The 144,179-nt window shown below is 35.1% G+C and overlaps 1 protein-coding gene and 1 non-coding gene across 2 annotated transcripts; both read left to right on the top strand.

The window, feature by feature from the left end:
- The first annotated feature begins 39,560 nt into the window (after positions 1-39,560).
- TRNAR-CCG (transfer RNA arginine (anticodon CCG)) lies at positions 39,561-39,632 on the top strand. The gene has a single exon. It is a non-coding gene; the product is annotated as a tRNA-Arg (tRNA).
- A 21,800-nt stretch (positions 39,633-61,432) lies between these two features.
- LOC145660912 (uncharacterized) lies at positions 61,433-129,660 on the top strand. The gene is made up of 5 exons (XM_081726346.1): positions 61,433-62,271; positions 85,343-85,801; positions 93,860-94,081; positions 95,224-95,448; positions 126,181-129,660. The coding sequence occupies exons 1-5, from the start codon at positions 62,030-62,032 to the stop codon at positions 126,371-126,373; spliced, it is 1,341 nt and encodes a 446-aa protein (XP_081582472.1). The 5' UTR covers positions 61,433-62,029; the 3' UTR covers positions 126,374-129,660.
- The last annotated feature ends 14,519 nt before the right edge of the window (positions 129,661-144,179 follow it).

Genomic DNA, 144,179 nt, shown 5'->3' with positions numbered 1-144,179 from the left:
GTACGTAGATTATGGCCTAACTATTTAAACTCTAAAGTGCATCGTTTTTTTGGAAATTTTCAGTTTTCGCTTACTATACTCAAATAGCCTCGATCTACCCTATAAACAAAAGTGTGGAAAGTGAGGCAAGATATTAGTTTTGTTTGGAAAGTGTAGACAGAGAGGGTTAATGTAGTGACAAAAATTTGAAATTAGTTTTCCAAATTTTGCAGTTCTCTATACCTTATACATATGATGGCTTTAAAGAAAAGCTAAAAACGCCTTTCTTTGAAAAATGTTTACGACGGTCAATATACATCCTTTTCTGCTCAGATGTCGCACAGTGGAAACGCATATATAATGTTTGTCGTTACTATTTCAACGAGCTACAATGGAGCATACGAAACCATCGTAAACACTTTTCAAAGTACAGTACAGTAGACATCAATTCAATTGTCGACAAATTCTATGCTTTAAGGAGGAGTGCCTCTGATCATGGGCGCCCGAAGAAAATTTTCTAGGGGGGTCTCATCTCCTTGCTTGCTATATTACGTTTGGTATTTTTATTTGTATTAAGAAATTTAATATATTTTCGTGAGCCAGGGGGGCAGTCCCCACCCTGCCCTCCTCTTCGGGTGTCCATCCCTCTGATGCAGGGTGGTAAAGTTCTCGTACCAAAATAATAGGACCACAGTAGATGCTTACAAAAATCTGGGGTGTTCGAAAACTTGTGATCACTAATTACAAGATTCTTTAATCGCGAATGGATGTAGAAAATAAGAACGGGAATCATTCTGAATCAACAACACAACGAAAGGATTTAATGCATTCTCCTCTGAGTGAGTCAGGCAAGCAGAAAATGGAAACATCAGAAATCAGAATGGAAGCAATCCACGTGAATTAGTAATCCAGTGAGTAAACTACATAAAAATGTGGAACTTAACAACCTTCTATTCAGGAATTCTTTCTTGGATTCTCGCCAGTAAAACAATTCGTTGCCCCCACCACAGTATGGAAAAAAAAGCGAATAGTGCTGAATTGTCGAAAGGAAATTCTCAGATTTTCATATACTACACATTTTCTCTTTGCATATATACAGCGTATAACTACATTCCTTGGCTAATGGTTTGCCACTAAATCTGGTTATGAAGTTGATAGACAAAACTATATTCTAGTTCCTTGTTCTTAAACGTTGCTGTACAGAGATATACAATATCACTCGAGTGTAGACAACTATTATGCCTGTATGAATATTTCCCATGTGTTATTCTCAGAAATATTTCGTCTCACTTAGAATAATTACATTTTCTAAAACAATGTGCTTCTTTACATAAAATTGTTTATCATCTAGGAGAGAAATTGTTTAACTTAGTGTGAGAAAACTGCCGTTTTATTGTTAAACATACTGCATGCCTTAGAAGTGTCTAACATTTACCTCATTTCCTGTTCTTTTTCTTCTTATTTTTCACTGTTTCTCACATTTTCCTAAAATTAGACCACCCACAATTTACACTTTCCAGGTTTTATTTTATTATTATAGTTATTGTTTTTCTTTTCTTTTTTCTTTTTTTTAAAAAGATTAATCATAACGTTCATCGTAGATTTCATTCACCTTTTACAGAGCAAAGTATCTGTCATAACGAAACAGAAGTGGGGCCCGTACACATTAAAAACCGTTTTCGTATTAGTTGAAAATTCTCACGAATGTAGTAAAATTACACCACCAACTTAAGTGGTTAAATGCTCCAAGTAGGCTTAGGGTGAGTTCAGTTGTTATGAAGCAAGGGTGTTTCGGACAGCCCACATTTCTGTCTCCCTGATTCAGAACTTTTAAAAATGTTAAGGTAATTTAAAATGATCAGAAGAGAACAATGCGTTGCCGTACATTTTCAATGTAAAGTTTGTTTGATCTAATGGCACTGTTTCGCCTGTTCATATTTGTTACTCTGGCTTTTTTTCCTGCTATACGGCCATTCCCCGCTTGTTTGAAAACAATTAGTCGGCAATTCTGTACTTAGTGTAATCATTATCATATGAAACCCCCTTCCTGCAATCAATGTTTCTTCCAGGCATGTTTTCTAGGGGCACTGCTCCCCGGAGCTCTGACAGTGCCTCCCCGGAGGAGACCAAAATAATACATCTATAATATAATAATAAAGAGAATAGTACCGTGTGAAAATAATATATGCCCCTCCGAATATTAAATGCGCCCCCCGGAACAGTTTTTTCTGAAGGAAACACTGCCGGCAATCACATTCCACGAGATACTATGGTTAGCCAAATGGCTTTTAGTCAGCGCATCAGCCCTAATCGAAGTTATATCAGGCTTTCTAGATTGAAGTTTGTGTCCTTGAGAAGTGAAACTTAAAAATAAAATAAAATAAACAGTCTCACAACACTAGTTAATATCGAAGATTTTGCGCTCTGCCGGGACTTGTCCTGTGGAATAATTGCCATAAGAGATAAACTATAGGCTACATGGGATTGTAGTATGATCTTATTACGATTACTAGGTGATATTTGATAGTTTCTATCATTGTTTCTACCATTTGGGATTGCAATTATCTTGGTTTCTCAGTTTTAAAATTGTAAATTTAGACTAATGGTATGATCTTACATTATTCACCGTCTTCTCTTTAAAAATCGTAAAAAGAAGAAGAAGAAGAAGAAGAAAGAAAGAAAGAAAGAAAGATAGAAAGAAAGAAAGAAACAATAAAAGTTCGAATGTCAAAACTTAAATTGAAAGATAAAAATAAAGTAATTATGATCAAACACCTACGTCAAAGAGCTTTATATACTGCATAGATCAAGAGTGTTATTCCATATTGGCACATTATGTAAGATGTTTTTAATAGCGAATTACAAGTCCAAAAAACAAGTGAACAACTACAAAGAGTTTTAAAAATAAGTTAATTGAAAACCAGAATAACAACATATTCTGTAATGGGCATTTTAATTTGATTTTTCAAAAATACCAGTAAGAGGAAAGCATAGTTCGTAATTGCGGTAGGAAGATTAGGCTGGAAATGTGAACTAATAATTTCAAATTGTAATTTCAAATCTCTACAGATAGTGTAGGAAAATGTAAATTTATTAATACGTTCCAGAAGCAAAAGAATTTATTTAAATAGCAATAAAGTGATGTCATCTTTTCTATACGCTCTTTCAGGTCTGTCCTGCCTAGTGCCCATTGCTCAAATCGGAGATTCCCAATAGAGGAATCTGTAATTTGTAGCATAGAATGGCCCTGCATCCGACCGCTTTTCAAAATGTACTTTCTATATGGAAAGTCGTACTGCCACCATCGCTTCTGTTTTATTTGGCCGCCAACATTATGAACTGTCGCCCGACATCGTGATTTCCAACTGCGATTCTCGGCATTGGCTGCAAAACTCGGTATGTCTCTTGCCAAAGGTACCAATGTACGTAATTTCCCGAATGTTACCATTACGCGTGAGATATATGTAAACCTCTTCCAATGTGACATGCATCTTCCATTAGACTCCCCTCCCTTCAAGTGTCTTTCGTACAGTTCGCAAATGTTCATCTTACATTCAACAATCTGTTGCGGGAGGAAATTATGAACCCAGCTCTTATACACGCACCACAGGCCAAGACGGCGGTAAATGATGTGGCAGACAGTGTACTACTTTAGATTTAATCTCTGCACCAAGCAACGTTCGGGTGATGTATTCTTCTAGCCCGCCAGCCGACGAATTCCACAAAGTATCTCAAGCGAAACTTTTGCTGATAACTTTGAATGGTTCTCTTTGTGCGAATGTTTCTGCATTGGTCCACATTTGTGTTTTTAGCTCTGGTTATTCCGATCGTTAAACCATTTATCCAACAGTGGTGGTTTCACTATTTGATTGTACGAAAAGTGCACGAAAAAAAATCCATAATGCAACTTTTCCGACAACGGCTTACTTTCAGTGGCATTTTATTAACACCAATACTATACTCAGGCACCTGTAAGCTGAAATAACTGACAGATAACGACTCCAATTTCATGGTTTCAGCGCAACTAAAAGTTGCAACATCGTTGCCAGATCTGTCAAATATAAACTTCCCTCATTTTCGGTATTGCGTAACTTTGAAACAACGCCCTATGAGCTTCTTGAATTGTTTAGGTGTGAAGATTTCGCCCGTAGATTCAGGGACGGCACCAGAAAAATTTGATGGGGTGGGCGGGAAAAGGCGGACCTAGTTGCTGGGTGGGTGGACAATGAAAATAAGAACTGGGCAATGTAGACATTTTTTGGACAATAATTAAGTTTCAATCTTTAAACTCTGTAGTTAGCTAAGGCTCAGACCGAAATAGGAGAGGGACAAGATGTGGAAAACAGCTGTCTTGGCCTTATAGAAGGTACAATTCCGGAATTCACCTGATGGGACTGAAGAAATGCAGGACTTAGGATGAGCTGCGGGAGTTCGTGGCTATACAGGGTTTGTATGATAAGTAATGAGACCAGGTCTGGAAACATTGTTTTATTGATCTGATCTGTACAGGGACGTAAAAGCTTTCGAAGTACTCTCCTCTTGCGTCGATGCACTTCTGCAATCGATGTTTCCACGCTGCAAACGCCCCCTGGAAGTCAGCAGCCGGCATGTCCTTTAGAAATGTGGTCACGGCTGCTTGGATGGCTGTGACGTCTGCAAAACGGGTTCCTTTCAAGCGTGGCTTCAGCTTCGGGAAGAGGAAGAAGTCGGCCGGGCTCACATCTGGGCTGTAGGGTGGTTGTGGAAGGACTTCCACCCCAATCCGGGTCAAAAAGGAGGTCACTAAGAAGGCAGTGTGGGCAGGGGCATTGTCGTGATGCAACTTCCACCGGCTAGCGATCGCCGGTCTTTTCCGCTTGACGCTCCTGTGCAGTCTCTCAAGGACTTGTTTGTAGAAGGCGGCGTTGACGGCTTGTCCTTGGGGTACAAACTCCTTGTGGACCACCCCCACATTGTCAAAAAAAACAATCAACTTTGTTTTCACCTTTGACTTCGACATTCTGGCCTTCTTGGGGCGCGGGGATGCAGGAGTGTGCCACTCCGCGCTTTGACGTTTCGTTGCAGGGTCGTACTGGAACACCCACGACTCGTCACCTGTTATGACGTCATCTTCAAAGTTAGGGTCACTGTTCATGAGGTTCAACAGTTCCTGACAACAATCAACACGTCGTTGCTTTTGTTCGTCAGTCAACACTCGCGGCACCAGTTTCGCACAGATTTTTCTCATTCCCAATTGTTCCGTCACAATCTTGTGCACTGTTGTGTGGTTCATATCGAGTTCATCAGCAATCAATCTCAACGATAATCGACGGTCTGAGTTCAGGAGATCCCTCACTTTTGCCACAGTTTCGTCCGTAGTCACTGTTGTCGGGCGTCCAGCCCTCTCCAGATCCTCAACGCTTTCCCGGCCGTTCCGGAACGCACTGTGCCAACGAAACACCTGGGCTTTGGATAGGGCTTCCTCTTTGTAGGCCTCCGTGATGAGAGAAAGCGTCTGAGTAGCCGTTTTCCCCAGGCGAACGCAAAATTTGATCGCATAACGCTGTTCGATGGAACCCTCCATGTTTGTTGATTTTCCGCCGTGACAAGAATGTTCACAAGGGCTTTCTCCAAGGCTTGTCCGCGCTCCACTAAGGCTCGGAGCCAACTGACGCGCGGTGCGTTGCTTTGCTCGGACCCCCCCCCCCTACATCCTCCATCACCGACAAACCCGCTCCAGCGACACGCGCGCCGCGGCGCGGCGAGTCTCATTACTTATCATACAGACCTTGTATGCTCGATCTACCGAATTCCGCGTAGCAGACACACTACCTCTACTTCCAGTTTTTTTAAAGAATGATAACTGTGTGTACTGTATAGTCGATGAAGTTCAAGACAGCTTGACCTTCTCTCCCTCCAAGAATGCACATGAATGCATAGAAATAAAAGGTTCAAACAACCCAGACTAACAGATAATACTCTACCTTCCGTTAATATCATAAAATACACAATAAGTAAGTAAAGTAAAACAAGAATAAAATAGGCTATTGCAAACATTTTTATCTTTGAAGCATTTAATACAAAAAAGCAAGAGACAAAAAATATAAATCATTTGTATTTTCTCTCGTATATCCTTAATTAGTGCACATTAGATTTTTTGACGTGGTCTCTACATGCAACAGCAAAGATCTATGTTACTAAAATAATAGGGAAATTCGACAGCATATATTGTTTGGTCATACCCTACACAGAAATCTTTGAAATTGAAACTCAAGTTGAAAAAAAAATAAAACAATTATAAATTGGATAAAGAAGTACATAGCAATTAACAAAACTTCATCATGATCCACAGAAACAACAATGTATTTTAAACTATGAAGGGCTGATCACATGGTACGAACAAGCTTACAATAAACTTTTATACCTGCACTTTAATGGAGTACATTGCGTTGATTGTTATGTCCAACATTGAATAATTTTACCACATTCTCTACAGCAATATTCATTACAAGCTCTCTTTCTACTGAAAGGAAACAAAGATTGCTTAGGCTACAGTTTGCCATTCGATTTCTTAGATATGTTTTAACCCGTCTAAGACACGAGAAAGAACGTTCTCATGCTGAACTAGATATAGGAATGACAGCAATTACGCCTAGTTTGTGAATTTAATGAAAAGCATTCGTGCAAGTGGTTCAATTTTCTCAAATGAGAGGAAATGTTCACTTTTAGGGTGAAGATTGCTTATTCCAGTGTAAATTGGCGTTCAGCTGTATCTGGAATTATGTTTGTAAATAAAAGCATTGTTCATTGCAGAGTTAAACAGGGTCTTAGAACCTATTACATTACAATCAATAGTAATACCTATTGTTTTTGAAGTACAGGATGTCACCTTCATCATTTTACTTCTGTTGGGGTGGGCGGATGGGTGGGCAAGGCCATTCATCGGGTGGGCGGTCGCCCACCCCCGCCCACCCTTAGTGCCGTCCCTGCGTAGATTTTGGCTACATAACAAATGAATACCCTGTGTATATAACTAGAATAAACACCCGCCTCATTCTAAACCCATAATTGGATCCAAGCACTGGCGGATTGTGTTTGAGTATTATAATCTGCAGTAGTTACTGCAAGTTAGAATAAACAAAAGGTTTATTATTATAGTAAAGTGATTTGTGTATTTTAAATTTAATAAATAAGTTGCTGCTAAACTATACAGAGAGTGCTGCAGTTCTTCAACTGGTACCAGACAAATAATACCACTAAATCCCCTAAATAGGGGCCTTGTTTTCAACAGTTGCTCCCCATTTTTTTCTTTTAAACTGTGGTATGACAGGATCGTGTCGAACATACATCCAAACGATTGCGTTTCTAGACATACTTTCCGAAGACTGAGAAGTCCTATATTAAGTATGTTTATAGACGCTCTCTTCGATTTAGCGTAATCTTCCTCGTTAAAGGAGTTAACATCCAAATACAGGGTGTTTCAAAACAACACCGACAACGTTTGGGAGGTGATTCCTGACATCAAGGTAAGACGAAAAATATATACCAATGTGGGTGCACAAATACTTCCTTTCGGAGTTATAGGCTGCCGAAAACATGAAAAAATGAACTTTAAAGGTCCATAGCCCCAAAACTATGAGACCTACAGTAGTCGGGTCAAGACTTTACTTAAGAACTAGTACTGTATGTGCCCTATCCAAATATTTAAATTTCAGAATCCGGCGGTACTTCCGCAACAAATTTATAGCGGTAGTTAGTGAGTACGGTACTTCAAATTATATACCGGAAGCCAAACTCCTTCTATAAAAATTGTTGCGTGAGTACCTTAGGATTCTGGAACATGTATTTTTCGATAGCGCATGTATTAGTTCCTAAGTGAAGTCTTGAGCCGACTATAATAGGTCCCATAGTTTTGGAACTATGGACCTTTAAAGTTCATTTTTGCATGTTTTTGCAGCCTATAACTCCGAAAGGAAGCATTTGTGCACCCAAGTTGGTCTGTAAATTTTGTCTTATCTTGGTATCAAGAATCTCCTCCCAAACGTTGTCGGTATTGTTTTGAAGCACTTTGTAATTGAGTTTATTCGTTATATCTTTCCTTATTTCTCATAACTAACTAACTAAATCTACGGCCTATGGAACCCGGAGGTTCAATACCACGTTCACAAAAGCTCTCCTTTGACTTCAGTTCTTAGCCAAATGAATGCAGTTCTGGGGCTGAGAAGTAAAGTACGTAGTAGGCCTATAAGTCATAAAATATCAATTTCACAGGAGAAGCGAAAAAGTTTTTCTCAACACAATATTTTTGTTGAATTGCGTCGATTGTTTATTGAGTGAAAAAATTTTCACTTCCTGCGTTTTAGTTGTCCACATTTCAAAACTTTCCTAGTGTTCCTCGTATTAATGTAAGTACAAAAAAAAAAAAAAAAAAAAAAAAGAAAGAAAGAAAGAAAGAAAGAAAAAAAGAAAAAAAAGAAAAAAGAAAGAAAGAAAGAAAGAAAGAAAACTCAATGTCGGCCAAAAAGTGACTTGGCATAGTTCACCTCTCTCAGCCCCAGAGTTTCACTGGATAAAATGGGCTTCAATGCTGCTTTACACTGGATAAAACGGCAAAATATGGTTTAGCCCCTCCCTTGATCATATCCTGGATCCGCCACTATATATATATATATATATATATATATATATATATATATGTGTGTGTGTGTGTGTGTGTGTGTGTGTGTGTGTGTGTGTGTGTGTGAAAATACGCAGTTTTAGGAAATTACTAACTAAAAGGATGAAAATGGGTGCATGTTTTCGTAAAAAAAAAACAAAGTGAACTTTCGTTAGTAAATACAGTTTTTTTCTCTTTAATATCTGTATTTAGGCCTTAAGCCACATTACAACAGTTACACAAAGTTTGAAATAGAATAGTGGGACTCCGATTAGTGGGACTCTATTGTAGTTTTATTTCTGCGAGATCCATCTTAATGCTGTCCACATCTGCACCTCGGTCTACCTAATGGACGTTTTCCGATTGGATTTCCAGTTAAAACTTTGAAAGTGTTACTACTTTCTTACTTTATTCGTGATATTTACTGAAAACAATACAGTACGCGTAATTGGTAAACTTAATCCTTTTATGAAAGGTCGTTGCCAATGTTGATTGAATTTGTCACTGGCTGGACAAAGTGAACAAGACAGAAGGTCAACAGATTTAAAGCCAATAGTTTTTCTTTCTTTCTTTTCTTGCTAAAAGATAAGCAAGTTTAGCAGACAGTAGCGAGAACAGAATAAATAAAAAGGACGCAATGCGCACGTGTTGTAAATAAACACAGTACACAATCAAGAGATTCTTCGCAGCCAGACTACTGAACGACGACGCAAGGGCACAGGATAAAACCAGTTGGATTAAAAGTTTTACAGACGTCAATGCAGAATAAAAGGTTATCATTATCAATGAATGTGTTGACAGTTGGATTGAATAATTATTTTTAAAAAAAAGAAAGAAAAGAAAAAATGATAGCAATTATCTAATAGGCTTTCTTCGTTTTAAAATTTGCATACACTACTGCTATCACGTAGATTCTTCTTAACTACATTTCCTTTCATAAAAATGATCGAATTTGATTTCTGTTTAAAGTAATGTATTCGATCTGTACGGTATGTATCTATAACATACTAACTGGATTATTTATAACTGACTGACGTTTTATTTGTTTTATTTTTTTTAATAAATAAAAAAATGTATAATGTTTCTTAATAGTGTTTGTCAATAGTTTCAGTCCAGTAGTAGTCCTACTGTTAAAATTATTCGAATGTTCGTTATTCGATAATTCGAATATTTTTTCTGGTGATATTCGAATATAAGAGTATTCGTTTTCAATATTAATAATTATTCGAATATCGACGATTCTGATGACGATAGCGTGTCTAATGAAATCGGCGTTACTTTGCCAAAAAAAAAAAAAAAACTGCTACCCAAGTATTATTAATATACAGGGTGTTACGTAAATGTGTCGCAATATTTTGGGAATAGATTTCTCATACCAAAATAAGGAAATAAGTTCATATGGACCTGTACTCAGAAGTGAATAGTTTCGGAGTTATAGGGCGCCGAAAACGTTAAACTAGTGAACTTTAAAAGTTCATAGCTCCGCTACTATGGGTCCTATCGTAGTCGAGTCAACACATCACTGAGGAACTGGTAAGTGAACTATCCACATATCCATGTTTAAGAATTCTCCAGTACTTGCATAGCGATTTTTAGAGAGGTAGGAGGAGAGTGATCAGTACTCCCAAACAGACTCTCTAAAAATGATTATGCAAGAACCGGAGGATCTGAAAGATACATTCCAATCATCTATAATTTCTTTTTTTCTTCCAAATCTTGATAAATTGTGTATTGAGGTAGCGCTTAAGACAAATCCTGTACATCACTGAGTTCCGCTAATAAAGTAGAATGGCATTAGATACTACTAGTAATAATAATAACAGCATATGCTGCAATCAAAATGACACAGATGTAAGTATAAATCTGCCTGTTAAAGGGTAGTAGATTAAATTATTTCATTGTACCATAATAATTATCAATAACAATATTGAATACATTCTAGGTGAACTACACATTACAAAAGCCGGTGAATACAAAAATTGTCATAAAATTCATTAAAATGATGGGTTTTAAAACTCTAGAACTTGTATCGGCGTCATTTTGACTTGAACTCTTGCAATCTTCCATACCCCATCGGGAAGTCGCAATCGGAAAGAAGGATTGCCGCCGTTGACGGTGGCGGGCCGCCGGAGGCAGCCGGCACCCGTTCGCGGCGGCACGACGATCTACTTGTTCAAAATTGCCGACCTTTTGCCGAGGCGGCAAGTGGTCGGAAATCGTAAAATAAAATGTCCTTTGCCGACTGTTGCCGACAGTCTGAGTTGGCAAAACAGTCTGAAAGGACTCTTTCCGACCCTCTGCCGACTCCTTATACCGGCCTCTTTTCGACGGCAGCGCCGGCGCATTTACTGCGGCTTTACGGCTGTTTGCCGACTGCTCGGCAAGGCAACTAATCGTCGCGGTCGAAAATCGCGCTGAAAGACTCCGGGGCCGGCAATCCGACCACGGCATCTGGTTGGCATGGACAAATTGTCCGACTGTAGGCGGCAGAATCCTGATGGGGTAATATTACCTTCTTAACATAGAATATAACATGGTAACTGGTAACTACCAGTGATGATTTCAGATTTTCTCGGGGAGGGGGATTTAAATGCACTTGAGGTGAAATGTAGATTACGACACTACTGGGAATCCACATTAAGCACGATAGGATGTATTGTTCGGAGAGGGGAAGAAATTCGTCCCCAGGCCACCCCCTAAAATCATCACCGATAACTGCTAACCTAAAGCATGTGTCTACTTGCTACAAATTCTCTTTAACAACTATCCAATATAGCTTATTCTTCATCGTGAACAGCTTGTAGATTATTATTATTATTATTTTTTTTAATTTAATGAAATGTTTTCGTTTTCCCTGATGCAGTACTGAGTACTCTCCATGTTTAAAACATGAACCATTAATGGGTAAATTTGCAAAGAAAATTTCTGACACCAGTGGCGCAACCAGAATTTTATTTCAGAAGGGGCCAAGACTACCAAGCAATAATGATTTTTTTTTAGAAAATTTCACCAAAATGTCTCTACAGCGCTGCTGTATAAGATAGGCCAGGTTAGTTTCGGAGGAAGGGGGGGGGCACCTGGGTCCCCAAATTCATAGCTGTTGCTCTACTGTCTGAGACAACAACACTTTCGGTGTAACATTGATAAGACACCAAAGTAATCTCATTAAGTGTTTTGCAGATGCGGAACAACAGACATCGAACTACGTATTTGTGACTATGATATTGATACATACGTACATATAGTTCTATTTGATACAACTGAAACACTTCAAAAGTCTTGTTTCAGCAGCAGCAAAGTGCAAAATAAACTTTATTCTTACAATAATGTAGCTGTGGGTTGTTTGATGATTTAACATCCTTTTGGAACTCTGACATTTATGAAAGAGACATGAGCCTTTAGTTTAACATAAGATCGGGACACATGAGCTCTCGCTGAGTCCCAAATCCAAATCACACGATTCAAAGGCAGTAATGTTAACCGTAAAATCGCTAGGGAGCCCAGGATATGTATGAACGATTTACCAAACATACAGCAAAACAATATATGTATAATGAAATGCATTATAAGCATTTTATGCAAATTCGTTAACTTTCTACATAAAAGCATACTAGCAACCATACATGACATTTAATTGATCAAAACTCGAATAAATAGTAACAGATGTTAAACTGATAAACTGTCAAAGATTATCTTAATTTAAGCCTGGTCCATGGATCAATGTACTCATATAGCCTATAAATGGAGTGGATATACGGGTGGAGGAGAGGGACTAACGCGGTCAAAGGTTTTTGTACATAGGTAGTTGACATTCAAGAACTGGAATTGTCTGTTCTGTTCTCCATGTGAAAGTCTATGTGTCCTTCGGATTGACTGTTTCAGTATGATGACATCATCCTGTTGATACAGTAAGTGTTGCCAATTTATAGTTAAGTTACAATAAATTTAATGTTTGTACACACTTGCCATTTGCAATTCTTCGACTGTAGGGCTGGGGTCCCGTGGCTCAGTGATGAAGCTCATTTCTGCTGCGTGGGGTCTCTGGTTCGATCCCAGTTCGCACTAAGTAACTTTTGTGGTGGACAAACGCCGTGTGCGTGGGTTTTCTCGGGCAGTAATGATTTCAAATTTCTCCCATGGGGAATTTCTATATGCTAGGGGTGAAAATATTATTGAGAGAATACTGGGAATACATTGAGCTCGATAGATATGGTCCCAGGGGATAAATGTTGTTGCTCTAAAGCAGGGTTTCTCAACCTGAGGTACACGTACCACTGGTGGTACGTGAACAGCTTTTGGTAGTACATAGGCTTATAGTGGTAATCAATAAATAATTGTTATGCTTGGTGGTATGCCTGTGGAAAAGGTTAAGAACCTCCGCTCTAAAGGATTTTCCCCAGGAAATCATCATTGTTCTTGATTTTTTCCTGAATTAGTAGTAGTGGTATAATAGGGTTAGTAGTAGTAGTGGTAGTATAACTGGTCTAAATTTAGTTCAACACTAGGAAATCAGCCTTTTTTACGCTCAATTTGATCATCCTGGTTAACGTTCAAAATTTTTTCACTATCCACAGCTTCATCATAATATAATGTACTATACGTGAAAGAAAACGAAAAAAAACCAAACAATTACGAAACAAAAAAAAACTGTTAGTAGTTAACGAAGAAGAACTGCATGTAGTGTAGAGGAGTCGCTAAAATTAACTTGTAACGAGGGCGATTACGAAACTTCACCTACTAATTGAAATCATGATTATTTTCCAATAAAGTAAAATTCAATAAACTTTCTTGTTATTGTTCGTCCCTCAATGCATACTCATCTCATGGTTAATTATCCCATATCGGACTTCCGAAGAAACTCATCGAAACAACTTATTGACCGTGCTAATAGCGACTACTCTCAGTCATGACTCCGTTTTCTCTCATTCAGAAATAGAAAAGAAAAGAAGTAGAAGGGTAAAAGAAGGAGGTAGGAGAAGGGAGGAAAAGAAAGAAAACAAATAGCGTATTTTAATAAGAAATAGATTACTGGATAATTCCGGGAATATAGTAAGAAGTCGGGAAAGTCGTTGAAAGATGAATCATTTTAAGCGTTATTAACGACTAATCAATTTTAGAATGCTTCGGAATAGACACATGTTCCTCCATACCACCCCGACCTAGCTCCAGGCACCACGTTCGTGGGGTTGCCCAGACCTAGACCAGGAAAGGAGAAAATCGAAATTATTCTTTGTGAAGTTATTCCAAACGATGATTGATAACCATCCAATATCTCTAGGATCGACCACACATATGAATTAGCCAAAAAAAATTCAAAGTTATCAACTCAATATATATATATATATATATATATATATATATATATATATATATATATTGCATCAATAGGAGTTTCAATTTCTCTGAAAGAAAGATGTCGTATTTAGGCTCGCCCTGCTATTTTCGTCTCACTCCTAGAGCCGATTTAAACCGTTAGTAGCGGTCCTTCATGGCCTAGGTTATTTACCTTAACACATATATTAAAACATGACACATATATTATAGACGTTAATATGACAAATGAGATTACTAAAATTACTTAAATTAAATCTATCATGCATTCACTCGCTCACTCACTCAGGACAGTGTATATATGTTTAAAGGAAACCAACTAACTACAAAGGTACAAATAGTTTATTACATTCATAGTGAAAAGAAAAAAAAAATTATAAAAAAAATATTAAAAGCACAAGTTTCTGGTTATATATCAATAGAATACATAGGGTTATACTTTAGTAAGTCTTTATACATTTGATCATATTGACAAATGGAAAGAAAAAAATTAATTACATATATTATATCTTAGGCATGCTAAAGCGAAATTATGATTTGCGACATACGCAAAGAAGACACTTATTTTACTAAAAAAATGAACAAAGAAAAAGAAAAGAAAAAAAAACTTTTGGGTGTAATAGAATTTATGAGTCTCTACTTCACATTGAGCAATAAAATGTTAATAATTCCGAGCGTTCAAATCACAAATCGCGCACTACTCGTAGCGTCCAAAATATTTCGCTCCATTTAACTTAGTTTATGTTTATATATATATCTATATATCTATATATACATATAACTATTGGTTTATAAAAACCATTCATCAACTATATTTAGTTTGTGACTATTAGCAGTTTATATCTGCACTCGCATACTGCGACATTTATACCCATCTAGGGATTTTGAAAATCACTTTCCGCCAGAGGATGCTTCTCCTCTTAGTCAGTCCATTTACAAATTTATTAATCAGATAATTTTAAGTTACTTGTTCATCACTGGGACACGTCATGAGACCTTTCATTTATTCAGGATCACTTTTGTGTATGTATATATATAGTTCGGATTTGAGATGATCTTCCACAGGTGTAAGGAGTATAATGATTTAAATTAAGGAAAAACACTGGTCAAGTCATAGGATACATATGCAGGTGAGAGGGATTAAAGGTACACTTTCCACAATGGTTTTAGGTTGGTAGCTCAGGAATAATATTCATTATGATGTGGGTTACATTTAGACCTGCCGTTACTTCTTAATACATGCCATTAAATAATGATTACATAGGTTATGATTTACATCTATTCAGGAGAAAGGAAAATTATTTGAGTGCACGGCGGTATTCTTGACAAAAATTTATATTATTATATTCGTCGGAAACTTACTTGTAAACTATAGCAACCAGTACACGTTTGGGGGGACAGACACGAGCGCTCTTACATATATCCATATAATACATTTAATATCATACTTTAACATCATATTCACATACTAAGCACATGTACATTTCGACGTATTCATTTATCTATCTATCTATCTATCTATCTATCTATATATATATATATATATATATATATATATATATATGTATATATATATATATATATATATATATATATATATATATATATATATTTCATAAATGCGCACACATTTAAAGTAATATAATTTCAGAAAAGGTTGCAAATATTGTACAAGAAAAACAAATGACTTCCGACATTACATATGAAAAAAAGAATTGATTTTTTACCTGATACCGCGTATCTATAAATTTCAACTTTCATATAGTCAATTCGTGCATGAATCGTAAAAAAAAACTTTGTGAGGCAGGCACGTAACACAGAACATTCCTAAAGATATAAATAGATAAACCAAAATACAATTTCTGGGCCCAGGTTAACTACAAGATAAACGAAAACCAAAACGGAAGGAAAGTAACCGATGGATTAAAAAAAACTTAGCGGGACGACAGTGAAAGAACGTAATTGAAGTGTCGTCAAATATAAAGTCGTTATTCATTTTGGCAATAGGTCAAAATGTGATGGAGGACCCAATCACTATCTACTCTATCCATGAATTGTGTCTTGCAACGTCTCAGCTGATAATTTCAGATCAGAGTTGTACGTTAAATAAATTGTAAGCGACAAGTTCAAAATCGGGGGGGGGGAAGGTTGAAAATTTAAAAAAAATCTCGAAGTAAGAAGGAAGAGACAAGAGAGAGAAAGCGGCGCCAACGAAAGGAGAAAGATTAAAGTACTACTCACTACACAGAAGAGTGATCGAATTTAAATATATATAACAACTCATAGCCAAAAATATTCACATATGCCGAAAGAGGGTGGTTTACTTAAATACGTAAACTAGGAGGGGGTCCTGCTGCCAAGGATGCAAGTCTGTGTCCATCAGATCCCAATCCCACAAGAGTTTGCTTGTAAGATTGAAATCCGAGCCCCGTATCCGGCCCAGACCAGCAGGATAAAAGGAGAGGGATAAGGGACCAGGTAACTGCGTCCCCAATTTTGAAATCTCTAAGAAAAAATATTCGACCCCTCAGAACAACTAAGAAGGTTCAAGGACAGTAATGAAACTAGAGTAAAAGTAATAGCTAAGATATCCCTGACTAATGATTTGCCAAAATAAAAAAAATTAAATAAACTGAATTCTGGATCGGTGATTTCAATTACCAAAACATCACCGATAGCTACCCTGCGCAGACATGCCACAGTCTGGGATGTCGTTAATTTCCCTCATCTAATTAAACTAAGAAAAGAAATGAAAATACTTAAGGGGACTAGGGGTCGACATCCGGGTACGCGAAAATAAATTTCATTAACTAATTGTTTTGATTCTGTAACCCTCAGAGCTGTCGCCTCCATGAATATTGTAAGCTAGCCCGAGTAGGTAACGTGAAGAAAGAAAAAAATCTCACGGAGCAGGATATTCTATTTTAACCGACCCCCAAAAAAATATAATTCACTACAGCCCCGTTGTGTAACAACTATTGTCTTTCCATAATTGATTATTAAATATGTCCAGTCAGCGATTATATGATGCTACAAATATTATTAAACGAGATTATTATGAACGAATACGACTGCAATAACAAATTAAGCTAGTAAGCACTAACATAGTCCGGCAATATCTGACCCACATGTTCGCAGGATGCTCCGGTGTAGGGGCCAGAACCCGAGATGTTGCTAGCTATACATGATCCTTAAATATATATATATTTATATTCTTTTACCGAAACGTGACTAATCATAAACTGGGATTATATATATCTATATATCTATATATATATATCTATGTATATGGGTGTCCTCTCATTCATTTCGTTTCACAATATTTTCATACTATCATTTTATTCATTTATTACGACGTCGTATTTCATAACCACCCTATTTCTTTAACTACACCCAGACTATATGCACACTTCGTCATATACTTCTAAATCTATAAATCATTGCAAACGTTTCATGTTCCGGCCACCACACAAAACATCCCTCGAACTCAAGACTCCCTTACCACGCAAACAATACTATGTTATACTTCGTAGCTTCATGTAAAAAAATATGTATGTATGTTCACAGAAAGTAGAGTTCTCCGCGATATTATTCAATTTTATAAAATTCTGACAACAATGAAATTATTCTGCAGCCACAGAGAAAAAAATGAACATTTAATATAATTTCAAAGCGAAAAACTAGCATCATATCGCCCGACTTCTGTTAAGAATTTACGTATTGTTTATTTACTTAAATATTTCGATTTCTAGACTAAGTAGAATGTTGTAATTTTCAGAAAATATTAATTTTGGATCACTTAACCTAACTGTATATGCATTTGGGCTGGGAATTATATTTACTAGGTTTTATTTCGAAAAGAAAGGTCAATTTCATGGAAACTAAATCACTAAGAACATCGACATAAGGATGACGGTTAGTACTGAATTTTGACAGTAGGGGGCTAGCGACGATATCATCAACCCTTGAACCACTGAATGTGACCTTGTACACGGAATTTTGATACTATGACACTCTCATTTTCTGATATTACTATAGATTGATATGTTGCGTTTAGCTATTGATCGAATACGAATGATACACTATCCATACTTCATTATTTCACACACTCTTTCATCACTTAACTACAATTGCTACTACTGATACTACATTACAAACACATACATGCCACATCCATAACTACAAACTACATTAATACATGTTATAATACATATTAATCATTACTATTTACTCACATAAACAACATTCAGATTTTACCATTTTCTTTAAAATCGGCTCTATCGGTTTACGAAAGGAAAGGGAAAGAAAGGAACAGGGCCAATTAGCCCTTGTATTCACTAAATCACATTCTTAATTCAACCTGTTTAGTTAATACCCAAACTATTTATTGGAAAAATATAGGCCCCTTTCCTGAAGGGAAAAGAACCTTATGATAACTATACGTTCAACCCATCCCTGCTGGAAGCTGTACCCCCAAGTTGGGAGTAAACAGGGGCCCCCTTGAACTTTACACGTGCATTATGATCACTATCCTAACTACAACGAAATTAAATACCGCCATGTTACTACTAGATAAGTACAAAAGAAATTACATTCACTACATACACGAACACAAACGGCAGTGGGGCAGGCCTTACGTAACTCTAAAAGGAATAATTTTCAGGATGAAAATATTTTAAGGGAGAAAACACTACTCTTCCGAAACTGTTTATCTATCTTTAAGAACAACTAACAAACTGATGCACTTCATATGGTAGAACCTGTCCATCACTAATTATATCTGCAAAACATGGCGTCACTGAATTACACTTCCTATTTCAGTTCTTCAGTCCGGTTTTTTACTATGAAATTTAGTAAATTATGGCTCCGTAGCTTCCTGGATGATATTTATCCAATTATCAAACTAGATTTACCTTGTTAATGCAGCTTTTCTAGCTAATTTCTATCTTTTTCTGAGCTGGGAAAATCTGGGTCTGCTGTCTTCAGCAAAATTCTAGGCAGGGAATGGGAATAATCGCGCTCTAACATCATAGCGTGGGTGAATCCTCCAATCAAAACAAAGCATTTTTGGCGGTGGGGCTTTGAAACGAATAAATTTTGGTAAAATCTGGATTGAACTAGATATCAGAAGGACCTAGATATCTAAAAAAGAGGTGAAGGGTGGTCCAGAAAATTCTGCCGAATTTTAGATTGGTTATTTATTCGAAAATTTCCGTCCAATGGTGGACCTATATTTTCAGATAGCACTGACACCGTAAGACTTGTAATAATCCATTTACATATCCATATACAAGACTTATAACTAATGTAATATATAAATAAAGATATCGATTCCCAAAACTATAATTCCTAATGAAGTTTTACAGTTTTCCATGTTCATTTGAAATAGAATAACAAACAAAATTACGAATTATATGAACAGCCAGAAATTTTTTGTTAAACGCCAAGTACAGTCGGTGCAAAAAATTTCGGGCACCCTCCTATTAAAAACATCATCACATTAGACTGTAATGGTATATTACATACGTATGTATGTGGTACATTCTAAAGTTTAAACTTCCAAACAAACTTTCGAAAGAATCAAAAACTAGTTTTAGCTTAAAGATCTCATAAAATTAAGATGTCAGTATACATAAGTGTTTCCACAAGGGGTCGGGAGCACGGTAATCGCTTACGTCTGGTGAGCGGGGTCCCTGGAAATCCTTGGCCAAGTAATTTTGCAGTGGACAACATTGTGTCCCTGGGTATTTTCAGGGTACTCCCGTCTCCTCCCACATCCTTATTTCATCGATTTTTCAATCATCATTCACTTGCTTAATCACCCATTTGTCTTAGCCTATAAAGGGCGCAATCGTGGGATGTTAAACTAAAATATTTCATTTCATTTTTACCAGGGGTCTTTTTTTGAAAAAGATAAATGTATAATGTATTAGTGTAGAATTGCTATATATATATTTTATAATTTTCTGCTTCATAGAATTACAACTTTTCATTATAAATTACGAGCTACAACGATTGTATTTGTCGGAAGGATTTACTTGTGTTTTGTTTATTCACATTTTTATTTTTAATATTATTTTTCAGATTTAAAACCTGGCTTATATTCTTTAGGCTAATGAAGACGATGAGAAATACATGGCAAAAAATAATATAAAACACTCATGCACTAAGATGAATTCGAATCACAACAAACAAGTCTTGTGTTCCTCAGTCTTATAGACCACTTGACCATGCCACAAAAAGAATTTACTTTCGTATTGGTGTTCCCGATTCATAATATTTGAATAGTTTCAAAAGGTACGTGTATCTACGTAGACTTGCTTTTTATTTATTTGTTTATAGGATTGTTTGGAAGAAATTTGGCCAGATTCTAAAATGTACCATCACAGTATTTTCTGGGTGCAACTAAAGAAAATGCAGAAAAATATCAGTCAGAGTGAGTGGATGTAGAATTGGAGCACAGAAATTTAGGCCTGGAAAAAGAATGTTCAATGCATACACGCCTGCTCTGATATTTCAAGAATATTCTGAAATTTTATCAACAAATTTTACCAATAATATTTTGTAGATCCTTGAATAAACAGTTACAAAAGGACTCCAAAAAATGTTTCGTGCGCAGTATTATAGATATTTCTATACGACAGAGACATAACAACTATATAAAAGGAATAAAGATTTTTGAAATGTAGGTGTAGGGAAGACTGCAAAAAATTAGTTAAGTCGAATGAAAACGAATCAGAAAGTATTAGGATTAGTAAGGGGAAAAGAACAATTTTATATCCAATTAGAAAGAGAAAGAGAATTTCGTTAAGACAATGGCTGAGAAGGAACCCAACTTTCGATAGAGGGTACGTTGGCAGGAAAAGGGGGAGGAGCGAATAAGGCTACAATTGACAAATAGTAGGACGAAGAGATAGGTGAGAAATTTGTACATGGAAGTTTCTCGGCGGTAAGTGACCTCTCAATAATAGCGTAAAACCTATAATGATAAATAGTAGAGCAGTACGAATGAGAAAATATGAGAGCTTTTAATTCTGCCTTTAATCGGGAAATCTTAGGTTCAATCCCTGAAGATGTTTCAAGTATAAAGCACTGTCTCAGGATAGTCACAAGTTATCTGACGTCACGCTTAGATTCAAAGAAGTTGATTCAAAACGTAAAAGTGAAACAAAGTGGGAAAAAAACTAATAATAACCAGTACTGTTTTGTTTTTCTTTCGTTCTTTTAATTGTTTAACAATTTTCATGCAATTGGTGAATCCACCGATTTCGGTCAAAATATAGAGATTTGGCTTCGTCTGTACTTTGAAGAGACACCAGTTAGATGAGACTAAAAGAAGTCAGCCAATCAATTGGACAGCTTGGAATTCAAGCTTGTGACAATCAGTTTTCTGAACCAGAATCCAGGAAATTTATATGTTTGGAATATTTCCCATTAATGTTACGTAGGATGAAGAAGGGTACTTTGTTTTTTTTACTTTCTTTACGCATAAAAATTAAATTCCATGAGTCAAGGAATGAAGGCAATAGTTAATTAAGTGTTAATTTTAGGCTCGTTTGTGTATTTTAAAAGATGTATAACTCGAATGGTGACGAAACTCCGTGAGTCACTGCTATAAGGTTCTCGCTGTTTATTATTCAAAATTGTACTCACTGTACAGCTATACTATTGTGTTTTTCAGATGTAAAGCATCACGGGCAGTAGCCAATGCTGTGCGATATTCCGCGCGGTGTTGCCGGATTTCGGACTCCCCTTTCCCTTCTCGCTCTTCCTCTAGTTGAGATTATTACACATACATTGGCAACATTATTCACAATGTAAATATACTATTCCAGCAAACTCAAAGATTTTGGCTGTGTATCCTAGAAGTATATATAGCAACTGAATAACCTACCTATTAACTTATTCCACTGGAACTGCTAAACGTTCGTCTTCAACACTACTTTCACTATCGTCTATGTCAATTAATATTTCGCCATTGTCTGAATCTGACTCTTGTAAATTTTTTATTATGAGTTCCAAAAATTGTAAACACAAAAAATAATTCTTCGAGCTTCACTTCGTAGCACTTTTTTTTTTAAAGAAAATTCCGCACTTGTACTCGGTTTCCTTAAAGACATTGTCAACTATAATTTTGGAGAACAAATGAACTACCACGAAAGAAAGCAACCTAGACACTGATGAATTATGTTTATGCTAGAAGAAGAGAAGTTGCGTTCCTACACACACAATCAGCTCCTTTGCTTCCATGTAATAACATACTCGTATACTTGATGTAGGTCTCACAACAACAATCCATCTGATTCGTAAGCAACACGATATGGTCGAGTTTGTTTTGGGTTACAATAATGGGTGCACCGACATTGCGCAAATTTTCCCACGCTTATCTGTTGACACAGATAAAGCCTTAATGAGCAGGCAACAAAATTGGAAATTGCGAAAAAAATCTTGTGCAACGTTGCCATCATTACCATAAGTATATCGACTAATAAAAACAGTCACCAAAATGCAAGTCGTTTTAACAAAAAAAAAAAAAAAAAATACAAAGTAATGGATAACAATAGCATTTTCAGTCATCTATATTATATGTGTGCAATGGCGTCGTTAGAGAGGGTGACTGGGGAATGTGTCCCAGTCATTCATTTTCCGTATCATATCTAACTGTAAGATTAAAACTGTAAGAATATAGTTATTGAAAGCAAATAGTTTTGAAATACTGTAAGGAAAACAAACATATATAAAATAAACAATATATATAAATATTTCTAGAAGTTCTCGTGAAATATCGTGAACAGACGTTCGACCAATCAGAAATAAAGATTTGTCTATATCTTCCAGTTTTGGCCAATCAGAAACAAGCACTTGTATACATATTTCAGGTGTGTCTACCACATATCTTAATAACTATCCTTTCACCTTTCTATAAATGATACTTAGATTTGCATTTGCGTCTTAGTTGTTCTTAGGTGCTGTGAGAAACATTTGTTATATATTACCTAGGTATTATCGTATAAATTGTTACAAGAATGAGTGGTCAGTGTATTAGAGATAAATAGGGCCCCTTGGCAAGAAAGCTCGCCCCCTTGAGTGATGCAGCAACTTATATCTACGTGTACCTCCTACATGCAGTTAGAATTCTAAAGCAGCATGTCGAATGTTGTGTCTCGCCGCGGTTTTCAACGAACTTAAAGAGTTCTGGTTTGGCCAATGGCCACCAATTAATATTGCTACCAAAGTGTTTACCATCCTCTTAGGTATTGATTAAGACCAATATCGTCTCTCTATGAATTACCGTTCCCATGATATTGGCCAAAAATGGCCGATTTCCAGAGATTTAAGGAGCATTATTTGAGGAACCGTAAGTCATAGAGAGGTCATATTGGTGTTGGTCAATATCTAAAAGGGTGGTAAATATTTTGGTAGCAAATAGTAACCGGTGGCCACTGTGCAACTGGCCATCAATTAATATCAGTACGAAAATGTTTAATGTTCTATTAGGGATTAACACTGATATCATCTCTCTATGACTTACCGTTCCCGTGATACTGACTAAAAAAGTTCGAATTTCTAGATATTTAAGCAGTCATATCTCGAGAACTATAAGTCATAAAGAGATGATATTTTGTTAATTTTTGCGAGAAAGAGAAGAGGGTGCGGATAAAAAGATTTACCTTTACATCTAGGAACAATTACAGCTATCCTTCCCGCTAGATCTCTCCATTCTTTTAAAGTTCGTTCTGGCAATGCTCTTAGAGCATTCTCAACTGTTTTATCCTGAAGATATTTACCGGACAGTGTACATTAGAAAGGTTTTGGACCTGAAATTGGTTTGTGGGCCTGAAAAGGGCCTCAGTTCTTTAATTACTGTGTATTTGCTTCACTCCCAGAGAGATAACAAAGCGTTTCCGTTAGCCGACTGTCGGCAAAGCGTGTTCAACGTATATGGCCAGAGCAAATGTTGAAAACATTCTCAAGATGGGTGCTGGTCCCTCCTTTGTTTGGACACGAATGAGGTTCGTGAACTGTACGTTTTGCTGTTTTAATGCATCTCTGATGTTATCTATGTTGGTTGTGGTTGGAACACCTTCTTCAGGAAAGCAATGCATCTCAGCAATTCTTCTCTGCAAAGCTTATTCTTCTCCGTTGTGCACTCTCCCAAATGTCACCAGCAACTGTATGTCAGACCTCCTCAGGTTCTGTTAAAACCCCGAACGAATTGCGGATATAATAAACCAATAATAGAACAAGCCAATGAGGAACGAGAATCACAACGAGCCAATCAGGATCGAGAATTAATCGCAAGTTTTAGTGAGGAGGGTAATATAAACAGGAAGCAATAAACTGGAGAAACATAAGTGAAACTTTCAGAATGGAGTTTACATTGACGAAAACAGAAAAAGGTGTACCTTGTGTATTAATGGGAGGCTTTAAGTATCGTTTCTTTCGCCAAGGAAAAAAAGGCTCAAATTGGAGGTAAGTTAATGTAGTACATAATTTTTGCATGTATATAAGCCTATAGCTTGCTAAGTTATGCAAAGCCTACATTAGTATTTTCAGTAGTCAGCTTGACCTATATTTTAGTAAGTTCTGTAAGCCTATATTAGTATTTATGCTAGTCAATAGGATCCATATATACTTTGTTAAAAGATGTAACACACTATTAGTATTAATGTCGGGAAGTTGGACCTATATTTTGTTAAGTGATGTAACCTATATTAATATTTATGCCATTCAGTTGCTTCTATACTTTGTTAAGTAATGGAAAGTTACATTAATATCCATGTCAGTCAGTTGGGTCTATATTTTGTTAAAATATGTGTCTAGTCCCTATTTTAATATTTATGCCAGGCAATTTGTCCTATACTTTCGTAAGTGAATAAGTAAGCCTGCATTAGTATTTATGTCAGTCAATTGGACCTATACTTTGTTAAAAGGTGATGGAAGATATAACATTTTTGCCAGTGAAATAGTGAATACATTTTTCTTTAAATAGTAAGTTTAGAACACGTGATACGATTTAATTATTATTTCCTTTCTTTCAGATGTACTAAGAAAAGCTGTAATGCTAGTATAACAATGGATGTAATGCTAGTATAACAATGGCAACGTCGCGGCGGAAATTTGCGCAATTTCAGCACTTTCTGCTCCTCGTTAATAAGACATAAATTACTTAGATTATCAACGATCTAATCTTTAGAAAAATTTGCGCAATGTCGTTGCACCGACAATAATTTATGACACCACTCAGACGCCTGGTGCTTTTGCATCCCTGCTAGAGGAGTAAAGGAGTACGTAATTGGCCACACATACGTAAGGTATTGAAACGAAGAAAAAAAATCATACTGCGTTTCTTCTGTCGAATAAGGAAGAATCTTGCATGAAGGCAATTTCAAAACAATATTACGAATGTCCCATACCTTCTGTTCTTCCACATGAGCTCCCGCCGGGAATCGAATATATATATATATATATATATATATATATATATATATATATGAATCAATTGTTATTTAAGGCTTGTTATTTAATTCGATCGCTTACTATTCTCAAGGGTGTAGAAACGGGGGAAAAGCGGGCCTTGACTTTCCAAACTATTTCCAGCCCCGAAATGAGGTTCATCTAGTATATGTTTAGTAAACTTATTTAATAATTAATGCAAATTAGGAACGTTTATAATAAAATAAGATTTTTAAAAAAAGAAAAAAGAAAACATCATCAATACAGTTTCTGTACCTAATTACAAGGACGCTGATTTCTCTGTAAATTGGGGGGGGTGCATTCAGATGCAGAAAGCATATATGATGATTTTAAGACAAATTGCATTCAAATTATGCCTAATATTGCACATTTACAAATAAAATGAGGGGCCCTGGCTCCCTCAGTCCCCCCAAGATCTCTCACTACTATATTATTGCATAATAATATCTGAGTTGATATTTTTTCGAGTTTTTTCCTTTTAGTATTTTAACCTACATAAACACAAAGTCGGATAAACAGACTGCTAGAAACAGCATTTGTTTTCTTATGAATAGCTTATTGATTTATCTCTTACAATCCGCTTTTCAACTTCAGTACTGTTAAGATCCGTCTTTTGTTAAGGTAGCATCGAGAAAACATAATATGTGTATAGTATACATGGTGAGTTAAAATGCTTTCATATTCTGAAAGAGGTCATTTGTTCTGTTTTTAATGTGTGAAAAGCTTTCCTCCCCCTGAAAGTAATGTTCCCCTAGAACAACCTGTTGGTTACACCCCTGATTATCCTTTAATAAAAGTTGAGTTCCATTTCCAAATCGAAGAAAAATCCACTGGAAATTAGACGGGACTCAACGCTCGTTTTACTAATTGTTTTATATGGAAACCTTTCAAAGCGTGTATCATGACAACCAGTTATCATAAAAAGATGTAGTTTTCACGTATGTGTTCGTAATTCTTTTCTCTACTTCGTAAAGTGAGCAGTTAATGTGCTAATACAATATTTCTAATAAGCGCCTCTGGTATTGTCAAGATTCGCAGTAGCGCGAGAAGTCAGCGTGCGGACTGCTTGTCGCGAATTGTCAACACCGCTCAAAACCAATTGGACGCCGCGTAAAGCCAACTCAAGGCCATGCCGCTTCTCATCTGAAATCTGCTGTACCCGTTGAATCATTCTACGCCTCCTCAACATTTTCTCTAATGTGCTTAACATGGCCAGGCAGCTATATTGTACAGCGTCTTTAAGAATTGTTACTGCAGAGTTCTGCACAATGAGAAATATGAGTCAATATTTGAAATAGCGACTATGGTACAGATCATTACTAAAAATGCCGTTTGAAACTTTTCTTCATATAGCACATTGAAATTGTTAAATTTAGTCTTATTAACAGAAATGGCCACTCATTCTTCATGTAAAACGTATAGTTTTCTTATCCATGGGGCATATTATGATATACAGAGGAAGTTAAAATAATGGACCCGATCTCAGAAACTAAATCTGTGAAATCTAATAAACATATGCTATTCTGAGACGTGTGTTAAACAAACTGTCAAAATTTTCTTCAAACATATCACAAATATTCTGTATGAGCACCTCCCGTAACACATGAAACCGACCGTCTATTTCCTGGCAAGTCTTTTTTTTTTTTTTTTTTTTTTTTTAAGCATGTTGCGATCAATATCAAGCCAGTCCATGTTCGTTTACAGATGCAGCCCGAATCTCTGAAATGTTCGTACAACTTACGAATGGCCTTCCCGTAGGTGGGTCTCTCCGATATTCGGTACAGAAATTCCATAGTATCCAGACTTTTTTTTTTTTTTTTTTTACATGATAACTAAGCACGCGAAAAGATCTCTGTTCTCCAGTCAACACTACTTTCTTTAACTGCTCGCTGCTGACTCGTAGCGGTAGAAAGTTAAAACACTGCGTGGAAACTAAACTTTGAAAGTTACCCTTTTGAAGTACATGTCTCACAATAATATAAGTTTATTTGATTTCACAGAATAAATTTCTGAAATCGGATCCATCATTTTGATTTGTCCTGTATTATGTAGCCAATATAAGAGAAACTCCGGAAAATATGAGGAAGTAAATCAAAAACCACGTTTTTAAAATCCCGCCAGTTCGAAGAAATTCTGCTCTTTCTCTTTCGAGCGGTCATTGCCATTCAAACAACTAATGATAATGGAACCTGAACCAGAACGAAGAAGTTTCAATTATCTTAATCACAGTGTTATAGAACATTACAGATGTACATCAGAGTGTCTTAATCTCTTCGGATTTATATGAGATTTGTGTCACATTCCCAGCACTATATTTCCCTCCGAAACTCTACAAGGTCAGCCAAAATCTTCTTGGAACTTTTATTGATATCTATAGTATCGGTGTTAGTATTTAAAAAGAATATATGCTACCATATAATACCAATGAATTGAGGATTCCGAATTAGTTATTTTAGTTATAGGGCAGAGGGTATAGATATTAGATCTAAATTGTGCAAATAGTAGTGGAATTACTGGGTAATTTAATCATATTCTCTCAATTAATGACAAACATATATTCAGTCGGAGAAAGTTTTGCTGCTGGTCGAGTAAGTATAAATCATAAGAGCATCCTAATCAGGGCCGTCTTAACGCATGGGCCCGACGGATACTTTCCCGAGAGCCCAACGTACAGAGTTACATGTATTACGTGTAAGTTTTAGTATTAAAAGTCCCAGTACACTGGTTTGCCCAGGGATCCACAATGCTGTTAAGATGACATTAAGTTTACGGGAAGATTTATAAAGTAATATCTGATTCTGTTCCAACTGCACCGTTCTATGCAATTCTAATAACGTTCTGCACGTATACGGATGCATATTTGAAAGTCACCAAGTCAACTATCATTACTACTAAGGATGCATTATATATTGTGCGATATTCTGAGAACTTAGAAAGAGAGTATTAATCTACAGAGGTATTACTATCCCATGAGTTTTCCATAAAACTATTTTTCAATAGTTATTATAAGACTTCCATTAAAGATAGCAATTTTTAAACTACGCAGATTAACATTATACGTTTTGAAAATTCTAAAATAATTAAAATATGTATATAAAAAAAAGTCCACTCATATAGCTTCGCCGGTTCTGAAACTACATAGCCCACGTAGTGTTACTAACTTCCAGAATAATAAGGTAATTCCATTCTCAAGCACATAATTTGGAGAAAATATAAAGGACTAAAGGAGAAAAAGAAAAGAAAAACTAGAACCTTTTGACCTATTGAACGTGTTAACTTCGTGAATGTGTTAAAAAAAAAATATGACTAAAAATTCCAGAAAGCTCTCCGTCAAAATGATAATTTCAGCAATGGATAATGGAGCTTTATATGAATTAAAGTCAAACAGTTAGGAATACGTCAGTAATATTTCTAATTCTTCCTGTTTTACTCTAACGTACCGTAATTAACTTTACATACCTATTTTTCTGTATATTATTTTCATCGAAGCTCGCAAGTATTCCTTTTCTGGAGATCTTTGTTTGAAATTATGTCTCCAAAAAGTATCTTTTGTGATAGCTTATATAGCCTAGCTGGCTCTCGAGTTACCAGAATTGTCTGAATTTCTGTTCTCTGCTATAGAGATAATATTTGGCTGGTTATGGGGGAGCTCAGTCCTCTGAAATTTTTAGTTGTTTGTTAATATGTATGTATGAATGTGAGGTGAACTAAAGTTATCCTCCTCAAAAAAAAAACTCTCTCCTCCTCTACCTCACTGCTCTCGCTAAAGGGTCTGCTGGTATATCTAACAGAGAATAATCTTTAGGGACGGTATGGCTCACTGATTGACCGCTGAACTCTGATGCATAGGATGGTATGTTTGATTCAGTCCAGGTGAATTTTGTAGAGAAAAACTATAATTAGTTTTCCCAGAGAATTCCACTTATGGTTAGTTAGTTATTTCATCACAATTTATTTTCATTTATTATCCTCTTCTGTTGAAGGTCTCAAGTGACATATGCAAATTATTAAACTAAAAATTGTACTTCATTTTAAGAACTAAACTTAAATTGAAGACGAAAACAAAAATTGGATCCTCTATAGAATATGAGACATCTTCTACTTCCACTAGTCCAACACATTTCATAGAATTATATAAAGATTAATGAAGAAATGCAAGTAGGAGGTCATTGATAGACGAGTGACAGACTTATCTATGGAAGCCAAAGAAAAACATTCACATCAGCTCGAGAAGAAAAAGAAGAAGAAGAAGAAGAAGAAATACAAGGTAAGAAGAGCATACAGAATGAATTTTAAATAATAACAGACATTTAGAAGTAGATAAGCAAAAGAAGATAAATACGAGTTGACTACAGGACTCGACATGTGTAAATGCCTAATACTTTACAAGGGCCCTCCAGCAAAGCTAAAAGAAATAGTATTGGAGTTGTTGGTTTCAGAAGCCTTAATGATAGTAGAGTAGTAGTTAATATACATACGGGGCTCTTCCTCTTCAATTAAGAGCGTAAGATATTGTCAAATGAATATTCATTGATGTCACATTGGAAAAAGTTTCTTTTTTCTCTGAAATGAACATCATTACGCTCGTTTCTGATGACTGCACACGACACGACACAACTTCATGTATGAGAAACCATGCCTCATTGCTCTCCATTCTTTTGTCTCTCAATGTTTAGTTGTTATTCATTTCTTACCCTTTTTTCTTTCTTTTATTACGCACTTTACTTTCTAAATAGAGCTCATCTTTCTTCCTCTTGTTTAAGATTCAAACCTTTATGTTGTTGTTTCCAGTTTATTATAAGGTAACCAGACCTATTTGCCACTAATAGCCCTTGCCTCCATTGATAAAGAACTGTTTCTCTCTGCTTCTGTAAAATCTGTGAGGGTGTCAATATCACAGCTAAATCTACAATATCTCTACTCTGGGAATAAGAAAAACAAGGATTTTTAAAGCGTGACATCATATCACAAGATTGTTACCAGTAGAGGAATCCAGATCCCGCGGTGTGTGGGAGGGCAAGTTTTAGGTCCCCCTCAAGTTGTGAAGCTCAATTCGGATAGGGCTTGTGACACAAGACCTGGTTTTGCTGCCATTGATTGTTATTATATTAGTTCATTTTCTGTATTACATACGTAAAGTTAATCCACATCGTGAGTTTTGAAAGATATACAATTAAATTTCTCGATCAATTTGCCGTTGTAGATTTTCTTAAACGAAAGGTGCTTAGAATTCAGTCCTTTCATCCCTTTCATCTGTCAGAATTGCATTTTTTCTCTTCCTTTCACAGCTATTTCCTAAAATTTCATCCAGCGATTTTAATTTAAAAAAAAAATGTTTTATTTTAGTTCATGTATCCAAGGAGTTCCTATAATTTGTTACCTTTATACCCTACTTTCTATAGGTGTACAAGGGATCTGTATATGCTCCATCATTTTGGATACACAATTGAATGAGCCTACAGATTCTATGAGACATTTTTTTCAAAGTTACAGTTGTGATTGTACCAAAGGCATACCGTACCGAAGTCAGAAAATCATTATCCTTTTTAGATAGAGACTTATTAAAGGGTACTCGTACGATAGTAATTAGTGTTGCCACGAGACGAGAAAATAACCCTTTTAGGCGAGACACGATACGAGACAGACTACTTGTCCCGTCTCGAAAACGAGACGAGACGGGACGTCTCGTGAATTGTCTCGTCTCGTCTCGTGTCTCGAAAATGAAAACGTGGCGGGAATGGCCAAGATTGAAATTGCCAGTGATCATATAGATTGCAAAAGGAAAATCCCATTTGTGAGAAAACGTGTTGAAAAGCCTTCGTAGAAAAGTGTACTCTGTCTGTTGAATGAAACAATCGCGATACATGAGCTTCCAGGAACAGGGCCGCAACTAAGGGGGGGCAGAGGGGGCACGTGCCCCGGGCGCGTGGTTGGAGGGGGCGCCAGAAAGAAGATAGTATATCAATTGTTTTAAAAATCGCACCCTTTCCCTTGAGAAACTTATTCTAGAGGTTAAAAGAAATCAAAAGTTTACTTGGCCTTTTCCATGGGACCTCTTTTAGAGAGAGAGAGAGAGAGAGAGAGAGAGTCTCATCTAAATAGGTGTAATGTCATACATTAAAAACCTAATATTGCATTCATTTGTTCCCTTGGGCGACCACAGAGAATCCGCCCCCCTTTCCTTTTCCTACCACAAGGAGCTGTTTGTCTGTATAATTCCATTGAGTTGAGTTAATTTTAAGTTTAACGCCCCTTTCAGCAGCAAGGCTATATGAGACGTGGACCTACTGATTAACGTGGAATCCGAACCACATGAGCTCCCGCCAGGAATCGAACCCGGGTCTCCCACGCCAAAGGCGCGTACGCTAACTGCTTAGCCACGAAGAAGCTCTATAATTCCATTGAGAACAGCTCTGAAGTTTAAAACGCTGTTATCAATAGGGGCGGGGGCGAAAAGTTACTGATTTTTGTTGCTTGCTGGTGGTTGAAGAGTTTAGCTCAGACGCGCCCCTGTAATGTTACGTAATTGCTGTAATGTTTTTAAGCTAGAGGGCAGTTTTGTGGCGGAAAAGATAAGTTACACGCCTCGGTGTATTTAATTGTTTCTTGTACGCCTACCAAGGGATTTTGCGAGTGAAGGATGTATGAAGTTTTATCTATTAGTTTTGCTTGAGAGCTTTTCGAGGCATTTTGAATTGTTATCTATCAGTCCAACTTATGCTTTATTATGCTTTATTGTTAATTTCAATCATTGTTTTACATTAATCGTGTATAATGTATAATATTTACTATACATTAAATAATCTAAATATCTTGATCTATTTATTAATATTTTATGAAGCAATTTCTTTCATATTTAATGAACTTTCTAGTTAATGCACTGTAAAGAGAAATACTTTGCTCGAATCAGTTTTTTCTATCACTTGTGTGCACCATAAAGGTGCATATATACAGAAAGAGAAAGTATACAGAAAGGTGCACAAAAAGTACAGAAAGTGCTCAAGTTCGAGAGGTACACATAACAATATAGTGTGGAGTTCTTTTGTGCTTCATTGTTGATGGAAAGTTTTCTTCTTTTCTCCACATCAAAGGATTACACCGAAAAATTTACAGAAATAAGAATAAGCTTTTCATTGTTGCATTGTTATGTTCTCAATGATTTTGCATTATAAATATTAAAAAAAAAAATATTAATATAGTATATGTTAAACTTGCAGTTAAATAGAATTTCCAAGAATTATGCTATATATTTTAAATTTTGCTTTATTTTCTAAAATTATGCTTTATTATTCTTTAAAATTAGTTTCTTCTGGACCCTTAGACAACCACACCCATGTTCAAGGTACCAACCATATGTCTAAATTGCTATTATGCTTTTTATGCTTTTGGGTTGCTCTATTTATAATATACCAGATATTTTCAAGTTTATTTTGTATTGTTTTTATATTTTTAAATGAAATCTTATGTACAAAATTATTTTTGGGTTTATTAGAACTAAATGTTATTTCAATTATAACTTTATGATGTACTAGAAGTTTTCTAGTTTATTTTGTATTAGTTTCTTATTTTAATATGAAAGCGTATGTTCATAATTATTCTTCGGGTTATTAAAACTAAATGTGTTATTTCAATTAATAACTGTATAATGTGGCAGATATTTTCTAGTTCATTTTGTTTTGATTTCTTCATACAACATTAAAACAAAATGTATGTACAAAATTATTCTTAAAACTTGTGAGCACATAACGAATGTAATATATTCTTGTGGTTAAAGTAAGTTTGATTAAAGTACTTAAAAATCGATATAACTGGTTTCATTAAGAATGTTATTTACAGTTGCAATCCATAAGTAAGTGATACTTTTCGACTAAACCTTGGGGGGGGCGCCGAATTGTGTGTTTGCCCCGGGTGACAGAAACCCTAGTTGCGGGCCTGTCCAGGAATATCATCCTTAATGTCTTGTCCCCAATTCCCCTTGCTGTAAACTGAGGAATTCTCATTTTTTTCATATCTGGCTGGAATGATGACAAACAAAATCAAAGAAAGGGAAGATTTTTACAAGGTCAAAAAACCGAACTACCACCATCATCTATTCAATTTGAAAACTGGGTAAGGTCTACACTCATTACAAGCTGTAGATGAAAGTTTTGGTTGAGATGGCGGAAGAGAACAGAAAAGACTACACTTGTCTTTATTCTCTGGTGGCGGTATTCTTTTTGCTATATGAACCGAAAACGGCAATTGAAGTATGTCATCTTGCAACTAAAATTTTGTCTTCTCTCTCTCTCTCTCTCTCTCTCTCTCTCACACACACACACACATACACATAAAAACACACTTTTACCATTTTACCAATCGCTCGCTTATTATACAGCAGTCATGTTGTAAAATTCACTTCTTCGTTTGGAAGGCGGGCGAAGGACAAAGAAAGCAAAGATATTATCGACGAACCCTTCAAATTGTTTGCTTTCAGCAAATTTATGATACTAATAATAACACTTTAGGTGAAGAGGTTTTACAGGAGGACCTTCGTTTTGTTACGCGGAAATGTTTGATCTGACCAGAGTGCGAAATTGCCTTCTGCTTCCATGTTGAGAGGAGGGGAATATTTCCCTTTCCTAGTGAATAATATTCATTAGGACCTGAATTATATTTAGAAATGCTTTCTTGCAGAGTTTAAAGAACATTTGGTATAATATTCATGGAACTCCGTTGAAAGCAGAAAATATCATGAGAATGATCAAAATTCGAACATTGAAGAACATAATTAACAGAAAAGAAATAGGATACCCAAACCATATTTTTAAACCTGCTATAAAATCTATATCCTATATTTTTACTAATTCCTTACTCACATGAAAATATCCTGGGGAGGATATTCTCTCCAATTTTTTCAGACTAAAATCCTTTTATCCCGTACGATTTCTCCTTGACACAATACGAAAAAACAAATGCTGTTAAAATCCATACACATGACCTTTCCGGGACTCAACTCGGGGCCTTCAAGCCGATGGTCTATCGCCGCAGACCGCTCGGCTTGGTATGAAGATGTACGTTGTATGATTGCGAATAGATCACGACAATATAAGAAACTTTAATCCAAAATGGCCACCCAAAAATCAAGTTTTTTTAGACCACTATCTAATCTGGGTGTACTGTCATGAGTTTGTTACACAAACGGGGCAACCACCACATAGTATCACACACCCCGCGGTTATGGGAACAGATTTGAACTATGGAGGTGAAGACTGGCCCCAAGCATTCTTTCGTCCAATGTGTCGTTCAGCTCCCATTACTATGGCACTTTAAGTAGAGCTTACTGTGCAGTAACATATAAAATTTCAATGAAATGCTTTCCATTACTCAATAAAATTATTTGATTCCGAGCTTTTTTTAAAAAAATAATTGTAACAAATCTAAACATGCTAAAATGGAAAGTAGTTTTTTTTATTGGTATGGGTTAACACTGTGAAACCTAAAGGCAGGAATATATGAAATCAAAGTGTACACACATACCTATCTCTCTATTTATCTATATATCTTTCCATCTCTCTCTCTCTCTCTCTCTCTCTCTATATATATATATATATATATATATATATATATATATATATATATATATATATATATATATATATATATATATATATATATATATATATATATATATATATACAGACACTATAAAGCAAGTGGACTGATACTATACGATAGTGTCGGGGATGGTGACACCTTTACATCGAACTTTGCTTGTCCTGTAAACATTATTTGACATTAGTGTCTTCATCTTCGATATACCTATGAGCAATTTACTGTATATTCGTGTATTGAAACTGGTGAAACAAATTTCAATGTTTCAGAATGTAAAAAAAAAAAAAAAAAAAAAAAAAAAAACAAGGGTCGAGAAGCCTCAGACAACTAACAGTAGAGATATATTATCTTGTAAACTATTTGTCCTTGCCTTGTGAGCTTATTTGAATTTATTTTTATGACCTTTCTTTAGGCAACTTTGGCTGAATGGATGATAATGGGAAAATTAGTGGAATGAAGAAAGTGGTAGGATACTAGACAACTTCGAGAAAACACACACATTCGAAAAATGAAATGAAATCTTTGAGTTTTACATCCCACGGTTATGCCGGTTAGGCTAAAGGAGACAGTGATGATGAGTAATGAATGGAATGGTGAAATGAAGAAAGTTGGAGGAAACGGGAAAACACCGAGAAAACCCACGCCCACGGTGTTTGTCCAGCACAAAGTTCACTTGGCGGGGCTGGGATTGAACCCGAGACCCCAAGCACCAGAGGTGAACGCTCTACCACTGAGCCACCGCAGTCCCCACACACATTCAATGTTTGTCCACCACAAAGCTCACATGGCACTAAGCGAGATCGAATCGACTACCACCTACACCAGAGATGAAGGCTTCACGGTGTAGTTACCGTGACATTTCTTGTCTTGTGTGTTCTGGGTAATACTTGTAACTTAGTTGTATCTTGATTAGCATGGTGCAGCCTGCTACATTTTACTTTCGTTCCCATGGTATGCTGCTATATTTTTACGGGACAACACAAGACAAACGAGACAAACGAGACGAGACGGGACGGGACAGAACCTCTCGAGACGAGACACGAGACGGGACGAGCACATTTTTTTCGAGACGAGACAAGACGAGACAGCCTAAAGTCTCGTCTCGTAACAACACTAATAGTAATTCTCTTTCTCCCGTGTGAGAACGTTCATGAACTCACACACTCATGACTAATTTTGCTAACATTCATGACAATAAAAACGAATTTGTGCCCGTCATTTCAACTCACAGAGTGATGGAGTGAGGTAAACTCAAACCACTAATAATGGAACATTAATAATACCAACAATAACAATGACAGCAATATTAGCTACACCAACATCATAATTAATAATAACATTAATGTCACTAATAGTACTAATAAATATAATATGACACTCTAATAAAAACAACTAGTAAAGTATAGGAGTATACGGACTTCTCGGGCATACTGTACAACACAATAATAGATTGACATCGTGGATTCATCTTATGCAGGGTATTATTAATTTCGGGTTCAAGTATCACTATTGTTGGTTCAAGGGAGTGTCTTCCTTTCTGTTCTTTCTTTCTTTTTTTTAAAACCGTTCTGCAGTTTCTCAGTTTTTATTTCGAGACATTTTATCTATATAAATAAAAATGCGTAAGATGATGTTTATCTGCGAACTCCTCCTAGAACCACTGGATCGATTTTGATGGTTTTTGATATATGAGTGCACCCTGGCCTAATAGGGTTTTATCGGTTTTCTGCATGAGGTGTGAGAAAAAGTGAGGGTGGATGAGAACGGGATGACATGTAAAAATAATCGAAAACTACCGACATTAATGTCCAATACTTAATTTTCGGTGTCGCTGAGATGAATAGTGATATTTCCGATGCCTGTAAGTTCAAAGTCATTCCCCATCGATGTGGGGATGAAAGATGAAGGGAATAACATTACAGTATTTTATCATTACATTTTGATTGAAATGCGTATCATAAGGGGAAGGGATTCAAATGGTTTCCGTAAACCTATCCTCCCCTTGCGAGAAATACGCGTTTCAGATAGTCTCGAAAAGAACGGCTTAATGTTGTCAAGTACAAAAGTTTTATACTTTTCTTCCTGTGGTAGCAATTAATATAGAAGTGTATATTTGTTAAAAATTGATATTATATTAGTGAGATGTACGTGGTTTCTATTAAGTGATTTTCAATCAGATGAACTATTAGTGAAAATAATTGAAGAAATTAGCTAGGGATGCGCACGAGACGAGTAGAGACAGGATTTTCCTGACAAAATTCGAGACGAGACACGGCTCTTCCAAAAGAGAAATATACATTTTTCGAGTCGAGACATCACTTTTACAGCTCATTTTCTAGACGAGACAGCTACAAATTTTGTCTCGTGCGCATCCCTAAAATTAGCACTATTTTGTTTTTTTCACCTTATTTTTAATACCTTTTACCTTCCTCCCTAAAAATCCTAACCGTGCTAATGACTAATGACTTGACACAAACACTGTAAGAAAAGTAAAAGCAATCTTGATGGCATGTAAAGAAATAGATCTAAAAGTGAGTACAGAGAAGACTAAATATACAGTATTATATAAACAAACCGCAAGCGCATTCATGAAAGCATTGTAATTCAAAAATAGTAATAATGGTTTACGACAATATAATATTGTAGAAAACACTTGAAGCACAAAAAGACGATTAAGTGGTGAATGAAGAAAGTTGCACAATGTGAAATATGAACTCGTCAGCGAACATCGTAATTATAATGAGATCGATACTTACGTTTAAGATGTTCTTGATACATTGATCACGTAGAGTTCTTGTTGGGAAGCCTTTCAATACATCAAGAAGTTGGAAGGAGAATAGTGCGTATCTTTGGAGAATCTTTGGAAAACGGGTAACAAAAGTTCTGACAGTTTTGGCTATGACAAAATAGCATCCAATGGCGAAATTCTATTTATACAACGATAAACTTCCGGTTTCTTAATGTCACATACTTAGTAATTATTTAGTTGACGAAATTATTTCTAATGTATAGCATTCTCAAGCGGAAGGCATGTGTTTAAAAGAAAAAATGTATAACGTCAGAGATGTTGGATTTCCTTTAGTCCATTTTATTTATACATGTGACCAGTGACGTATACAGAATTTCGTCAAGAGGGAGATATATTCAAGCTCCAAGTTCATATCGTTTCAGGATTTTTGTATATATTAATATGATAAGTGCATATTTTTTAAATATGTTTTTAAAGGGATGTTAAAGCCCGGAACCTCCTTTACATACTCCACTGTGTCTCTGACAAATATGGCACGTAATACTACTTAGATTGAAACTGGAGTACATTGAGACACTGAGACTCGTACCGCAAAATAATGTGCGTAAAGGGATTGACTCCACGATAATGATGCATGCATGAACCAATGAAATTTAAAAAACACTACGTAGTGATGATCCATTATAATAAGACATCTTGTCTGTATGACCATAATGGACAGTACTGAGTCATCCACAAAGTTAAATCGATGCTAGATCACATATAGGTAATGGACACTGAAACTGAAACACCTGGTAGAAAGCCATCATTTGTATTTAATTAGATGTTGAGGTGCCTTTAGTGGCCAATACAGCAGCAATACAACGTGGGAACGATTGCTAGTAGTCCTGCACCGTTTGAAGATGGATTTTCAGCCATTCCTCTTGAAGCGGAGTGACAAATTCAGCACGTGCATGTGGTGGAGGGAAATGTTTCCTCCCTCGGTCCTCTAACAAACCTTATACAGGTTCAATAATGTTGAGATCCGGCGATTAAGTGGGTCACCCTAGATACTGTAGCTCGTGAGACGTCACAAAATGTTGCAGTTTTGGACACACAGATGCACTTCGTAGACGTGCCTCTACGATCTGCACTCTTTGAAGCCGATATGTCCCCCATTATACTGCTCTACGCACACGATTTGACGCTCACTGACGAACCTCTTCTACTGGAGTGACATATCGGCCGCAAGGACCCGCACATTTGATTCATTGCCAAAAATACGATATAAACTACCAGATGGCTCTTGTAAACCCAACGAACGTCCTATGCTATTTGGGCAGATGTTTCAATTTCAATGTCCACTATCTGTAAATGAGTGTGTACTTGCCAGCGTCGACTGTCCGACATATGTTGAATATTGGACTGGTGTGTGATGACGTGGGATGCAATTTGGTAAAGCATGCGATCCCATTTGGAATTATCAAAACATACCTTAAGTTGCTACAAAACAAAATTATATGGATCATAATTACTTTAACATGGCGGCCCTGAGGCACCCTGAACACTTTATACACTGTGTTCAGAAAATATAACGAGCACGAGTAACTTTACTCACTTTAATAGCACGAGTAACCACTCTAAGGGGCCACACAGGTAACCAGTCATACAAATGCTGGATATCTGGCCTGTCTGAAGTATGATATACTACCAGGCGCGCATACAGAAATTTTGTTCGAGGGACCAGAGTTGAAATTGAAGGGGTGCACCATATTATTCATATCTCTCATTTTTTGAGACATCTGTACAACATGAGGGGGCGCGGTGGCTCAGTGGTAGAGCGTTCGCCTCCGGTGCTTGGGGTCCCTGGTTCGATCCCAGCTCGCGCCGTGTGTACTTTGTGGTGGACAAACACCGTGCTCGTGGGTTTTCTCGGGGTTCTCCGTTTCCTCCCACTTTCTTCATTCCACCATTTCACTCATTTCTCATTATCACCGTCTCCTTTAGCCTAACCGGCATAACCGTGGGACGTTAAACTTAAAGATTTCATTTCATTTCATCTGTACAACGTGATGGTAATTTTCTAGTGCATACGAGATTAAAGGAAAGAGCGAAAAACAAATTCGTAACCGCTCTTGTAGATAAGTTAATGAAAATATAAGGAAACCTCTTTCTTGCTATCTCGAATAATTGACGTACGATCATCCGATTTCATAAATAAATCTTATCAAATTTTAATATATCAATGGTCAAAAACATATTATTGTAAGTATTTCTATTCCTAGGGATAAACAGAGCATGTTTTCCGCCTGTTTCTTTTTTTACATGCTACTATGCCATACATACAGTGATAAAAAGAACATTCTTTTTTTATGTTATCAATTTATAATCCGTGTACACTGTCGCCACGATGTTTCTTTAATACAAAAAATAGAAAAACATTATATTGTTCCTAGTTTGTTTTACGTCTGCATTGTGCAAAATGATAAGATTGTAGGAAATACCGGTATTTTTTATTCTTCTCATTTTCTCTTACGTCTTATCGTAAGATTCGATATATCTCAAAGTTGGTTTAATGAATATACCAATGTGACTGCCCAATTGATCACTGAATAACAAAAATCTTGAAAATCGATCTTCCCCGTGAAAGTACCACGTGAAATTTCTGTGAGAATATTTCTATACAGCAATACTGTATGGTGACATGGATATTACAAATAATATATACATCTAATATTTTTTTAAATGTTCTTCTTTTGATTAGTATTAATTAATTTATCACGTGCAGAGATAGTTTGGATCAAGTCAGCGTAATACAAGATAACGTGACGCACGCTGTCTGGAGGAAGAAATGAAGTATTCTCAGTTTTACCACAGTAGCGCAACTTCAGATTTTGCAAGGGAAGGGAGGTTGTTAAGATCCTCCACAGAATAAGAATTATTAGTATATTAGAATACAATTTATTAAAAAGTGTGTTTCTCAAATCCAGGGATCTATTGGCCCACCCCCCACCCCACTGCCCTTTCCAAATAACCATTCTCTTTTACCACAGTTGCTATGATTTCACGCACAGCCATTTTATCCTGTTGTACTTAAGCGTTTTCCACATGTATAGTTCTGCTGACAATCTTTCTTTAACACGTTGATCGACGATTATTACGATAGCTGCAACTTGTGCCTTGAAATTGAAAAAGAAGAAATTCGTACATTTGTTTACATTGGTACGCTGATTTAGAATAATCAGTAGTCATTTCCAACTGAAAGTTATGTGACGTCACAGTTTGCTGCTCACCTTCTCAGTGAGAGGGGAAAGGGCTGGCAGGTAAAGCTGGCATTAAACAAAGACAGGTAAACAAGAACACCAATACCGTAGTCGATGGCTTTGCAGGCATACTTTTCGAGGATCTATTTATTGTACGTTCACTACCAATACTCGGTGGTTTTCCAGGCATACTTCTCAAGGATCCATGACTGCACGTTCACCACCAACACTCAATGGTTTTCTAGGCATACTTCTCGGGGATCTATGACTTCACGTTCACTACCAACACTCTGTGGTTTTCCAGACATACTTCTCGAAGATCCATGACTGCACTTCACTATCAACATTTGCTCTAATACCTCATTCTCCTTTCTTTCCTCATTGTGGTTTGGTTTATATGTACTACGTCATACATCGGCCAGTTGCCAACATTTTCTTATTTTAACAAACCTTTATGAACTATATAGTGTTATTATTAGATTAATGAAAATTAGCCATATGGTGCTATGGGATTCAAAGATGTTCGAACCGAATAAGTGAGCCAATGCAGGGGCGGATCCAGGGGGGCAATCGGGGCGATCGACCCTCCCCTCAGAAGAGGAAACTTTTTTTATTTTATATATATAAATAAAACCCATTCCAGAGTTTGGAGCTCTTAAAAGTAGCTCTAACTGACAGTATGACAATCCCCCCCGCAAGAAATCGGTCCTGGATCCGCCCCTGAGCCAATGTGAGTACGAGCCTTACAAAACCGAATAAGTGAGCCAATGTGAGTACGAGCCTTACAAAGTAGATATCAAACCAGAACCTGAATCCGAGGAAGAGCAAGTCCCATGGAAGTTAGTGAGCGCGAGCACACAAGTGAGTACAAATTCCATTGATATTAGAGAGTCCGGATTCTTGGCGAGCGTGATTCCAATAAGGGTAATGAATCCGAGATTGCGCTTGTAAAAGCTCCAATGAGGATATTAAGCACAAGCTCAAGCGAGTGTGAATCTGAGCTAGTGTGAGGCTCATTGAGATTAAAAACCCCTTCTTTAAAAATAATGAGCCTAAGCTCCGATTACAAAATGGCCTTCTTTAAACAGTAATCTTACCAGTGACGACGACAGACGGGGCTAGGGTTTCCCCCTTCAGATACATTGTAGGCCTATAGTGATGTAGGTCAAGTACTATAAAAATATTCTTTTCTGTACAAGAAAATAGCTGCTCCCTGCCTGGTGTCACCCACCTTCCAAGAAATTAAAGCTCGCGTCGTCATGGTCACATCGTAGTGTAACCGAGAGAATGTTAGTTATTGGACTGTTGCTTCACAATCAGGAGGTCTTGACATGGATTTTGGCGGCTAGCCATCCTGCCTGGCCTCACACTCACAGGTTGTATATGGAAGATGGCACAAAATAAGTGAAGCCTTGAAACTGAGAAAATGAGTTAAACTCATAAGCAATCAATCAAATCCAACTACAATGCATTTCTCAAACTGCAAATGTTGTTATCACATGCTGTGAGCAGTTCATTCTTTCAAGAGTTGTAAACAAGCACATTGGTCTCTTCGCAAGTATGATAAAGCCTACTTTTCTCTGTGTACTGTGATTGAATTATGGATTTCTTTTAGTGTATAACAAAAGAAAAAAAGTAGTCACTAACGTTCGGAAAACATCAAATTACGAGTATGATGATTATGCCGAAATTATTTATTTGACTATTTAACCCATTTCACTACTAAGAGATATTTCTCTTTCGTTTTCCATTTCTTTTATGTACAACAAAATCTTATACTGAAATCAAAACTAAAGTCACAAAATTATTCGTTTTTTTTTAAAGCAAAATAAATTATAATTATGATACACTTCAAATCTCCGCTTGATTTGATGAGCATTTGCTTATCTTCTTTATTGTTGCCTGCTATATATGTTTATTTTAAATGCTAATGTTATAAGACTAGTGTCATTTTCTATTGAAGGAAAGCTGTTATTTTTAATGCATTATTCTGAATTTTTAATACGTAATTCTTAATATTTCTCTTAAAATTATTGCATTATTTACATTATTACATCATTCTATTCATTCATGAAAAGCGACGCTCTTCTACAGTTCTCGTGGATAATACGCCCCTGAATATTACCGTTTCCCTCATTGGTCACTAGCTTCATAGAGAAAATTATCATATTTATAAAATTTCTCGGGCTATCGGCCAGGTGAAAATATCGGCCAGGAACTGAATATTTTTCCCTGACTGATAGCCGCAGAAAACTTAACTAGAATCGCGTCGCCAAAAAAGAATCAATTCTTTCTTCATATTTACAGAATTTGAAGTTTTTAAAATTAAATTTATTGCAAATTTCAACTAATGAGAAATACTTTTTAAAAAATCACTAAAAGAAGTTAATTTTTGATTCTGCATGACCTAAACGGTAGATGTGGAATGAATCAGTGGTAGAGCTTTCATAACTGGGGTACGGGGTACCCTAAGTTTAAACTCTGGTCATGTAAGCTTACGATGATCAACATTTTCGTCCCTCCTTTCTCTTACATTATTCCACAAATCATTTCAATTTAGTTCTCTTCAATTTATTTATTTATTCGTCTTTTACTTCAACTTACAGGAAATAATGGGACGTTAAAGATTTTCTTGAATACGAAAGATAAAGCATTCCTGACTAATCGTTAACAAAACTTTGGTTCAAATAATGAATTTGCTATTCTGACTCTTACCAGAAAGATGTACAGAATGACACCAAAATGATATACAAAATAAAGGCTAGTTCCTTCTCTGCTCCTAATTCTGGCAGTTGTATGAATACCATTCTTTTAAAAGTTTAATTTGCTTCCTGAGATTATATATATATATATATATAACTTCTATTTTCACCACGTCCATCAAAGCTCAAAGAAGCTTTGGAGAGAAAAACTAACAACACAAATAAAAATACTTGCTATTACCAGCATTTACACCTAATATCTTAACATCAAATAAACCTCTTGTTGGATAAATTAATTTTGTAATAGTAAATTATAAACAAATTTTAACTTTAAAAATATCTCAAGAACAATCCAAGATTAAACTCTGCAAAAGAGAATAAATGTGTATGAGATACAGATTGACTCTATTAATGAACTCGGTGGAGATAATAGCTCTAGTCATCCACTGCAGGAAAACAGAATTCGAAACTTTGTTTCATGTAAGAGATAGCATAAGGGTTAATTAACATTATGCAGTAAGAAAGGCGGCATATCCTTTTACTATAGACAACCAACATTTCTTTGCTACTGTGCAGGTTGCATAGAAATCAAGGCATGCCATAAAGGTAACCAAGAAAGTTATATCGCTTTTTGTGGAAGTCTGTGTTCAATTGGCCGTCACACCGTGAGTTGAATGCGAATTGAGATAACGCAAAAGCCAGTTGTTGGTGTGAGTATATCAAACATACTACCTGCTTGTGGCAGTTCAGTTACACCGTAAACTTGCTTAAGGACAGAGTGCACATCGGACCTCCACAGAGCGTCATAAGGGCGTGTCTGCTGTACGAGTTCAAACTGGTGTCAAACGCCGCTGCAGGGGGCGAAGGATATGTCACGCCTTTGGTGAGAGTGTACAAAATGAAGATCTGCATGCACCAATTGAGGCGAACAGTGGCTAGACATATGAGGAGCTGGGACTACAATTCAGTGTGAGTGGAGAAACCATTCGGCAGCACTTCCATCAACTTAGAAAGCACTACAAGTTGGATCGATGGGTCCCACATGATTTGACTCTGGGCCAGAAGGCAACGCGAACAGTCACCTATGTTTCATTGCTGTCTCGTCTCAGTAATGAGCCATTTCTGGACAGCGTGTTGAGATGTGATGAGAAGTGGGTCCTGTACGAAGCTCTGCGGTGCCATCGTCATTGGTTAGCTTTCCATGAATTGGTTCCAAAATAGACGAAACCACCACTGCACCAGAAGAAGATCCTCCTGTGTGTTTAGTGAACTGCTCGCAGCATCGTGCATCGGGAACTGCTACCAACTGGACAGAGTATCAATGCAACTGTGTACTGTCAACAGTTGAGACGTGTTCAAGGAAAACTCAAAACACTTCTGAATCGCAATGGGGTCCTCCTGTTACAAGACAACGCTAAGTCCCACGTGGATACGATGACCCGGGACACTATTCTACGCCTTAATGGGAAAGACTATTGCATCCGCCATACATACTGTTCGATTATCACCTGTTCCATTCCTTGGACAATCACCTTAGAGGACACTAGTTCAAATCACTAGTAGAGGTGCAAAATACACTTGATACTTTCTTCGCTTCACGGCCACCAAGTTCAACCGCGATGGAATCCATGGCCTTCCAGGAAGTTGACAGAAGGTCGTCGATGTTGATGGGGACTATTTTTGATCTTCCAGGTATGTCTTAGGTTACATATCGATGTTCAAAGGTGGTGGGTGAAAAAGCGATAGAACTTTCTTGGTTATCTTTATATACGTATATTTTAAACAGGATACAATAGGAACCTTTAAAGTCGCTGTTATCCGCAAAGATGCTAACAGATTGACTTCGTTATCCTGTCCGTTATTCGTTAATCTGTTAACTGATTCATTCTTATAATGTACTAGGACGAGATAATCACTCTAGCTGTGTGGTGCAAAAATAGAAGTAAAACATTCTGTCACATATATGAGATGTGAGCTATTGATAACCACCGTTAAAATAGCAGTTATCCGTTAATGCATTAACGGATTGACTCTATTAATGAAATCGGTTTAGCTATCTGTTGCAAAAAAAAAAAAAATCAAAAATTCGCTAACATGTATGAAATATGGACTGTAGGTAAGCACCGTTAAAGACGCAGTTATCCGTTAATCCGTTGACGGATTGCCTCCATTAATGAACTCGGCCCAGATAATCGCTCTAACAATCTATTGCAAATAAACAGAATTTTAAAAAATCGTATCCCTTCGAATTATAATGCGAGGTAGTATATAACAATACAAGTCTCACTGCGTGATCCTGATAAAATCTGGTAGACAGTAGAAACATCACCTACTAGAAGTTTCAATTTCGTCCGATAAATTCCAACCGGTGGATGATGATTGCTACTATTTAACGGCGCAATGTGTGACGGTGCGTCGGGACCGTAATACGGCAAATTATGGATGCGTTAAAATATTAAATAATACTTTTGATAAAGTAGATAGTTTCAAATATCTAGGATCAATATTAACAGAAAAAAATCATATTCACGAAGAAATTAAATGTCGACTAAAAGCAGGGAATTCGTGTTATTATTCAGTTCAAAATCTCTTGTCGTCGCGAATTCTATCGGGGAATCTGAACCTTAAAATATACAAAACGATAATCATGCCTGTTGTTCTGTATGGTTGCGAAACATGGTCGCTTACTCTGAGGGAAGAACATAGACTGCAAGTATTTGAGAACAAGATCCTGAGACGAATATTCGGATCCAAGAGGAACGGGAATGGGGAATGGCGGAAACTTCATAACGAGGAACTACATAATTTATATGGTTTACCCAACATTGTTAGGGTCGTCAAGTCTAGGATGCTTAGGTGGGCGGGTCATGTAGCTAGAATGGAAGAAAATAGAAACGCTTTCAAAGTCTTGACTGGAAGACAAATCGGAAAACGACCATTAGGAAGACCTAGGCGCAGATGGGAAGACAAGGTTAAGATGGATCTCGCAGAGATAGGAATACAAAGTAGAAACTGGATGCAGTTAGCTAAGGATAGAAATCAGTGGAGAGCTTTTGTGAACGCGGCATTGAACCTCCGGGTTCCATAGGCCATAGAGTTAGTTAGTTAGTTAGTTAGTTAATGTGTGACTATTTTCTACCTTTGTTTCAGTAGTAGAAACGGGATGTGGATAGCTACCGTTAAACTCATCTTTACCCATAAAAATGTTAACCGATTGGCTCCATTAACAAACACAGCTGAAATTGAAATTAGATTCCTTGCCTTTCGGCATCTATGGTAACTTTAGTCCATCACGTATGAGGGATGATGTCCCTCGGTGATCTCACTTCCGAGGAATGGGGAAGGTAGCGAGAGGCTTGGGACCTTTATGTTAGGTACTATATCGGTATTTGCCTGATGTGAATGAGGAAAACTTGGAAAAAACCTCGTTCAGGATAGTTGGACAAAAAAGGCTTTTATACCTTTCCGCCCGAGTGTCCGCACTGGGAATCGAAGCTAAGATCTCTCGCACCAAACGCGAGAGCGTTAGCGATTACACTCCAGGGTGACACGCGAAGTTAGTCAAGATAATAGCTCTAGCTATCTAATACAAAAAACAGAAAAATCGCTTGCGTTTAAGAGTTATCGCGTGAAGTAATGAACGTATTAACATTACAATCTTACAAGGCCAACTACGTAGCATGATCCTACTTTCTTGAACTTGTATTTCAATATTTATTTACAAATAAGACACAAAATTGACAGTTATCTTGAAATCTTGTAAAGAAATCTGTCAAAAAAGAAAATGTCGTTAATTTTTAAATTTGTTGATGAGTATGAAGCATGCAGCGATGACATTAATGGCTACAACCATGTGCATACCTAGAAAGTTTTGTTCGAATGGATCCAAACTTTGGGAGGTTCAATACTACAAGCTACTACTTCTATGTACGGTATTATTCTACGGCATTATTATTATTGAACGGTATTATTCTACAACACCAGAAAAGACGATAAGTAATTGTAAAATATTTCCACCTATATTTTCAGAAAAAGATGATAGAACTAGACTTTTTTGTGTGAAAAAGAGTACAGATGAAGTGTAAGATCAAATTTTCATGCTACGTCGATCATTTTCCTGTTAAACAAGTAAGTGAGAAAGTGTACAAATATATGTTGAGGTAGGAAATTTAGGGGGGGGTTACCAGTGATCCAGTGGTATCTGTGGGTACACCCCTGCCTAGAACTATGAATCTTTTAGAACATGTCTTATATTTTAGCTTGTAGTTCAAAATGTAATGGAACACATCACTTTTACGGGATGTACACTCAATCGCATGAATAGAGTTTTAGTCAAGAAACCTTTGAGAAAGAGACTCATGCATTCTTCATTCGTTCGTTTATCTTCCATTCTGTACAAACTTGGAAGTAGCTTTTCCACTAATACACGGGCTTCGTCATGCTTAATTGAAGCAGTACATATAATAAACACATTTGTTAAACATAATTCACACATTTATGCGTTATAGTAGTTTAAAATATCGTTATACCAATATTACAACATACCTTATACAAGAATAGACTTATTTTTATTAATTTACTATTACTATATATTGTAACTATTTAATTGATTGTACTCATCTATTGTATAGAAGCAATGTGATAATAGCTTTTAATTTTCTTTTAAATGCAACATTAGACTTGATTTCATTTAATTTGTTGGTAACTTATTGTACAGACTTTTAGCAAGATCCAAATAGAATGGTAAGCTTCGCACAGAGCAAGATCCAATGAAGAGGTTTTACTTTTATGAATCTTCAGGATCTATTTAGTTAGTTTGTAATTTAAAACCAAACTTCTTTTAACTGTTAATTCTTGCCTAAAACGTCCAACTTCTAACAAGAAATCAATTTATTACATAACATAGATATAACATACGGCTATTATACACTGTTCCTCAGTATGGACAAAATTAATCAGATGCCTAAATCAATAGATTTTAGTATATTCTTAACAAGAAGTGAGTCCCGATTCTCTAAAGTAGGATTTCTCAACTTGGGGGTCGCGACCCCTAAGAGGTCGCGCGAGTGTTTCGTGGGGTCGCAAAGATAAGTGGAAGAGATAAATATAACTAGAATCTAATACCGGAAAATATTTTTAAATATTATTTTGAATTTTGCCCTGATAGGCATATTTTTATTTTTATACATACTGTTAAGACCAACAAAAAATAGGTCAGAGTTGTTTAAAAATCAATTTAAATGAAAGCGAGACGATATGAAATTAATTAGAACTGCATATCTACCTAGTGGATCTCCGCAATAGGTATATTAAAAATTCAGCACAAGTTTATTACAAACCAAAAATTATAAGGGACTTTGCTGGCAAAATGAGGGTCGTGATAGGAATTGGGTTGAGAACCACTGCTCTAAAGAATCAAATTCTTCAACGAGTGTAAAGCTCAACGTACTCGATTCTAACTTGAGTGATACCAGTCTACATGCAAACGAAACTAGGGATGCGCGCGAGTCGAGACATGTCTCGAATCTCGACTCGACTCGACTCGAATTCGAGTCGAGACACACTTTGTGAAATTCGAGACGAGTCAAACGTATTTCTCGACTCGAATTTTTGAGTCGAGTCAAGACAGCTCGTAAAAATCTCGACTCGACTCGAATGTCTCTAAAATCTTTCTATAATTTTTAATATTATTTTGAAGAAAGTACTTATTCAGAAACACTCGGCACGAGAATTTCAGAAACAGTAGGACTTGTCAGGTGTTCGAGGAGTGCTGTGGTGAGTGTCTTCAACAAGTGGCGAAACCAAGGAGAAACGAAGTCCAAACGTCGAGGTGTTGAGCCTCACCTCATTACATATGTCGGACGTTGTAGGCTGAGCAGACTGATAAAATAGGAGAGGCACCGAACTGCGTCGGAACTAACATCAGAGTTTAATGCGGACCAAGTACGAGTGTGTCTGAATTAGTGATGTAAAATTTCCGGAAATTTTAAACCTGTTGGTAAAAAACCGTTTTTTTATTTCTTTCCGAAAAAATTGGAAACATTGAAAAAAATAAAAAAATGTTTGTATTAGGTTAATTTTACTAGTAATGATATCCTCTTTTTCAAACGCGTGAAAAATATAACTTCAAAAATTTCAATATTGCGAATATTAAAATATAGCACTCGAAAATAAAACTATTCCAATTATTATCTGTATTAAAATACAAGATTTACGCGTATATGTTTGTCCGCACAGAAAAGTTTATATGTTTGTCTCCAGTCCTTTCGACAATGACATATTGAACCCACAAGTGCTAGAAACGTGCCGTTTTCATTGGTCGATTCCAAATTTTGTGTAAATTGTCCAGTTCTAATAAATATTTAAAAAACATGGCCATTAATTCTTTATTAAAATTTTAGGGGTACACTGGAAGTACTGAAATTTTTGAAAAAGTAAAGCTTCATACCCTACGAGTTATATATTCCAACATCACACAGTTGTATATAGGGGTTGTATATCTCTCAGGTGTTTTTTCATGGCCGAATGATAAGAAAACGAAGGATAACAATTTTTCCAAACTAAGATGTATCTTCATTTTTTGGAGAGTTTTCTTTAAATGAACTCCGTGTATAACTGACATAATTAATTGTGTGTTTAATTTATTTACTTATTACATGATGCATGCAAAAAGAAAGAAAAACACTGGTCATATATGAATTAGAAATTCCAACCACAAGTTGGCTCAAATCTTGCAAACGGTGCGAGATATTGAAAAAAAAAATAGTCGAAAAAATTCCCCTTTAAGATACCCCTTGCCGATTTTTATGAAGACGTTCTTCACTTGTATCTGTAAAGGGACATGCACAGATATGAGGAATGACAAGTACATTCATGCTCGTATGTGAATGATGCGCTGTGTAGAGAGCGCAGGTTCAGCTAGTTGAAAATTAATAGTCTGCACTTATTTCTGTTATGTCCTTTATTCGTGGATGTGCATTGATTGCATAAGTTACAGTTACAGTTACATACAGTTACATGCATTAATTACAGTTACATGCAAGCCTATCAACACGAAGCGTTCTGTTGCAACAAACAGGTCTCTTGAATAAAATTGAGTTCTCAATATGCTCTTTCGTCTGGTGAAGTTTTGTTAATTTTAGCCAAATTACTTCTTAAGAGAAAGAGCAGTAGGCAAATTTTACTACTACTCATACACTAAAACATATAATTACTATTATTTAATATTTTAATATAGGCACTTATATAAAATTTATGTACAAAATCCTGTGTAAACAAATACATGTTTTCTAGTGCGACAGATTATCTATTATGATCAAAATGAAAGTGACTATGTTTCTAACTTAATAACCCTTGAATCATCAGACCGACCTCGATAAAATTTTCAACATAGATGAAGTTCGGGATGGTTTTTATCATTTCACTTTGAAGGTGCAACTTGAGGGAAGGGGAGAGGGGAAAATGACATATTAGTGTTGAATCCACAATTTTCGGGGTCGCTGAAATGAACAATGACCCTTCCGATGCCATTTAAATCAAAATTCAGCCCCACAACTTGGAGGATGGAGGAGATATATAAAATTATTGAAAATGAAAAATATTAGTGTCGAATCGATAGTTTTCGGGGTCACTAAGATGAACAGTGACACTTCCGGCCGTTTAAATTTAAATTCAGCCCCACAACTAGGAGGAAAAGAGAATATATATATATGTCGAATGTCTATTCTTTATGTCGGTACGCAACAGTACGGCATACTGGCACCTATTAATGGTAGCCGAAAATTTCCTTTTCTGTCTTAAAAATGGGTTGACAAGAAACTTTAAAACATACCAAATAGTAAATGTATAGGTTTATTGAAAATCAGAGTTTTTTGTTTGTTTTTGTTTTCGATTTCCTTTTTCTTTCAGGAGAAAGAGATGCGAATATTTGTCCCTTCTTGAAGCCAGTTAATAATATTCAGGGATCTTTCCCTTGCTGATACGTCCTCGCGCTTCCCTTTGTTCATTCCTTTTTCGCACGGTAATATAAACCATAAAGGCTCTGAACTGTCCAGATTTTTTTCTGAAAAGACTGATGTCTCCCAACAAATTTGTCTGTCGCTAATTCAATGGCCATTAAGGATGGAAAGTTGAGGTTTGAATTCCTGAGATAAATAAAGCAACAAGGCAAAAGTGAACGGTGAGCAAAAGTCTCTCTCTCTCTCTTTCACAAAAGGACATTCAGTAAATGGAAATGTGGATTGAAGATGCGGAAACACTAGAAAATTTCCATTCAATTATCTACACAAGCCGGCTACGAGTCTTTTGTTTTGGCCACGGATGCAGTCCAAACTACCCTTTCCTCCTACCAATTTTACAATTTATTATTTAGCTTCTTACGGGATGTGTTGCCTACCGAAGGATCACACAGACGCTATCAAAACTATTGTGCTATTGTTTCTTTGTATGCTTTGGAGAAACTTCTTTGGATATCGAAGCCCGCTCTCTTTTGTTACTTACGGACACGTTGAGAAAAGTAAACTAAGCTTAATGTTTAAAATCTTAGTTTTCTTTTTCGCTTTAACGGGATGATCTACCTTTTCTCGGCACAAAAATTTTTATATTGGACCTTATGGGGAGAACATGGCTACCGAATTTCCTCAGTTTCTAAGGAACTAGGTATCTCTAATGGGAAAGAAAAATTTTCCAGCATTCTACAGAATTTTATTAACGGGTTGAAATACTTAATTGTATATTTGTCTGCTAGTTTAGTAGAAATAAATTATTAAAAAATAAATAAATTAGTTTCTTTTTATACAAATTATAATATGTCTAACTTTAGAACCAATTATGGTAGAAAGATCAACTTTCTTTTGTTTTATTCCTTGAGAAGAAACGACTCTAATAGTTTTAACCACAACCATATCTGATACGTCAATTAAAAAATAGTATTTTTTAATATAAGTATTAAAGTCCACCTGTCAAAGTTTGACGAGGGTAAGTCACGCCCTACTCTAAGCTTGGCCGCGGAAAGGGCGGGAGTTGGTGAAATGGAGAAGGAAGGGGGTGGATGTCTGAATAAAACAGGTTCTCGACCAGTTTCTGAGATTACCTGTCAGCTGCCAAATACTGTTAGCTTTATAGAGTTTGTCTCCCTCAATGGTTCCATACTAAGACTGGACGATGTGGTGTGAAGTATTATCTTTTCCCCGTTACCTCTGGAAGTTCATCAAGATGCATTCTAGAGTGTGCGGGAAGAACAGTATATATCAGAAAACGCTGTTATTTTGGGATTTTTTTCCCTTCCGGACAAATATTATAGCATACAGTAGTGGCTAAGGGAAGGGGGGCAGAGGGGTGCCCCCACAAGATTCCGACAATGTAAAGTCCTGGCCCCCATATATAGGTGTCCGTAAAAAATGTCCCCTAAGTTCTTTTTAAAATAATGTCTTGGGAATATATTTCAAATTTGAGGTGTTTTCCTGATAGCCGTCATTTTCCAATATGGCCGCCGCCCTACGTAAATCTCTCTCTCTCTCTCTCTCTCTCTCTCTATATATATATATATATATATATATATATATATATATATATATATATATATAGGCCTATATATATAAAGAGAGAGATCGTGAACCAAGGCACTTAGAAAGATAATTTTGGTGTCAAACTATAGGTTTCTGAGGCCGATGAATTTAAATATTGCATTGTTTATTGCCACTTAGAAACCTTACAACCTGGCAACACTGTTGTCTAACGATTAACTGTACAAAGTTACAAACGCGTATATGCACGCATTACTCTAGGATGTAGCGTACTTCCTTAGGACTAAACGAAACCTACTTTTTCTGGTAGCTTTCATCACGACAAGACATATTTTACATGGTAACATGAGAGAACATTTGTCTAAATCCAATATGGTAGCCAATATGATGGCTAATTACTAGGCAACCAAGTAATGGACTTATTCAAATGCCTGTCAGTCCTAATTGGCCTAGAGCCTAGAGAATGGGAGAAAGAGGCAGGATACGGTCTCATTGAAGAAGCGTCTCCTGAGGGGGCGAGGGAAATTTAAAATACTCCATTTTTTAATGAAAAACACGGTTTTGCCTCCTTGTCCGCAGACAACACTGCACACCATATGCTCTATAAGACGTCCTCTAAATAGCCCTGTTAGATCCAACCTGTATTGTGTGTAAACCGTGCATTTTCACGGGGGAGCAGCGGAGCAAAAGCCCTGTTTTTTGTGATATTTCTGGTTTCTCGTGCTTACCTCGCTAAGACTAAGCACTGTAAGCCAATCTCCAATTATCCTATAGCAATGTTAATTTCAGATCATTTCCTCCGGAGGCACCACGCACAGGGGGGAAAGCGACTAAAAATTGCGTGCTCCACAGAAATTTCTGCGAAGATCTCAAGCACCCGAGGGTGAATTTCGTAGCTCTTGGGAGAATTCCCCCCATAATCACCCCTGAAATCATCACTGTCCTAGGGAGTTGAAACAAGAAGCAGGATACGCAAAAAAGAACAAACTTTCAAAGCATTTAAAGTTTAGGCTCGTTGCGCTAAGCGCCCTCTTAGGACGAGGATATGGGAATTGAAAAATGCACGTTTTCTTTTATTTATTTATTTATTTATTGAAAAACATGTTTGCCCTTTTTTGTCCCCAGACAACCATGCAGACGACACACACCAATTGTCTTATACAAAAATGTTGCCATGATAGCTCCTATAAGACCCATTTGGAACGGTGTCCATACTGTGCATTGTTATATGGGGACAAGGGAGCAAAGCCCTGTTTTCTTTGACTTTTTCGTTTTCCGCGCTTACCCCGCTAAGACTACGCACTGTCAGTTAGTCTCGATTTATCCTAAAGAGTTGAAACAAGAAGCAGGATACGCAGAAAAGAACATACTTTCAGAATGATGACGTCCTATGGGTGGGACCTACAGCTTAACGTAGGATCCGAACCACTTGTGTCTTCATCGGGAATCAAACAAGGGACTCCTTGATTATAAGGGATGAGCGTAACTATTCACCCACTACACACACATACATACATGCATACATACAAACATATATATATATATATATATATATATATATATATATATATATGCAGATATAGATGTATATATATATACTCTAACTCCAAATAATAATAATAATAATAATAATAATAATAATAATAATAATAATATAACTTTTGCCTCCTGAAAATAACCAGATGGTAAAGTTATGGTCGATACATTTTTGGAATTCGAAGGCATTTTAGAATGCTTGTCTATCATCTGGCTATCAGAAATAATTGATCACCATTTTCTCTACATATCTATAATTTTCTTACAGGGTAGAAACACCTCCTCGGAAGAGAGAGAAAAAAAGAAAAAGAGAGAGAAAGTGGCCGAACTTGGGCTATTGAACCTGAGGACAGGATGTTTACATTCGCATTGACACCTGCTGTGAAAACGGTCCCTTCATATCTCTCGGGAAAGGGTGGGCGCGGATGCCTTACCTTCGTCAAACTTCTTGACAGGTGGACTTTAATACTTATATTAAAATACTATTTTTTAATTGACGTATCAGATATGGTTGTGATTAAAACTATTAGAGTCGTTTCTTCTCAAGGAATAAAACAAAAGAAAGTTGATCTTTCTACCATAATTGGTTCTAAAGTTAGACATATTATAATTTGTATAAAAAGAAACTAATTTATTTATTTTTTAATAATTTATTTCTACTAAACTAGCAGACAAATATACAATTTAAGTATTTCAACCCGTTAATAAACTTCTGTAGAATGCTGCAAAATGTTTCTTTCCCATTAGAGATACCTAGTTCCTTAGAAACTGAGGAAATTCGGTAGCCATGTTCTCCCCATAAGGTCCAATATAAAATTTTTTGTGCCGAGAAAAGGTAGATCATCCCGTTAAGAAACAACTTCAACTCGTCGCGCTCTCGAGTTTGTCCTCGATTACAGGTAGAAAAGATTGAAGTTCCAACCACAGCGGCTCAAGAGATCCTGTGAATCTGAACATTTTGCAAGCGGCTTCGGTTTCGGGGACACTAAAACGTCGTGTGATGAATTTTCAGCAATGAATTATCTTTCATTTAGTTGGTCGTGTGATCTGTTGCGTGGTGTAACAGACAAGAAAGCTGTACATATTTTCGAATTTATGAAAATTTTAATTGAATCTTAAATGTACGTATAAGTGTGTAGTGTGTAGAGGAACGTTGAGTAGTTATCTCCAGATATGACAAAAAATATAGTCGTTTTTTTAAAAATTGCCAAACACCATGTGAGTACATTTCTTATCCTATGAACCATGTTTTAAAATATTATACTGATTTTTCGTAATTTACGTTGCTGTCTGGAATAGACTATAAAACGTAGATATTTCAACAGGGACAAACGCAGGGGGTGGAATTTGGGATCCGGACCTCCGAAATCCTGATTTTTATGCGGGCAAGTTTACAAATTTTAATATAATTTATAATCAAATTGAACTTCAACCCCCCGAATACCTTTGATCCTTCCGAAATAAATAGGGAGCGCGGTGTCTCAGTGGTAGAGCGTTCACCTCCGGTGCTTGGGGTCCCTGATTCAATCCCAGCTAGCGCCGTGTGGACTTTGTGGTGGACAAACACCGCGCTCGTGTATTTTCTCGGGATTATCCCGTTTCCTTCCATTTTCTTCATTCCACCATTTCATTCATTTCTCATTATCACCGTCTCCTTTAGCCTAACCAACATAGCGTGCGAGGTAAAACTTAAAGATTTCATTTCATTTTTCCTTCCGAAAAAATTCCTGCGTACATGCTTATATTTCAATTATCTTTTATGAAAATGCTGTTCTAGTCAAAAGTGTAGGGTTTGATGTCTGAACATTGGGAGCTAATTGTGTTATATATTGTGCTCATTATTATTATTATTATTATTATTATTATTATTATTATTATTATTATTATTATTATTATTATTATTATTATTACCCTTAAACGTATGCAACCAACTTTCCAACTTTTTAACCATTGTGAACGTGAGGTCCAGCGTACCGGTGCCTTTATTAATATAAATAGATAGATAGATAGATAGATAGATAGATAGATAGATAGATAGATAGATAGATAGATAGATAGATAGATAGATAGATAGATAGATAGATAAAGAGATAGATAGAGATACATGATCGAAAATGGTGGTTGAATCCATACTTTTCGGGTCCCTGAGATGAACAGAAGATGCCGTTTAAATTCACAATTTCAGTCCCATTAGTACTCCTAAGAACGGACGGGAACAGGTAAAGGTAATTGAAAATTACCGACATTTGTGTCGAATTCATACTTTTGGGGCTAGATAACTTCATTGGTAACAGTTTGGCGCCCTTCGTGTCCAAAATGAAACGTATTCTCCCCGTGCGAAAAACGGTATTCTGCTAGTCTGTAATAATAACGAACGGAAGTTTCACATGCTCAACCCTTTAATATATTTCTCGCTGCTCAAATTTACTCACTTGTGCGGTATATGTGTGTATATGTAAATAAGATCCTCTCTCTTTTTGAGTTATTCGAAAAATATACAAAGAATAAAGAGGGATTTTACCAGAAATCAGAAAACTAAAAAGTAGAATTAAATCTTGTTGATTTAAGTATTTTTCCGCTAGCGAAATACATTGTATATACAGTAGAACATCGATAATCCGAACGTCAAAAATCCGAACGCGGTCCCTAGAAGCTTTCTACATTTTGTCTTAATATAACGCTAGCAATAAACAAACAATAGTGTGTCCGTCAACGTTGTGTGAAGTCAGTGTTTTTACAAAAGTTCATCTATACGAATTGTTTGTCATACATATTTTTATTTTTTATTTGCTCTTAGGCCTATAAGTTTTAAATGGGACTTACAAGATCAGTGTAATTTAGTGTACGAGCCGGTTCTTCAGAAACATTAAATGTAAGTAGCCTTTCGTATGGTATTGTAATTACTGTATGTACTGAATAACCACTGTATCGATAGAAAAACCTACCGTACAGTATATGTAAGCCTAAATGGCATTTTCTTGGTCATTTTCGAAAATCCGAACTACCTGTGGTCCCAATTAGTTCGGATTTTCGACTTCCTGCTGTATATGCTGCAGACATGTTACAGCAAGTAAGATGACTAGCATCAGGCCAAGAATAGTTTCTAAACTATATTTTCCTGTTTTTGCCAATATTTCCGGAGAAATGATTTTTTTTCTAATGGATACAAAATTTCCGGAAATTTTACATAGAACAAGGAAGACATCTCTATAAAATACATATTTGATTTAACATATTAACTAAAATGATTCTGGCCCCGTTATTTTAACACTTCCCCTGCCATCAAGGGGGAACTTCATAAGATTGCCCAAGGTAATTTTAATGCGTCTATACTAATTAAGCTAACTAGGATTATATATATATATATATATATATATATATATATATATATATATATATATATATATATATATATATATATATATATATATATATATATTGCAGCCATAACTCTACTGGATGAGTTGTGCACAAAATTTCCCTATTCTAATACAGGAAACCTAAGTACTCAATTATCTTAACTGTAAACTAGTAAATACAAAATAGTTTTAATTTTGAAAGCATAATATAATAGAATATTCGAAAATTTCAATTTTACGCAAATTTTCCGTTTTTTTCCAAGTTCGGGAAAACCGTAAAAAACTGGGTTTTTTACTCAAAATTTCCGTTTTTCTCCAGACCTTCACAACACTAATCTGAACACACAGTGCACCGAACACTTCTAACAATGGGCCGCCGAGCCGACGATCCATTCATGTGCGGATGTTAACACCACGATATCGGCAACTTCGGCAGAAATGAACACGTGACCATCGCCACTGGACCTTGGCATAGTGGCAGTGCGTTGCATTGTCTGATGAATCCCGATAACGTCATCATGACGATGGAAGGGTGCGAATCCGTCGTATTCCAAGGGAACAGCTCCTTGACACCTGTATTGCGGGACAGAGACAAGTTGGCGGCGGCATAATTATTATCTGGGGAACATTCACGTGAGCATCCATGTGTCTAGTGGAGCTCGAGCAAGGCACCATGACGGCCGAGGCGTATCGCACACTGCTTGCAGACTACGCACGCCCCTTCGTGACGACCATGTTTCCCAACGGTAATTGCATTTTTCGACAAGATAATGCATCATGTCACAAGCCAAGGAGTGTGATGGAGTGGTTCGAGGAGCGCAGGAGCGAGTTCCAAGTGATGTGCTGCCCCCCAACTCGCCGGATCTTAACCCAATCGAACATATCTGGCATGTGATTGAACGTGACGTCAGGGCGCATCGCTCCCTCCCCAGAATTTACGAGAATTAGGTGACCTGTGTGTACATATGTGGTGTCAACTCACTCCAGCGACCTATCAAGGACCATTGCGTCCATGCCAAGACGTGTCGCCGTTGTTATCCGTGCCAAGTTCGACATACTGACAATTAGGTAGGTAATCATAATGATCTGGCTGATGTGCGCGTATATTTTAACTCGTATATTTTGTCTCGACTTGAATTTCGAGACGTCTCGAATCGAATTCGAGTCAAGTCGAGACACAGACTGTCAAGTCGAGACACGAGTCGAAACAGAAACATATTTTCGATTCGAGACACGAGTCGAGACAACATTTTCTCGAGACGAGTCGAGACAGGCTTAAATCTCGACTCGACTCGACTCGTGCGCATTCCTAAACGAAACAGCAATTCTAATAATTCAAATGTATCAACAAACACGAAAAATGAATTAAAACTTGTCTTTCAACGTTATGTGTCTCTGTCATATTTTTTTTTTTCAACTCTTCTCTGGCATCACTGGTATATACCTACTGTGAAGAGACTGTTTCCACTGCAGTCAATTGTGTGATTTTCACTCTTTCAACGAGTATTGACATAGATAACTTGTAAGTAGCATTTTAAAGAAGAAACATTAATTGGTTTCGAGTTTAATTGCCCTTTTCAGTACAGATATTATATGGTACATGGACCTATATTTTAACGTCAGATGCGAACCACATGAGCCCCACCAGGAACCGAACCCTGGCTTACTGCGCCGAAGCAGAGCGGGATTAAGGGAGGGGCTTAGGGGGCTATAGCCCCAGCCCTCCAGGTGGACAGGTGCCTCCACTCTGATCAAAATCTCAACTAGTTATCTAAAAAGAATCATGGAGATACAATCATCATCATAAAATAAAATACGACCTAAAATATGAAACATATTCCCTTAACTTTCCTACCGTACTTTCACAGAAATGTATTAGGTGAAGTCAGCAGGACCACATTTTTTTTCTAGCCCTGGTCCTCCAGATGGGCTAATCCAGTCCTGCGCCGAAGATACGTATGCTAATCTTATAGCTCTGGTTATTCTACCTTTCAGTTTGTAGAACAGACTAACATCATAGAAAAAGCAGATAGATGGGATGATCGAATCTCATATCTTTCGCCTGGGAACCAGTCAAACCTTCATTCAAATGTTGGAGCATGCTAAACTTAAGAAACAGTGTTGTTCCATAGCTTAGCATCCCGCCTAAGGAAGTCTCTTTTGGAGCGTGTATTTGGAAGTTGAAATGTTCAAACCCTGCTCAAAACATAGGTTTAAAAGAATCCGAGTAAGAGGTTCGAATCTACTATATTGCAAAGGAACATAAGGCGAAAATCACAATCACCTTGGAGAATATCCATTAATAATTTTATTGTTGTGAATTATTTTTTTGTATTTATTTCTTCAGGACATGTACAGAATTAATTATTTCCTATATTATATGCTATTAGTGGCCCAACCCCACTTAATGATGATGTTTCATATTCCGTGTGAGTTGGCATTTTTGGTCACACACCGTACGGTTGGAGATTCCACTTGGAACACAGAAGTGTCTGAATCACACAGATGTTACTCATCTCGTCCACCTCACAGTAAGGCTGGCACACACATATACACGTCCTCTTCCCTAGATCCCCAAGAGTGCGTGAGTGGTGTATAGATTGTTGTATGACTGTATATACGCGCTCAGCATTTTCAAACTTTCAAAGAAATTATAGGAGGAAAAGTGAAAAGAAAAAAGAAAGAATGAAATTTTTTGATTTGACGTAACGCTTGTTTATCGTACAATATCCGTTCATCTTTTCTTCTTACGAAAAAAATAAATCCGGTCGCGTGATTTTATCTTACTCGCTCACAAGACTTCCTCGTATTGTACACACACCTGTTGATTCATTGCCAATACGCGCTCTGCTGTATCTTGTATGTATGTATTTAGCGAAGCTAATCAGCAAGTCAAACATTCATTCGTTGTCGTAAATACTACCACATCACTGTTCGTGAGAATTCACCTGACGAAAGAAGAGCGAAAATATAAATATTGTTGTGTTTGTGAATTTATTTACAGTGAAGATTATCTCAGTAAGTCTTAATTGAGACTAATTGAAACATATGCTGATCATCCAATTGAGAATCTACGTACTTCAAGTTTTAGGAAGAATTATTAATATTAAGAAACAAAAATAAATACGGAAAGTTTTTAGTTAATGAGAATTAAAATCAGCCAGAAAAATTGAAGAACCAACCAAATCCTCTTGCAATGCTCACACCACTTTTTCGCGCATGCGTGCTTCCTTTCAGATGACGTCCCTCGTCTGAAGTTACGTACAAGGGGAATACACCGTAAATACAAGGGGGAAGATATCAAGGCGGAGCTAATAAAGTGACTGACCTATAAATGTAATTCTTGCAGACGACATTACAATCATTTTCAAGTGTGCTTTCCATAAGTTAAGACAAGACAAGTGTGTAGAGAGTAATCACTTTTTTTCTCTCTCTCTCTCTTACGTGTGCAAGGAATTATTTAGAAAAAAAAAAAGCCGGCGTGTGTTCGTAGCGACGGAAAGAAAAGCCAAATTAAAAAAAAAAAAAAAAAAACTGTGGAATCCAGCCAATCGCAAACTGGTTACGAGTCTATTGAGAGACCCGCGCGGATATTCCAACTGCTTCCAAGGTTTTTGTGAACTCCTGAGAAAGTAAGCCTAACTCAACTGCTCATTTGGCTACAGATAGAGGCTCGAAACGTGCGTGTGTGGAACTTCTTTCCTGTAGTTAAACAACGTGATTACAGTGATTCGATAATTTGATTTTCTTTAGAAACAAGAAAACAATCTTTGTTTCTTTCTCATCTAGACAGAGACACATCCAAATCAACAGACTGTAAGAAAAAAAGTTTTTCTCAGTTTATTATTTTTTAAAAAAAAACGGGGTAGACGTGTTATTTTTAACAGTTGGTTTGCGAATAGAATGATCAGTTCATTAACTCTTACCGCCGTAGTATTGGCATGCCTAACATTTTTCGCTTCCCGTACGCAAGGCCAGCCTCGGGAAAAGCACGAAACAGTGGTTTTGGACGATCAACCTAAAATTAGGAATTTCATAGCCACAGATAATTTGTACGACGGTGAGCAAGAAAGACGGATCCATTACAACGGAATCACAGCCAAGGAAACCGCTGTAACAACAATATCAGAGGAATCTGGAGAAAGGTAAGTGGCGAGAAACTAAATCGCGTGCTTTACGTTGCACGTGAGAAACTTTTTTTTTTTTTTTTTTTTTTTTTTAAGAAGTATCGTTGTTGTATTCTCCAATTGTTTATTTTATCGTGCCTCTCAATTTCTATTATGGTATTGCATAGGTCCATATACAGATAGATATTTATTCATTGAAAGGGAAGCTTAATTGGAATGTACTTATACGTGTTTTGGACCAGGGTGCGAAATTGTAACAGTCAAAATGTGTGAAAGGGGACGGGGAACCTGGAATGTAAAAAAAAGAACTCTTCGCTCTGGAATGTTTCGAGATAAAAGAGCTTACGTATTTGACCATCCATACTTATTAAACTATGTTAGATTAGGGATTTCGCTATTCCTCATCCAGTTCATACATTAATTACATATGATATACAGTTAATTACATATTAATTATTGTAATTAATGTGCAGATTTTGACAATAGGCGAGTTTATTCACACCCAACAAGTTATTAGTGGAAAGAATTTTATTCTAATAATATTGTGAGATAGTCCCCCCAAATCCCCAACGATCTGAATATAGAACCATCCTGATTTGAAGGTCAATATACAGTAGATGAGACAGAGTGTTCTCTTCTATTTTATTTTATTTTGGAAATAAGTTTGATTGTAGTTTTAGAGAATTCAAAATTTCAGTTCAGATAAAAAGCTAATGAATATGTGTCCAAAACGATTAATTTTACAAACCCAGAACCATCTTAAGTTAAAGTATCACATATGGAGTTAAGCACTTGTTGTTGATTTTGTTGCTGTTGAAAATTATTGATTTTCTTAAAAACAATTTCTTTACTAAAAGTGCAGTCCTCCTTGCTAGTCTATTGGCCAGTGCGGGAGGTTCCATGTTCAATTCCCGATGAGTAAACATTGAACATACTAGAATGGTTTAGGTCCCAATTTAAATTCTAGATCTCGCTCTATATAGCATTGCTGTTGATATGGATCATAAATACAAATTAATCAATTTGCTAAGAGTTTATATTTTTTAAAAAACAGAAATTATCATTGAACAATTCAGAACTGAATAACTTGACCACTGGTTGTTTGCTAGATATGATGTAAAATCATGTTTAAGAAGAAAATTTGGAGGGATATACCCATGTCTAAACAAACACATCAAGCGTCCTCATTGAAACTTAAAAATTTAGGGATCTGACCCATATATCCTCCCTTGTGACGCCTATGATATAAATGCCTATTTTCTCTCTACATGTATTCATACCTATTGAATATTTGACACTTGCTACTACTGAAATGTTTTAGAGAGGTAAGTCCCTTCCTTTTGGGCACGAGTGCCAATCCTGGAGGCCGAGGTTTCCTTTGAAATTACTTGGGTCTTCATATTTGTATCAAAATTGTCATAAATATCTTGTTAAACTACATCTGACAAATCTGAATACCACCCTCAGCCCCAAAACAGAAATCGACACCACTGCTTCCGGGTCCTCGTAATTTCTATTGGAAGTATACATTTTATTAATGCATGTTTTTGAAGTATTGGAAAAATTAGAAAATTAGTACTAATCAAATGAATGTTAATGTCACGGGAGCAGATTCAATCCTAAAATAAACGAGACTAGCCATAAACCATTCTGCTCTCGGAGGTGGTTACAGATGAGTTATCGCGAGTCAAAGAATGTCTAAAAAGTTTCTTAAATTCATTCAAAATTCTTCTGTACTGTCTGTGGATATGGAGAAGGGGGGAGGGGAATGTAAGGTTTCCTTATAAACAGTTCAACAAGGAAAAGCAATTATTAACCAGCAAAATGTAAGATTAACATTTAACAAAATTCCCAGTTTAATTATTTAGCACTTAATTTGTGTTGTTATTATTTCTGGCTTTAATTTAATAGATGCATAAATGATTCCTTCGGGTCTAGTTGTAGTATCGTAAGGGGAAAATGCTACTGTATTGCATACTCATGTAAGTTTTTTCCTAAAGAAAGGATAATTTGGATTTAAAAATAAAATGAGAGAAATTAATGACCGGATTCTATTTGACCAGATCACTCATTGTAAATCAGACACATGTTATTCAAGGGGCTCCGATCCTCTTTTCGATGTCGATAGATAAACAAATTTTTAAGATCGTTTTGTAGCAAGATCTAGTTTTTCTCACTTTCAGATCTCTTTAATAAATTATTAGTACAAAAATCTTGTTTAGAAGACTTCAAGGTCTTTTTTCTTATTTCTCTTCGAAGTGTTTATTATAGAACTATGAAATGTATTTGTTATTCTTTATTTTTTCCTCTCCACTAAAATTCCAGTAAGTCTTTTGTTTTCTCCACATGTTTCACTTACATTTAGTTTTTTCTTCTTTTCGTCTTTTACCTCAAACCCTATCCTGCATGGCAGTTTTAACCTATTATTCTCCTCTTCCATATTTTCTTGTTAGATCCATATCTTCATTAGCTTTGATGCTTCCTTACATTCTAAAATCAAGTGTAGCCTTGTTTTGTAGAAACATGCTTTTAAGAGTTAAACCGTAAATGTTGTTTGATCGAAATCTTGAAAATCGCCGTAGATTTGATAATAAAATAATAAATAAACATAGGGATACTTGTCTTCTGCAGAACTAATTATTCTGAGAAGACAACGCCTCCTCTGCTTTTGTCACAGTGGGAATAAATTCAAGTTCAAAACACTCGTGCCAAGATTATTTATACTGTTAAGCACCAAGGCTGTCACAAGTTGTGTGCGGGTAACGTTACAAGAAGATCGACAGAGCCACTAATATGTTATTTTTTTTAATGTCCTTGCATTGACTAACGAGTAAAATAAATAAGTATTTCTAGTTATTACGGTCGGACTCTTTTTAAGTACGTAAATTAACCTAGTCGATTGTATTTTGTAGTTCAAGAGTGACTTATTTCCAATGTGAAGGCCAATGCAAAACTGTTATTGCACATGCATGTACCCCAAGACCTTTGCGTATTTTACTCGTAAGAAAACGACCCAGAAAAGAAGTGGCTGTGTAGTACAAAGAAGCCTGTACCAAGGACGACTTTTTAAAAGTTTAACGTCCGTTTCCGCACAGAGGCTACATGAAACATTGACCAACAGCTTAACGTGTGATGCGAACCACATGAGAAATTACGAATTGATATCTGTTACACCTTATTAATAATAGTATCTTAAATAATTCTAATAACAAAAGGAATAGGGAACAGAAAGGGGGAATTTATACTGGATTTCTTTTCTAAGAGAAATCCCTGTAAGCATGTATTTCAAACGAGTACACTATATTAGGTAGTTCCTAAAAAAAAACGGTTGAACTCAGGGGGAAAAAACAGTGCTGGTTATTGACTTAAATAATAAAAAAAATGAAAAAAGAAAGAAGAAAAATATCAGAGAGCTTCTTTTAAAGACAAATTTATCCTGTGTACATTTGAGATTTGAGGAAGAGAGCTTCCCGGCTTGAGGTATATTATTTTGACACTACTGTGGCTTCGTGCTTCTGAAGCAACTTTAGCTTAATTAATGTATAGGATATTACAAAATCAGATTGTTAGGAAGGTTCTGAAATTTAAGTACCTAAGTAAAATTTTATCCAGGGCCGCTGGTGGAACAAATCTTGCGCTCAAGGGACCTTGCACCATAGTAAAACTGAGGCCCCTCAGGAAGAGTGAAAAGGTCATTATTTCTAATTCATTCGCGAGATTCAAAATATTTAGAGATAATCAATAGCTGAGACGGAACAATTTTCGTGCTGATATACTAGACGAAACACTCCTGTCTCGTAGGGAACGCCAATGATGAACCACTATTTTATGACATTTTTATGACTATATTGTAGGTATTAAATGTCATCAAGTGCACTGATAGTGAGGATATCACTATCATTGCTATCAAAGGTTCAGAATTGGAACAATATAATTTATTCATGCTGGATATATGGAATTCTTACCTATATCATTGACCCTGCAATCAGGTTGCCCCTCAAACTTGAGTATTTAGCCCTGATTTTATCACTCATTAATACATTATGAATGAATTTATTTATAGGTCTATACCGACCCACATCCAGAGATTATGAGGCTATAGCCCCTTGAGGGTCCAAATTGACACTAGGTAAAATAGCGCTTGTGGCATTCGATCATACTTTATGACAAGCAAAATGACAAAAATAATATATACTCTCTATATAGTTATGCTCCCTTGACCAAATCCTGGGTTTCAAATCCTAATTCTAATATTTATAATATTTTAGGATTTGCCCTCTGCTATTGAATACTTAAATATCCGGTATAGTACATGCAGTTCAATTAATAGCCGTCATGAATACTTAAGATTTGAATGGGAAAAAAATGTAATCGCTGTATATTCACACATATACTGTACATATGGGAAGGTAACCTACCATTCGAATCAATATATCAGTTGTGTGAACAGTCTTTTAAAAACAAAATCCGTGTGCTTCCTGTTTATCTGTGCAAATGAAAATATCCGTGACTAATTCAGAAAAGAAAAAGCCATGTTATAGGGGAAAGAAAAAAAAAAGAAAAGAAAAGAAATCCAAATTCACAATGAAATGAAATTGTTCTAATTGGCCTTGAAAATAAACTCGCTTCGCGGCAATTTTATCTTCAAGGTGTAAAGTGAAGCAATGTGTAACTTAGCAAGTTGGCCAACCCGCCTACAATGCAACGGTTTAAAAAGTCCTTGCGTACTGTACTGTACCGGTTAAGAAGAAAAAAACATTTTTTTTCTCTCTTATTCTTATCTGAACATCACGCCACAAGTACATTCACTATAGTTACAACTATCAGCTCATTCATTACGTCATACATCAGACCACCTTGTTTCAAGAGTACCTGAGTATTCCACAGCCAATAAGCAGAAAGAAATGGCAGGTGACGCAGTCTTTGAATCAGTCCAGAGAAAGCGGCCACCAAGGGAACAACAATCGCAGCTTGCAAGAATTGTCTGGATGGATGTCTGAGTGAAATGAATTCTTTCTCCCCCTCCCCTTCAAACGTCTTCCCTCCCCTCTCATTACTCAAATACAACATTTTACTGGGCTGAGCAAATAGAATATTTATTGTGTCAACTTGCACTAGGAACAAAATTTAAACACATTCACAGACAATTGTCGTTGTATCTTTAACATTTACAAATGAGTTATTATTAAATATCCATTATCTTTTCGTTTATGTATTTACCTCATTTTAAATGATGCAAAGACAAAAAAAAAAAAAAAAAAAAAAAACGGTTCAAGGAAATAATTTGAATTGCTCCTGAATTTTAGGAAATGGTCTTGTGAAATAATTTAGGAACCACCAAAATTTTAGGAAAACAAAAAAAAATGGAGCAAAAGATTGCGATCTTGGCCAATAATTACCATTTGCATTTTGAACGGTCCCTAAATCGAGTTTTCGTATTTTCTACGGAATAAGCACATCATACTGCGTTAATTAATAGTTTGGGTTGGGCTCACTATATGTAGTTCTCCAGATATAAGACCTACAAGAAAATTTTTGATTGAAATATATTGGACCTTTTTGATCCAAAAAGAAGAGATTTCATACAATGAAAATCTACCTACACTACGTATAATTGCATAGTTTAGTACAGTCTACAATTACACAAAAAATATCAAATTATGATCTCATTATCAGTAACCCCTTGTCTTATTCTTTCCTTAACAATAACTTTTTGGTTTGGAAACTAAAAAACTATTGCAGTCAATATATTTTTTTATCCGGATAGAAATGAGGAACTGAAGTTGATCGACGAAGCAAACTTGGGCCCATGTTTATTTGCGTCACCAGAAAGAATTTCGCCATCACACCACTTACTGGTTGATTGTTTGCCAGAAAGCGGAAGTGGCTAACTTCGGATTGGATGCTTAGTCTTCAAGGACATTTCCTTTTTGTTCTGTTCTTTTCTTTTCACCTCTTTCGTTTCAAAATGTCTTAAGGTGCACTTACAGTAGCTTTTAAATGCATTATGTAACTCCTTCAGTACATTCTTGGACCATACAACGCGGAAGTCAGTGTTAATCTTGTGATAATACCAATGCACTTTTTATACCATTTTTAGACAAAATTGTTGTTTCTCACTATTCAAATATTATATCGAATATAAAATAAAATTTTCAATGTTATTTGTTGCACATATATTTACCATTTGAGAAAGGAAGACATGAACAGAACATAAACATTGTGGCAGCATAAACAGTGGGGAAACGGTAGGCTAGCCAACTGCCAACGTTGACCTTACGTTCTATTTAGTCCACTTTGTCAAGCATTTGCGAAACAACTTATTTCCCAACGAAGACCAATTGCGATTAGAAATGCATGGTCGAAACTGTTGGATAAATGATGGTAACTTGTTGATTGGCCAACGTATTTTTCAACTTTATATTTTCGTAATTTCCAATTCCCATCATGTTGATCATTATTATGCTACGTAAGACCTATCGAATTTGCTGCTAGGGCAATGTAAACTAAACAAGAGAACTTCCCAGACCCATCACAAGAACACTGAGACAGGGGGGAGGATAGTGAGTTCACCTTATAGTCATATATATGCTAACAAACAACTAATTTTCAGGGTGACTGAAGTTGATCGCAGTGGGGGAAGCCTAAGTCCTCCTGGCCACCTCTAGCTACGGGCTTGAAGCTTTTTCCAGAAAGCGAAGAGAATATCCATAGATGCTCTATCACGAAACACGTGAGATTTTTGTGAACATTTCTTCTTTATTTGTAATTAGCAGAAGTGCCCATTCTACGCACTGACCAAACAGTATGCAACTTGCAACAAAATATGATAATTTGGGTTGTCTAACTTGAAGGGCTTTTGGTATACTCTATACCAGGGCTGTCCAAATGGCGGCCCGCGGGCCGCATGCGGCCCGCCAAACCATTTCCTGCGGCCCACAAAGCTTTCATGATTTACGATTGTTATAACTGATAATATTTTAATTTATATTCATTCATTCATTTAATGTTTCCACTCTTCTTTCGGAATAAGGCATCCATTTAGCGCTTCTATATAACAAAAAGGAGCAGGCATCCAAGATAACACTGGAGTCAGTAATGTAACCGTTGCTGAAAGGGACGATTACTTCAATGAACGAATTTATATTTGATCTAGCTTTTTAAATCAGACCCTTTCTTCCTCGAACTTTGCCTAGAAGCCATAGCGCGCAAGAAATACACCACTTCTTGTGATAAACACAATTTAGCATACTTTCCAAGTTGCAATCGTCTGACATTAGGTTTTTTTGATAAGGAAGCGTTTAATTTTTCTGAGTTCTGTAGAAACATCGAGAGTATCATGAATGGATTTAATGCGAGATTCTCAGATTTTGACAAACTAAAAAACGGCATTGCATTATTTACTAATGCATTGACAATAAACATCGAAGAACAAGCTCCAAACTTACAGCTCGAACTTTGTGACTTTCAGTCTGACCCATTGTTTCAGACAAGAACAAAGAAAGGAGTAGATTTTTCAGACTACTTTCTAACAAACGTTTCCCTAGCTTTTGTGTGTTGTGTCGGAAAATAGTGTCACTGTTTGGTAGTACTTATCTGTGTGAAAGTGCATTTTCCACCATGAAAATTGCAAAGAATCGCTCCAGAAGCTGCCTTGGAGATTCTTCTCTTTTACATCTGCGGGTTACATCTTTTACAAGAGGAATGGATGTAGATACCCCAGCCCTTGTAAACGCTGCTAGTCACCCTCATTAGTCACATTGAATAGGAATGTTAAAATTCAAATATATTTTTTATATTTTTCTTTTGTAGTGTAATAATAATAATAATAATAATAATAATAATAATAATAATAATAATAATAATAATAATAATAATAATAATAATAATAATAATAATAATAATAATAATTATTATTATTATTATTATTATTATTATTATTATTATTATTATTATTATTATTATTATTATTATTATTATTATTATTATTATTATTATTAGCTGCGGCCCTCCACCTTACTAGTAAAGACAGTTATGGCCCTCAGGCTTATTATAATTGGACACCACTGCTCTATACTGTTTGAATCTCCACAACGTGTGACACCACCCATTTATCCTTGAGTCAAAAGTTAAAGAAAAACGACTTTGTAAGTGATTAGATCTGCACTGAGAAAAATTCGTTCTCCGAACAACGATATTGTACAAATATACGGAATCCTCTTGCTTACTACAGAAATCCATACGGAGCATACGTTATCCGTATGCTACATAGGCACTGCCCTTAGATGTTACATCATGCCGTTGCAGGATGTCTGATATCTAACAATCTTCCTTATATTACATACATATATGTATGTTACCTTCGTCAGCAATATGTTATATACGTCCATTTGTGTGTGAGATTCTGACCGCCTATATTTCATACAGAAAGTATTATAAAACATGCGTTTTCAGTTATGTTTACTGTACGTTGTCCAAAAACTACAAGATTTACAAATGTAATATACGATTTTACATACGCCACATACAATTTTTTTCTCAGTGTGGAAGATCTATTTGTCTACAAAATTTGGTGGTTCTAGGTGACTCCTTTATATGTGAAAAACTGATGACAGACGGACACATGCACACAGGTCCTTTTATATATTAGTAAAGATTATCAACTTTCTTTCTATTCTATTATTTGACCAATTCTTCAATCTTCATCCAATTCCTTTTATCTCTGTCTTCTTGAGCCGATATTAGTGCCTATCCAGTCTCATTGATTTCGGGGAAGAATCTAAAGCTCTAGGTAGGAGACCATATTCATTACCTACATCATCTTTAAAGTTGGGGAGGGGGTTCTAGAACTTTGAAAGATAAATTTTTCTCCTAATATGTCTAGATAGAACACTGGCCTATAGAGCAAAATCCAGAGACGTTAGAAAATAAACTATTTATATATAACTTTGAAGAACCATTCTATGCGCCTTGATCGCATATCATTTATCTGAAAAGTTTCTTGTTTGTAATGTTGCGTAGCTTTTGTCTTTGCTATAAAGTGAAGTACGTATACTTCCGTTCCACTGTTTATAGCATTTACGGATAGACAGAAAGAATTCCAGCCGTATTAAAAAGGTTTAAAAGGGCGCCTCTTTGATAAGATTATTGCAAAGTGAAGAGCAATACTTCGCTCATGATAACCAATCCTGAAGTTCGACTTTAGAATCTATCGATTAGAGTATACGGCATGGGAAGATAAGAAATGTGGGAAATTTTTTATATCTTGTTTGCGAGATATTAACGTAGCTTCACAATTAATAGCGTTATCAGGCTTTAACGTAAATGATTAACTCATTGAAGAAAAGAAAAACTAGTTCAAATAAATCAATGATTAGCCTGATTCTTGCTGAAGTGATGAGGAGACAAAATTTTGTGAAAATTACGGTATACACATAAAATACAAATGAATGAGTGCATTAAATGAAAAATGAAGTTTTGTGATACATTTCGCAATGTGAAACAAGTTAATTTTATCCTTTTAGGTTTGACCTAATGTCATTATGGAAATGGACAACATTCAATTCACAAAGCACTAAATTACATAATCAAACTATGTAGTCATTCAAATGAAGTACCTCTGTTTTACATTTAAGATTATCTGTCTATAGAATATATTAAGATGGTATGTTTATATATATGTTTGTGCTCAATTCATTTCGACATTGAGATCTCGGAAAGCACAGATTGTAGGAAAGTACGTTTTCACTGGTCAATTCCAAATTTTGTGTAGATTTGCCAGCTCTCATTCAAATTTTCAAGAAAATAAAACATACCATTATGTTTCTATTCAACGTTTTAGGGATCGTTTTGAGCTCATAAGATCAACGCTGTCGCTAGTGTTGCAAATTTCGATATCAAAATGTTAGACAACCAGTAGAAGAGCTACGTATAGCGGGTTGACGGACATTGCAGGCGTTTTGCTTTAATCTTTATGACAAAACCTATTGCATGCCGGCAACTTCAAAGACCTATAGAGCCGCAATAAGGCATACTTGGATATGTATTTATAAGAAAAAATACTTCAATTTAATATCATCCATCACATCTTCAAGTTTGCCACAAACTTATCCTAACATCTATATATTAAAATGCTACGTTTATATGTTTCTCTATTCACTCTTTCTGTGGCTCCTGCCATCAGACTGTGTCTGTAAAGGAGACGCATGTACAGATATAGTGAGAAAGTGGGAAGGAGATACATCCTCATATTAAAATGATGAACTGTATAGACAGCACAGGTTCAGAAAGTATACTAAGAAAAATGCAATAAAGAGCATAATGTAAAAGCTATATTGCAAATTCGTTGTTTTAATGCATTTATATTCCTCTTACAAAACGTTTCAGTGAATAATTTCTTAATATTATATGTAAAATAATAATAGTAATAGAGTACGTATATGTACCTCCCTGTTTCCTTACTCACTATATAGTTAACCTTATATTTTAATGTTCTCATAATGTGAATTGCGCAATACAATGAATTGGAGCAAATCGGACTGTGGTTTTAATAATAAAATAAAAGACGCGCATACGAATACAGTTATGTAAATATTATTGCTGAATTAATATTCATTCTGCTGTTTATATACATCCAGATAAGCTTTTTTCGTCTCCTACAACCACTGAGTAAAACGACTAGGATCTTACATCTAGAGAATAATATAGTTTGACTGCCGCGGACAACCCTCTTAATATTAGGATTTCCCTCTAGGTAAATACTGGCATAGTAACTTGATAAACGTACAACACTGGCCGAATCCTTCCAAAATTGCTTCCTACTTTTCGAGAGTAATGTTTTCAGTTGAGTCATATCTCATTGACTTTATCTGGAACTTTGTCGAGACATTTATTTATTTGATATTATAATTCTGACATCGTATACAACAAAATTTCCTTATCGATAGGTAAAGTTGATCTGCTTAATCTGACGTCATCATATAAGTAACCGTGGAGATATATTGTAAGTTTATTAGGTTGTTGATCTGTAATTTGTCCATTTTATGAATATGAATTAAGTAGTTTCTAAGTAACTGTCAATTGTTGATTATATTGTATTAGAAGTGTACAATAAGATTATAATATTACAGATTCTTCAAACTTCTCAGATTACACATTGTGGACATTAAATTTTAGCATAATTTGAATTCGGCGTTATCTTTTATATATATCCAACGGGCGCGGATCCAAGAGGAGGGCTATAGAGGCTGTAGCTCCCATTTGACGCTCAGGTATACACTGGATAAAATGGGCTTCAATTCTACTTTCTTTACACTGGATAAAGCGGCAAACTATGGTTTAACCCCTCCCTATCTGCTATGGAATACCAAGTTTACGAAAATTGATTCTGCTTATTAAAGTGTGATCCAGAAAACCGATACTCGAGATTTCTTCCGAATTCTTAGAAGGATTCGAACCAACAGTCACGCGAGAATGATCACTTTAAAGCTCCCTCGTGGTCATATGGTTTTCGTACAGACCTTTGGCGCGAGAGACCTGGGTTTGATTCCTGGTGGGAGCTCTGGAATTCGTATCCCACGTTAAGTTGTAGGTCCACGTTTTATATATTCTCGGGTTGAACGGGACGTTGAATTCCAATGCAACCAACGAGCTATATGGATAATGTTAGCTTTGTGTGTATATGATATGTGTATGATATGTGTGTATGATATCATAAGATATCTCAGTGATAAATTCAATCTTTACGCTGGTATTATTACAGTTTCATATAGATATACTGTAGATAAAAGCACAACGATCATCATATGTATCGTTATTACTTTAAAGGTAGTTAAACTGACTGTGAACTATTAGTTTTGAAATAAATAAGACGTTAATAACCTCCCAAGATTCAGCTCATTACTCAATTTGCAGTATAACTTTTCATATTGAAATACTTTAGGAGATGTACCAACCATACATCTTATTGATCTTCGTAACAAATAACATTCGTATTTTTCCAGCATTTTCCAGTTAAACGATTCGATGCTTACTTAAACTTTCCAGGTTCATTTATTCTTCACACACAGTGGTAGGTTGGACACATCAGAAGCACAGTGGAAAAATTCACATTTTTTTTCCTTTTAAAAAATAACCGGATTGTAAAGAGGGTCTTGCAATATATAACCAAGTTACCTACAAGACAACAATGCAGTCACATGTTACACGCACATATAATATACTCAGAACTACAAGCTGTATTGTCATTGTTCAGTTCCTTATCGAACATTGTGACGTGTGGTTGCTGAAATATGGCATTTAACTTTTTTCTACTTTTTTTCTGAAATAAAAGAAGATTCAAAACTAGAGAGATAAGCCAAGTCTGTTGTAGGTATTCGTTTATAGAGTATATATGTTTGATAAACTCCTAATCTACGAGTACAGTTTCGATGAAGTTACATAATTTATCACACAAACTTTCAGTAACTTACGTCTTCAATAGATTTTTAAAAAAAGCCTTGCTTGGTTTTCATTTTTCATTCTTGAGGGTGGAAGTTAAAAAAAAAAAAAAAAAAAAAAAAAAAACATAATGATTTGTATATAGTGGAGTTTCAGTTAATTACTGTTCTCTATCCAATGAATAGTTATTTGTCTATTTTTAAAAATATTGTTCCTAAATTACTAAACTATAGTTATTTAATTAATAAATACATCTATTACTTCGCTCCGCTCAATTCGCCATAATTGTCATTCAAAATTCATTTTCATACAGTGCCGTAAAGTGGAGGAGAGGCGAGCGCGGCGACAGCCTGGGCGCCGAAATAAGGGGGCGCAACATTCGGTAGGAAAAAAGAAAAGAAGGAAACAAAAGAAGAGAGGAAAAAGTTCTTGGAATAGTTTAGGTGAACAGCAGTACTTTTAAATATAATATTTAATTTGCTTGTGCACATATATAAAATGGAAGGAAAAAAGTAATAAAAAGTGTTCAAAATCATGGAAAAGTAGGGCTTATTTTTGAAATTTTTCTTACGCTTCGCGTCAACTACGGTGGCTTTCGCAGTTGGTCTGTCGACCTCACTCGTATGTACGGAGAAGCCGTCGTATACTCTCGCCCGGGCGATGATTTTCCACGGCACGGCGCTGTTTTCATCCTTAGCTCTTGTATTACATAAAATTTTTATTAACCCTGTGCAATAACCACTAGATAGTATCGTGACGAAGTATAGACTTACTCGAATTGAGAAGCAATGAGGTGTACTCTAGAAAGACTGGGAATACAGTAATGGATGCTCATGTGATAATCTCACGTATAACACACCTGTGTACCCAACTTTTTCGGGCAGCCAGGCCTTTTGTGGGCTATATATGCTGTGAAATTTCATATGATTGTTGCCCTTTGTTTGCATTTAATAATTTTTAAATTAGACTCGAATGTTATTTGTGTAAGATATTTGTTTAGAATATATTATTTCATTTATTTATTTATTTTATTTTATTTTATTTTATTTTATTTTATTTTTTTTAAATACGAGTACAAATTAACCAAAGATGCCCGAAGACAGAAGTATCCTTGCAAAAATCATTTTGCTTTCAGCTATCAGAAAAATGAAATGAAATCTTTGAGTTTAAAGTCCCACGATTATGCCTGTTAGGCTAAGGCAGGCGATGATTAAGGCAAATGAATGATGATGGAAGAATTGGTGGAATGAGAAAATGGGAGGAAACGGGAGTACCCCGAGAAAACCCATGAGCACAATGTCGTCCACTACAAACTTACTTGGTTGGGGATCAAACCTGGGACTCCATGCACCAGAGGCAAACGCTCTACCACTGAGCCACCGTGCCCGCTGATCAGCTATTAGAAACTACTAAATATTTTACGAAACTACTTTAAAAACTGTTTACCAGTGTATTTCCAAGTTTTACATGTTGCTAAAGCAATACCTCAAAATATAGTTTTTTTCTTTTTCTTTTTTTTAATAAAGACGCTTTCAATTTTCATTTTGTAAACTGTTAGAGTCACTTTGAACTGGAATTTTTATTCTTTTATTGAAAAGTGTGAAAAAGTGTAAGATACGCACTACCTCTTCATATCAAGGAAATTGCGTGTTGACAAATTCAATTCACGCCCTCTAAGCATCGTAAGAGATATTTTTGATAGACAGATTTTAAGCTTTTCAGTAGAAAGCGTAACTTCTATTCATCTTGCTGTTTATCATACTTTTCGAGCAATTTACAAAATGTGTTAGTGCCCATTGAACCTATTTCCTGCTCATTTATATAATTCATAGAGTGAAAAAAATGATATCTTTGATACAATGTTCTTTCTCATGTACTGAAAAAAAAAAAAGTAGTATTTTCCAACCTGTTTAGAAATTAATCTTCGTTATGGATCGTATATGAGGGAAAGGAAAAAAAAAAAAAAAAAAAGATGCGTCGAAGAGGGTATGTTATTGTCACCCCTGCAAAAGGCTGTTGGCTGTTGGTGAATCACAGCATGCAAATAAAGAAAGAAGGGCAAGAAAGAAAGAAAAAGCTAAGAAGCAAAATAGAAATGAATGTTGTTAATGTAGTTCTTTCATGTTTAGAAACGAGAAACCATAAAAAGCTATGAACGAATGAGTATAACACAGACGATTAAGTTTTCGTTGTCATAGTTCGTGAGAGAATTCACCTTTTTTAAAGAGCTGGATTCAATTGAGCAGGATGGAGAGGGAAATGGTTGCTGTTTTATTTTTCGTTGTTCCTTGTATACGTATATATATGGGGAATTCACCCTAACATTCTCATGCTGCGGATTGGTCAGGGTTGAATAAACGTTATCGCAGAACACCCCCCATCCCAATATCTTACGAATAAACTCAAGGATGGCACCCTTCCTCTTATATCTATAGCCTCCCTAGAAGGTTAATAAAATGTGTCTCTAAGTGCGGGTGGGAAAGATCTTAATGTTTATGTTACGAAACACGCAAACTGCTTGTAAGTGAGCATCGCGAGGTTTTACTGTATTTGTGATGGCAACACTATTCGCCTCTTCTTCTTCGTTCTTGCACGGATTAGCAGGACCATTAAAAATGTATATATCAGCGTTTTATTTAAGCGGTATCGCATCTCAAGTTGTTACAATATAATCTTAGAAATGCGATGCGAAAGAAAAATTGTATTGCAAATTGCGATGCATCTATGATCATACTTTGTTACCAAACGTTTTTTTTTTTTTTTTTCAACAGGAAGCTGCCTGTTATTGTCTTTCCATCTTGACAGAACGGTTTTCTTTTGATAATACATAGAATTAAAGCTCAGTGATGAACTCCTGCAGAAACCCGACGTGTCCTTTAGGTTCTCAAGAATACAATCTGCTACAGACTAAACACCAAATTACTGTAAATTATTGAAAACTGTGGAGCTGACGAGGAGACCATATCCGCATCGACGCTTTATGACAGCTGTAAAGAAAGTGGATTAATGGGCAAAAGTGTTTAAGAATGCTCCAGTACTTGCAAACCAATTTTTAGAGAAGTAGACATAGAGTAATCAAGTACTCCCAAATAGCCTCTATAAAAATGATTGTGCAAGTACTGGAGCATTTTTAAACATGGATATTTGGATAGTTCACATGCTAGTTCCTCAGTGATATCTTGACCCGACTACTGTCGGTTGTATAGTAGTGGAACTATGGACCTTTAAAGTTCATCTTTTCACGTTTTCAGCATACTATAACTAAGAAAACTATACCCTTCCGACCACAGGTCCATATAAACTTTTTTTTCTTATTTTGATATGATGAATCTATTCGCAAAATATTGTGACAAACTTTTGGTTTTGTAACACCCTGTATACAAAGCGCTATTATATGAACTAGTAATTGCTTCCAAGACTGCACTGCGTAAGTTTGGGAACCCGATTGTTAGAATATCATACTCTGCGCACTCAAACTTCTGGTCTATAAGAGAAGGTTTCGGAAAGCCCAATTTATTTAACAGCATTTTGTGGATAGACTCATTCTCTACATTCTTTTTGCATTCTTCATTGTTAAAATTATTCACTATTTTTTTTTTTTTTAAATGGAGGTTACCTAAGTGAAGAAGCTTACAGCAGAAATTTATTAATGGGTGAAGAAGAGCGTTAAAGCATAAATTTCTTAAAATAAATATTAGTTATGCTACTGATATCTGACATGTGTAATGATGCAATATCATCATGGCGACTTCTCTCTCTCTCTCTCCATATAATCCTCTTTCCCGTTTATTTTCTTTTTATTTTTATTTTTTAAAAGAAAGATCTTGACGTTGACGTGAGTCTGGTGCCCTAGTCTCTATTGTTCTTAGGTTTCTTCAACTCTTTATGTACAAAGCAGGGAAAGAGCACTTGAAAAAAAATCCAAACTTGGATCTGAAGAGCTGGCGGTATAGTCAACCCTCTGTTGGAGAGGACGACACCAGCAGAAAGGCTGAAGAGGAATAAAGAGGAATCATTTTACCTTCCATGTCATCCGTCTATACTCTTATGCATTGCGTATATACGCATTTCTAAAGCTTCTGTAAATTTAACTACGAAAGAATCCTCGTTTGTTCGTAATTTGATCACTAGTTCTAAAACAATCTTGTTAATATTGGTAGAGCAATAAGAATAATCATTAATTTGCTAGAAAAACTTTTCAAAACGTAATCATACATGATAGAAGCATAAGTTACTTAGTTTTAATTCTAAAATTCTAAAGTGAAGTATAATTCCAACATGTTAAACATTGTTTCCTTGCTTTTGTTAAAGTGCTGAAGATTTCAGAATTGTAATCCTTTCTCGAGTTCCGAATGATCAAATTGAGAAATTATGATGTAGTTGTCTAAAAGAGTGCCTCCTTCTTCATGCCAGAGTGTTCAATGTGGGTGTGGTCCCTGACTCTATTACAGATGAAGGGAGCACTGTGGTTCAGTGGTAGAGCGCTTATCTCTGGTGCATGAAGTCCCTGATTTGATCCCCGACCAAGTAAGTTTGTGGTGGATAACATCGTGTCCGTGGGTTTCCTTGGGGTACTCCTGTTTCCTCTCACTTTCTCATTCTATCAATTCTTGCATCACCATTCACTTGCTTTAGTCATCGTCTCTCTTAGCCTAAAGGTCATAATCGTGGGGCGTTAAACTGAAAAAAAAAAAATCTATTGCAGATGGGGACGCTTCAGATATAAACCAGAGTGAGTAGTGGTTCGAATTCTATTTTTAAACAGATGTCTCATTGCATATAACCTTGCTATATGAAAACGGACGTTATACTCTAACCAACCAAAAGTCCTCCCTACTGGTCTGGTGGCTAATGCGAGGGCCTTTCGTATGCGAGGTCTGAGGTTCAATCCCTGTGGGAAAGCCTTAAAATTTGAACGAATTATAGTGGTTCGGATTCCACCTTAAACTATAGACCCCTACGTCTCATATAACTTTCATGCTGAAAAGGGACGCAAAATTGCAATCAATTATATCAACCAAACAACCAAAAGTTTTTTTTTTTTTTTTAAAAAAAAAGGAAAATTTAAGATTAGTTTAATGTTTACTGTTGATTTTTTTTTCAAAGTAAATCAATGAACAATATTACAATTTGAATTACATTTTATCAGAATATCTTGCAAATATTTCACTTGTTTTTACTACATAACAACCAGTATTCCCAACCCGTGTGTCTCGGTACTTCGGATTTTGAGTGAATATCCAAAGGAGGTTATTCAAAGACTGTTATCTCCTTTGTAGGAGTGTGATGAGCTTAACGTGTTTAAAAATCATTAATTCAGGGTGTAATTAACTTCCTGTCTTAAAATGGCTAATATATCATCGCCAGAAAAAGAAAATTCAATCAGAATTACTTTCCTCATCTCTCGAAAACCCTAATCTATATCATCATCCTTCCTTGGTTTCTGCACAGAAGTTATAATAGCTTTCTAAAATAATCTCAACAATAAGTAACAAACCGCACACCATATCATACGGATACTAATTCCTCCTTGAATTGTTAACTGAAGACAGTGGAGAAAAGTAGAGGGAAAGAGCCTAGCTCGAATTTTTAATAATAATAATAATAATAATAATAATAATAATAATAATAATAATAATAATAATAATAATAATAATAATAATAATAATAATAATCCTCAAGTTTCATGGTCAAGCTAAAGAAGTTGACGTCTTCTCTTTCTTTTTTCTTCCTCTGTGTCAGAGCGGAAAGTGCTAAATAAAGACGTCACATAACATAGAAGTGTTTACTGTCAAATAAGAGGTCGAGGCTACGAGTGAGTGGAATGTTCTAATTACTGACTTTGCGACTGCCAGTCATGGAAGATTAGACTAACGGACTTCTTGTAAAAGTATTAATTATTTGCTATGTGCTTTGCTCTTTCATTGCTTCGCAAATGTGTGATTTTCATTAGAGAATTGACATAAAGGGACTTTACACCCTTTTACTCCCTCCACCCGCCTCAAATATCCGAAGCTCAAATAAGATTATCTTAAAGCATCAGTTGTACTAGCGGAGTCTCTAACGTATTTTAATCATTGACCAAACTATCGTGATGTATGATCTTGGTCGGAAGAAAGAGATAAAAGGGTATTTATCCCTTATAACAGTGAACCGTTTAACCTACTGTAGGGTAATACAACTTCTAATGCTTCGTTGGTTTAGCAGTCTTTTGTAATATTTCTCCTGAGAGTTGAGGAATTGTTCTTGGCAATATTGAAAGCACTGAACCATGCACGTGCCAGAGCTTCCAATACAGACTACGTGTAAGAAAGGAAAATTACACAGAAAGAGAGAGAGAAAGATAGAAAAAAAGTTGTCAAATTAGTAAGTACCAATTCAGTGGTATCAACTTGCCAATTATATATATATATCTTCACCATTAGATTCTTCAAGAAGTTATATTACTTTTACTTACTCTAATTAAGTTTTTTTTTTTTTTTTTTTTTTGTACGTACTGGGATACTTGTATGGACACCAGATTATACAATACAATGTTACTTTACTAATAATTGTCTATAGTAAGTAAATGAGAATTTATCTTTAAGTAAATCTTTTGAAAATGGAATTACAAGGTAGTCAGGGGACAAAAACGGTCCAAAATTGAATACGTAGCTTGATTTAATTTCCAAATTTTAGATATTAGGGTGACATCATAGCATAGCCTTCAAACTCAAACCTATCGTAAAACAAGGAAAACCTCAAAATGCGGATGATCAGACAAGCTAGAGTGATAACCCTTTTGACTCCACTATTCCAGACTGAACGACAATGACGATAACCATTAGAACAAGCCAGTTCGATTCTCGCGAATTGTCTGTTACTGTATGTGTGATGATCATAATTGCCTAATAATTTGATCCAAAGTTTATTTGGGCCTAGCAAAGTATAATATTGTTGATCTCTTTTCCTTCTCATTGTTTACCATGCAGACATCACAATAACATTTGGAAGATACTCAGATAAGGTATCTTTCTCTCAGAACATGTGATTATTTTAATAACAGTAGTAATAATAAAGTGGACCTATTTCTAGAGTTGAATTATTTGTGTCAGCTAGCACCATTGGCGGCTGCATTCTATGTCAGCGGTAACAGGGTTAAACAGCACTTAGCCTTATGACTTCGTCATGTCCCTTTTCCCCCTTTCTGTTGCAATTAAGGCTGAAACTCCCGTCCGACTGGCAAAGGGAGCCTGTGCGGAGGGAGAAAAGTTTGCATTGTGGCAGAGATCTTGTTAAAATGTGTCCGTCTGGCGAATAATTAGCCGACAAACGCGTCACTCATTTTACATGTTGGTCGATAAATTATTCCAAGGAGAAGCGAACCCAATCAAGTAACTATATCATTACGAGGTTTCTCAAGAGACAATGGAATGCCAGCTACAATGAAGAGCGGTAAATGGAAAGTGGGCAGGAGGGGAAAGAATATCTCTCCCTCATTTGTGTTGGACGGGACGGTTGTGTTGCATTGATGCTTTAAAAAATAAAAAATAAATAGAAAAACAACTTTGTTTCAGTATACTATTCTTATATAAAAATTTGAAGTTTTGCTTTACAATAATGAAACTGAATTTTAACTCAACTTAGTATACATACTGTATATATAATCTAAAAGAAATCAATGACGCTATTGCATAAGGAACCAGGACATGAACTTTTTTTAAAAAAAAATCTAATAATGTGTGGGCACTACATATACACTACTTCCATAGCAGAATTATTTGCATCCGGAACTAGAATTTGCGGTTCTAATTCAGGTAGTCTTTTCTATTGCCTCATGATATGTCAAATTCGGAAAATTTGTATTCCTACTGAAAATCACTTCAGACTAGTCGAAACAAAAGTAATCGTACGATAAGGTAGATTTACAACTACTATTTAAGATTTTAACGTAGTTAGAATAAGGCTCATGGATTGTACCCCACAAAATCCCAATCTGATGGAAGGAAACTAAAGAAGTCTGTGATCTCATGAGTAGGTACTATCTCAGCATTCTGTACATCCTTGGTCGTAGTGTTCGAATGTGATAAGTCACAATAAATAATTTTAGAAATCAAACCAAGGACCTCCAAATTATGAAGCACTACCAGCCACATAGCTCTGTTTGGACTAATTTACTACGTATTGGACACAATAAAACCACAGTATATTCTTTTTATACCATGTTTAAGTTTCAACTCTAGAACGCTGTCGATAAATTCATTGTTTCGCCCGTAGATACGAATTTGAAAAGAGCATCGATTGGAAGAAGAATCGATGACAAAGGAGGAGAGAAGGTAGAATGAGAGATTGGGAAATGAAGAAGGGAGTTAGGGAGAGAAGTAAAGAAGGGTATGTCAAATACTGATTTGTTACTTTTTTCTATCTCCCCAATTGTCAACTTTTCCCTTCTGGTATTCTTAACTTTCTTCGGGAGGATACATTTTTTAAAAGAAGTTATTATCCATCTATAATGATTTCCAGTAAAAGAGTACCACTATTTATTGTTTTCAATTGAAGTAACTCTCCCAGTTTGCCTCACTATACTGGATCAATACCGTGACAGTGGACATGAAACAATATTAGTGTAAAATCTTACTAAATTAACCACACATGGTTCCTCAGAAGAATGTTCAATTCACAAAGAGATCTTCCCACAAAGAAATAATAACATACATCTGTATATAAATTCCGATTTCAACAAACTAAGACCAAATTAAGCAGTGGACGAAGTTAGAGAGAGAGATTGTCAATTAGAGTGGGGTGGGGTGACTCTGAACGGCGGGCGACTCTGAACATATTAACGTTTGTCATTTGTTTCCAAAAACCGCCACCTTGAGTTTGGTAGAAACTGGTGGAATTGGAAGACGTTTGTGTGGTGAGTTAAATATTTGTGCGGCGTGAGGAACTCACGTTTATTTTGGAGAGGAACGCGAAAGAGACAAACACAAATGTAAGGATCAAGCAATAAAATAGCCATACTGTAGTTTGAGACCTTGTGTATATAGTGTGTAATTTCTATGAGAGACAGCACAGAACCACGTTGTTGATGCATTGAAGTTTGGCGGGGATTTGGTCATGCCTGACTGCTACATGCTGACTGGTGCTGCCATCTGTGAAAAATTACGAACACTTAACCGACAACCTGCGTTGTGGGGTTACTCTGAACAGATTTGATGGGGTGACACTGAACACAGCTTTGTATTGCTGTTATGATGTTTTTACTGTACAATTTGTATCCAGTGCCTTATCAGGGTTTCATGTTTCATTACAGCTGCCCAGAGACTACAAGAGAGTAAAGAATGGCACAAAATAGGAAGGATAGAATGAGCAAACAATGGCGCAAGCCTTCGAGGAAATTAAAAAATCTGTCCTCTGCCAGGCTGCCGAGAAATACGAGATACCCAAGGGCACGTTACACTTGCGGTTGAAATCTGTCAGTAGGAGGTCACAAGGAGGTCAGCCCGTGCTTGGGAAAGAAGAGCAAGACGAAATGGCAAACTTGTTGCTCAAGGTGGCACGGAAAGTTTTCCCTATAACACTGCAAAATGTAAGAAAAGCCGCATTTGACTTCGCTGAAAAGAAAGCACTGAAACACCCTTTCAACAGGGAGACGCGATAGGCGGAAAAGATTGGCTTCAATTGTTTCCCAAACGAAACCCTGAATTATTATTACGAACCCTGAAACAGCTATCTCTTACAAGAGCAAAAGTTTTCAACAGTGAAATTGTCACAGAATATTTTGATCTCCTGCATCAAACCATAGAAGGCACTGGCTTGGTCAACTCTCCGGAACACATCTACAACGTGGAAGAGACTGACCTTTCTTTCAACAATAAACCAAAGCGTGTTGTGGCAGATAAAGGTTGTTCAAATGCATTGTTCGTGACATGCGCCGAGAAAGGAGAAAATGTTTCGTTACTTACGTGATGTAATGCTGCAAACGCTTTCATTTCTCTGTCCTGGGTTACCTGCAGTAGGTAACTGGATCCAATGTTCAAGATGCAGCCGTTGGTACCACATAGTCTGTGTGAGCACTGGTGACAATGTACTTTTTATATGTGAACGATGCAGAACCAGTGCATGAGCACATGTCAGCATTGCTTAGTTCTACGGGGTCTACGTTCCCCAAGGAGTTTTAATACACAGTAGATATATTATTGATTTTGTTTTGACTTTAGTAAATCTCTTCCTTTGTTCTTATTGGACAGATCATACATGCAGATTATTCTTCCCTAAAATATATATGTTCAGTATTTCTGCATATTTTTAGTGCTTTTTTTTAAATGTTCAATGTCACCCCTCCCTTGTTCAGTTTCACCCCTCGATCGCGGGTGACTCTGAACAGAACACATGTGTTCATTTCCACGCACGTAGCATCCATTCTATACCAGATATCGCGCAGTGCTTGCACCGAGTGTTGAACAACATATTGGGGTTTCGATTCCATGTAAGGTTTCTTCCATTCGTTGCGAACCGTTTGCTTATAAGGTAAATTACCATGAAATTGTTCAGTGTCCCCCCACCCCACTATAATCGTGGTATATTATTATGATCATTATTTTTGTACAGTATCTGTATACTTCTGTTGATGGCTTCACCACAAACTTCTTTTTTCTTTGTATCTTTACAGAAAGAATCTCATTCTACGTCAAGTAACGGATGGAGTTCATTTTATACAACTAATTTATTCAGGCGACAATCAGCTCCAAGACTGTGAGTACATTAGACAAAAGCGAATTGTCCATGAATTTTTGGATACATTCAAAGAAGATGTGGAACGAGCAAGAGGTGCTGAGAAGATGGAAGAGGATGATGACGATGACGATGACAATGATGATGATGACATCGACACGAAGGACAGTTCCTCAGTCAAGGATGTATATGACGACACAGCCATTCCCGAGTTTCGGAACGTGACTTTCCAAATCCTGGACAACAGTCCGTTGCCAGATGATCTTCAACAGTGGCTGGACTATCCAGCACTCAAGCAGCAATGCAAGCAAAACCACCGAAAACTTAAAAAACTAGTCAGAGAGAAAGAGCATGGGACTGAAGAAGAAAAGCAACAAGCCAAAGACCAGATTGAAAGGTAAGTTAAAAGAGAAACATGTTTCACTTATTTTCCTTCCTTTCAACAAGTTTTATATCTGCCATTTTCTTCCTTCATTCATTCGCACTTCCTGTTTTCAAAGATTATTCCGTGGGAAGATGAACATATTAAGAACGATCGTGAGTTCTGTATTAGTTTCTTTAATTTGTATTTCAAAGAGAACTCCACTCAAAGAAACAATGTGCACGAGTACATGGACATTGAATAATAAATTTAATTAGGACCGTGTATATATGGCTTGAAAAATATACTGTGTGTTAAAGTAAGCCTGCACTGTAAACTTATAGTAAGAGGTGTACCTATGGGAAATTAAAAAAAAAAAAAATAAAAAAATAGGAATTTGTCTTAAAGAAGGAAGAAACTAGGTATTATTTTGTGAATAACATCTAGTGGTAATGCAACAAATTTGGATTTCATAAGAGGGTATTTGTTCTGTAGGTTTTAAACTAAAATTTTAAATATGAATTCAAGGTTTAGTTGTTCGCAGGCGACTCTTGAAAAAAGTCGTCCGTAAAAAAAAAAAAAAAAAAAAAAAAAAAAAAACTTAAAACTAAGGTAAGAAAACTTCCCTAATGTTCTAATTATTGTATATACAGACTAGTACATTAGACAAGTTTTCTTTATTTAGCCCTAGTTTAAAGCGATACAAATTTAAATTTTACCTATGTGACTTTCCTCAAAAGCCGCCATTGGTTACGTCATACGGATATAGTGGAAGTTATATTTAGTAAACAAAAAAATCATTGGATCGTGTTCAGCGTTGAATCCTGATATTTTTCTTAATGATCATTATTTCTCTCTTCACTGCTTAAAAATAGTGAGTAATTTAAAGATATTAAACTCTGTTAGAGACAGTAAAAAGGATCACGCTTATAAATTTCAATTTCGTCCGGTAGATGTTAGTAAAGAAACCAATAACTGCTCTTTAAAAGATATTTTTGTATAGGCCAGTTATTTGTACGCACAATTTATGACGTCACAAGTGTCAGACATTCATATTTCTGCCAATCATGAAAGTTCTCGAAAGCACTGATGAGTTCGTTTATTGCGTTTTTGTATGTACTAAGTGGCTCACTTTCCAAAATTAATGTAGTGTCGGGTATTGTTGAGTTGATTACAATGCAATGATACGTATGCTTCTACGGAAGAACGAAGCGAAGCATTGCATGAGGACGATAAAAGGAAACTACAGTGAGACAAATGTCTGAATTCAATGCTGGACATGTGACATCGTTTAAAAAAAATTAAAATATATTATATTAGTCATTTTGTCTTTGTACAATTATTAAATTTTTGTATATATTTTCTTGGATGAGTTACCAATATCGAGCATGCAGTAAAATTTTCCAAATTGTCTTGTTTGTCGGAAACTATAGTTAATATTAGCTTTTAAAAACGAAAGTATAGCTTGTGATATTTTGCTATCTGGCATGCTTCGTGTTTTTGGAGATCAAGAAAACTAAGAATTATGAGGAATACGATTTTTTTTTTTCAAAAGGGGCATTTATGAAGTTATGTATGAAGCTAGGAAGTTTATGAAGTTAGGAAGTTTTTTTTAAAAAAAATACAATAAAGATGCATGAATCTGATACACCGTTATGTTGTTTGTTATATAAATTCTAGCGTAAAATTTTACTTGCCATGTCTGTTTTATATGTGATTTCTATTATGCGATGTAATGCTATACTTGTATTATGTGTATGTCTGAATGTTAGTATCTATTTGTGATATTCATGTGCCAACATCATACGTTATAGCCTACATATTGCACCTCTATTTTTATATTTCTGCACGGCATGTTCAAATCGCTTTACTGGAAGCACCCATGGTAGATCCCATTCCCCATAGTAGATTTTCATTGTAGTTTCTTTTTTTATTATTTTTTTAAAGGAAAGCATTTTAACGTTGGTTTATGGTAATTACTTGTAGTCTCTTATTCATTAGTTTTAGTGGTTTAATGATTTGTAATTAAACCCTTCCCTTATTGATAATAAACTTGAATTAATAATATGACTAGTTGTTGTTATATAGGAATTCTATATAATTTTTATAGAATTTTGTAGTTTATACGGTATGTTAAGGCGTTACTTGCAAGAACCAAAGTTGCTGAAATGAGCAATGCATTTTTCAACTCTATTTATTAATTCGCTGCTGAGTTGTGTAACTGAGTTTTAAGGACACGTTTTCAAAAATTGTTTACAACTTTTTCTTTCATATAGTTTTCCTCGATGTTAACATTAAATAAGATCAAATTGAAATACCACTGATATATTATAATAGAACATAGTGTAGGAAAGATGTTCTGTTACGAAGTAAAAGAAAGAAAGATCAGATATAAATGAAGGGTTAAATATAGTTCTTGGACCTTGCGGTAAAATATTAGTACATATGTATTTCTATTTAAAAAATCAAAATAACTCTGAACCAATTAGATCAAATGCAATAAATATTAATATTTTATACATTTTTCTACAAGCAATTAATATTTTTTTTCTACAAGTTATTTAAATAATTGGGACAGTGTAAAAATTGAAATGTATACCAATTAGTTGGAATGCCAATCTACGTTTCTACGTAACTCTTAATTCAGTGCTATAAATCATTTTATTTCTCACGAATCTTTATTAATGATCTGCCACAACTCTTAGTGCTTTAGGTTCCTTGCTTGCCGTTTCAGCAGCTTTGTTGTGTTTGTAGTGTTTTTTCTTTCGTTTTTTTTTTAAAACTAGTGTAGTTTGTAGTTTGCGTTATTAATCTAAATGATACGAATAATTCGTAAATCGGTACCTAAGGATCTTTTAATTTTTTTTTTAATATCTTAGTTATGCTGGGTCTGCTAACCTGAAATCAACTTATGGAAAGCTTGAGGAAACTTGGCTAATATAGCTTATTTGAAAAAAAAAAATTACAAAGCAAAAATTAAACAAAAGAAAAACCGCGCTTGAATATATGATACGAACAGCTTAAAATTTACTTAACACTTTTAAAAATCGTGATTGTACGCATGGTGTACATCCGTGGCATTCTGGGATTACTTCCATGCATACGGGTGTACAATTTGCCACATTTTACAAGTCTTTCTTCATGAAAACTTTGCGAAGGCTGTGTTTCTTTTCCTCTGCAGGTGCACCGTTGTTCTCTTCAGACTTTGACATATCTATTTCTTTTCGAATGTTGACAGTTATTATCTAGTCTTCTCTTCGGTGTGTCTATTTTTCTTCTTGCATGGTGTGCGTGTGTGTGATGCCTTTTTTTTTTTTTTTTTTTACTACAAGTGTGCTTGTCTGGGCGTTTTTTTTTTCCTTACCATTATACTGTACTTCTTTTAATATCTGTTTTGTTCTGCTTAGTAATTTCTAACAGAGTTTCACAAATCATTTGATAACTAAATGCACAAGCAAATATCTAAACAAAGCAAGCTGAATATTATGTCTTTTCTGTACATTTTATTACAAATTTAGCTACTTTGCTACGAAAATGAAAACTAAGAAGACTTGGAAAATAAAGAAAGACTGATCACGTGTCAAAATCCATACAGCTTCTTCAGAGATTTTCTCGATGCATTAACAGTATAATTTTCAAAATACAAACTAGAAGGAACTGTATCAAAATTTAAAACATTTAGGTCTAGTGCTTCGTAAATGTTATATATTTTTTTGTGTATGTTTATATTGTTATTTGTATACCATGATATTGAAAATTGTATTTTTGAAAAAGTGACAAATCAGCTGCAACACTCTTATCTAGACTATCTGACCACAAAGAATACAGTAACATAAAGTTGAATCTTAAATGGCTTTTGTTTTAGTTACAATGTCTGTTGAAAGAAATAAGCTCAGAACATTGCTAAATACCTCGACATTTAAAAGTGATACAACTTTCAGCACTACCAGTCTACCAAATTACCAGGATCTACAAAATTATGTTTAAAAAAAGAAGAAAAGGAAAAAAGAAAGAAAGAAAATTGAAACTGTTTTTTAAGTCCACAGCAATTCTATAGCTAAGAAAAAGGAATTGTATGATACATTAAGAAACTCGGTAGTGTCGAATATCAGTCTTTCTTAAATAACCCAGAATCGTTAATCTATTTCATAACCTGATAGCTGTAGTGAGACAACTCCCTAAATTCTGTTGGCTCAGATAGAGATGTTAGATAGCTTGGTCAGTAAACTCCAAGATTTTACAGATTCCTTGTGGCTAAATGGTCGGTTTTTCACGCTGAGGGCTCAGGTTTGATTCCGACGGGTAATGCATATAGTTCGGATTCCACATTAAAATCGTAGAATCATATCTCATATAGCATCGAATCTGAAACGGATTGCTGAAGTTAAAAAAAAAAAATCGAAGGTTTTTTTTCACTGATATGTTTCTTTTTGGAGTTCATGCCTTTTTCTCTGTTATGTTTTTTTATTATTATTATTATTATTCAACATTAATTTGCTGAATGCTTGGGAGCGCTGAAGGTCTTAAAAATGGCGTGATGTGTTAAATCGTTAAGTACTAAAACACATTTCGCTCATCACATTGGAAGAGCCTGAAGATGATGTTTCCGTATACAATTGAGTTTATAACTAGTTTATTGCTTTCGTCCAGTTTTATTTTGCAATTCCGTTTATTAGCTTCTACTTCAGAATTGAGATTTAACAAAAAATAAATAAGAGAGAAAGGGAGAGAGATTAGGTGTTTGGCAATTTCTTGTGGACATAATGTGTCGTATTTGCATTCACAAGGAGCATACATGGTGACATAAATCACTGGTAGACATGTTTTGACTAGCTAATAAGTTTAAGTATCTTGTTGGTTGCGCGTAAAAAGTTGCTAGCTTGCTTGTTGCTAAATCGAGCCTTACATCGTTGTAACTGTGACATGACTGCAACACAGCATAAAATAGAAAAGAACGAGCTTCCATTTGGCAGAATCAACGTTAAAAAAGAAGTGTGATTTCAACGAAAATATATTGAATCAAATATAATTATTATTATGAATGGACCTTCTTTACTTGAAGTGCCTGAACCTTTTCCATTTTTTTGCATCAATGTTAAGTTCACTTTGATATAGGAATCTACTTAATATTTTAAAACTACATAACATTTACTTCAGACTTGTAATAATAATAATCATAATAACAATTACAAATACTAAATTCGACCGCATTGGCTTTTCCGTTCAGCATTTTGCCATTTTGACTTTAGTAACATGTCAACAAGCGTAAGAATTAAATTATTCAGTAACATTGTTATATCATATATATGGGGGCTTATAATATTAATTTGATCCATCTTGAATTTTATATGATCAATAATTTCCAAATAAAGCCCAATAACCTTGAAGAAAGATACATAAATAAACTGTGGTTTTTAATTTTCTGATATATGCTGCACAAAGAATTTTCATGATCTGTAAGATATGGAGAGACTCATTAAAGATATTTTTCAAGATAATTATAATTTTCGACTTTCGTTAATCAAAAGTCTGCCCTTATTTAAGGGAAATAGGGTCGAACTAATCTTGAAGAATCCACTAAATATTCTAACTTTAAATTGAAATTCCGATGCAATTCATTGAACAGTCAACCGGATGGATCTTTGTACGTACAAAGAGTACATATGAGTGAACATCCATCATTTAAAAAAAAAATATTTAGAAGTCATTAAACGTGTAAAACTGTAGAAACTTCCAATTCAGTTTTTTGTTGCTATATGCGTATGGTTGCTAGAAACTAGAAATGGAAGTTCAGCACCAAATGCTTGATATTTTGTGATTCTAGGCAATAACGTTTCGAACACCATCTCAATCCAAATTCAAGTCCCTTCCCGCTTCCAAGCATTCATTAACTTCGGAGCTTATTTTAATTCTCTGGCATAGTAACATACCAGAAATATATATTTATATTACACCAAACCTTGTTGACTCTCTTGTAAATATGCTCGCAAAGCACAGAATTGAGATGTATCTTTATAGCCCAAACACTAACATTGTAAACTAATTTGGAATCAGCGTCTGGACTAAGAAGTAAGCTGCGTGCCAATACAAATCAACCACAGTAGGAAAGTAAAGTTATATATATTAGGGATTTAAAACCAGCTATCAGCAACCACAAACGAAAAGGCAGATAACTGGTCGGAAGTGCTTGTATAAAGAAAATTTTGTTGGCCACAATTAAAAGATGACCTAGATGGAAGTCTTGTAAATTAAAGAAAGGGGTCGTCAGAGGAGCTATTAGAACCGCGCCCATGAAGGTTAAGCAGACCTTGATGTAAATCTCTGACGGAGGCCTCTCATCTGAAGATGCTCCTTGGAGACCAATTATAATCGTACTTGTTTCCGTTTTTATCAGAATTAGGAAGCCTATTTTTTTTATAAGAGAGAGAGAGAGAAATTTAATATTTACATTATCTAATATTTTGTGATATTTCACAGCGTTTATGAAGAAAAGCACCCAGAATCAGGAAATGTGCCTAAAGTTTTATCTTACAATTAATAAATCCTAAATTTCACCTACAGATTAGATAAACACACAAAAATCGTTTACGTTGATAGATGATGGAAGGTACATCAGAGTCCAGAGTCGAGATTTTTATCCATGAAAGCAATCAATACTAAACACACAAGCTATTACTATAAATACGTATAAACATACATATATGCGATGTGTTGAAATATCGGGTAGACGATATGATCTAAAGAATTCAAATGGTCAAATTCCTCTTTGACTTTATCAGACGAAGTAACTACTAAGAAAATTTATCAAAAGACTAGACAGATGCTCAAGGTCGAAATGAAAACAATATTATTTTGTGTTCAGTGCAGCTTTAAGATGCAGAATATTAATTCATTTGTTCTTGCAGGGTGGCTAACTATCTAACTTCGAAAATTAGGAAGATCTGTTCTAGATCTCTGTTTGTATTACCGAGTTATAATTACATGCGGTATAATCAGTAAGATATAATTACATGCGCTACAATGAATGTCGTGACAACGATTTAAAGAGTGAGAATCGCATCAACTGTTCTTAGGGACCCCCCCCCCTTAATTATCTTCTGCCCGGGTATGTGATGATATTCGAATTTTTTCCACCGGAAATATTTTCAACTTACTATTTGTTTGTTTTATATGACACCTGTTTGACCAAGAAAAAAATATGAATGTTACGAGGTACATTTGCAGTAATAGCGAAAAACTGCTTTGACGCATTGACATTATAGGGTATCCGAAATACGCACACGAAAATAAACTCAGTTTCTGGTTCAAATAAGCAAAGGAGCCGTAATGAAAATAGCAACAAGGATTTAGTCCACGTGAAATTGATGAGTGTTTGACGTGACTTACTGAAATTTTATTTACTACAAAAATTGAAAACCTTTCCCTGATCGAGACTCAGACACTATGATTTGTATCATTTTAAGACTTTGTACTGAGCTTGTTTCATGACGCTTGACGTCTGCATGGATTATACCTAAGGAAAATGACAACATTGCACGTATCTAATTCTCTGTCTGCGTGACCACCGAACTTCATTCCTGGCACTGAAGAAAAATTAACGAAATCATTATAGCCGTTCTGGTTTTCCTACACTGTCCGTCTGTACCTACGGGTGGGCGTAAGAGACTACTCTATGATAAGACCATGAAATTTCAAATGAAATTTTTTCTTTGTCGCTCGAAAATAACTAGTCACGTGAAATGCAACCTGAGTTACGTATAAATACAAGTAGTTAGATAATTTGTAATAAAATGTATAAAAAGAAAAATCACGGAGCTTGCTTTCGAAACATTGCAGAAAATTCTGTAGAGATTTTGTCCTCTCCTTCTATTTTTGCAACAACATTATTCTGTACTACCTTTCTTCTGTTCTTCTGTCTCTTTCCAGCAAAAGAAACTGAAAAAAAAAAGTTATTGGTTTCATAATCCTTGTTTTCATCTCATACAACATGGCTTGCTGTTGTGTCTGCAAGAAAGTTAAAACAACAAACATCATCCAAAAAAGAAAACTTGGTTTTTTAGCAGCTGTTTTTCGAATTTTCTTCTTTGGTTTCAGGTCTAAACGGAGTGTTATACAGGCGTTTTCTTTTCCTGGTACTCGCTGGTGCGGGCACATGACAACAGCCGAGAAACAGTATCAACTTGGTGCACATTTCCGCACCGACCGCTGTTGTCGTCAGCATGATCACTGTCCTCATATCATCGAAGGACTCACAAGAAAATATCATCTGTTGAACTACCGCCTTTTCACAGTCAGCCATTGTGGCTGCGATGAGAGGTAATGCATTCATTCTGAGACATGTTCCAAAGATAGAAAGAAAGTCAAAGAAAAGGAATTTTCGAGTTTCCTCCTGCTGTCTATAAAGAACAAGGAAGTACAAGTTTGCTACATGCTCCAACTCACAAACGGTCACTGAAATTTTAAAGTAACTCCTTCGCTCTTCTTATTCAAAGAAACTAAAGTATACTGAAGCAAGTATATTTTAAACGTAACACAGAGATGTTCAAATGTCGTTTCATTATGATGGAACATCGCCGTACTAATCCTGTTTTACCGTTTTCTTTCCAAAACATTTTGCTTTTCTAAGGAGATAAAATTCACGAGAAAGAAATTTGTCAGGATTTTTCATCAATCATTCTTCTTATATTAGTATTAGTGAACATTAATCAATAATGTTTATGTTGCTGCAGACTTTTATAAAAATCACTGCAACTGAATGGACATGAGTGTTTCTTCTTTTGGATCCATGTCAACAAACTACGATGCTTTAGACACGTGTTCAGTTGGTCCTTTTTATGTTAGGAAAGTCATTATCAAGCATCATTGTTTCAAACCTTCTATTATATTTTCTTTGCCACGAGAGGAACTTGAACCGGGTAACTCGTCAAACAATTTTGTGCTCATCTACCAACACTAGCAGGTACTTGCTATATCCTAATCTTAGCAACGACTGTTAATTTTTACAATTTATTTCAAATCGCATACTTATCATTACAGAAATAAGTTTCTGAACAATGAAGTATCAACAAATCTATTTGCATTTCTTTTTTTTTTTTTTTTTTTTTTTTTTTTTTTTTGTAAGGATGAAGATCAGGCAGAAAGAAACTGCAATTGAAATAGCTGATCTTACTGTTTGAAATTAAATAGTTCTTAATGTAATCATTACATATTTCAGAAAACATTTCCTCTTCAGGCTTTAAGAAAATAAAACTTTTCTACCATTTATTAATTACATAAAAAATGTTAAGTGTTACAGAATCATGACTATGGTGTAGGCCGGTTTGCAAGTTCGTGCATGTAGCATCCTTTCCCCCTTTCAGGTCAGCAGGTAAGTGTTGGATCCATGTAAGGATTAATAGAATAAAAATATAGATATACATAAGATAAACAAAAGTCACAGTGTCCGGTTGCCCTTACAGAAAGAAACGGGACATAATGGACGTGTTTCGAGTCCCAGGTACAAAATGGTGCGGTAAGGGCCACACCGCTGATAAATATTCCCAACTTGGAGGCTTTGGAGGTGCAGATAAGTGCTGTCGTGTCCATGACACAGGCTGTCGCTTCTTCATACCAGCCTTCGATGAGAAATATGGGCTGTTTAATTGGAGAATAAGCACCATCATGCACTGCTCTTGTGATGAAAGGTAAGTACCAGATATTTCTTTTGCTTATCTTTGAGATTTCTACTCTGAAGTACTCTTTAAATCAGACTACAGTTGACTACGCCAAATTCCGATTCAAATCCATGTCAACCTTCTTGACTAAGTAGCTAACTCACACGCTACTTTTATTAGTGAAAACCCAAGTTGTCGTTCAAATTATATTTTGAACAGTAGGTCATTCAAGGTCGGTATTGAAAAAAGAAACTTTATGTTCCAATCAATTAACCGATCTCAATTTGCATCACACTGCAGGGTCTTGTTTCCTCCAACGATATAAATCCGTTAATCAATTGTTAGGCAGTCATTGGTGTTAGTCAATATTAGTCTATTGAGTGTGCGACTAGATGCACTGACGCAGGAGCTGCTTCTAAATTATTTTGTACGGAGGCTTTCCTCACCTCGAAGCCAAAATTAAGTATATAATATCAGGTTGTCTAAAAAGTATTGAGCCTTTGGAAGTCAAAATTGAGAATACATTCATTGTAATTTGAAATGAACATTATAAAACGACACACGCACCTTTTATTTAATGATCCGACATTATTTCGGCAACACCATCATCCCGCCGCCATAGAATTTCTGTGGTTTCGGATAAAAAAATATGACATTTGGTTTTCACAGGCCTCCTTTGAGACTAACTTAAGACAACAACAAATGATAGTCTGATGGTGCTAAGTCCGGGGTTATATGGTGGATGCATTAAAATCTCCCAGCCAATTTCTCTCAATTTCTGACAAGATGTACACGGTTTGGCGTTGCCAATGTGGTATACGATACCTTTTCTGTCGAGACATTCCGCCCACTTTTGAATCGCTAGGTACATTCGCGTTAGTTGTCGATAGTACAGGTCCGAGCCTACCGTTGTGGCTGGCAGCAGCAGCTCATGATTCACGATGTCTTTCCAATCCCACCAAACACACTGCTTAATCTTCCTGTGCTTCAGTGTGGGCTTTCCCATAGATTGTGAAGCTTCTTCTCGTTTCGACCACGTTCTTTTTCGCACATTGTAGTCGTAGTTTATCCACTTTTCATCACTCGTGACCAACCGCTTCAGAAATGGCTCGAGTTTGTTACGTTTCAGTAGAGATTCGCAGATAGAAATTCGATCGAGTAAATATTTTTGCATCCGATCATGTGGCATCCAAACATCGCGCTTCTTTTTATAACCAGCTTTCTTCAAGTGATTTAACATTGTTTGTGATGGGTGTTTAGGTCACTGTTGATGATACATGCCGATTTTTCTTGACTTTTGCCAGAATACCATCCACTATTACTGTGATTGATCGCCCACTGCGAGGAGCATCTTTGACATCGAGATTACCATAACTAAAGCGACTGAACCACCTTTCAGCTGTTACATTTGATAACATATTTTCTCTATAAATAACACAAATTTCACGGGTCTTCGGAGCATTTGTACTTTTATCGAAATAAAATGTGTAAAATGCAGAGCAGTTTTGCGGAAGCCTTATTCATTTTTAATACCTTATGTCTAATTAGAATTCAAATACTTTTTTCACATCTACTAGCTTCAATTCTCTGCTGTCGAGTGGCGTTAGTCCTGATTCGCTGCGATACATATACTCTGAAATTCGGGACACTAACGCTGTCTCGTAGGTAAAAAAGGCTCACTGCTTTTTAGACTACCTGATATAAAACGAAATACATGTTGACAATCTAAACTTGTTACACGAATCCGGCAACTAGCAACTGAAATATCAATATTCTGAGTTTTGTTAAAGAGCTACTAACATTAATATTTCTACAAACTCTCAAGAATAATACGTTCAAAAGATTAATAATGCTAGTACTTAAAAGATTAATGCTAGTACTTAAAAATACACTGTCACTTGTAAAGTCTATAATCAATAATGTAATAAAACTTGCAAATAAGTTTGTTTTTATTTGCGGTTTCCATATCGTTTTAGTGTGAGTGTTACTGCCTACTGTTCACCTATTATTAATATTGTTTTCATCCGAATGATTGTCTGGGTCGCAATACTAACCTTATTTTATTTTATTTTATTTTTTACGATATATTTTTAATCTTTTTTCTTGAATTACTGCAACTACCTTGAAACTATTGGTGTCGCTGACTATGATATATATGTAAGGAAAGAAAAAACTGCAAAGAAAGTACATATTCTTCAGAATTTATCGCTGGTAGTAAACGACAGTTGTTCAACCGGAAGGTGTCAAAGCAGCCTTATCTGGTTTCCACCCTGCTAACGTTATCGTCTCTCTTTTTTTTTATTTTTCTTTTTGGTAACCATAGAAACGGGTGGCATCATAACTATGCTATGAAAAGACAGAAATGAATATACTTTTGAAACAAAATAAGCTCTTTTTTCTTCTTATTTCCATTATTGTTGAGTTCCCTTCCTCTCTATTTTATATCCGTGTGGGTTAACGAAACGCACAGGTAATAATTTCGCGGTATTTTAAAACGGATGGTATAGTTAGTATGTCATAGTGTGACGTTTTAAAGTGTCAGCTACTGTGTGATGACAAACTCGTAAACGAAGTTCTCCTTCCGTGGTTAATACTCGATACTAAGACGCTTATTTACGTGGGAATTGTAGACGTTACAGCTATTTCGTTGGAATTGCTAAATCACCATTTCAGACCTTCGTAAATAGGACCTTAATAAGTTTTCAAAACTGGTGAAAAGTAGAATTAAAATGCAGATTACGTTTCTCTCAAAGTTGCCTCACTTTCAAAGTTAATTCTTGCAGATATGAACAGAATAATCACTGTCACAGAATAAGCCTAATATAACGTATGAAAATGCATTAAAGCACTCACAAAAATGTATCAATTGATGCATGAATAATTTCTTTTGTATTTCATTTAATTATTAGATCAACTATGTGCTAGTGAAAATTGCTAAATTTTATATATTTTAAGAGACACTATATATATATATATATATATATATATATATATATATATATATATATATATATATATATATATATATATATATATATATATATATATATATATTAAATCAAAAAATCAAATATATTTCAATCAAAAATTTTCTTGTGAGCCTTATAGGGCCTACCTGGAGAAGTGTAGCCAAATTCAAATTATCACTTAACTCAATACGATGTGCTTATTCCGTAGAAAATACGAAAACTCAATTTAGTGGCGGTTCAAAGATTTTCTGGCCCCTGATCGAAAAGCTAATTATTGGTGAAGATCGCAATCTTTTGATGCATTTTTTGATCATTCCTAAAATTTTTGGCCAAGATCTCAATCTTTTGATTCACTTTTTTGAATCATTGCTAAAATTCTTGTTGACTGAAATATATTGGATCTTTTGGTCCAAAAATATGATGCTTATCTGTTCTTCAAATTTTCCTTTGATGTATTTTGTTTTATATTATTATTATTATTATTATTATTATTATTATTATTATTATTATTATTATTATTGAACAGCATTTTTCTAATGAGATTTTCCCAAATTCGTTCTCTTAAATTCATATTAAATAAATGAATTGAAAAAGAAGATAATTGTAATTTTTGTGTTTTGTCGGATTTTGAATTATGAAAATATATTGTTAGCGTGTTTAAGAAACAACACTAGATATTTTGAAACTACAACTGCTATTCTGTATATTTGTACGAATGCTGTTGATTTGGCGTTTCATTTTCCTTCCCCTGAAAGCAAAACTTTAAGGGTGTTTCAACAAGTGTCGCTTTGTGATGTTCTTTCGGAAATGTTTACATGATGCAACAAGGGGTCCTAAAATTTATGAATGGGTGCTTTTATTTTTCAAATGGGATTTTTCAAGACACTTGATATACCTAGAAAATGAATGAATATATTTATTTTATAGGATGTATACGTATATAAAACACTAGCAGCGTTCACCCTGCTTCGCTGCGGTCACCCTGGAACGCAATAAACTTTGTTACTTAGATAATTTTTACTTTTTCGCTTTCAAGTGATATGACAGCGTTCACCCCGCTTCGCTGCGGTCACCCTGGAACGCAATAAACTTTGTTACTTAGATAATTTTTACTTTTTCGCTTTCAAGTGATATGATAAAAACCATAGAAGATTGGAGTAAATGTTAACATTATATCGCCTGTCATTTATGTTAACCCGCCGAGTGACACGGTCATGTGGGTTGCATATAAATACGGTTAGATTTAGCTATGATGAGCTAACAAAGGATTTGTACGTTATGGACACTTGAATGGTCAATTATCTCAAGACACTGGTAATTGAAAATTAAAGTGATATGATAAAAACCATCTAGGGTCCAAATCTTAATAACCCCCCAAAAATGAAAGAAATTGGTTCAGCCGTATTAGCGTGATGAGCTAACAAAGGATTTGTACGTTCTCTTTTATATATATAGATAGTAGAAAACTGAAGCAGATCTTGATCCCTATTTCAAAAGTTAGTGTGGCTAAAGTTACAAAATAATGTGTAAAGAAAATACATACTTGTGTCCCGACGCTTCTTTGCATTAAATTTCAAAAATTTTCAGAACATGGATTTAATTGTGGATAACTTAGCTGTTAATATTACTAACTATAAACCCGATAATATGAATACGAACCAGATTCGAGTTCTACTTTAACATATTTAATAAATGTTTCTTATCGATGAACTGTTTCTTGGTCATGGCACACATTTAGATGAAAGAAACCAAAATCAATAAACTTTTTTTAAAAAGAGAAATTCTAAATTCTTTGCAAGGTACTTACCACATATCACTCGACATACTGATACAGATATTTATAAATATTTAAAAGTAAGGTAATCCGGTATATTCACTACAGTTACTACACCATTGGACTACAGTTTTCAGACAGCAATTTCTAATTTATTTTTGCTGTACAACGGTATGAATTTGGCATTCCAATAACAAAAGTTCAACCAGTTAGGCAGTCATTCGAAAGACCAAAGTGTAAACGTTTGTCTCCATCATGATGTAATAAGTTTCGTGGAGACAATTTACCCATGTTAATGAAGCTGTTATGTTTGCCATATTATTAGATTAAGTATATTCAAATGAACATTTACTGCGTAAATAAAACCGCGAATTCTAATATGTGACGTAAGTTTGTCATCTTTATAATGTCAAGGTCATAGTATCACTGAACTTGAAGATGATTTTGTAAAGGATAAATAGTATTGTCTGGCGTATTCTTCTTCTTGGCGAATTCAGTTTACTTTTCATTTTACCAAGGCAACTGTGGAAATTACTAATGTCTTGTCAACAGGAACGAGAACTTTACACAAAATATACAAACGTGAAAAAAAAAAAAGAGAGAGAGACAGTTAATGAAAATGCAAAGAAGATGTCTGTAAAACTGAAAAGGGAACAGTAGAAGACAAATGCATGAAGTACATGCTAAGTAATTTGGAGTAGTATTTACAAAACCTATATAAACCCTTCTCGTTTCTTTCGTCTTTTTTGGCATTTGTATTTGTTCATTAACGTGAATGTTAATTATACTTGAAATTCTTCTTTCTAAGCCCTTTTCAACTTCTTGTCTCTGTTGAATCAATGTACGAGTGGTCTGCGAGCATTGATGTAAACGAAAATTATTACTAAGAAAATATTTTTGTTTTACTTTACAAAAAAATTTTTAAAAAGTTTTGACGACTACGTATTCTTTTGTATAAAGTATTTTTTTTTATTTTCTTAATTTTAAATTACGAAAATGAGTTTTTCTTTCAAACACTGTCTGTGGAGAAAAGTTGTATTCCAGAATGATATATTTATAGTTAGGTAAACGTTCAACTATTTTTCGTATCTTCTCAACTATCCTTCTTTGCCGATGAAACATAATCTATTATCTTCTTAAATACTTTTCTATGATCGTATAAGTAAAATTATTGTCTAAAGTCTGCGATTACTTCACGTGAAGTTTTTCATGAAGTGTCACTTAAAGATTTTGTACTAGAAAAATACTTAGCTCTAGCATCAAGTGGGAACTAGGAGCTCTTTGTGTGCAATTAGCTAAACGTATTTAAACTGATAAGTTTTTGTTTCACAATTAGGAACAAAATTCCGAGTTCAAACCTTGCGGTCGTCGGCAATTTCAATTGAAGATTCTCCTTAGTCCAATCAAAATGCTGAGATGATACCTTTAGCTAAAGATTCTAGCTGACTTCCTCAGAAATTTACTTCTGATTTTCCGTAATTAAACTTTCTGATATAAAATTACCTCGTGGCTATATATAGATGCAACTAATAATCTGCTTCATATGGCATGTCTTTTTTTTTTTTTTTTTTAATGAACACTAAAAACATTTATAATTGTGTCTCACAAAAATGCCAACATCTGCTAATTGAATTGGCCCTTGGTTTCCGTGATACAATTGAAGTCATCAAACGCTGATTATGATCAGTAGATCTACTTTGAGGGTGACAAGTATGAGAAACTAGATGTGTTGGCGATGCGGGATTCACCCACCATCGCAAGAACGATTGAGGGGAACCTGAAAGAGTCAAGTAATTCCAATGGAATTCGCGATATGCTGACCATACATCTCTCAATTTCGAACCGACGGCTGATCGGTTTAAGCTGGAGTTTCTCAATCTGGGGGTCGCGATATATATATACAATTACAAGGATTTTTTGGGGGGGGGATTTCTTATTTTGATAGACATATTTTTATCAAAATAACGGTTATGCGACAAACATGACTAGTTATATTCGATTTCATTCATTCTAAGAAGCGTGTACCCTCTGTTTGTGAAACCAATCAATTAACTAGTCTGGGTCAAGCTAGGTGAAGCAATATCCCGTTGGTATACAAGTTTTGATTCCTGATAAACAAGTATCATATCAATATAAACAGCTTATTACATAGTGCATAGCTTTTATATGAAAGCTGCTGCGATACACACAGTACGTGACAAATATAAACAATATGATAAACTACTTATGATGTTGGATTATAGTAATTTATAATTTATATTGTATACAGTTTAAGAAGTTATATTCATCTTGTTAATTGACGGTCTTCTTGCAGTGTTTGGAATAATAATATTTATAATCGTTCCCCGTTTTAGGAATTATGTACTTCCGACCTTTAGGCTTTCACAGACCTTCTATTCTTAAATTTGAAGATCTTACAAGAAAAAAAATCGTGCATTAAAAAAAAACTGTTAAACTGCAGTTCTGTTTAGTTTTATTTAACTGAAAGAAGGAAAAAACGGAGACGAAAATTAAAAAGTATGTTCTTTACGGAAAGATCTGTGAAGAATGGAATGGATAGAGGCCAGACGGAAAGTTGAATGTCCTCTTTCGAGCCAGCTTTCTTCTTTTTCTTTCTTTTACATTGCGCCATGACACTAAAACAACAAACAGTGTTTGAAGAAAATGCAGCAGAGATAGAATTGTAACCACGTGTTCTAATTTTTATTTTATTTTTCCATTTGTAATTGATCAGACATTAACTTTTACTTGATGTTAAAAAAAAGAAAGAAAAAATCATTCACGTGTATTGACAAGTGTCCAGTGTGAAATATGTAGTTGGTATGGTTAGATTCTTAACTATTTTAAAGTAGTCAGGCAAGAGAAAGCAGGCTATGTTGAGGTTAGATTTCGCAATTTTTTGTACAAATTTGACCTCAAGTTATGGGTGGATAGATCAACTACGTATCAACGAACACTTAGGTTTTCCCAGTGGTTATATTAGCGTATGCGCCTTCAGAGTAGGAGGCTCGATTTAGTTTGCTGGATGGTAACTCATACGGTTCAGAACCCACGCTAACTTTTAGGTCCACGTCTCATATAGCTTCGATGTAAAAATAAATGTTACACTGTGGACTAATTAATTAATTATTAAAAGTAACACTTAGACCTATATGACTTATCAATCACCCAGCAATTAATATAGGCCCTAAGGATACATTTCTATTTTCTGTGGCATAGTTACTACATAATTTGCGTTTGAGGAACCTGTGATAACAGATTGTCTAGCTTCCCATTATAACGTTAGAGGTTATCTCAAACCTTTGAAAACAATCATAACAATCCGCAAAGAACATTGGTGTGTAAGTTTATTTAAATTAGGCGATATGTCTTAACGTAGGTTCTTTGTTTGCTAGATTGTTTGTTACATGTTTGAATTTTAGTAGCTCTCAATTTGACTCACAATGCTGTGTCAACGCCAAAAAAACTTGTGTCGTTATTGAAAATCAATCGGAGACCGCATGTAGTAAAGAGTAACTAATCTGCTGCTCGACAGTCCGTTTGAACCACTCTAGTTTTTAATCTGTTAGTTAAATTTACGCTGTAAAGTTCAGCTACTAGGCTTATAAATATATATTCCTTCATTTTTTTTCCTGTATCATTTCATATGATACAAAATATTGATGCAAAAAATGTATTTGTAAACAGTGTACTGTATGTCAGGTTTCTTCTTATCTCAAAATTCTACTTCTGAAGAATTATCAATTGACATCGCTGTCAGCTTGAATCGTACGAGTCATGATTGGAATTTGGGTCAAAGAGAATAACACATGATGTCTCAACAATGTAACTGACCACAATAACTTTATTTTTACTTACGATAATAAGTTTCGTTTGTTCAATAGATCTATCATTACAATAATTTAATTTACAACGTAACTTAATGTATACAAATATCTTATAGTCAATTCAGAACGATCAATGCGAAAAAAAAAAAAAAACAGTATTGCATGATCTTTTTTTTTTGTATATATCTTAGAGCATACGAAAGTTTACTTAGTGTTTTGCTTCTTCTTCTTCTTCTTCTTCTTCTTCTTCTTCTTCATAAAAGGATCAGGATTTGTGTATAATTTTCTAACGTTATTATATTTTCATCTAGTAAGTACTTCCGTAATCGTATCGGAAGAAAATACACCCGCCGCATTATAAATATTAATTTCTCGCAAGTAAATAATTATTTTTATCTTCAAATTTTTGAATGGTTAACTATATTTAAAACACCAATAAGATACGATCTTCAATAGTTCTTAAGTTTGAAAGAAAATAGTGTTATTGTTTAAAAATTTAAAAAATTCAATTAAAACTTAAAATTAAAAAAAAAAATATTTATTTTAATCTATGGTTTACCTACTTTGTGCAGTATCTGTAAGCACGTAAAACTTGAATATGAAAGAGAAAGAAACTTGAAAATATTTGTTCGGAAAAATAAACTTGCTTTCCGTTGTTTTTCCTTGTCCACACATGTCTTTGCTCAAAGCAATTTTTCACGGTCACACTGAGCAAGACAGGCCAGATAGACAAGAAATGAATTTATATTTTCATATGCGTAAAGGTCATTAATTTTATTGCAATTTACGCGTTGCTTACGAACCGAGGTCGCACTGTTCAAATTATATTATTGATAACTGCAATTATCGTAGTGTATTATTATGTTTGCTAGTAGGAAGAACATGGTTTTATTGTATAGGGCTTAGTAAAGAAGATTTCTAAATGTAATTATTAATGATCAATGCAGATGAATCACGATAAAGGGAGGAGACTGGAGAACTGCGGTAAAAGCCATGGACGTGATTTCACCTGTTTTTCAACAGGTTCCACAACGAACATATAGTATAACATTGCAATCCAGTCTTAACTAATGACAAATGTAATATTACATAATTTGAAGCTGTAACAAAGTCGTCAATGGGTTGCATACAAGCTAGAATTATGCTTGATTTTGTAATCCAGCTTCTCGTGGAGGCGACATGATGTGGTGAGGAACGCCTTACACTATGAGCGGTTGATATTGCAGATGATCTGCATCGACCAACTGCACCAGATTCAAGCCCACGTTAACAGTAGGTCCCGTTTTTCATAACCTAGGTATTGCACAAGGACGCAAGAAATAGGTTAGAATTGTCCTTATGCTGACTTAATAAATTAATTTACTCATAAAATAATAATTATTCCGTCCTTCACCAGTTTACTATACTGTACTTTTACTTCACTACCTGTATTAAATAAAAATGTTATATTCAACAACATAATAATAGCTCTGCTTTACTTGAATTTGAAGTTCAAATACTCATATATATGATCTAGCAAAACTCCATAGGCTATATCAGGGTTTCACAACCTGGAGGTCGCGACACCTAGGGGGGTCGCGAGAGGGTTTCATGGGAGTCGCGAAGATAAGCGGAAGAGATAAATATAATTAGAATCTAATACCGGATATTACTCAAAATGGCAACCTCTCGAAAATTAAAATACTCAATAACTTTTTAAAACAACTGTCCAAGTTTTTTAAAAACCAAAATTACCATTTAAAAAAAAATCATTTTAATTTGAAATCCGTTTACACACTTCGTTAACAGGAATTAGGAATATCATTTTTGATACTCAAAAACTGGGGAAGTTAAGCTTCCCGGTCCCGAGTTAGATCACCCACCCTCACTATATGGTATAATCAGAAAACAAAAAGTAAAGCAGCTAGAAGTTCTAAAGTATGTATCTCTATAGTCGTTTTAATCTAAATTAGATAACCATTTCTTGATGATTGAATATGTAAATATGTTTACATGTAACAATGATTTAAAAAAGAAACTATTTTTAAAAGCAACATCTTGACGTGTGCTAATATAATAAAAACATTGTTTAAAAAGAATATAAGGAATTCAATGGACTTAAAAGTATGCTACGCTATTTACTGTAACTTGTCTTCAAGTATTTTTTAATAAATTTGCTACTAACATTATTTTACACATTCATCAAAACAAAGACTATGAAAAAAAAACATGCTGACATCATAAAAGTCATTCAAGTATGCAATTATTAGCACATGTTTCCGACCTACAGGAATTCTACCAGGCAGAAAGTCTTGTAAGTAAATCTATGATGTTTTAACGACTATATCGGACCATATCACCTGTTTTCCTTTAAAACGTGCTGGTGAATTCTTATTGGTTCAAATGTATCGTATGATGTGAAAGTAGTTTTATGACGTCACAACAAGGTTACACTACGTAGCAAACACGTCATAAACTTTTTTTTCCTTTTAACACGTCTCTTTAACAAGTAACCATGTGGTTTGTATGGATAATGATTAAACCTTGCACTTGTGAACTTCATTACTACCCACTTCTGCATCCATGCGACTAGTCAGAGAATTTTTTTTCAAACCGTTAAGGCGCTGTTAGCCACGCTAAGAATGAATAACTAAAATAAATTTCAATGGGAAAGTCTTTGAACTTGAAGCTGAAGGTAGCTCGAGTTGCCAATTCGTATATCCATTTTAGCCCCCATCTATTAATTTTAAATAATGACAGTCCTAAGTTCATGTTAGAGAAGTAAAATATATTCTACATTGAGTCAGTGTTGGTAGGCCAAAAAAAAAAAAGTATAATACTTGAATGTGAAGTACCAATGGTGGACGTCTACATAATAAAATGGACATTTTCTTATGATCCAGATATATATTATGTTCTTTTAAAATAGGATGTACAATTCTTTCCCATTCGCTGAAGTTGGGCGGCACAATAGCTTAGTAAGTAAGTTGCAGATCATTATACGCTTCATATAGAGTTACGTCAATTCTCAATGTATTTGTAATATGCACTTTTTGTTGAATAATTGCCGGCGTGGAATAAGTGATTAGTGTTTCCGTTTCGTTATCGGGATTTTTCGAGTTCACGAATTCCCAAGTTTGGGCTGGTATCTTTAATATATACCGAACTTCTTTCCGTATTTACCCTTCCATTCTCATTAATGTTTCAGTGTACAATATTCTTTCAGTGTACAATATTCTGAATCTTCGTTGGTAAATGAATTAAATATTTCATTTCCGTGTTTATTTTCGAAACTAAAAACAAATTTAAGAAATTTACTCCACATAAAATGACCTAGAATGTTTTGTAATTTCATTTTTATCTCCATACTACTAGGGACTTCATATGCTGTTAAATTAACTTCAGAAAGGGTTGCGCGGTTTAACATATATCTAAAAAATAAAAGTAAAATTATTAGATCTTTTATATAGTTTACCAAATGTGCTGTTTCAGTGTAAAATGTCTACTTCCAAGCGTTTCTTTGCTATCGAACAAAGCATGTTTGATGTGTTAAGTTTCATCGCAATCGTAAAGTCTTGAGTAGGGATTTCCAACCAATGTGCCGCGGTTAATCGTAAGTAGACGTACTTAAAATAAAATAAAAATATTGACGAAAATTCAAACGAGGGTGTCTCTTGAGGTTGAAAAGTTTGGGATTCATATGTATACTTGTATTTATGTATTTTAATTTATTTATTTATTTATTTGATTTTGAAATAACATTATTAAAAGATATGCTGATAAATTTAAAACAACGATATTATCACAACTTATTGACGGGTGAGTGAATCATATAGACAAGGTTATCAACTGACTTTCCATGTTTAAATGTTATTTGGCAGTCAAAGTGGAAGTCAATGCCATGCGAATAATAAATAACATGTTACATAATATGCCATAGCCTTTAAAAATTAAATTTTATAAACATTGAAAATATCATGTACTATGGCAACACTGAAATCGTAGATCTATTTACGGCCTGACAATAGGAAGGAAGAAAGAGAAAGAAAGAGATAAAAAAAACTTGAGCAAAACTCATCAAACCTGTTATGCCTTTGAGCATTTTACCTACCGAAGCCTGCCAGCAGAAGTGTTGTAAGAAACTCGATGGGAATTGCAGGTATTTGGAGGTGTGCATCCAAGGACGCATTTCTATTGGTTGTCGGAAGGTGGCGTGATATGTACTAGCAGAGGCCGTCAAGCTTAGAGTAAGAGAAGGAATTGAGGGCAGTTTTCTGGCAGCTTCTAAGGAATTTGCTTGATGCAAGTTAAATAGTTTTCTTTTTTCTTTCTTTCATTTACAAGTGTCAAGAAGATTGTAGCTGACAAGTAAATCAACACAATGACATCAATATTGTTACAAAGTATGAAAAATAGGAGCTCTTTGTGCTGCAGAATTTGAGCGAATGGAAAAGAACCGTACATCCTATTTCAAAAAAAAAAAAAAAAAAAAAAGTTAAAAGATAAAAGATAAAGATCCATTCTGATTCGAGACAATTCACTGTGAAATAACAACCAACACCTACTGTATATTCTTCGCTTCATATTCGATCGCAAAAGGGGGTATTATTTCACTTATATTAATTGTAAGTTCGTAGTTTTTCTTGTGCTACGAACGAATATTAAATTAAAGGAACCTGCAAAACAATAATATAATGATAATAAAAAGGAAGAGATTCCGTATTTTCAAGACCTCTAATACCTAATTGCTCTAGACATGTATTCGCATAAAAGTAATATTTACTTTAAACTTGTCTCATCGGTTTTACTCTCCAATATCTCTCCTCATGGTATGACTTTGATCAAAAGTGTCATTGGATAAAAAATCGTTTATATATATAGTGGCGGATCCAAGGGTGGGCTATAGAGGCTATAACCCCCTCCCCTTGACGCTCAGGTATACACTGCATAAAATGTGCTTCAATCCTGCTTTACACTGGCTAAAACGGCAAACTATGGTTTAGCCCCTCCCTTGATCATATCCTGGATCCGCCACTATATATATATATATATTAGTTTCATTGATTCATTTTTCGCTCCCCCTTCCCAACTTTCTATAAGGCACTTCTCGTCATACTTCCACCTTGTGCTAATAAGTGAAGTTCATAAAGGAATTACCGTGGATACAGTAATCCATTATAATCAATCATGCCCAATGCATTTGTAATCTTAGTCCCATTTCTTCATTTCACTCCTCAAAAAGTCCCTTTTGCCAATTTGGTATTTATTATTATTATTATTATTATTATTATTATTATTATTATTATTATTATTATTATTATTATTATTATTATTATTATTATTATTATTATTTCTTTACTTTTTGTTTTTCTCATCTAATCCATTAATATCCCCTAGATGTTATACTGTGCACATCGGCTTTACAACATTTTTGGTTGCATAACGGAATAGGATATGTAGTTAATAAAGAACGAATAATAGTGAATTTTGTTTCACAGTATGCAACTTCAGTAGACTTCCAAACTATAGGAATTCAATACTCAAACTTCAAGTAGTACATCTATAACTACTCGTTGTAATAGATTAATAAAATCCAAGATATAACATGTTCCTCAGACACTGAATTTATATTAAAAAGTATTACTTGCTATGCGTTACTGTTTTTGTCCTATGGCGATAAAGACTGGAACTGCAAATCGATAATTTGAACCAATTTTGGACTGAATAAACGGTTACGGGAAGAGATAGAACATACTCTTGGGAAGCAGAATCGATTGCAGAAATTTGCATCTCGATATATCTGGAGATGAGAGGTAAACTATGCCAAGTCACTTTCTAGCCGAAATTGAGTTAAATATTTTTTTCTTAATTATATTAATACGAGGAACACTAGGAAAGTTTTCAGATGTGGACAACTGGAACGCAGGAAGTGAAAAATTTTTCCATCACTAAACAATCGACTCAATTCAACAAGATATTGTCTTGGAAAGACTTTTGTATGTTGGATTGTGATAGTATGTTCTCTAGAAACACGGAATCGTTTGCAGAAACCGCTTCTCTCTATCTAAGACCACTTTGTTTTATGGTGATGTATGATGAAACCAGAAATGGTTAATTTGAACCTCTTCCGGTTTGAATAGAGTGTTAACGGAGGAGACAAGACCTAATGTTGGAACGCTGAATCGATTGTAGAAAACAGCATCTTGATATCTCTTATCGTTTTTGCTCTGATACCTGTCGACAAACAGACAGACAGACGGGCAAAGCCTTCCATAAGACTTCGACACTTATGCATAGCATAGTTTGGAAGCCTAATAATTTTAAAGTAAAACTATTATCTATTCCTTGAAAATTATATGAAAATATTGTATTGACACCGGTTCTAGGAATCTGTACAAAATTTCAGAACTCTAATCAATATGGAAGTTCATGAAATTAAAGTCGTAAGATTTGAATATAAATAAATAAATAAAAACCAAGAGCAACCTAATGATAGTACTGTAATAAAAAGAGAAACATTAGAACGCAGAATCTGTACATATTGTAAGGGAAATTCTTAATTTCTTTCCATATTTTTTTCTCTCGCCTTGTATGCGAAGTTATTTTATTTTGCAAGGGAAAAGCGGAAACATTAAGATTACACTGCATTGTACTATAAAACTTTGGAATGTACTGTATATCCAGTAAAGTTAATATAACAACACAGTTCCTGTAAGTAATATTACGGTAAGATACAAATAAGAACAAACGGAAATAATAGTAATAAACTTATATATGTGCTACGCCTGTTTATAATGCATAATAATTTTTTTTAATTTAACAAAAGTCCTGATATAGCTAATGACTTTGATTGCTTGTTGTTGTAGTTTAGCGTGTCTTGCAACCCCAAGACTATATGCGACTAGGGCCTAGTTTGAGGCGAAATCCGAAGTATTGTAGTGGATTCAATTTTCGCCCAATGGGAATAGAATCCGAGACCTCTTACAGAAAAGGCGCGCACTAATCTTTAGGCCAACAGGAAGGACACTTAATTAATGACATGTTAAAGTAAATTTAAGTAAATAAATAAAATAAAAGAGGTTGCAAATAATAGTTCTATGTGTGATCTTAATGGACCAATTAGACAAATATGAAAAGAGTATTTAAAGAAAAGAAAAATCAGTATCATACATACTGTAAACAACCTATTGCATAGTGTGCTGTTAAAAAAGGGTAAAAATAAGTCTTTAATTGTCCAATAGAGCCGATTAAGACACGTCCAGCATTTCGCTTTACAGACGTCACGTGAGGGAAGTTACACTCTGGTAAACACTAAAGATTTAACTCTTTAAACTAAGGAAAGAAAACTTTCGTAATGTACAGTTAATTTCAAAACATAACATCCTCAGCACTGTAAGGGGTTCGTAAAACTCGCCTGTTGGCACTTCCTTAACATTTAATGAGATAGGAAAATTCAAAAGGACGCCCTTAGTTGAAGATTTACTAACATTTTACAGTTATATCCCCAACGGAAATATTATTTCCTTCAGAAGAAGGTATATAACGAGGATTTTACATTTTGAAACATACTAATTGTTGTTTAGATTTCTTTACCTTAGTTTGAAGGGATAAAATTTCAATTTCCTCACGAATACTTTAAAACAAATAGTTTTTAGGCCCTTCCAGTAAGGACATTATGTAATAATCTTTATTTCTTATTCTTCTTTTAGCCCACAACATTAATTTAAAAAATGAGTTATATTAATAGCTTTCACTTCTTTGTGTCCTTGTCCCTCAGCCGATCATTACGTAATCTCATGTTGTTACATGTAATCTGCAAGACTCTTTTCGTCTTTCTCTTCTACTGTACCTCAGTGCTCAACTCTATAAATTCGTTAGTTTCAATTTAATCTAGGCATGATCAATAATCACTGTCGATAATAGTTATTTCTCTTAATACTGACTTATATCATGATTGTTTTAAATCCTTGTCAGATATATTTCTGTTGTGATACCGGTCAAACCAGCTGTACAGTTGTCGCCTTTGTGCAGTTGACACTATGGTATATGACTCACACGTCAGGATACCATTTTGCCCCCCCCCCCAAAAAAAAAGTGTGTTTGAGACCATCAAAGGGGACAGAGTAGGCGGAATATTGAGTATGAATAGCGATTTAAGAGTAATTATAGGAAAATACGCGCCATCGGATTAAAAAAAAAAAAATACAACAAAAGGTAATATTAAACTTTGGAGAGTATAGCGTCTGTAGACTGTAAAACAGAGTTGTTGATATTTTATTTTCAGCTGAGAACAGTGATGATTTCGGAGGAGGGGGCCGAACGAGAGATTTTTCCTCGAGACCATACCTTTGATTGTGCACAATGTGGATTACCAGTGTTTCCTTATCAGTATACAATACTTTTCATTCTACGTATATTGAAATTTTCTTCCAGAGAAAATCTCAAATCATCACTGGCTGATAATATGACTTTATATCTTTATGACAGTGTCTTCGAACAACTTAATATTTAAAGACAGTCTTACTTGGGACCTCTGAATTGCTTATTTAAGATTTATCACTTTACAACAATGGTGTCGTTAAGATGATTTGTAAAATCCAGAATTAGTAGTTCCAGTCTGTTCACAAGTGCTGCCTCACGGATTTTAACTTCAAGTTCTATTCTCACTTTGATGCATTGTTTCGTTCACCATTTTCATCTTCCTGTGAGCCGATGATAGCATAATATTAGTCTAAATTGTTAACATGTCGCTATAAGAACTACGGGATATCTTCATTGTCAGCAGTGGAAGTTGAAACCTAGTAATTACAGCAGATAAAACAAAGACTAGAAAAATAAAAGGAGGTCTACCCTCTTTGTCATCGTTGAATAGTGAAGAAATAATTATACCTATTATATATATTTAAAATTATAATGTCTTTAATTTATGGTTTTATATTTTAAAGAATGGTGAAAGGAATATTAAGTAATTACAGAATTCTTTTTTTTTTTTTTTTCTGTGAACGTGGAAGTAATTCACTACGATCCTCGATGAAAATAGATGGGAGGTCTTATTGTAGAGAAATACAACTCATGAAAACCAAGAATCCTATCGGTCCTTTGGGACCTTCTTCATATATTAGATGAAACAGCTTTAGTTCCAATAACGTAAAGTCTCGATTGTTTAAATTTTATTTTATTTTAAGTGAAATACTTCAATATCGAGGACATTTCTAGTTTTTCACTTGGGAACTGTCGGGATTTTATTCAGTTGTCATTTAAAAATTAGTTTTATACCAGATCAAGTAGGGTATATAAGAAGTAACTACTGTCGCCTTTGGCGTGAGATTTGATTCCCGGTTGAAATGTATTTACTTCAGGTATCGTTAAACTGTCTCACATAGCATGGGTGCCCTTAAAATTCCTAGCAAAGAAACAAAAGTAACAGCATTTCGTGGAATTAAAAATTCACTTTTTTAAAATTACGTATTGTGGTACACAATTATTCTTTCATACATAAATGTGATAAAAACTTGTTTCAATGAAACCAACAAAATCAGATATGACATAAATATTCTTTGTTATATAAATGGAATGCAATTTTTATTATTATTATTGGTGAAAACAAATCCGTTATAGCTGTGCCGCGTTTGTGCCTTTCCCAGCCCTACGAATAGAATACGCAGACAACACTCCTGGATTCCTATGTTCTCGATCTTTCTCAACTGAACAATGGATCGGACAGCGTATAGATCTTGTCCTAGACATTTGTATTGGAGGTTTGAAAAAGTAAACCGATTCTGGAAGAAGCTGGTTAAGTTGTAGCCGTAGGTGGAGACCACAGTACAAACAGAGAATACCTGGCCAGGTAGTTTTTTTCTTTGTAGTTCTTCCGCTGTTAAGACAAGTTATAAGGGTTGTTCACGGCCTTTGCGAAGGGTGCTAGGGGGATCATTGAATAGATACGGTCAAGCCCATTTTTCTTCTGGCATTCCTTTAGCGATCGTAAATTCTACTGTTACTGAATGAGGTGCGTCATTCTTTAGCAGTTCATCAATTTTTTTGTCTGGGACATTACAGGTACAATTGTAGCTGTGTATAACAATAAGAATTATTTGTTGTAGTTTAGTGTCTCTTGCGGCACAAACACATTCTATTGGTTGTAAACTTGCTCTCACACTGATCAACTACCATGTTTCTTCTTCTTCTTTTTTTTCAAAATATGATAAACATTACAAGTCAAATATGTGAATGATTTGTGTACGGTTTGAAATAATATTTTATAAACATGTGTGTGCATTCAATAAATAACAATAACAAAATTAAATGTTATCACACTGTTACTTATACATATGCAAGAGATATTAATACAGGTCATTTTTGTAATTTACTTGAAAAATTAAAAATATTTAGCTTGATCCATAAAATGTAATGTTCGAATTTTACGCTTCATCAGTGATCGCCAACTAAGATTAAGAAGAAATTTATCTATGATCATGAGATTACGTAACCAAACTTTTCCTTCAATAAATAGTAATTTTTTAAATTTCCGGATAAAACATATGAAACTAGTTTTCATTCAAATCATTAACAATCATACAAAAAGAAATCAACGAAGGTGTGTTTGATGTCTACCATCGCGACATTAGAGTACTGAAATTAAAAGAAAAGACTGACAAAAATAAGTGAAGATAGCCTACTATCGGATTCGAATTCAGAACCTTCTGATGTAAAAGTAAGAACGATAAAAAATTTTAAATAAAGCTTTCTTACACTTTTCAGTGTCGACAGGGATATGAACACATAAACATCAAGGATAGTTTAAAAAATCCATGATCTTTAGTATAACTCAAATTCAAGATTGAAGTAAAGTTTTGACTGAAGCTAATCAGCATAATGCCTCAAACTGATCGTCTACATCGTATCGTTTAGACCCTAACCTCAACCTCACTCTCGCTTGACATAATATTAATGTAGCGAGTACATGAGAGGATTTAGCATTTAGATTTCTGGTCTTCCGGCATCTATGGCCATTTAGCCCGTTGCGTATGAGGGATGACGTCACTATGCGGAGAAAGGGAAGGAAGGAAGCGGCCTGAGAGCTATAAGTAAGGTACCACCCTGGCATTTGTCTGGTGTCAATGAGGAAAACCGAGAATGGCTGGCCTGAACAAGCTTTTTACACTTTTTCGACCGAGTGCCCCCACCGGTAATTGAACCCGGGATCGCTCGCACCGTGTGAGTACATGAGAATGGTTGTTCTTGTAAAATAGTATTTTAAATTCAAGAGATATGTTTATGTGCAGTACTGTATTGAAAGTAATACTTAAAGATAGAGGTATATTCTTTTGTCACGTTTTCTAAATTGTTATTTCTATGTCTAATCAACACAATATATTTTTTTAAAAAAATAAATAACTGTCAGAATATACCATAATGATATGTTACTAAAGTAATGTTGGTTCTCTCTTACTTTCACAACACTTTTTTTTTTTTTTAATTGTCTAGTCACTTCCAAATTTGTAGTAAAGTAAACGGCGTTTTCTTTTGTCATCTACCACTGAATTGTTAAACATAAAAAATATAACTATGTATTATTCCGTTTCGAGCAAATACTTCTTCCTTCGTCTTCCCTACCTTATTGTTTCACAGAAGCTGTTGTTGAATTCACAGGTTAATCGAGAAGCCCGCATCTCTTTTGTCTTCACGGCGAAGAAGCAATGATTTGATCTCTTCGTGGGCGGTCTCACTAATAATATTACCTTACCTCTTTCAATTTTTCAACATAAGAATACGTCAATCTGTTACCACATTATATCTTTCGTTCTTCCTTTCGCTTTTCTTCTTCTTTTTCGATGGCTGCTGATGAATATCGATTTTAAACAAATCATTCAATACGTAGGAAAAGCAATAATATACTTAAAAAAAAAAGAAAAGAATAAATGGTAGTTTAAATCATTGCTTTTGTTTCTACCAGCTTTCCATTCCTTCGCAGTGAATTAAGCCACATATTTAGATACAACATAAATTATTATGAGCTGACCTATCGCCACTTCACAGTTTTATTAAAGCTTTCTTTAGTAAAGATTCTTATCTTTTTGGGACAATCCCCTTCCCAGCGAATTATTTTTCTGGCTACAGTTTTGAGCTTTAACTACGTTTCGCTATTATTATTATTATTATTATTATTATTATTATTATTATTATTATTATTATTATTATTATTATTATTATTATTATTATTATTATTATTATTATTATACGTCCCACGGTTACAGGAGGGAGATAAGTAATAGCAGTGGAAGACCAGGAAAGAATTAGTGGAATAAAAATGTGAGAGGAAACAAGAAAACTCCGAACACCATGTTGTCCACCACAAACTCATATTCTTTGGGATCGAACCAGTGACCTCTCCAAAGTTGAGCGTGTGGCCCCGCGTGCAGTAGTATCTAACGCTCTCGCATTCGGTGTGAGCGTCTCGGGTTCGATTCCCGGTGGTAACACTTGGTTTAAAAAGTGTAAAAAATTTTTTCAGACCAGCCATTCTGAATAAGTTTTTCCTGGGTTTTCCTCATTCACACCAGGCAAATGCCGAGGTGGTACCTAACTTATAGGTCCCAGGCCGCTTCCTTCCTTCCTCGATCCTTTCTTCCTTCCCTTTCCCCGGATAGTGTGCTCGCCAAGTTACGTCATCCGTCATACGTGGCAGGCTAAATGGCCTTTGATGCCGAAAGCCCAGAAATCTAACTCCTAAATCCATCCCAAAGTTGAGCACTTTAGTTGAGCCACTATTATTAAAATCATATGTTGAAGTAGAAAAGTTTCGGATTCAGCTTATATTTCACTGGTTTTAAAATAGAAACCTGATTTCACAAGTACAATGTGTTTGAATTCTTGTCAAGATACGCTTGTGAATTTAAATGCAAATTTAAGCTTACTGTAATCGTATTTACTCGTTTGACTTTCCATCATAGAATCAATACATTACACAATCTGATGTTGATATGTGATTCATTAACTTATTGAGCCACAAGATAAGACATTTTCAGTTGGAAGACGAGCAGTGAGGGTGAACTGAAAATATGATACTTAATAAAGTACCTTAACATTTAAAGACAGTTTGAACGGGCAGAAATGAGTGAGAAAATATATTTTTGGGAGGGTGAAAGAAATCGTCAACTACAACTCAGAATATATATATAAAAGTATATAAGAGCCACATAACAGACAATCAGACTTCTATTCATCATATTTTGTGTTCACCAACCCGATGTCAGAAGGACCCTTCCCTCCCCCTCCTCTGCCATGTATCCAGATTATAGGTAGTTGGGCGGAGAATAGATTCACTCAAGTGTAAAGATACTTCTCAATCAGATAATTGTGTCGCGGGGATACTTGGGCACATGGGGACAAAGGGGGAGGGGGTGTATTGTGGGAAGAGAGACAGAATGACTTCTGAACCCTGTTCCCTTCTCTACTATTCACTCAATGATTCCTACTGCTACATCTACTAACTACATCGTGTTCCGTGAGTTTTTTTTCTCAGTCTTTCTACATTCTTAGCATTTGCTTCCTCAACTGGAAGCAGCGTTGATAAAGTTAGGTGAAGACAGGAAAAAGACACCAGAAAGAAAAAGAGAAAACTGCAAGAATCAGCACTTTTTTGTCCGGGATCTCTTCTATAGCGACATTTAATCTTTTATATTTCTTTTGTACTGTCAGTTGAGGTAAGGATGACCCACCCTTCTTCACCTATAGGAATAATCGTAGGATCTTTCGTATATTTTTACAAGTAAATAGAACACACAGCAGAATTCCAGGACAGACGAACTGAATAAGACAAAAATGTAATCTGCTTTGTTGTAAATAAGATCTCTTTACTACATGATATGGCACAGGAAGGAAAATCAACTTTATAAAAAGAAATCAATCAAAAATGAAAGAGGGTGAATAGAGGGGGAGGAGGAGAATGCATGTAAATGATCCTCAAGATATCTGTCTGTCTGGTAGAGGAGGATGAACTGAAGATAATGGCGGGAAGCACACTAAGATGGTTTCCAAATGAACTGGTTCGTTAAACATAAGTCTCTCTCTTCCTATCCGATGACAAGAGAGAGAAAAAAGGAACTAGTTTTATTTTGCTTCAGGAAAAACTGATATGACCTACTTTAAAAAATTGATTTTTAAAATTACAGTTAACAGGAAAACATATGAAAAAAATATTTTTCTCTTCATTACAGCTTTCATCTAAAACTAGAATTACAGTGAGTTGATGAGTAATATAATACATATATATGATTATTTTCTTAAATTACAAAATTCGTCTTCTGTGTGAATTTAAATTGAATTTCTGTACTTCTGATTCAAGATGTCCAAACTTGGGAGCCAGTTTCTCGGGGTAAATACGGCTAAGTTCAATAATGAAGCACGAAAAGGTGTGAATGTACTAATGTACAATCTACAAATTTGATAGCGAGCTACAATTCAAATCCGAGCGAGCTCGAACCAAAATATGATTAATGAGCAGTGCAATTCGCATTGAGGGTAGCAAATCGCATTGAGCAAGTCCAATGATGTTCATGAGCACGAGAGCGAGTTTCGGAAAAGGCTTTGAAAGAAATAAGCAAGAAAAGAGTTGAAGAAATGAAGACGAGAAGCAATGGCATCCAAAAGAAGGATTGATTATAGAAAAAGGAAATATTTTAAAGATAACAAATTTTGAGGATATCCTTAACAAGTAACTGAAAGTTAATTACAATAATAACGTTCATAATAATGGAAAATTAAGTATAAAAAATTATTTTCTTAATGCTTCTTTTAGAGTTAACGTCACCAAAGAAATGATATTATTTCATATTTGGTTAAGCTTAATGATTTTGGACCTATTTTGTCAATTGCGAATAGAATTCTTCTTTATAAAGCGTTGTGTAATTGTGTTTATGAAATGTTTATTGCATTCAATGATTACGCTTTAGGTTACGCAAATCAGAAACAGCAATGTATATTTATAAAGTTCTTAAATTCATCTTTGAAAACATTGAAATTATCTTGAAAGTAATCAATAAAAAGTAGAAAACACGTTTAGGTATAGCGGTGTTGTAGGATATGTTACCATCAACGACGTCTGTTGGAGACGGAAATCTCCCTGCTGTTTCAGATAAAAGAAAGGATCTCTTTTTTTTTCCTTTGATTCGGAATAATATATAACACATTTTTGGTGTTAACAAGAGAAAGATGCGAGGTAGAGGCAATAATAGATAGATTGTGAAGTTGTCAGTTTCTTTTCCACAGAGGCCAGGGAACCGCTGACTCTAAGCTATGATGGAAGAATAATATAGTTGAAAAGATTCCTCTTTTCAGAAGGTCGCCATGGACCGAACAAGTGAGCATCGAGTTTAACGGAGCGCAGAAAAGGTTCATCTGATGAGGGATTTCTGCCAATTCGTCGGTGGTCGGGGTCTTCGACTGGTATGTCGACGCTTGCAAGGGGTCTGGGAGGAAGGGAGGGGAATTGTTTAAATTGGAAGAGAAGTAGATTTAGTATGAAGCGGGAGAAAGACGGAAAGGAGAGGGGAGGAACAATGAAAGGAGCCAGTGACTAGACTCGGATGGACTAAATGGGTTTCTGACCTTTATTCATTGCACTCGTTCCCACTAATTATCGTTGCGGCCCAAATTTTGTTTGGAAATTCCTTGTAGCGTCATTTAAAACAATATAGAACAGTTGCATGTGACATATATACCTATCTACCAAGGAAAGAGTTATTGGATTCGTTTTCGTTGAAGGTTGTTGTCCCTATTATACTGTATTTTGCTGTCTTGCTTCATATTTTTTACAACAAAAGAGACTTTCAGAAGGACAGTCAACTATTGATACAAAGAAATATACTATACATAATATATATACGAGTAATATTCTCATGTCTTAGGATATTCATCCTCCTAAAAATCAACTTTGTACTGCTGAGTAAAACCCCTTTGTTATAATAGTTGTCACAAAGATCATTAAATTAGCTCGTTGAAATTATAAGTATTGTATAATAAATAATAAATTTGAATTGAGTGTATAATCCATTCTAGCCAGCTGAATATTTTGTGTTAGAATTGCCTATAGAGTTTTAATTGGATTGATGTCGGACAAGTTCAATATCACAATTCAACTGTCATTTTTTGACTCGAGAAGTGAGAGACCCGGGTTCTATTCCGGGCGAGAGTTCATGTGGTTCGGACTCCACGTTAGACAGTAGGTCCCGTCTCATATAACCTCGCTGCTGAAAGGGACGTTAAACTGAAAATCAACTCAACTTTTGACTCGAGAATAAAGGCAGTCAATTGAAAATAACAATTCATTTTAATCTTATTATTTATTTGCTTATTTTATAAAATACAGCTCCCCCTGGTATAATCAAAGTAATGGATTAATATTTTAATATAATCGGGATCGTGTAACCTCCTCAAGTTTAACTTGAAGACATGAATTCCTATGTTCTCTTTTCAGACATAGACATGAATTCCTATGTTCTCAATATTATGTTGACACATTTAAATGTCGTTTTAGAGATCAAAGTATTGAGGTCTTAACACTTAATACAGTATTATGAGAATATCAAATATGGACACTAAGAAAAAATATAATTATACTTTATGCTACGAAACAAATGGAGTACGTATATGAACACTTTAGATGATAGATGTCAAATTTGCAAATTTGGTTACAAGGAATATGGATAGCAACACTAAGAAGTAAACACTTCATAAATGTCAAGAATCTGAACTTTTTCGTCTTTCTGAGAGACAGTTGAACAAGGGGAGAAAATTTTGTATATAGTAATAGGAAATGAGAAATGTAGACAACCATTACAGGAAATCTGTCTTTTGTCAGAAGGACAAGATGTTACGGCATCATATATAACTTGTAACAGCTACATATCTCTCTCATCATGTAACACATAATATGTTAAAGGGTCAGTGCATACTTTACAGATACGCAAGTATTAAGTAATGATCATTTAAAAATGCATAAACTTTAGAATTGTCCATATACATTTTTATTTCAATTGAATCTATTGAGATTTAGCTATGCATTGACATTTAAAATGAATTTAGTTACTTTATTAAGGGATCGAGTCATAAGATCAACTTAGCCTAAGCAACTATGACAAATGCTTAAATAAAAAATTAAGTAGTCAAATTATGTTGCCTTTGATCTATCACATGATTATTGGTTGGGAAAACTCTTTGACTAGGGTGAGAGACGAAACGACAACAGAGAGTGGGGAGGAATTCATAATGATTAATCCGTAAGTCCAGCTTCTCCCTCTGGTTCCATGACTGACAAAAAAAGGAAGAGAAAGAAGTGACTGACTAGCTATGGTAAATCAGCCCTATTTCTTTCTTCTTTTTTTTTTTGACAAGGGGGGAGGTAGGAACAGGAGATCGAAACCATTTGATGTGCGACGATATCTTCATCCCGTTAGTCTTTTGTTCTGTCTAACAAAAGAGAATCGACAAAATGTCGCCGGAACTCCACTTAGACCTTCATCAAGTCGGTGTTTCCGATAGCTTAATGCTTTGAGACTTAACAGAAAGCAGACCAAGTTGAGTAACTCAATTTGCCTTTACTGTAATTATATACTGTGCTGTCGCATCAAAGGTTTATTTATGCTGAAAAAGAAGGGAAAAAATAAAGTGTTCAACTTAATTTTAAGTTAACCTATTTCTTTGACAAAGTTTCGGTGTTAATATAATGAGGCAGAGTAATTCTGTTGTTGGGTGAGATCTTATAATCACTTGTGTGTTTGGAAGTTTTTCTTTGTATCAAGTGCCAATTCAATGACATGAGAGTTGGTTGTTAATTAGTACAAGACACCTGTGACAATATGGAAAAGATTTTAAAAAATGGACACAAAGCACTAGTCTGCAGTTAGTCAACATGGCCTAGATTCTATTCAAGAACTCTTTTTTTTTTTTTTTTTTTTTTTTTTAAAGTACTCATTTTCCTTTCTAGTGATAATACCATATTGATTATTATTAAAAATGACAATCTTGAACTACATAACTTTTTACAATATAGCGCCACCAAAGTAGATACAAGAAGAGTAAACAAAAAAAAAAAAAATAGTTTCTTAATAACAGAATTGTTTTTCAGTCTAGTTGCGAGGTTGAAACAGAAGCTTTTATGTAGTGGTGATGAATATGCAAATAATGCGTGAACTTTCACTTAAAAAGATTTCATTACTTAATTTGATAGGAAATACGTTAATGTCACAATTTAATAGAAAGAACACTCAAATGCATTTGTATCATATGATACTGATCATAATTGCCATAAACTCTTGTAGTTTTTTTTTTTTAAACTAAGAATACGATTTACAGGAATAACCAAAACAATTTTGTTTTATTAGTTCTATATGTGAAAGTTATTTTGCCCGTTGTACTGTAAGCTGAAAGAAGGGCAATATATATTAACGTATCTATAACTGTTCAGTAATTTCTTACGTGGAAGTTAAATGGACAAATAGAATTTGATGAATGAGATTTTGGCAGATTCCTCAATTTCAAGAATGATGTTCAGCATGTAACATTGCATAAAGTTTTAATATATCAGATATATCTGTTGATATTTTATAATGAAATATTTATAAGACTTCTTTCCAAGAAATATCTAATTCATTCTCAAAAACTATACTTCTAGGCTATATAGTAGCTTATAGACTTCTTTTCGAGAACTGATTAGACATTTCATTCAAAGAAATCTTATAAACATCTTCCTCCTACCTCTCTCTCTCTCTCTCTCTCTCTCTCTCTCTTTTTGGTGTTACAACATATGCGACTGAAACTTGTTAGAAGAACAAATGCAAGAATGCAGTTAACCTTGGCATTCAAAACTTAATTTTTCAGTAATGATGGTAGGAACATTGATGGGAGGGAAGTTATTCATGAAGTGAAAGAAAATTAGACGACCTGTAAAGATAACGAATCAACATAAATTTTTGAGTTAGTGGTTATGAGGGAATAAGAAGGGTACAATTTTATTATTATTATTATTATTTTTGTCTTACTCTTATAGGGCAAATATTAAAAATCAATTAACATATAAAAAAATACCTTTCGCCAATAATTGATTCAAAAGTCGAAGGTAAGCTATTTTTTTACGTGGTTACATTAGCGTTATTTGAGATTTTAATTTTGATTTGATTTGATTTTAGTTTAATGCTCCTTTCAATAACGAGGCTATATGAGACGTGGATATAAGGTCGTCCACTGATATAAGAATTTCACTTTTCTTTTATTAGTATATTAATATACAATTTATTTAAACAGTTCTGCTTCTCAAATTTAGGAGGGCAGCTGCCCCTTGTCTCCCCGAAATGAAGTCTCTGTCTGTTTACCGAAAACTTTATCCAAATTAGTAAGTTCACTTGAAAGCTTTTCACGGAAGAAAATCTTAGGTTGAAAGTACCTGTGTTGACCACGGTTCATTTCAAATACTTCCTCAGTTCACAGCTTCTAGTTTCTCTTGACAACAGAAAACAAATGAAGGAAACAATCCGTTTATTTTTAATGTTCTTCTGGTGAAAAAAAAGAAAGAAAGAAATCATTTTCAGTGTGCGAAGTGTGATACGATAAACTTGAAAGTTCAAGGCTATTAGATTCTGTCTCCGTGTATAGTCTTGGGAGATACGTATCAATTACTTAGCCAATGTTGTCTGAGCCAAAGAAATTAGCTGTGAGAAGTTAGTTAACAGCTGCAGTCAGTGAGCAATTAAATGCACGGCGCAGCAGTTTTCTTAAATGTTTTGTCTACAGAGACTGAAACGATTAAACTCAAAGTAAGCGCTAAAAGTATCAGGAATGAAGATAGATTTTGGAAATTTAAGTACATGGTAAGAAGATAATGCACTAATGTTGTAGTAGAAAAGAATATAGGAACGAGTAAAATAACTGTATAGTGCAATCCAATCTGGAAAACAGAGGGCAAAAAAGGACGAATGAAAGAATGAAAGTTTAGAAATAATTAACATTAATTACTGTCTTGAAGAGACATTCATTCATTATTCATCACACTTCAGAGAAAGAAAGGTTATAATTGTGTAATTTTCCATGCAAGGTTATACCTTGGCGACATCTGTTAGCCATTCATTGAACTTGTAAGTAAATAAAAGTATATATATATATATTTCATTCGGTTGAATGTGTTTTGTTTGATGAATTAGAATACGCATGTAGAACGCAATGTTAGTGTAGTTATGGAATCAATCCATAATATTAATTTTACTTAAAAAGTACGATTGTGGTTAATTGAGTGTTTCTCCCGTAACATAACTTGATTTTTTAGTAAGGAACAGCTTTGTTTCTACTTTAGTTACAATGACATCTTCAAGTAGAAAGGTCTGGAATTTTCTTTTTCTTCGAGCGGCGGCGCAATTCTGTCTTCAACATTGCAAGGAGGGGGGGATAAGACTACAGAGAATACGATTCTTTTTTTTAAAAAAAATGAAACAAACCAAGGGACATCAATTTCACCTCACTTTTCTTTGTGGAAGTAGGACACAAATCATCACATTTCTCCCAAAAAACACATTTCAAATCGGTTTATTGGGGGAAATGTCTCCCTCACCCCCCGGGATTTGCGACAGTGTCTTCGCGTATAACTATAAGGCTGAATCAACGATGGCAGTCTTTACCTAAAAAAGAAAAATCTATACCTTACGGAATTTATTTTATGGTGCACTTATATTTGAATTACTTATAAGAATTTTATAAATGAAATCAAAAAGAATGGACGAAGAAACAACAAATAGAGAACCATACGTATAAGAAAGAATAGTAATATCCCTGACTATTGCATCTTCTATTATATGGTGTAGTCCAATGTGAGTGGTTTCCACTGTAGGGTAAATCCTAGAAAATAGAATAGAATTCTTTCTTTTCTCTCGTTGCCTGTTGCTATTCCTTCCTTCTTCCCAAACTTTTCTATTCATAAATATAGTAGGTAATATTGGGAAGTAATAGAATATGTGTTAATCCAAAAATTTATTATCTACCATCTGTAGTACTGATTATAATCTTTCTTGATATCATACCACAGAGTACTATTATGAACAAAGGCATTTGTATCTATTAAACTCCACAGAAAGTATGTCAGTCACATGGCTTCATATATTTTTTACTGTTTAAGAAGAGAAAAAAGCCAATTGAAACTTCAATTGTAGATCAAGGAAATCACGTAGATTGCAATGTGATGGATTATTATCAGTATACCATTAGCGATGATAATGTTTATTTTTTTAAAAAAGTAATTGTTTTACTATCTACAAAGCATTGACCAGAATATTGCACGTTCAAAGGACTATTAACTATGTTTCACTCTTTATCTAATAATGTCACTTTTCCACATCATTAATAGTTATTCTCATTGACATAACATTGATTTCGGTACTCGATGTTAATCTCGTTTTCATGATACATATTTTCTGGTGACTTACTTTACAAATGATTCTAGATTGCTAATAAAACTTAGCAATCTTGAATTTTCCGAAGCCACAATAAGTAATTTACAAAATGATTCTACTATTATACCTCAAAATAATAACTATAATAATAGAAACAAAATTTCTTTATTATCCAGTAATCTTAGTTCATAACGTATACAAACAATAAGTTTTTAATTATAGGCCAAGATTGCTAAGTAATATTACTGTCTATAAAGTATTCGTCATTTTTGTTCGGCGACGATGTATTAAACATCTTCAAATTTGTTTCGTATTTCTTACTACTATATTAGTGTTATATAAATTATGTTACTAATGTAAATGAATCAATTATACTCAATTTCGGACAAAATGAATTGAAATTCAAATTAGATTAAGTTGCAGGCCAGTTATTGATTTTATAAACTACTCACACACACACACACACACACACACACATATATATATATATATATATATATATATATATATATATATATATATATATATATATATATATAACTATTTGCAACAATACACACCCACATTGATTGTTGGTTTCATTTTGCTTTCAAGGACTTTTAAAAAAAACTAATTATATTTTTTTAAAAATGTATTTGTTTTTATTTGCTTATTATCCTTGGCGTCTTTATCATGACTTTAATTAAAATGTTATTTAACTTTTTTTTTTAAAAAAAAAAGCAATTCACATGTCAAAAAACATGTTCTCATGTTGTTCTTTCTTTCTTGTTTCTTCTCAGGTTCAGAACGTGTTTGAAAATGACGGGAACTGCAGCAGCCAATTTAGTGGGAAAACTGTTCTTTAACATCGTGCAAACAAAATGCTTCGTTCTCAAGCCAGAGAAGATCTGCGTGAAGCGATCATGGTGGGGAAAATGCATTAAATATGAGTACAGGAAACAGGCATACTTGAGGGACAATTTACCATATTGAAATCAACAAATGAAATGGTGAAGTGGTGTTGTCTTGCCATAAAAAATATTGTTTTTTGTAAAATATTTAAAATATTTTCTTCGTTAACAACGTGAAATAAATACTCACTGGGATGCTTCAGATATATATATAATTTTTCTTTGGTATTATCCAAACATTGTTTTCCATCGTGTACAATATTTGTTAAACAAACAAAGAAAAAATAAAGCACCCAGATTTTAGGTATTTAGCAGATCAGCAGAAAGATTATGCAGTCACTTAAGAAATGAACACAATTTCATGAATATTAAACTACGGAAGAAATGTGAGTGACAAATGGAACTGAGGTACATCATAGCAAGGAATGCTACTTTTATTTTGTTTTTTCCAAGGTATTTAAGATCTCATAAAGTAGTTTCATTCCTTTGCTAACAGCTGGCGCTGGCGTCATTGTTGAAGAGCGAAGGTTAGTTTTAATAAAATAACTAACATCTAGTAGATTTTTTAAGAAAGCAACGACATTCAGCTTTTATTTTTAAAAAATGAAGAATAAACTATTATTGATACTCAATGTTAGTTACCGTCACGTTTATCCATTGGGCTTTATGTATCTCTATAGTCATACAACAGAGATTTAGCTGTTTTTTCATTTAAATTATTTTCATTAAAAATTTTTAAAACAGAAAACATTCCTTTTCTGAAAAAATCAACAATACTAATAATTATAAATATCAATAGGTTCTTTTAAGAAAGAGATCAGACTAGTTAGCTGTGATAGCTCCCCTTTTTATAGATTACATACGTATATTGATTACAAGGAACCAACCATCTGACATAGGTAATATAAGTAACTTCGAACACCAACAAAAGTCGTAGAAACTATTACATTCCTTAATTAAGTTATAATGTTCAGTAGGTAATAAATATAATATGTTTGCCTCAAAGATTCTCCTTAGAGCACAAGAACATAAAAAAATAATATGCATTGCACTACTTTGACCTGGTACAATGCACTCATTAATCGTATCACTCTTCTGTTTATTTTGTTTTGTTTTAATTGTTACATGTATGTTTCTCCACATCATTGTTATTAATCATCTTGTTATAGCTGTTCTTTCTTTTGCAACGGGAGAGGAAGGAGTTTGTGCACTGAACAATGCAATTTTTTATTGTTTTATTGTGATTTCTGTCAAACCAAAATGGGCTCACTATTTTTATTTTAATTTAAAGAAAAAAGTAGCATAGCAATTTTTGTTGTTGTACTATTTTATGTAGCACAAATTTTATCTACTTTTCGGTAATATACATAGTAACATATCAACTACATAGTTGTCATAATAGAGAGCCTGTTATAACCAACACTTCTAGAGAGTCTATGAGTTAGTAAGAAGCTCAATGAAAAGAATTAAACCAATGGGTTAAATTCCACAATTTATAAAAATACTATATATGTGTACCATAAAGCTAACGTTCTAGTTTTAGCTTACTTAAATAGCATGGATTATATTTACAATGGATGGAAATACGTGATCTGAGTACAATTCATCTCTCACTTACAAATAATAATGTATTTCCTTCCATTCAGATTAATCTTGACACTAACCTCACTTGCTCCAGCAAGGAAGGCTCTCTACACTTATTTAGTTTTATGTAGTGAACAAAAAATTCAATCCACAAAATAACGTATGAGATTCAATTCCTAATGCACAAATTTTACTCTAGTTTTGAGAGAGGCTAACTGAACTATGAAAGGAAGAAAGGTGGAGTCGTTTCAAAAAAGTGTTTTATATTTTGCTTATATTTATTGTAGTGCGAATTGTGATGTCCCATTCACTGTAGCATGTTGAGACAGTTTATTGAGTGCCATTGCCATCATCATCATTATCATTATCATTTTATTTTAAATCATACAAGCTTAAAATCAGGGTTGCCAATTGTCTACGTTCTGTCTTATCTACAATGTGTGTGTACGAAACGAATTAGAGATTAAGATTTCTTATCTAACGTTGTAGTGTTATATAAGCATTACAAAAATTACATAAGGAAACAAAAAACAAAATTGTCTACCATTGTATGTAAGACATTTACAAAATGTTTACTAGTCAAAAAAAATGATAATTTCAATCTTGTTGTAATGAGTGTACATATTGAACAGTCTTCCTAATATATGTACGTAGTTCTGTTAAGTATACTGGATTTACTATTATGTAATGTTTTATAAGTATAATAAAATTAGATATCACTGAATCACTCATAAGACACTACTTGATCTTGCGTGTGAAACTAAGGTCTTTTGAATTATTCTTCTTGAATATGCCACGAGACTTACGTATTAATACCAGGAGAGTTTCATGTATTTAGTGGTTACGATTGCTTAACTATTTAGAGAACTTTACGTAATCATATTGATTTTTTCTTTTCTTCTAAATAAACAAATTTGACAACCAAAAATATCTTCATTCAAACTCGTGGAAAATTATAAAATATATATTTGAGTTACTTCGGTTACCTTCTCCTGATATATTTCTGCTATGATCAAATTTATTTCACTCTATTCATTTCAAGAAAAAAAAATATATAAACCTTCTTGATAGAAGTTGTTTATATGATCTGAATAAGTTGACCAACTATAGTATTGCGTTTCGTATTGTTAATTTGTGGAAAATTGTATTCAAGTTGGTCAGTTCATTCTCACTTTATTGATTTACACCAGAAGTCATACATCTTTGAAAGACAACGTAGTACTCTTACATCAATGTTGATCTCTCTTTATATCCCATACATAATAATGCTATAAACTTGGCAATCCTGCATCGTGCATAGTCAGACGTTATTGTAAATAGATTTTTTGAACTTTATAAAATAAGAAAAGAAGTTACTCTTTGGTTGATAATAGAGTGCATATTTCAAGAATAAATAATTTTGAAATACAGTATACAAGAAGATATCTCTCTTTGGTTTTTCAGTATAATATAGATTAGATCATTGAGTGACTAAATTGCAATAAAAATAGAATCCTTCTTAACCTATATTGCATTTTTGGAAATGTCTGAGAAAGTTATATAATTATTTTCAGTATTAAATGTCATTTTGTCATATTTTTGTTTGTTTTATCAAAACCTTTCCATTAAATCTTATGTAAATAGTTCTGTGTACATTGTATAAAATGGATCATATTGCCTTCCATTTTCCATCATTGTCTCTGAATCAGAATATTTTCGTCTTTGTACTAAATTATATATATATGTATACTGCGCTCATTGTTGAGTACATTTTTTGTACAATAAAATATATTGTTGTACGAAATTGTGAGTATGGTTTTATTCTACATTGTTTCTCATAAACTAAGTAAACAATATTTGAGTAGATAGCAAAAAGCATGCCCACATGTAGACAGATAAGATTGACTTAGCAACTACATAATGATCAAGCATAGGTTACTTGAATGTCTTTACTGCAGCGGTGCATATATGAAGATTAGCTGAGAAGTGTTTTCAACCTAAAATTTAGTATTTTAATCATATTTAGTATTTTCATATAATTTCAAGCAAACTTTAACATGATTGTTGAGTACGTGAGTAAAGAAACATTTCAAATTTTTGTTAGGTAATTAACGTATTTTCTGACACTAGTACTCACAGATTGAAGATAGTGAACAACAGAATTTGCATGTTGTTCACTATCAAATATGTATATAATCAAATAAGAAATTTCAGCTTTCACATTTAATATATTAATTGTCATATGAGTTGAACTTAACTCACGCTAATTTTAAGCCTGGAGTCTCATGATCGAAAAATAACACAAGTATCTGATGTGCAGGTCACTCACGATACCTTGTTGTAACATTTACGTAATTTGATGGGAAGCCCCTAGGGAAAACCCTGCCGCTCGATAATTCACGGACATACAACAATAAATAGTAAGAATTGAAGTAGAAAGATCGTTTTTAGTTTCAAAGATTTTAATTTATTTTCATAAAAGACCGTGACTCTCATGAGAATTTTTTAAAGTATGGCAGACAAAAAAGGGACGTAAACCTCTGTGGAAGAACGTAAGAAAAATAAAGTGAAATCTTTTAGTTTAACGTACCACGCCTATACACGTTCGGCTAAGAAAGACGATGAGTAAGGCGAGTGAATGATAAAAGAATTGGTGAAATGATAATGTGGAAGAGAAAGGGAGTACCCCGAGAAAACCCACGGACACGATGTTGTTCACAACAAACTTGCTCATCTGGGACCAAACCAGGGGCCTAAAGCACCAGAGGTAAATACTCTATCACTCAGTGACTGTATCCCCGGAAAAACGTAAGAGATTGGTCTAAAGCTCAAATAGTTACATTCTTCAGATTAAGGCTTACAGCCTTAACTCCCAAAATTACATTATTTACAATAAAACGTAAAGATAATGAACAATGTTGGTGCAATTGACAAGTTGAAACTTTTAACTACTTTACACTTCAGTGCAAATTACTTAATTTCAAACTCTAGAACTACTTACGTTATTAACGTTAATTTTCGGTCATGTACCATTTAACACAAACCTAATATTAGCACTCAATAACTGAGAATCATAAGACATCTTAGAAGCTTTCACGATATGAATGAATTTACAACTGTTAAAAAATAAAATTTGAAAAACAAAAGAAGATAGTCAGGAAATTCTGTTTCTAAATATGATACAATCCTTGCACATCTTTCCCTTGCTCCTTCATATTAATTCATGACGGGAGTTTACAACTCATTATCATGAGTGTTTTCTTTGCAACAGTTAATTTCTCCAAGATAGATTTAGATCAGTGGTCTTCAACCTCTTTTCCCTTAGTCGGCCACTGTCACATTCCATAAGGGACTAGCAAGCCGCAAGTGCAGTATAATATAATTCAAACACAATTCAGTAAACATAACTAGTTTTTCAGATCAAACTTCAATACATATTAATAAGGAAAATTTTATAATATTTTGCAAAATATTGGATACTTTGATAATCTTTCTTTCTTATGTTATTGATTGGATTCAAATACAAATTGTAAATCTATTCGTAATCATTGAAAAGGGCATCAAATTCTGAATTAATGTTAATTTTGTGATAACATTTATGTAAGAAAAGTAACAAGGCAATAAGCATAACAAAAGTTTTTTTCATGTTACTACTCTGTTCAAATTTAAAAAGTTGTCATTAGGACTTTCAATGAGAACACTGTAACTACATTTTCTTAACTGGGATGTGAATATTTGCTTTGAAATTGGATAGTGCTACTCACACATAGTTTTCAACATGTGAATCGGCCAGTTAATTTCTTAACTTTGATACCACTTTTGTCATTTTGGAAATAAGCTGCTCACTTACGTACTTGTAAATGGTACCGAATAGTGATGCAATAAAAAGGACATAATTGTATAGAACAGGAAGTTCTATTTCTTTCAAATATCTATATATATAAAAGAGAACGTACAAAATTTTGTCCGCTCATCACGCTAATACGGCTGAACCAATTTCTTTCATTTTTGGGGGGTTATTAGGATTTGGACCCTAGATGGTTTTTATCATATCACTTTAATTTTTAATTACCAGTGTCTTGAGATAATTGACCATTCAAGTGTCCATAACGTACAAATCCTTTGTTATTAGTTCATCATAGGTAAAAATAAACGTATTTATATGCAACCCGCATGACCGTGTCACTCGGCGGGTTAACATAAATGACAGGCGATATACAGCGGAAAATAGCTTGAATCTTCTGTTTAAAATTTTTTAATTGATTTGCTTATTTTTACAGACACTTTTACAATATGCCAGCACCGGGATGACCGCAGCGAAGCGGGGCGGGTTAAGATAAATGACAGGCGATATAATGTTAAGATTTACTGCAATCTTCTATGGTTTTTATCATATCACTTGAAAGCGAAAAAGTAAAAATTATCTAAGTAACAAAGTTTATTGCGTTCCGGGGTGACCGCAGCGAAGCGGGGTGAACGCTGCTAGTTTAAAATAAAATTCTATCAGGTCTATACTGTTAAATTTTCCTTCACTGCAACTCAATACTGTTACACTTCACTGCAATAAGTTCGCTATTACACTGCAACTCAATAAGTTTCATTTGCATGTAGTCTGGAGCATTTTTGACATCTACAATGAAGGAGCTGGAGAATGTTTGAAATACATTGGTATGTGACAGGAGAGCTATAGATCTTACGGTGAATTCAGTCCTAAACGCCGTTAAGATCAGCTTCAGCATATTTCTAATTGTCTTGAACTGTTTGTGACAGCACTGGAAAGTGTGTGAGATCACCGTTTACAAGCTGATTCTTCCATAAGCGTAGTTTGGATTCAAAAGCTTTCATATCATAGAGATGGGTAATCGAATTGCTCTTCCTTTCGAGTTTGATATTCAAATTGTTGAGGTGTATTGTTGTGTCCCTGAGATAAGCAAAATCAACCATTCACTCTGGATCATTGAACTGTTCTATTCCGTCACCTTTACAAGCTGTGAATTCACTTACCTCATTTGCCCGCAGTAAGCAATGAATTTACGTAAAGTAGATCACGTCGCCGTATTCTGCCTTCATATCACTAAGAAGGGCTTGGAACTGACTGTGGTTCAGTCCTCGGGACCCTATGAAATTAATCATTTCAACGTTTTTCATAGTATTTTTGCAACGCACACCTTTCGCACACAAATTTTGGTACAGAATGCAGTGATAGGATATTATCTGTTTGTTTTCAGTGGAGCCACATTCGGAATTATCCCTTATAAACGCGAGCTTCTGGCCTCCCAGTGTCTTCTCCAACTTTGGAAATTAGTCCGACGAAATAGTCCTTGGATTTCTGCAAATTGAGACGCGTGTTTCATTTCGTAATATCTCTTCAGATTGAATTCATTACAAATTAAACACAAAGGCTTATCTTTGACGTTCACAAAAAATACAAGTTCGTCCATTTTTCTTAAAATACTCTACGTTCGTCTGTAATTGACACACATGCTGCTGTGGAGCGTTGTCAAATCTAAGTTTCTTTCAGTGATTCGCGTTTTTCTAATTATTAAATCATTTTTTCGTTACGTGTTTCAACGGGCCGCAAAGTTTGGGAGTGGGTTGGAGACCACTGATTTAGATGAAACTAGGTGAATCAAAGATACGATGGACATTAGACAACCATAGGGAATAAGCAAATTGGGTATTCATCTGCGTCACAATAAATAAGACATTTCATGAGATAGAGAAGTTAAAGGCTATGGCTGGTCAAATATTTTAGTTGAGTAATGGAAATAGACACTGGAGAAAAAGTAGTACACTTTGTTTACATCCATCTGGAGTCCCCTAGGGCTCACCTGGGGCATCTATCAGACGTATAGAATAATTATTCTTTTTGTTCTATTGTTGACAGTAAACTAGTACACTTTGTTAGCGAACATCTAACTAACTTCATGGCCTATGGAATCCGGAGGTTCAATGCCGCGTTCACAAAAGTTCTCCACTGACTTCTATTCTTAGCCAACTGGATCCAGTTTCTTTTTGTATTCCTATTTCTGCGAGATCCATATTAATATTGTCCTTCCATCTGCGCCTAGGTCTTCCTAAAAGTCGTTTTCCGGTTTGGTCTTCCAGTTAAGACTTTCAAATCATTTCTACTTTCTTTCATCCTGGCTACATGACTTGCCCACCTGAGCCTCCTACACTTGATGACCCTAACAATGTTTAGCAAACCGTATACACTATGCAGTTCCTCGTTATGAAGTTTCCGCCATTCCCCATTCTCTTGGGTCCGAAGTTAGCGAACACCTACTGTTGTGATTTTAACAATTGTTATTCTCGGTGACATATATCAGACATACATTATTATTATTTTGCATGCCGCCTGTTGTTCACAGCAAAGTGGTACACCTAATTTGAGACCATCTAATATTTTGTGGACCCTGGAGTTGAGGGAACATTTTTTTTCTTTCGAAATGCTGCTACCAGAGCACGATTATGGATTTTGTCATCCAATCATTGTCATGGAAGATATGGAAGATTGTGACAGAACCAGGAAAGCGTTGTCGACTATGTCAGGAATTGAATGCTTTCGTCCAAAATAAATATCGACGGTTCAAAATTTCCGGAAACATTAAAGCAGCACATACAATAAATATTAATTCATAGTATTTCAGAGCATTTTTGCATTCTTTGAAGCTTTGTATTCCTTGGAACTTAGTGGAAAAGTCAATGTGGCTCTTAGGCTAAAAAGTTTGAAGATCATTGACCATCAGGCCAAGATCATTGACCCCTGGCCAAGATCATTGACCATCAGGGCCGGCCTTAAGCCGATTGGACGGATTGCTCCCAATCGGGCCCCGCGCCTAAGGGGGGGGCGCTAATGTCATCTACTCTGCTGTCCAGTCTAATCTATTCTCCAGTACCGTCTTAACAGCATACTAGGTTCCAGAGCAAACAAGTGTGTTGTGGTCCGTATACCTCAATTTTGCTTCTAATAGATGTAATTAATACATGCCATTTGCTCGCGGGGCACCCAATGCTTGCGAGGCCCCGGCCAAGTGGCTATGGCACCGTTAAGATGGCTCTGCTACTCTCGGTTGTCAAGCACACACAACATAATGTAATACATGTATATCTTTAGACTCCACAAGGGAGGATATTGCTACTGCCTAACAAGTAAATGAATAGTTTGTATTAAGTTTTTGGGAATAAGCAAATATTTTCTGAATTTAATGTGAAAATAGATGTATCTAGGGAATATTCTGCACACCTCCAACACCCTTAACACTCCCTCATATTTCCTGCTCGTAAAAATACTGTTTTCTTTGAGTTTGTGTAAAAGTGTATATCATTATTCTTGGTGCATACCCTCTTTTATTTAGAACACTTCACTAAGTAAAAGTTTCTGGCGTTCTTATTTATGTTATGTGATACTACCGCGAATACTAAGAAGGTATTAAATAAATCAGCCTCAGTGCGACTTCTTTGCATATTCTTTCCCTTATAGCTATATTAAAAATACAAAACCAGAGGACAAACTTTGCCCTCTCCCGCGCAAAATTTCGGGGACGTATTTTTTCTTTTAAATCAAGTCGGAAAAAGCGAATGTATACTAGTGCGTACTGAATAGGTGGAATATATGCATATAATTCAATGGAAAACATGTCATACAACTTCTATCAGTTCCTTAAGGTTTTTGATCGTCTCATCACCATTTTATTTTGTCTGCAGTCGATAACGATTTCAAGCTGACTGTATCTTTTATACGTAGTCACCTACGAAGTTCTCACTAGCGTACACTAGGTTTTCTTGACTTGAATTCTTCCCAAAAAGATACAGTTGTTAATGAATCTTTGAACCAACGAATTCATATCAATGTGTATTACAAATATAAACTTACCAATGTCTTAAAGACTTAAACTTTATGTCTTACAAATATAAACTTATGGAAACATAGACTTTACCATTGTATTTCTCGCAAAATTCTAGCCCAATTTGACATATTACATGACCTCCTTCCTATTTCAAAAAAGTCGAGCGAGATACAAGATGGCCGACGTCAAAATAGCGGCCATGATAAGCATATCCTCAAATAGATGTATATTTCCTCTCGGTGTCGGTTAATGTTGAAACCTTTACCTGTTTTACAAATAAAATGAAATTTTTAAACTTGAAACACATTGTTATGGATTATTCTGATCAATCAGGTTTTTGGCCACTACGGCTGTCTTTATGGACGGAAGCACTTTAAATTTTGCTTACGCACGTTTCTTTGATATTCCGTACTTATGTGCCAAGTTTGGTCAAGAAACTAGATTTCGACATCGATAAGTTCATTTGTAAGGGAAGAAAACTATGACATTCTGGTACAGAACATTCTTGAAAAATTGCGTGGCACAAGGATGGAATATGTATATAAAAATTATTCACTGTCTGCATTTCCATTTGGGTTATTTCTCTGAAAAATGTGCTGCTGTAAGCAACGAAGAGGATGAGCGTTTGTACCAGAACATTTTGCAGTTGGAAAAACGTTATAAAGGGAAATGGATATAACCATTAGATAAGTAGGTACAGAGTACTATATTATATATATGTGTGCTCTACAGACCTTGGTACAAGATAGTTGTAAACCTGGGGCCCCGCGAAATGTTCCCAATCGGGCCCCGCACCACCTAAGGCCGGCCCTGTTGACCATATACAAATTAATTTCATATTTCGAATTATATACTACATACTATTGAACCAAGGAACTAATAATTTAATTTACGTAGAAGATCGATTCGTCTTTTTTGTTTTAGTTTGATACTTTATATACTGTTACTTGTGAAAATTGCAACATCAGGAATGAATGAGGGGTATGAGAAGCTCACACAATTTGTACGGCAGGGTATAACATACGTACGATTACTTTTCAGCCATATGGTGCGTACCAGTAACGACGCCAGTTTTAGTTTCTTGAAGGGCAAGGAGAAGGGCAGAGAATTTTTGGAATGGCGACTATTTGTATGCAAAAAATAATAGTTATATTATACCTGATCTACTTCAATCACAACAAGACTGAGGGCAGTTGAATAGCAGACCATGCCACTGGGGGCGCCCGCCTCCATTGCCCCCTTTAATGTTTCCACTCTTGTGTATGATGGCCTAGTAGCACCTTCCCTCGGTTTTGGGTGCACTACTGTGACAGGACGTTTTGTTCACAAGGGACATCACCGATTGTTCGGCTCCGATTTCAATGATTTTTGTTTTTGCCGATTTGTGATGAGAGACATTTTTGCTATGGTGCATGTTTTGTATTATATATATATATATATATATATATATATATATATATATATATATATATATATATACAGGGTGGGCCTTTTTATCAATCCACGGAAATATCTGAAAAATGATAAAACATAGAAGAAATGTTTGATGTGCACGTTATATATTGCTAAGGGGGAAAACCAATTCCGCCAAAAGTACCCCTCCCAGCCCCCCGTAAATGGGGGTAACAGGGGTAACTTTGAAATGTCAAATGGGAACATGGGTCGAGTAATACCTCGTTCGAAAGGTCTTGGAAAACTAAGTAATGCTGTACCAAAAGATGTTTCATATGGAGCACCAGTTTCAAAATGGCCGCCATGATATAGTTCGGAAACTCCAGTATCCGTAGTATGAAAACCATGGAAGGTAAATGAATGGAACAAAATTGAAATACGTAAATATCATAGGGCATATCGAATGGTGTGGTCCCTGTGATCCCAGCGGCCTCCCTGAAGGGGTCTTGGGGGCTAACTTCAAAATTTCAATGTCCGACCGGACAACGGTTCAGGCGTACGCTTGACCTACCCAATGTTGTTTGGAAGGCAGACTTCATGGATAGAGAATTGGTGCACTGAGTTAATACGGATGGCAACATTTACATTTTGATTAACTTTTAGCACTCATGCCATATTGTGAGCTTCAGGGATGAAACGGTGCGTACGTATATCCCCAAAATGCTTTCCGAATAACCAGCACGCATTGCATAAAAGTTTCTGTGGCGACGGAGATTAGCAAATTCACACGTTTTTAAGTTCCAGCAACTGCATTATTCGACAACTTCTTTCGTATAACGTTCCTTCTGTTTTCGCATCAAATCATACTCAGCCATACAGATATACGTTACCATTCAAATAAAATTTCACCTTTTCTTAGTCACTACAGCAGAGTTTCCCAACCTTTTTCAACGTGCGGCACACTACGGCTGTTACTTGGATTCTCGCGGCACACATTTGTAGATATTATTATTATTATTATTATTTGTAAATATAAAACACAGTGGTATATTTCCTGTGATTATTGATCTCCTTCTCACAGAGAAGAAAGCTCTATCACTGTTTTATTTTCCGCGTGGTAAATCATTATGCTTATTTTACATTCTAATTTAAAAATAGGAAACAATTGCAATGAAATATTGGACTCAGGTTTTAAAAATATGCTTTCTCTTTAAAAACTGTATCCAACCTTTTACTAAGAAGTAAGATCACTAAATAACAATCGAACAAGCAAATCTCTTCTACTTTTAAAACACAAATGTAGGTAATTTTTCGAAAGGATTGGATGATGTTTTAAATTTTCAACTTACGAAATAGTCTGCAGCATTAAAGAAGCAATAATTGTCATAACAATGGTAACAAATACTTTTTTCAACATTAGAAATGTACAGAACAGTAACCTGGTATGAAACTTAAAATTGTAGATTCATGTAGAGGTTCATAGTAATGTGAAATACAAATATACATTTTTCCCTACGTTTTGCAATTTGATTGCCATAAAATTAATAATTTTGTTTCGATTCCTCGCGGCACACTAGTGGCTCATTCACGGCACACCAGTGTGCCGCGGCACACCGGTTGGGAAACGCTGCACTACAGCGTCATCCTTACAAACAAATGTTTCAACCACACCATACCTATTTTAAGGTAGCCTTAATTTGCGAATTAAAGTAGAGTTCTCATTTGAACTTTCACTGCTACTTTCCACCCCACTCACATACAGAGCGCAGGGAGAGATTATTTTGCAGGACTTGGATTTTTCTCTATACATTATGGCAATTTTACTCTAACATTTTTATCTCTGTTGTATCATTCTCGAGCCTTGGAACGCCTTCGTGGTTTTCCTATTTAATTTTTGTTATTTTCATTTATGTCTAACCGTATTCATACTATGGGTACTAGACGTTTTCTTAGACGCAGTAACCATGTCTTGGCGATCATTTTGAAAACGGTGTCTCATGTCGAAAATATTCTTACAGAAGCTGTTTGATATTAATTTGTCTATGTAACGTGATGTTACTCGCTTTAAGTTGCTATTTGAAATTTTCAAGTTGGCCCCGGATACCTTTCAGTTGGCCCTTGGAGTCACCCCGACAACACCTCTCGATGTGCCTTACATCAGTTAGCTACTCCAGTTTTTCTTCTGTTGATTTATCTCCAATCGCTTTCATACTAAACCTTTTCTCTGATACGGATACTATATTTCGGCGGCCTTTTGAGAACACTGCCATTTCACCTCTATCGTTTTCTCCTGCGAGATGTTTGATTTTGCATGATTTATCGAACGAGGAACCACTCGACTCATGTTACTATTTGAAATTTTGAAGTTAGTCCCCAAGACCCCTTCAGGGAGGCCACTGGGATCACAGGAACCACACCATTCGATATGCCCTATGATATTTACGTATTTCAATTTTGTTCCATTCATTTACCTTCCATGGTTTTCATACTACGGATACTGGAGTTTCCGAACTATATCATGGCGGCCATTTTGAAACTGGTGCACAATATGAAACATCTTTTGGTACAGCGTTACTTAGTTTTCCAAGACCTTTTGAACGAGGTATTACTCGACCCATGTTCCCATTTGACATTTCAAAGTTACCCCTGTTACCCCCATATACGGGGGGCGGTGAGGGGTACTTTTGGCGGAATTGGTTTTCCTCCTTAGCAATATATAACGTGCACATCAAAAATTTCTTCTATGTTTTATCATTTTTCAGATATTTCCGTGGATTGATTAAAATGGCCCACCCTGTATATATATATATATATACAATAATTTTTAAGAGTTGTGATGTGGTTATTAGAGATTAATGCAGAAGTCCCTTACTACCCTTTGTAAATGGAGTGTTAATGAGAGAACAACCATGTAGATACATATAAGGCCTAGGGGAAGTCGTATGGTAGGTATGACTTTGACATTAGCCATCTTGAAATCCGCCATTTTGAATTAAAGTGATTTTGAAAAATGAAAACCATCATGTGACACCTCATTTTAATAGCAAATTTTCCCGAAAAGCCAATGGTATGCTTATTTTTGTTCTATAATTAACCAATATGAATTTAGGAATGCTTCTAATGTGCACCAAACGTCCATTATTCGATCTTTCAAATTGGCAACGCTCCTAATTTTCACCGCATGTTTTAAGATTCCAACTGGCACTTTGCAATTGTTGCCATGGCTCATGTTTTCTAAATTTATTACATTTTTTTTAAGAGTTGCGATTTGTCAGTTTATACATACTTTCGTAAAAAAAATCTCGATATAAGAATATTTTTTTGAAACTTGGTGGCCGCAGGTGGCGTCCAAATTGGAAATGATAGTAATGATCATTTTTTGTGGACAAAAAATGTGTGTCAGTATAGAAATTTATCGGCAAGTGCACGATATGCATGGTGAAAATGCGTTTTAGAACGAACGTGTATACAGTGACGACACATGCTGAGCTTCTGCCCAAGTTTCAGAGGTAAGTGTTGGATTATCCCTTATAGCCAACATTTTGCACCTTGTGAATTTCCATGCTTTCAGTCCCATAAAAGAAGAACTTTCAAAGCGAGGATATCACTTGGATGACGAGATGCAAGCTACAACCTAACAATGGTTATAAACGTTGGATGGGAATACTCCGCAGAAGGTATAGGTAGAAAAATCTGTGCCATGCCTTGACAAATCTTTAAACAAAGGAGATGATTAAGTCGAAAAGTAGATTTTATATGGAACTTTTGTGTACAAATTAAAGTATTGCAAAAGCTCGCTCCAGTTTTTTTTTCAAACAGTGCAAGTATTTTTTGATTGACTCTCGTATATCATATACTCTATATGCTCTAACACAAGAAAGAAAAATGTGGCGTTGTAACAACTACAAAAATGTTTTTATTTTTTAAGTTGGGTAAAAATTGTTCCTTGTTTCTACTTCCATGGCTATTCGAAAACAATCCTGAGTTGGAAGAAGTTGTCCATATCAGGGATAAAAATCTCCTTATCTAGGGGGAGAAGTTTTTGTCTGGGGAAATATCTGGCAGTCTGCAGTTAATTCGCAACAATCAGAAGTAGATTGAAATGAAGGTTTCTGAGAATAAATTAACGAGAAGTAAAATAGGAGTAATTAAATTGAATATAGTTGTCTTTCTTTTTTCCTATCACAAAGTAAAAAAAAAAAAAAAAAAAATCATGAAAATAATGTTTTTGTAACAAGCCAGTTTACATAAAATAAATTGAATAAAACTATTTAATGTGAAAAAAAAAAGTTTATCAATCCTTCACCATTAGTTAAACTCTCAAGCCATCCGCAATGTGCAATTACTAAACATCTATCTTGGCGTGTGTTCATGAAAGTGAATAAAAAATACTTCCAAGCTCTTGAAAGTTAACTTTGTCTTTCCAGTCTTTTTCGCTTCTAAGTTTTCTGTGTCATTGGCAATAACAAGAGTTTGAATTTTCTCTTCGGGTCACCATAAGTTTTTCAAGGTTTTTCCTCCATATTTTCCCTCCCAAAATGGAAGGAGAAGCCCTATTCTTCATTCTTCTCGTTCCGTAAAGATTGAAGATGGAATTATTTTCCTTTTTATATATATATATATAATATAGAAAAAGAAGAAAGGTAGATGAATAGCTGCCATTATTCTACAGTCATTGAATCTGCAAATCTGTTAATTATCCCGTTGAAGTCTTTATTTAATAGTAGCAAGAGAGAAAGAGAGAGAGAGAAAATCGGAAACCTATTGAGTTCTGAGGTTTTTAATCTCTTCCTCTTTCAGCTCTTTTTCTCCCTCAGAAGTCTTAAGAAAGGGAATAAAGTTTGTCTTTTGGAAGTTGTACACTACACAAAAAAAGGCCAAGAAAAAGAAGTTCAATTTTCAAAGTGGGTATGCTGTGATATCATGGACTGCACAATATGGGAGAGTGTCACTTCAAATAATGCTGCATGATAAATCATTTTCACAAAATATTTTCTTTGTAAATGAGGAGAGACTAAAGAAAACGACTTCTTTTCGACAATAGATTATGAATGGATTGACAATGCTTTGAAAGGAAAGTTATTACGCACACAAACTTAGAAATTTTAAACTGAACAAATTGAAGCGTTTCCACGTTAATCCAGTGATTAGCACATGTATATCCGGGTTCGATTTCCGCTGGTACTACACATAGATCATATGCAACATTAAGCTTTAGTTTTTGTGTAGCCTCTGTGCTGAAAAAGACCATTAGACGTTAATCACAGAGCAAGACAAAGCAGTTTCTAAATGTCCTACCCCAAGCATCCTAAATATAGAAATGCTAAACAAACAAGAAATTATAAAGAAATTTTCATCGTAGCACTAGATATAATCTTGCAGATTAAGAATAACGTTACTAATACGAAGAGTAATCAGAAAGTAAGGTTACAAAGACTGAAGTGAAATTTGTATATGGTACTTGTACCGATTATGGCCCGGGTCCCTAATATGACCCACAGACAATATCTCTGCAGATTTATGTTGGTGCTACTAGATGACAATATAAACTATGTCCTTATGACAAGCGTAAACATATTTGCGCGGCTCAGAGGATATAGTTTATATTGTCATCTAGTAGCACCAACGTAAATCTGCAGCTACATGATGGGTGGGCCATATTAGGGACCCAGACCATAATCGGTATAAGTACCATATATTACTTCATACAACCAGTACAGCCAACAGATGGTACATAATTGGGTTATTTTTCGACATAGTCTTCATATCGGTTGAGGCACTTGTTGCATCGTGAGGTGAGTTTGAAGATTCCTTCTGGTAAAAATTCTGTCCTTGCGTGTTCAGCCACGTTGTCACGAAGTGTTTCACCTCCTCATCTGAAGCGAAGCAACGGCCTCCTAGGTGCTTCTTCAAGTTCGGGAACAAGTGAAAGTCGCTTGGTGCGAGGTCCGCGCTGTAGAGAGAGTGGTCGATGATGTCCCAGCGAAACTGTTTCAACTGGGTCGGCCACTGTGTTTCTCGCTAGTGACATTTTCTCTACCAGTCGCAAACTTTCAACATGCTGACGAGACATTACAGTCTCTCCGTAAACCTCTATCAGCTGCCAGTGAATTTCAGCCGCGGTTACATGTTTCGCCCACAGATATTGAATCACTGGGAGGACTTCTTCGCGAGACCAGTTTTACAAACGAGTAGCTATTTGTGTTTACCTATAACTAGCACCGTAGGTAGCGGGTTGCTGAAACTGCACAGTTGCCATCTCTCTGTATTAAAATTCGTATGGATATACGAAACTCCAGAAATATCTTCCTTGTAACCTTGGTTTCTGATCCTCCCTCGTATATAAAAAGTGTAAATATACTGTACCTCTGCATATAGGATAATTGGATAGAGATGACGCACCTTGTTGTCGAGGGAAAGAATTGTTTGTTTACAAAACATAAAATTGTTAATTTCTCAATCATACAATCTCATTTCACAATTACTCAACAATATAGTTTCAAGAAAGACACTCTTCGCATCTATCTTCTTTGACAAGGTAGAACAGATGACGCAATGAACAAATGCTTTGAGAAGAGCATTATTATACTACAACTTCTTAACGGATTGTACCGTCTCCTTTCCACTATTCCACAATCTAAGAATCGTCAGAATAAAGTAAACAAGTTTCATGGAACCATTTTATAATTTTACTCACTCTGCTCTATGGCGTGTGAGAGCCGTTTCGATTCCCCGTGGAAGCTCATGTAGTCTTGCTGCTGAACGGGATGCTAAACTCAAAGGCAGTCCATTCCAATCTGCTGTAGGCATTATACCTTCACTTAGTTCTAGGCATTCATTTCAAAGTCAGTAATAAAATCGTTGCTGTCAGGCAACAAAGTGGAGGTGCAGATGATAATTAAGATGAAGAGATGGTACTGTACAACGTTTTCAGTAAGTTTTTCACTTTTAACCTTGCATTTTGTTTTTCACAGCCTCAGACTTCAACTTCAGTTTCCATATAATCTTTTCGCTGGGGATGACACCAGGTATCGGTTTTCTCTTCGATGTTTATGATCTTGGTTCAGTAAAAACTGGAAAAAT

Source organism: Thermobia domestica, chromosome 9 (assembly GCF_964235325.1).
Source record: "Thermobia domestica chromosome 9, izTheDome1.hap1.1, whole genome shotgun sequence".
NCBI classification, from domain to species: Eukaryota; Metazoa; Arthropoda; class Insecta; order Zygentoma; family Lepismatidae; genus Thermobia; species Thermobia domestica.
Note: the sequence above shows the minus strand (reverse complement) of the source record. Positions and strands in the feature narration are given on the sequence as shown.

Excerpts from the sequence above, each read along its gene's own strand:
- LOC145660912 (XM_081726346.1), top strand. The coding sequence starts at position 62,030 with ATGATCAGTTCATTAACTCTTACCGCCGTAGTATTGGCATGCCTAACA. Across the intron at positions 85,802-93,859 it reads GCCAAAGACCAGATTGAAAG|GTCTAAACGGAGTGTTATAC; the intron begins GTAAGTTAAAAG and ends CTTTGGTTTCAG. Across the intron at positions 95,449-126,180 it reads CACTGCTCTTGTGATGAAAG|GTTCAGAACGTGTTTGAAAA; the intron begins GTAAGTACCAGA and ends GTTTCTTCTCAG.